Below are 115253 nucleotides of genomic sequence, written 5' to 3'. Positions count from 1 at the left end.
CAGGAGGAATTTCTTTCAAAGACACCTGACTCTGAACCATGACACTCGACTATTAAAAAAACAATAGAAAATACCTCTGTAGAAAAATAATCTTCTGTGGTTATCATCTTCTACGCCAACCATTTACATAAGTTAGTACTAGCAAACACAGACACATCTGGCTCAGAGTCTCCAGTTAATGCGCTCATTCGTTAACCATACCTTAACCATAGCAGTGATTTGACATTTTTTTGGGAAAGTCCAGATTTGTTGCACTTTTTATTTTATAGTAATACCTGTTTTTTATGTCAGTCACATAACAGTGTTTCACAGATATATCTCTCTGTTCAAGAAACAGCCATAAATGGTCCAACTTTGCAGTGCTGACAGGCAGAACGAGAGAATGCCTTACCAAATGCCTGAATGGCCTACACATCTCCTAAAGCGGTATGTGACTTGATTCTTTTTGAATTCATATTGGCAAAAGCGCAGAAATCTTTTCAAAGTGCCCTTCATAAACAGCATCCAACAGAAGACCAGGCCTGGTCACCATAGAACATCAGTCATTTATAGCTGTTTCACAATTTACCATGTAGATATTGTGTTGAACTTAATTATTTATTTTGTATTCCTTTTTTGCACACCTCTCATTCTTAAGTCTTCTCAGCCTCGCTCCTTCCTCACCCACTCCTTTGCTCCCTCCCCCCACAGTCCTCGTTTTGTGAATGAGCAGCTGATTGTTCAGTAGTCCTTTAAGCGATATAATGAAATCTTTTTCTGACTCTTAAGCACTCCAGAGGTGGTCAGCAACAAGGAATTCTTATGTTCCACAATGGGAAAAGAAATCATTCAGTGAAAGGCCTTTCAGGCTTTTATTGTACTAAGGTCTAACAATCCCAACTGATTCTGATTCCACTCACTGCTGCATGTAACAGCTCTCCTGGGCTATATGACATAACATTACAGGCCACTTGACATGAGGAGGGTGAACGCAATGTTGGCTGTGACTCTTTTGCCATGTGTTTTCCATCTGTTACCTTGTTGATAAGAAATATTTTGTTTATGAATTTGGGGCATGCATCAAGATGGCCACTGCAGGAATGTCTGTTTTTTTGTTTTTTGTTTTAACATGATAAGGACTTCAGCTCATTAATCCAGGGGATTCTAGTCATATTTGATATGGGTGCCCACCTCCCCCAACAGAATAAAATACATTAATTTGCAGGTGAGATGAAGCATGGAGGTCAGCAGGGCCAGTGTGACATTCAGTGCATTGGTTGGCTGACTTCAAAATTTGTCCTCTTTTACTCATCCCTCTTCTGCAACGTTATAACTTTGGGAGTCAGTTATGACACTCAAACTGTCTTAATTATTCTGAACAATGGCTAGGTGTAATTAAGCCTGTCAAGATACGGTTTATGATCATTTGATCACATCGCCATGAGTTTATCACACAACATATTGTGCTGCTAATATTAATTTTGTTTTCATGGCCAAAGAGAATTTGATAAAAATACTGTATTTGTATGATCTCTCTCAAAGCCAGAAGAGGAGAAATGGAAGGAAAGCAAGCCTACCAACAGAGCCAACCAAGATGCTCCATTCTTAAGCCTGGCGATGGTATAGTACAAGGCCATTTACTGTCAGAATTTAAACCCACTTGATTTATGGTATGGCCGCCCTGGTCTGCTTTCTCTCCTTAGTTCAAAGGATGAGTCTGGCTGCAACATGCTCAAGGGCACAGGCTAATATGATAAACTGGAACAGAGGCTGCAGGCTGAGGGGGTTGGGCCTCCTGCAAACTACAGTTTACCCTCAGCCTGTGAAAAGCAGGCGCTGGTGTATGTTGAGGGATGCAGCGTCTCTGGAGCCAAGAGAGGAAGAGGGATGAGATCTTTTTTCCTGTCAACTCTCACTGGGGGAGAGGATGAGAAGGAGGATGGTATTGTAGGGATTGTCATGGAGGATTATTATTGCTATAAATAGGAAAATGGTATTTTCCTCTCATTCAAATGAGTTCCTCTGGGTTTCTTTTTCTGTTATTATTTTTAGTAGAGAGAGTGGTTTTATGAAAAAACGCATGAATCATCCACTGAACGATATTGCATGATAATATATTGAAATGTATTTGGTCTCTTTACAATGTTAAGTTTGTTGTGGAGAAAACAAAATATATCAGCTTACTGTTCAGCATTTAAAAAAACAGGATAAACATCACTCTCCTTCAAATTAAAAGTCAAAAAATATCCACTGGAATATTTTACTCTCATGCCAGGAATCGGTTAGACAGAGTAGGGGTCATATTTTGGCTCTAGTGGATATCACATTTTGGAATTAATCTCTGCAATTCAATTCCAAGGACCGTATCAATAAAACGTATTTAAACATTTTATGAGCAATGCAAGAAGGATTTAGGCCTCCCTAGTCAGAAATAGGCAGCTAAGTGTATCAGCCTCTGAGGGTTCGTCTGGAGGGGGATTGGCTGTGCTTAGAAACAAAAATTTAGGACGGACTGTTAGCAGATGGCTGGGTGACAACTTGAGCTGCTGGTTCTTGTGGTGACATATCACAGTGATGTTGCGGCTCAAGGCAGCACGTCGTCACATCAAAATATGTCTCTCAGTTCTGATTAACACTCACTGGATAACATAAAAATGGCCAGCAAAGGTTGATAAAAGAAGAGTGGATGTGAAATACTTTCAATGTATCACAGTATGTACACACTATGAATAAAGCAGGGGTGGAAGAAGTACTCAGATCCTTTAACAACCAATATCACAATGTAAGAATATTCTACTTCACGTAAATGTCCTTAATTTTAAATTCTACTTAAGTAGTACAGTAAAGTTGCCTAAATATAGCATATTTGATTAAAACAAAATATTTCCAATTTGACTTTATATACCCATTCACACACCAATTGTAGCAAGCAATAATGCAAGGCATAACCATAGAAGGAGCTCGGGACCACCCCCTTGGTGTCATGAGGTGAATAACGGGAGAGGGGAAAAAAATAAAAGAACAAAGTTTTAGTACACAAATCGTTTCTTTTTTGATACTATATGTGGGTTAGTCTCTTTAAAAGGATTAACAACTCGTAGACCCAGAGCTGGCACACATTCTTTTGTGGTCACAACATTACAAAAACGCAGGTTTAATCTTAAATTTTTACTTAAACAATGTATTGGGTTTTTTTTTGTAAATAAAAAAAATGTAATCTGAAAAGTAACCAGAAACCCCAGAAAATTATCAATATTTCACTCTGAAATGTAGCGAGATGTAAGAATAATACCCAGCATGCACCAATCCGAGCATTTTTAGGCATAGAGGTTATAACTTTTCCATTTTTGAACCGAACGACAAAGTTTTTTGGTAACTCCCAAGGTTTTGCTTTATTGTGATTTTTAAAAAAGGGTTAAAGTGGATTTTTAAGTACTTACTTTAATTTGTGCTCTATAACAGAACTTGAGTAAATGTACCTGTTTCCATCACAGACATATAGAGTCCTATATGTTTATAAAACTCATGGACAAGGAAATCTAATTGGACATGTGTGCATTCACCACTGAGCTAATCAAATTTCACATGTCTTCTCCTGATGATAGGAACCATTAGCTTGGAGCTTTTTTTCCAAATACTAACCCACACATAGTTCAGTTGCTTTCCTCTTCCTCTAAGTAGGGCATATATGGCTCTTTCCTGACCATCATGATATTTCAGCAAGGGACAGAAGGAGTGAGCAGAGGGCCTGGGCTTTTTGGTGGGGGGTTGGCAGAGCAAGGGACAGAGTGGGGACATCAGGTTGGCAACCTGTGGCCATCTTTCTGATGTTATCCATGCGTATGCTTTCATGAACTCAATCCCAGGAGGCATTCACAAGTACAGAGTCACCCACATGCATGAATATACACACATACACATGGACACAAAAAGAAAACTTTCAGCCATGTGCGTCAAAAGCTGGAGCAGTGCAAAGTTGGCATTTCGACAACATTTGTGAACAAACTGGCAGATGTCAAAAGGCTTTGAAGGCAGGGTTTTAGAGGAAAAAATGCACTAATACGGATGTGCTGTAGTTACTGTGTGCTTGTTTCTGAGTGCTCTGGGCCCTGGGCTGCCAAAATAATATAGTGCCAGCCAGTCCTGCATCCTACAGGCATGAGAAGATGTGGGAAAAGTAAAAGCATTTCCCTGAAAAACGAACATATAAATATATGTATAAGTTAGATAGAAAACAAGAAGATGTGATAAGAAGGTAATGTCATTTGTTATGTAGTGAATCTAAGTAACAACTCTACATTTTATCCATTACTGATCTGTACAGATCTTAGACTTTCAGGACACTCAAGTTTCCCTTAAATCCACCCAAATCCCCATGTCCCTCTCACATGCCACTATTAAAACATTATAATCTATGTAAAAGTCGAGGTTTTCTCCCTCCTCCAGTACCAGAATGAAGTTGAAAGGGGCTATCTGGAAAAAGAAAACACTTGAGACACACGCATATACAGTGGTTTAACCCTGAGGCCTGCAGGGTAATGGTAGGATTAATTACTGTTGAGTTTGACCCAAGAAGAACTAGAGCAGATTATCCCAGATGCTGCAGAGGAAGGCATTAGTGCTGGTCGTCCCGCTATGGCAGCAGAGAGACAGCCACCTCAACCGCGAGGATGTCACCATGACATCGCTGATTTGGCCCGCTGTATAAAACCACACCGAGGCAACATAGGCTCACGTGGCAGCAGCGGCCATTCAGCGATTACGCCACACTCCCGTGTGTTCTCTTGTCGCCATCAGATGCTAAATGGGCGACTGTAAGCCAGCTCCTCTCCTCCCAGCAAGCAGGCATCATAGAAGGAGAATAATGTGTCATTACAAGAGACAATCTAAAACAAAGCCCTTCACTTTCAATGAGTTACTCTTGGAGAAGGGAAGGTTACCTCAAGGGGGAATTCTAATGAAACAGATGGCTGAGTGCTCACAGGGGCCGATGCAGACTGTCCTTCTTTTTACAGACTGCCAATATTTCCAGTATTCAGAGGAGTTTCACCTGCCTCTTGACTGCTCTTTGTGTGCACCTGTGAGTGAACGTTTGCTGAATGACACATCTCAGAAGATGGAGGGAAAAACTCACAAATATGTAATTTACTGCACCCGCACATCTGTATAGGCAAAAAATATACAGTACAAATTGCCCCTGAATGCCCCAAAGAGTTGCACATATTGCATTTTGCTCAGTGACTTTCTGATGTGGAATTAAGAGCATGCTGTATGTTAGCAGAGAAAAAAAAGACTCCAGGCAGATGTTCCTTATTTTTATTCTATACCGTTTTATTTCATCCAGTATGTGTGCTTATCGACAATGCAGGTTCCGCCACAATCCTTTGACCGCCACACAAACCACGAGTCCCGGCTACTGTGTGTGTGGTTGTCGCGTGGGTCAGTGCAATGTCCCGCAGGAACACATCCAGTCACACCATACCTGTACAGTTCCCTAATTGCTTTTTCCCATAGTTCCTATGTTAAATGCAGAAAAAAATAGATATCCATTGATCAATAGCAAAGCGGTCAAAATACTGTCCACCCCAAAAGGTCAGGTGTCCTTGTAAGAAGTGTTGAACCGGTCGCTGCCTTCAGATAGAAAGTATTGTTCTGTAGCATTATAAAACAATAATGTCCCACTCCTGCGCCGCACAAAAGTAAAGAGATTATACAATGCAAATAACACGTTTCCATAAAAATCATGAATATGTTATGAACTCTGTACACACACAATTTGGTGAACATTGCTTATCATTATGGTGATGATGACATCACTTATTAAGAGAATCTAAAATAAATACAGAAATATAAATAGGTCCTATGGAAATATATAAATCTGTATAAGTACCATGTCAACATTAGGTTCCCAACATCAGATTAAGTGGAATTATAATACACACTTCCACAAATGAAGGATCAATTCGAAAGCACTAAAGTAAACCTTTATCTCTCCAAATGTAATATAAACGTGCCCTTTCTGTTTTCCCCCAGACTAATCCAGTGAAGAGCAGCATCACCTTTGGCTTCCATACAGGATTTTAAACTAGTAGAAAAACATATGAACCAAATCTAAGCATCTCATATGAAAAAGGGGAAAAGTAGGATGAATCACTGACTTTATATTGATGGCTTCAAAGAGACTCCTGCCTTTTAGCTATACAGTGCCGTTACCGTGAAGGATCTGAAGGTGATACAGTCGTAGTGTGAATTTATTTGCTCCTCACTATTGCATGCTTTCCCTAAACTAGGTCATATCCAGGTAACACTGCCGAACAGCTCACTTTGTGGTCAAAATAACATTATGTGTTATTCCATCTCACTGGAGTGGCAGCGAAAGAGGTCAGTCGTATTAGACGCTACGATAAACACAACTTTTCACTACATATAGCAATCTTCATATCATATCCAATCACTCTGAGGTACATTGTCATACGGAGCACCTGATTCTGGTGCTTGTGTACAAATAAATTGAGCGATTGCGGAAGGTAAGAGGGATTTGTGGTCATGAATGAATAACGAGGGCCTTGGAAAAAACACACGTGCCTTTTTCTCCCCAGAGAAATTGCAGGTTCGATTCCGCTGCTGCTACATCTAATCCTCAATCACAGCAAATGATTTCATTAGTGTGCATCGCTGATTCATCAACCCATATTCATGGGCTAGTAGGGTAGTACAAAGGAAGGGAGGCTAACATTATGCAGCGAAATTGGAAGTGCACCAAACAGAATCTGAGAGTGCTGCTTTACAGAAACAACCATGAATTTGGAAATGATACAGAGGTGCCATGTGGAGCCCCACCAAAGCTCTACGATGGGGGGTTACATTGAAGCAATTTACAAACTTGTTGGCTGCTTCACAACACATCTAGCTAGGGCCAACAGCAGGGCCAGAGCCAGGCCTGACCTCAAGCAGATACATGTTCCTTTGGTACCCCTTATTCTTATGACTAGGTAGCCCTGACCCAGATTAGATGCAGTTGAAATAGAACAACATATTCACACAAATGCAAGATATTGAAATTACACAATAATACCTTCCAGGATCAAAACACAGACCTCGCAGGTGCTTTTCCAGTATTTTCTCTGCACTGACTTCTGAACAGATTAGCTTGGAGTGTTTGGACAGAATGCTGGCAGCTATTGTGATCCTTCCGTTATTATTTCCTCTGTTTTTCTCATACAGCTGTTTTCTCGCCATGTTTAGATGGGTGACGGGGATAGACATCGTGAAAATAGTTCCCCGCATGAGCAGGTGAGTCACAGTTGTTTTGGTTATGTTGCTTCTCTCAGAAGACAAAGTTGCAAAGGCTTCATATCCAATTCCCATCTGATTCGTCTAAAAACACTGTCTCTATACTACATTACGCTACATACAAGGCTGCAACAAATAGTCTGGTTGGATGGAAATATCAAATCCTCATCGATGTCAGGGAAAAATCTTGTTTTTGGTTATTTTCATGCCTTTACTCGGAATGAAGGATTACATGGTCCACTGTGAGTTGAGAAAACTATGATGAAACCCATTTTAATTTTTGCTCCAAATTAAACAGACAGGACATCATGCAGATTGTGTCAGCTCTCTAACTGTCAGTGGCAGATTCAGCTGATACACTGTGCCAAACCTCCCCAAAACCACTTATCTGTGATAATGGACCAGACTAAGTTCAGGCCAACTAATCAATCCCTATCCAATGTCTATCGCTCAGTAAACTATGACCTCTGCCTCCCTTTCCCACCCTCCTCTGACAGCGTCCAGCCCCAGCCATCGACCCTGCTAGGCAGTGCGGAAAATACACACACACACACACACACACACACACACACACACACAAACACACACACACACTAGCTGCTAGCTACATATCAATGCTCCATATCAATTGATTGTACATTGACATCCACAAGCTATATGCCACAAGTCCCCATGAGAAACAGATGCCCTGTCAGTATGAGGACCCCATAGGGTGGCCGTCGACCTGTCCTCCCCATGGCTAAAAGTCTGACTGCATCATTCCCTCAGTGCATCAATGTCTCCTCCCATCTACACCTTTGTCTCACAGATCGACTTCAAACTGTTCTGCAACTCCACGTCCTGATAAGGTCATTGTGAAGAAAAGAGGGGGCTTTACCTGATGTGCGAGGCACAGCAATCTGTTTGATTATGTGCAAGGCTAGCAGATACAGGAAGACAAAGGTTTTAATGCCTGCACTGTGTAAAGACAATCAGTATTCCAGAGGTGAACTTGTTCTATGTGTTTTTATTGTGTTTCTGTGGCAGAGCTGTGTCCCTCCCCACCCTGAGCCACTCTGGATGGTTTCTACCATGTGGCTCAAGGCCAACGAAATGTTTCAGAGCCTTTCAGATAGTTAACTGCAGATGTAGATGAGGTGTATAATGTGGGAGAGGTGAACAAAACACTGCTCAACTATTAACTGCTACTCCATCTTTGAAGAAGACCATAAAAAGGCCATGCGTATCCAGAACACTATGATCCATTATTGATTTCACTTAAGTAATCTAATTCATAAGTAATTCTATAATGATAAGGTAATCATGGAGTTCTTGCTGTGTCTACTTCCCCTAATTCTGCCTAATCAAATAATATGTCATTTGTTGATAGACTACATTTCCCATGACTAGTAACACAGATCATTCCTGGGCATACTGCATTCAGCTGTTGATCACATGGCTCCATAAAAGTGCTGCCTATATAAACTGGCCTGTCTAATCTGACTGCAATAACAAAGTGGAAAATCAATTGGTCATAGATTTGCTCACTGCAAATTTAGTAATTTCACAAAATGTTGTAAGTATTGTTGAATATTTACTATTTTTGCCAGGAGAAGTAAATGTGTGCTCTTGTTGTTGTGTGCATGTCAGTAAATGAGCATGCGTGCAGCTGTGTGTCATGTCATGGGTATCCCTATACCTTATTATAGGGACTTCTGGGAACTTTAATGAAAGGAAAACGTGTTTACCGTGCACCTCTGTGTGTGAGTCCATGATAGCCCGAGGGTCAAGAGATTACATACATGTCTTGTTCAATTAGGCTACTGTGGCTGAGTGCTGTGACTGAGTTAGGGACTCAGCTGTCTGAGTGGAACCTGGATCTGTCTTGGTGATGAGCTACAGACAAACATGTAGAAGCATATCACTGCTCCTCTCCTTTGGGAGTTTAGCGATACCTTCCTCCACTGTGTATTCGGTTTTCTTGACCACTGTGAGGCTCTCTGACAGCTCCACTAGATTTTGAATTAATACACACATATGATGGAGCTTTTCCAATCTTTGATTTTTACTGCTAAATCTAGATGCTTCATGTATGTACTGTATATAATTCAGGGACATCTCCAGCAATGTAATCAAAACTTAAGTCAAAATCCTTCAACAATGTTGACAAAACTCAAACCAAAGGTCGTCATGGTCTTTCCTGCTCTTTCATGCAAGCTATTTCTCTCAGAGTTACAGAAGCAGCACATGAGTATGATACAACTTTAAGGAGAACATGCAATAAAGAGTGGGCTGTTGAGGCAAATTACTGAGTCGTTTATTCAGACTGCCTGACACTAACTGAGTCAGCTCTGTGTCTTGCTAAAGGACACTTTGGCAGAAGAAATGGCTACTGATGAAAACGTCAAAGATATTTAACCAATGGCCATTTCAGTTACGGAACAGTGTCTTAAGCCCCGCAGTACCTACTTTGAGCAACTTCTAAAACTCAGCACTGGCCCTCAATGAGGAAACATGTCTATATAGATCACATAGCAGCTATAGTAGAAGAAGTAATGCAGAAATCAAATATCAAGTGGCATGTTTCCCTTTTCATATATTTCAGCTTGTGTACTGTATGTACTGCATTTGCCCAATGACTGTACGTCTAGTTCTGGGGTCAGTATATATTTGATTATTTTTGAGCAAACGGTTCACAATGCAATACACAAGCTGTGGTTAATAGAAGTCCTAGGTTTTTAATGAAAAAGGCCAACATCCTTTTGATCAGTCCAGGGAAAAGTCTTTCCTTGCATCCGACTGTTCCACTGAATCACACACCTATCCACACTAACACTCACACATTAACAGTTGCACACAGTCAGGAAGAAAAACAACACATGCTTTCTACAAAAAATAGCGGCATGAGTTTGGAAGACAAAGTGAACTTGTTAGGACATGGTTGAGGACTCTGCAGAAAGCCAGTCACTCACATATTGTTATGCTTCAATATTGATATGGAGGGTTGCTCCTTGCACCCCTTCCCCACTGCTTCAAAAAACATTATTATTACGATAAAGTGGTATAAAATAAGGATTGACAGGCCAAGAGGAGGTGAATGAACCCCACATGAAAAGTCTTTTGTGTTTCCTAAAATCTCTTCTCCATCTCTTATTAGGTTTTGAAAAGTTTATACAGAGGATAAATAAGTACAATCTAATAGATACATTTAAGGATCAGCAATATGTGATCCTGTATGAGATGGTACAAGATTCAGCTTTTCAAAGCATTTTGTTTTAGCTAAAAAGTTAGATAATTTTTGGAAACACACAAAAAGCATTTATACATGCAGGTATTAGTGCATAGGTTCCTGCAGAAAAAAGAGTATTATTGTGTAGTTAATGGAATTGTCATCCAAAACTTCACCAGATGAATTTGGCATAGTTATAGGAAAAAAGAAAATGACTGTCCTTTAGATCTTTTTTTCACACCCTCCTAGTCCATTGGTTAACGTATCATTTAAATATATATCTATTTATGTACAGTATGTATGAATAAAAAGAAGAGGTCAAAACATAAAATATATATAGAGCATTCTAGAGCTCCGAGTTACTCAGTAAAGTGTCATTTAAATCACAGTAATCTTTAAGATCTTGGTAAAATGAGGTGGTACACAGTGAAGTCTGAAGACAGAAAAAAAAGCATCTCACACATGGAGATAGTTTTTGTGTGTTTCAGATTAGAGGAGCACAGGAGGGTGTGATCAATCCTCACAAATTGGAAGGGAGTTTAGAGCGGACAGTTTGAGGTTCTAGATCTGATGAGTAGGCAGCAGAGGCCCTCCGTAGAGGCAAGGCCGGGGAGGTCCCAGGGGACTGAGTCTGGTGAGTGTGCCCCGGAGACATGTGGATTGGAGGAGTCACGTGTTCATGCACTGAGCTACAGGGTTTGGGCACAAGAGTGGGCGAGGAAAAGGGTGAGGGGTAATATCCAGTTTCCACAGAGGGGCAAGCAGTATGGTGGCCTAAGGCCAGGGCCACCTCCTGGGGCAGAGATGGGTGCGCGCTGGTTAAAAGCTTAAGGTCCTCAGAAAAATGGCCCAATGGAGAATCTCTCTCTGTTGTGTGTAGCTGGCTGGGAGGCTGTGAAGGGAGAAAAGAGTGAGGCATGAACGGAGAACTGTGGGATCCTGTGGCACTTGGGGGGTCGCTGTAGTAGAAAGTCCTACCCGCCACTGGACTTTGAATAGTAGGGCTGGGTGCCACTGGAGTAAGGCAGGGGGAGGCGTTTGCTGAACCATACTGGGCCAGAGAGGCCAGGGCAGACCTCTCCAGGGACATCTGGTGAGGCAGTAAGCCAGACTGGAGGCCTGCCAGGCTGAAATGGCTGAGGGAGGATGGGGAGCCCTCAGCAGGCTGCTGGCTGTGCTGTCCTCTGCTAGAGGAGGGGGAGCCATGTGGAGGGGAATGGAAGAGGTTTAAGCCACTGGTAGTCCTGCCTCCCCCAGCAAACTGCTGCAAAGGAGCTACCTGAGGCGGCTTGGGAGGTGGCTGGCTATGTAGAAGCTGCCCAGGCGTAGGGCTGGATGAGCTGGTAGAGATAGGACTCTGACAACACGAGGAACCAAGAAGTCCAGCTGTAATTCCAGCAGAATTCCCTCCAACAGGACAAGCTGTAGGACCCCCTATATGGCTCCCTACTGCTCCTCCTGATGCTCTGCCAATATGTCCTCCAATCACCGCTCCCCCTAGCCCACTCATGCCTCCTAAACCTATTATATGGCTAGTTGTGGATCCATCCGAAGCCCTTCCCAACAATCCTCCATGATTCCCTACCATATAATCACCAGACACCCCTCCAAGTGGTCCCCCAGAGGCCCCTCCTATTGATCCGCCAGAAGCCTTTCTGAACGATCCTCCAGTGGTCATCCCTACCAGTGACTCTCCAGAAGTCCCTCCCACTGATCCCCCTGAAGCTCTTTTCATTGATCCCCTAGCCGTCCCTCCCATTGATCTTCTGGCTGCATCTCCTATTGACCCGCAGGTAATGCCCCCCGCTGATCCTCCTGATGCACCACCTGCTAACCTGACACAAGCAGCACCTCCTGGTCCTTCAGATGTCCCTCCCATTGAATCCCCTGAGATCTCAACTACTGACCCACAAGTAGCTCCCCCCAACCCAAAGTGCGCTCCAGGCAGTAGCCCTATTGTTCCAGTTGTAAAGTCCTCTCCAGCCCAAGCAGGGTCTCCTCCCATGGCTCCTTCCACAGACCCTCCAACTGCTCCACCTGAAGACCACCCTGTAGCACCACCACAGGCTCCAACTGCCCCTCGACTTATCCCTGACTCTGTGCTTCCACCTGGAGATCCTTGGTTGAAGAGGTTTGAGAGAGGTGGGGTGCTAGACCGAAATGGCTGTTGACGCTGTGGTTGTGGGTGTAGTTGGGCCATACTAGATGAGGGTGAACCAGAGGAAGAGTATGGCCCGAAAGGGAAAGCAGAGGCCCCTCTTCCACTGGATCCAGAGCCAGCCCCACTAGGTCCATGCTGGCCTCCGCTACCTGAGGCCTGTTGGCTAGAGCCAGTTGGCCCTGTACCTGACGTCATGTGCAGAGCCCGAAAAGAGGCCAGCAATGGCATGTCCACCCCAGTTTGCAGTTTAGAGGGTGTGCTGGAAGGGGAGTCCCCAGCAGAGCCAGGTGCTGTGGATGGAGAAACAAATGTGTGGAACTTCTTAGGCCGGCTAGGTGGGTCCTTTAGGGACCCCAGAACAGAAACCGGAGGCCTGAAAAGACTATGTGGAAGGTGGGGATGGTGTGTCAAGGCAATGGCTACTGAGGTGGTGGCAGCTGCTGCCTGGAGAGGGGCCTGAATGAGGGGGGCCCAAATGACAGGGGTAGGGGAAGAAGGTGCCTGGAGTGGAGCGTTCTGCAAGAGGTGGGCGCAGTGGGCCATATCCCTGTCATGCTGCACAATCTGCTGAATGATCTCACTCTCCTGGTAGTTGAGTACACCAGAGCTGAGGTCGTGTTGTACCTTGTGCTGCAGGATGGAGTTTTTCTTGCCTGTAAAAGCAAATGCAAACACAAAATCAGACACATAAAAAGGGACAGTTGAGAGAAAAAAGCATAAAAGAAAAATGTTAGAACCGGTTCGACATTTGGGCGTGACCACACTATTTTACAACAGCCCTTTCCAATAAAAGAAGCTGGCACAGGAGCAGCTATGAAAGGAGTACATACAAAAATAAATGTGCACCGGAAGATCACAAGTGAGATAAAGGAAGGAAAAGATATTTAAGAAAGAGACGGAGGGATGGAGCAGAATGGGAAAGACAAAGCATAAAAAAGCACAGAATAATAGAAACAACAAAAGATAGGTGGGAGATAACTACCCGGAGACAGAAGCTCAGGATGACGGCTTACAGTGTAGGCATAGATATGTTTAAACATATGTTTGACTAGTTCTTACTGTGATTCCCTAGGTAACAGGGACAAAACATAATGCAAACATTGTACCATAAGATACCAGTTCCGCCTGAGATGTGAGCTTCACTGAGATAATAGGTCTAGCCATCTCTCTGGTGTCATGTTTTCTTTCCAGTTATGAGCTGTTAATATCAAAAAGAAGCATCTTAAAATCCAAGATAAACTCAAAATTTGATTTTTCGCAAAGTCTATAACAGAAGTGCAAAAGAATGGACTTTTTCATAATATTTTTGCTCCTTTCCCTTTACGCCTTACGACCGCAATTGCTCTGAAGTCCCTGTGAGCTGAACACAAGGTCAAAGAGACAAGTTGAAGTTGCATCACTATGACAGGCATACTAACTGCTGACCCAACCTTACACAGAAACGTATGCAACTCTGACCGCAGAGTCCATTAGTCATTGTTGAATGGTCGCACTACCGATGACAGGGTTAATTCATATGACTGCCATTTTCAATTTGGAGCGAACAATAGGCTGTGAAATTGAAGCTATTGTAAATGCAATTAGGCCCAGATCAATCTCTCCATTTTCTGGTATGGCTGGTTGCAGATTAGAAGAGACGCTGCATTGAGGTATTGAATCTACATCCAGCTTGACCCTGTCACCATCGGACCCTTTATCACCTGCACACCTCCAATCAGATTGTGAGCCCATCAAGACAGTAATTAATTTATGGATAATTGCTGTGTAAGTTACGTAATAAGTAAAAAAGGGCGTACATGAGCATCACGCCCAGGAAAAAGGACATACATAGGAGACAGAAACATCACTATCAGCCCACCACATCTTTTCAAAGCAGCCATTTTCTACAAAGAGAACCCCTAAAGCAGTGTCTCTCTCTTCCATTCTAAACATAGCTGAGGATAAAACAGAGCATGCTGTGATGGCTGAGTGATGATACAGGCATGCCTTTCATTGTGAATTTTTCCTCTACTCAGGCTGAGCCTGGGAACAGCGATGGATATGGAAAGAATATCAATTGTATGCGTAAGAGAAGTCATACATTTCAATATCAAAGCTCTATCTGCATGTTTATATGCAAATGACTTTGAAAGTAATTTCTGTCGTTGAGTATCAGTGTGGATTTTTACATATTTCTTTACAGCGCGTTGGGCCATGCTGAACATATATTTTCTTACCAATACGGTCCAGCCTGTCCAGTGCAACAGTCTCAAATGCCCTTCTCATCATAGGATACTCCTCCAGCACCTCATTGAAGTTGTCCACGGACAGAGAGTACAGGCGACAGTATGTGTCTGCTCGGACACTGGCTGTCCTCCTGCCCAGTGTCAGCAAACAAATCTCTGCAACAAAACACAGCAGACAAGAGACGGTAATGTAATAGAGTTAAACTTTATTATTATTTATATTTTTCCCCCAGCAGATACTGAATGCTAAGTGGCACTGTGTAAGCAAAACGTGAACCCAAGACTGGTTTTGTTTCATCTTTTAGCATTAAAACCTTCTCTTTAATTGAATATGGCATTACTCACAGGAATGCCATATTCAGAGGTCAAGGGTCTACCAGCCCTCATCTGCCATGCCCAGGAAAATAATGCTCCATTAAAGAAGCTGCACAGCTATAGAGCCCTGACAAGTGTGTCTGTACCGTATGCAGATGTAACATGTGCATGATTGCACTAGTCAAGTAGATGTGTTTCTGTGAGAGTCAGTGTCTGCACATTTGTGTATGTGCAGACATGTGAAAGTACTATATTTGTGTGTATGCATGATACCAGTGTTTTATTCATGAGAGCAAGGCAGTATGGGAGAGTAAGGTATAGTTAGATATTCTATATATATATACACTTTATATACGACATGTAAATGGGTATACTTACACTGATATCTACTGTATGTATATATATATAACATGTTATATATTGTATGTATGTATTTATATGGACAGGGGTTAGGTGACTTTGATGTATGTGTTAGTGTTCCATGTGTTTGTATACATTCCCTCATGTCTTTTCTCTTTAGCTTTCATCTCATCTTCTGCCCTCCCTTCCTGTGTTTGCTATCACACTCCCTCTTTCTCAGAAACCCATTTCCAGCTCATCTTCACACATGGTCTCAATTCTCTCACAGAATGTACTTCCCCCCCCGTAGCCTACATCAAATCCATTTTTAAAATAATTCTTCACCCAAGTTATCTCCTGAAATCATATGCATAGTTTGACTCTGCACCATAACTGTATTTTTCTCCATTGTCCCATTCCCTTTTTGGGTATTGCACATCTATAGAATGTTGATGTTTGTGGGTTTTGTATTAACATTCCCCTGACCTGGCGCCACACAGATGCACGCACACGCACACGCACACACACACGCACGCACACACACACACACACACACACACACACACACACACACACACACACACACACACACACACACACACACACAAAGTAAAAGCTTCCTCGCACAGTCTTGGCCAGTGTCTGCTTTCGTCAAAAACATCAGTAACCCTGTTTTTTCCTGCTTTCAATGTGGGTATGATGACATTGAGCTGTGTGGGGGACAAAATATAATGCTGTCAACGATTCTGGGTGTGTTAAGGGATAGTAACAACCATGGCAAATCATGACAGCTTCTCTTTCATCTGCTTTAAAAGCAGTTCCCATATCAACATATTAACAAAACCTACACGCTAGTCTGGACACTGCCACAGTGTTTTGATATTACGTTCATACTCAACCTATATGTATGCTATTCTTACTGAAGGCATGATACAGAATGTTATGGAAGCAACTAAGTCTTGGTTAAACAACTTCACAACTTAAAAGATGAGATGGGAGATGGACCTTTTTTGTTCTACCACCTTTATGTTGCATCGGTTGACGTCTATTGTTTCTTAAGGATGAATGAATGAATATATACTTTATTAATCCCCAAGGGGAAATTTGTTGTCGAAGTAGGAGCAATTTACAGACAAAATATAAAAACAACAGGGATGAAAGATATATACAATAATAATAATAATAATCATAAAAATAGCTGGGATGAAAGATATGTACAGCAAAATAAACAGAGTATTAATTTAGGAACTAAATTAAACTTAAACAATAGAAGTGAAAAAATGCAAAGTATATATGTGAAGTGTGTGAGGTGCAAATAAACAAACAATAAACAAACAATAGGGGAGTGAAAAAAATGCAAATTATGTATGTAAGTATATGATGTCTGAAGTGTCAGAGTTTTGCTGATTTTTACTGCATATAACTTTGGTGTCAACAAGAGAGTAGATGTCTGTGTGGTTTGGTGTGGCCTTCTGCTGTTTATGCAAGATTTGATCAAAGTAGCCAATTGCAATTTGACAATGCACACCACTCACATTAGGAACAGCTGGTGGAAAACTTTCTGTAAATGACAGCCGTTGCAGGCAGCTGCATAAAGGAGATAATTAACTGAGAGGAAAAGGGGCGGGGGGGGGGGGGGGGGTGTAGGAGAAGGAGGAGGAGGATATGTATATATGTCACTCTTATCTGTCTTAAAAACTTGAGAGCCCTGAGACATTAAATCTTCCCTCTGCCTTCCTGACATTACTGAATAATACTTTTTTTTAATATGTGTGCAATTTGACTTGTACAGGGAGAAGAAAGTGAAAAGACAGGTAACATGAATTAAACAGAAAAGTTGGACCTTGTTAGTTACAGCTAAAATGAGTGAAATCTATATTATCTATGGACAGATAATTAAAACACTTATACCATACAAAGCAAACCTAAACATAGACTTGCATTTTGTCCCCCCTATTAACATATACGGAGGGGCTGCAAAAACACCTCTTAATATGATGGAAGTCAACAAACACCACCAATAAAAATAGCCTCAAAAAATTCCTTGGAACCGAGTGACCATAAAACAATGTCAACACTACAGAATTCACGTTATGTAGCATTTACAACCCGGAGATTGTAATCGATTAAATTAGATTTTACAGGATTTTGCATTGACACTGAGTGGTTGTGATGATCGTTAATGATGCTTTAAAAAATAGGATAGGTCAGTGGATAAAGGGAAAATGCATGATTTGACAGAGCAGAAAATGAGTAATGTACTCTGTACGTGGCATAAAAACAACCTCATGTACAGTGAATTACTGTTGATGCACATATGAGAGAGAGAGAGAGAGAGAGAAAGAGAGAGAGAGAGAGAGAGAGAGAGAGAGAGAGCATGGGTGAATTAACAATGGCCAAGTTAGCAAGAGAGCTGTGTGCATGTGAGAGAGTAAAAATACCACAATCTCCTGTCTGTGCGTGTGTGTGTATTCACCGTGTGTGTGTGTGTGTGTGTGTGTGTGTGTGTGTGTGTGTTGTGTGTACTGTGTGTACTGTAAGTGTGTGTTAGCAGGACAGCCCTGGCTGGTATCTGTGCTGGGGTTCCATTTCCCAAAGCACTGCTCCAGTAATCCCTCTGTAGAGGAGCATCATAGCTCTGTATTACATCCTCTTGTCCCGTGGCCTTCTGGATGAAGCCCACACTGAAAAGACGAGGCGGTGAGTTGCAGTGAGCCCTCTGGCCTCATCTAACTGTCTTTGCAGAAAGAAAGTGAAGCCCAGACACTTAGCGGTGCCATCTGAACTACAAGTGCAGGGAAAGAATCCTTGGCAGGGTCCGGGTCTGGTGCAACTCGGTCTGAGCTGACAAAAAAGTGATTAGCGGATGTCTTTGAGTGCTGAGTGGCTAAAGCATGTGTCCACCCTGAAGCTCAATACTCTCCTGAATATCAGGACTTAATACAAAATACATGGTTTCACACAAAATGCAATGAAAACTCAAAATCGAAAAACCACAATTTTGCTTATATTAACGCAAGATTATAAATTTTTCGGAGTTATAGATCATCTATTAATCTAAACAATATCTTTTGATCATGTAGATTGTGTGTAGAATATATATGAACCGATTAATTGTCAAAAAATGTTGTGAGTTATTTAAAAACTATAGGTTCATCATTATGAAATGTCATCTATTTTATTAAATAACATTTCAGGGGGAAAAAAATCCCAATGACCCAATGTTTTATTTCATGACAGTGGTTTATCCCCGCCCCTAAATTCAGCCAATTGCACTTCTCTATCGAGCTCAAAACGGCTTTCGCTGATGGTTCGTGAGTTACATTCAATTTATTTATGAACGCTCTACTCCCACTGCTTACTCACATCTCATGTGACTCATCGCAATGCTCCCCAAATCCTGCATGAAATCATAGGACAGGCTTAGTTGGTGTAGCTATTCTGTAAGGGGCGTATGTTTTCTCCTCAGACTGACTGCCGCCTCTACAATTATCCATTTCTGTGTGGTCCTTAACAACAAGGAGATGATTCATAATCGGCTCAAAATTGTGGGCTTTGTCAGCTCAAATTAGCAAAGCTATAATATCGTCATGACACAAGATAAATGATGGTCTCTGAAAAAAATGTCATTGTACTCCATATTTTGTTCATTCTAAAAACAGCGTTTGGAAAAAATAATGGGTAAAAGTAGTTGTTACGCCCCCTGATTTAACTCCGCCCTCTTGTGTAATTGTTGCAGATCTGGTGCACCTGGAGCAGCGGGAGACCACCTGAGAGACATATCAGATATAGATATAGAGACCCAGATCCAGTGCTCTCTCTCGTCCTCTCTCTGAGCTGCAAGCGGTTGGTCTGGAGCTTGGATGGTGCCTGAGCGCAGGCTACCATTTATGACATTTTGGGGGAAGCTGTGTCGGGGTTCGCTGCCATTTTTGTTGTCACTTTGTTGTATTGTTGTTCCACGATAGGCAAGAGATACTTTGTTTTCTAGCTAGTATGGGGTTGTTGTTTTGGCCTTTGAGACCCTGAGGCCTATTTGCTTCCATTTTCGTTCTTTTACCTTTTTTGTTAGCTGTCAATAAATTATGTTTATTGCCGCTTATCTCACCTGCCTTGTTGTTTCCTTTCCTGGTTCCACCTTTGCAAAAGCTATTTTTCTTTTGTGTGTTGTTAGGCCTGTGTAACCATAGGCACACTAGGCAGGCCGTAACAGTAGTGAAAGCAAAGACGCAGCTCTGAGAATAAAGTTATAGGTCTACTTGATAAATCTGCCCGTCCGACCTGTCCCCTGCTGTCCTGTTCTGCTTGGAGTTCATTTGGCCCAACTGTTATTGTTCCCAAAACTGTGTCTGGCAAGTTAGTGCTACAGACACAAAGATGCCTCGGTGTACATTTGTGCACTAGAAGATGTTACTTCGCCATAGTCATGCGCGGTTCATTTTCCACTTTGAAAGGAGGACTACGACTACAACGTCATGTGCTGTGACCTTAGAGAGAACCCATTTGACTCATTTCGTCTTTTGTGGGATGTTGCACCCCACGTGTCCTCGGCTCTTACTGGAAAGAAGCTTCTCGAGTCCTTGTGCCAGCTCTCAAATTGGAGAGCAGACGGCAAGCATGCAAGATGCGTGTGTGTGGGAGAGAACGCAAGAAAGGAATAACACGGCTCTTCTTGTGTGTCTTTACATTATGAATGCCGTATGCGCACAGTGTAAAGCCATGTTTGCATGTTGTACAGATACTTAAAGGGCCAACAGCTATGCTCTCTAGGAAAGTTTTCATTGACTTTCTCCGAGCTACAGCTGCACTGGTAGCAGCAAACTGTGCAAAATACAGTCAATAAAAACAACTCTTTACGAGGTAAATCTGGTGAACCACAGAGTTACAAACACCTATGGAATTCTAAGCTCTATAAATCATTAATACCCAAGAGATAAGTCTTTAAAAAATACAAAACATTGGTTGCAAGGGTTGCACTTAAAGAGTTCCTTTAGGCAATGAAAACCCTGGTAAATGGAAGAAACTTGACAAGTAAAAATGTAGGTATAAACAGTAAATTCTGCAAAATGCAACTACATAACTTGACTTAAAATCAAACCAAAATCAGAGAGCTCTTCTGAAACAAATGTGTAAAACAAATGAGCGCAATGAGTATTGCCTGAATGTATTTTTAACGTCTGTTTCTAGATCTAAACTTAAATCTTTGTAAGCTAAAGCAGATACAGACCACCTGCAAACTACTGCGCACCAGTCGGAGTGAATGTAAATGTTGGCCTTTGAATGTGCTTTTAAATAAGTCTCAGTGTGCATGTATTTGCATGTGATTGTGCCTGCCTTCCTCTCTGCTTATAAGTGTGCATGGATGTATATTAACGAGTATGAGAAGGACTGGTCTGTGATAAAGTATCCTGCAGTGTCCTGCAGCCTGGTCTGGCAAAGCTCACCTGGACTTTGAATCCTACTGTCAGCTCCAATCTCCCTCGCCAAACACTGCCCCCAGCCCACAGAGCAGACACTCTCTAACCTTTGAAACAACCGCGGTGGGCTGCCTGATTCCCCATGACGCACCATGCTCACTCCCTCACAACTTTACCATAGCTACGCAACACCTTAGGTTTGGCCAGCATGCAGACATTGTGGGTAGGTATTTCTGATGTTTTTTTGCACTGTGGGTGATGCTGAAGTCCCGTCACATCTCATTGTCTCTTTTTCACCCCCTGACCTGAGGCTGGTTGTGTTGGTGAGGGACAAAAGACACAATAAAACAGCATTCAAAGACCAGCTGTTTGTGTGTGTGTTCAGATGCAAATCCACAAATCAACAATTGTTTGGTTTAACATGCCCAAAGTCACACAGGCACTGTACTTTTAAACAAATATATAGTAACTGACATTATCAGAGAACACAGCTGATGATGGCAACACATATCCATGATGGAAGTGGATGTTGACGAGTAAGTGAGCAATTTTGTATCATATTATATCATATCATTGTATCACCTACGTGCCTATCCAGTAATACCATGCACACTTGTATGTATTTGTATAATGTTATGTGTATTATGTGGCATCACATAATATTCCCAATCTTGCATTAAGCCCTTAGTATTTGGATGACAAATAATGTCGAACAACATATTGTGTCGTAACACATCATATATCAAAACACAGCATTATATCATCTTATCCTATCCAACCTGTCATATAAGACTACTCTATATATCATCATATCCCCCTTTCTGTCACTCACTCAACTGCTGCAGTGCCTCGATCTTCAGCTGATGCTGCTTCAGAATAAGAGGTGTAGGAGTGTTAACTGGGTTAAGGACTGGGAGGATTACCTGGGACTTTGCTGCTGCCAGTCCCTCTTGCTGACTCATTCAGAGGGGCCATTTGGCAGCTCTAAAGCACAGCCATGTCTAAGCTTTTAGAAGAGAAAAACAACAACAAAAAAAGTAAAAGACAAGGGAGATGGGAGGAGTGTTAGTTCCCTGATCCAGGACTACGAATGAAGACAGCACCAGAGTCAGAGATCTGGTAAAGCCAAAAAGATCAAACAGGAGATTGCAAACTGTGCAGTCAACATACTTCCCTCCTTACTCCTAACTCCCACTCGCTGACTCGGTTTCTGAGCAGTTTCACTGCTACAAGCCACTCTCTGGGCGGCAAAGTGAGCCATCTTAGAGGTGCAATCAAAGGCAGCTTTTGATAAGCACCTCTGAATGGCATGTATGGCCACCACAAGGTCACCAACCAAGAGAGAGGAACAGCCTGCACTGGCAACACATCAATTTCTGCAGGCAACAAAGGATGAACTATAACAACACAATAACCTGCTCAGTCTTGGCTCTGAGAGGGCAGCGGAGATGCTGTTAAAATAAGTGTTCCAATACTGAACTTTAAGGAGAGAAAGAGGGAAGTGGAGGCGAGGGTGGAGGGTGCATGTTTTCTTTCTGAGCCCAGAGCAGCGTCCAGAGAGCAGGCTTGGCAGCGATCCATGTGTCCCTTGGCGTTAGTACTGCAGTCACATTACATTTCCCCTCTTCATTGGATCGTTGTGTGCCCAGCCGACGCTCCTATCCAGTTCATGTCGTGTCAACTTTCGACTTTAGGCTCTGGCTCGAGCTAATCCAACATCTAACAAACTGGAGCAGACTGCTGAGTATATAATTGTGTAAATAATTCAGGTCAATGGAATGAAAGAGTTACGGTACATGAGTTTGATAAGATGTTGATGAGCATATACGCATGCCATTTGGCGTACTGTAAACTGGAGCCTGCTGACGCGGAGTGTCTTTGACAAAAAAAGAAAGCTCCTCGATGACTGGATGGCGGTTGCTCTACATTCACATGCTCACATATTCACATGCAGGGTAGAGAGTCAAAACCTATCAATCCATGTGGAGCAGGCCCCCGTGTTCTGCACATAATATGAAAAATACTTGCTTTTGACTTCCCGCTTGCTGATAATGTCAGACACACTGAGATCCACATGTGCCACATACTCCCTGTGCTGATCCTGCAGCAATTCATTTTATGAATGACTAACTTGTGCTTGGAAACAAACTCCCAGTGGCTCAAGGCTTACCTCACTAGAACCTACAGCGGGTGACTCCTCCGGATGCGAAAAGAAGTCAGATTGTATGGAAGTCTATGAGGAAATAACCTAACTTCTCATGAGTTTCTTGGTCTCAATCACTAGTTTCTTCTTCAATACAGCATGATTGACCATAAAGCGGAGTATGCTTTAGGGCGAGTTTACTGGGATTGATGCTACGTCACTGCCGCTACCAAAGCTGCTACCAAAGCCGTATATGGCGTCTCTACGTCACTCCTCTGCATTCCAAATATGGTAACCTCCGTTCATTGGTTGCAAAAAAAAAAAAAACATGCCGAAAGCCGTAAATCAAGATGGCAGCGCTGAAAACTCAAGACTTCAAAACAGCAGTCTACAAGCCAATGGGTGACATCATGATGACTACGTCCACTTCTTATATACAGTTTTTAGTTACACTACTTGTAAAAAGAGTCAAAAGTAGATGCATTCACACTGACGCATTTCAGGTCGAGAGTACACTTCAGTCAGCTTCTTTGAGCGTCAAAAACAGCACCATTATCACAAAGCTTGTGCTAGAAACCAGTCCATGAGCTCTCTTTTAATCTGATTTCTGCCTTGCTGATGGACTGATGGAGGGAACATTTTGGACAACATTTTAGACAACATGGCCCCAGCTCGCTCCGGGTCCATGTTGTCTAAAATATTGATTAGTTTTGGCATGTGTAAAGATAGATTGCCTGCCATCTATTCATTATTTCTCTGGAACCCCCCTGGAGAGAGGGCATGGAGATGGACTTGAGCAGGCAAGACGTAATTAAACTTCCACAGTCAGGTCATGTGCTGTTAAATGCTTTGCCACCAATTCTCATTACTTAACAGTGTAGACTGAATGATACGCTGTCACTGGGCAAATTAATTGGTATTTGGTGAGGGCAGTATGGCAGCATTGTCTTATACATGTGTCATAGGCTCTGTGGGACCAAAAGAGGGCGATGCATTATTTGACCCTGATTAAGAGCATAACACAAGTTAAGTTCTGGATTATTGCACAAGTCTTAAGCATTCATGCAGTATGTCATTTCACAGATTTATGTCCCCTTTGACCGTTGAATGCACATTTCTTAATTTGTAAACCAGCAGGAACAGTTTTCTTAATTTTGGTTTGCCCTCCATTAAAGAGACAGCTCATGACGTGAAGGGAAACGTCCTGCATAAAACATGAAGCAGAATTTTAAGTGAGGTGACAAGCACTCTACAACATACCACTTGTTCTTCATGATGAGCCAATAACAGAGCCAGAACAGCATTTTCCAAATGCCTTACAAATACAAATTCAAACCCAAGTCAACCTCTCAAGGTACCAAATGAGAGCATTATTAATATTAAAACAGAAAGATGTGTGTGTATGTGACCTTTGAATTTGTGATTCTTGTGCAGCGCCAGCTTGTCTTACCTCCAAAGTAGGAGCCATCTGACAGCTTGGTCTCTTTATTGCCTTTGGTTAGTACACCGACAAACCCGTGCTGTATGAAGTACATTTTCTTGCCGATGGTGCCCTCCCTGATGATATAATCCCCAGGCTGGAACACCTCAAACCTCAGCTTAGTGAGCATGGAGGTGACAAAGTTGGGGTCGGCGTTGGCAAACAGAGGCATGGACGCCACCAGCTTTCGACAGTTAAAGTTGACGATTTCCTGCGTGAGCACACAGAGAAAGCAGTTACAAAAGCCATTGGCCTGTTACAACCTCAAACAAGAAAAGATATTAGGGGTAACAACACAACAATGTCAGCTGTGCAAACAGTTGTTTTGTTTCTTCTGAGCTCTTCTCAGTATTAGTCTTGTTGGGATTTGGTAACAAGAAAAAAAAAAAACTGAACGGAACTGAGGGGAATGTTAAGAAGTACACAAGCTTTTGAACGCATCACATGTGTAGAAGACAGACAGGAACTCTCATCCCACCTCTCTCAGCGGCTCGTTCAGCTCTCCCAGGATGCTGTCCTCATCGAACATCTTGCCCTGGTAACGATGCTCATAGTAGTCGTGGATTCTCTGCCTCATATCTGCAGGCAGCTTGTGGAAGGACATGTACTGCTCCACCTGTTTGTACTGCGGGGACACCGAGACACACAACAATTAGGTTACTCAAAGGCCATAGTGCTGTAGCACAGATACACAGCCACAGGGAACAGCTGGCACCGAGGTCACACACACAAGGAAATGGAAACCTATACATACGGGCCACTGGGGCTCTTGCAAGTTGAGCTCAACAAGACAGTGATTTTCCAGTCTTTGATCTTACCTTTTACAGTCGGTCTCTCAAAAGACAGAAAGCAATATTTCCATATTTGCTGTAAACACATTGACTATCATTGTCCCACTTCTCTTAAGATATTGGAGAATTTTGAGAGGTATAATCATTGTCGACTGTTAAGTCATGATGGAAATTCACTGGCGTTGTACAGCATTCACTATTGTGGCTGATCAGGATCTGGATTGTCAAAGTTAGGTAAATGTGTCACATCAATATTCAGGTGGAGTTGTCATTACCAACATTATCTTAACATTCATTCACGTAACTAAAATAATTTGCATCCACATATATTTTCCAATAATAAATTAATCGTATAACTGGTTGAATTCCAATAGTGTCTTGAAATTAGTGTGTATCAATACAAAGTAGAAAGTGGAAGAAAAAAGGAAAAGGGATGAAGTGATTATATATCCATATAATGCATTTAAACCAGTGAAAAGAGAGAAAAACAGCAAGAATATATTAATATTGGCACTATAGATGAAATAAAAGTTACATTAGGACAGCGCGCTAGAGACATTGATGTGTGTGAATTCAGGTATTGTGTGTCTGTAATTAGATGTTCCTGTTTGTATTTAATTAAATGCAATGTATATGAATGTGTTTAACATCATACACTGCAACTAAATAATACTAAGAAAACTAGAATGTATTAATATTAATATTTTTGTTACAAAGCATACATATGTAGAAAATTAAGCTAGGTTTTTAGGTGTTATATGCATGTGTTGCACACAAAGCCCAAAGGCCTTCCAAAGACCACATACAAAAAAATAATTAACAGTGTATTCATTGAATGACAGACTGTATGTGTCTCCACCCGCCAGTCTTTATGTTCGTTGTTAAAAATAAAAGTATTAAAATGTGTTAGATGGCCTTTCATTGATGCTACAGTATAGGAAGCAGAGATGCAGATCAAAATACACTGAGAGCTCCTCGGGAATAATACCAGGTAGAATCCTTGACCCTCAGTGATAGAAGGGAAAAAAGAAGAAGAAGAAAAAAAGAAAGAAATTAACCATTCATAGGGCAATGCTGGAGGTGCTCTTTGATCGCCATTTCTACAGTGCCAATAGCCTTACCACTCAACGACATGGCTGACCTCAGATGTCTCCCTCTTTATTATTCCACTCAACTACCCTAGTCACCACTTTTCTTGTAGGAGATCATCAAAAGGCCATTCTTTTGGAAATATAGCACAGTAAATGAGGGCAGATGTCTCATGCAAGTCAGATTATTTTTTGTGGAAGCAAAAAAGCTGTCAGGGTTCCTGAACATCAAGAGATGTGATTGGAGTTGGATAGAAACACATATGAGGGTTAGAAACCACACTTAGCACATTTTGGAATGAGTCTGATCAGAGGCGAACAACCTACTGACACCCTGCTGAGTTTTTAAGCCTCCACTCTTTTGTCACCCCTACTTTTACCAAATGTTGATAGATTTAAATTGTGTTTGACAAGTGCCTTTGGAATCCTTCACAGACAAAGAAAGCATCCTGGAGTTAGTCTGTTCGTATAGATTTTACAGCACCCTCGTCAGTGTCCAGTTTACAATAAAGTGTTTTATTGCCTCAGCTTGTGAGGATTTGAAATACCTTGTTAGGTACACTACAGTCTACCTGTAAGTACAAGGAAATATTATGTGAATATGAAAACACACGCACACACAAAAAGAAACACGGCAGATAAGGCAGAGTGGCTGATCCATTGTACTGTATGTCTAACATGAAGAAATTGCTCATCTGATATTACTAAAATATCCGTTCACGTCGCCAAGTGAACGTTAAGTGAAAGATTTAACAATTTATACGTGCCGATGCCGTGGAAAGTCAAATACTTGCAGAGGCAATAATAAGATGTGGAAAGGAGCTTTTACATATCCAGTCTCATGTGTGGATGTGGAGAGATGGATGGGGGTTGGGGTTTGAGTCTTTATCCACACAATCCTTTTGGCATAGAATTGAGTGTTTACTGATTTGAAGATGAAAAAGAATCCTCTCACAGAGAAGACGTTTCACTCCCTTACTCCAAGAGACAGACAGCTAGAAAACAATCACAGACTCCAGTCCTATTGGCTGCAGAGTAGTGCAGCGAAGATGGCTTGTCTGCGTGTGACGCCAGGGTGAAGATGACAGGTGTAACCCACATTCTGCATCTTGTCGAATGTCTTAATGTCTCCTACATTAGATATGCCACAGCATGGCGCTCTGTTTCAAAGGGGTGGCTTATCATCTCCTTCAAAACGACTCTCCTTTTTTTTACATTCATAAAAAAACAAAACATTCATGCTCAGCTTTGCAGCATTTTACAATTTGATTCTCCCAGCATGAAAGGGCATTAGTCAAGTGAACAAATGCAAGATAATGTCTTATTTATTTTATATTGTGATGAGTACAACTACACTACATACAGTGGCTCAGTCAAAGACATTTTATATTGGCTTATCACTACTGAGTCTGAGAAGAGAAGCTGACAGGGATGTAAAGACACCGACCGCAAGGGGACAGCGCTCTCCTGATGCTGCTATGGGCTGATAACACCCCCTGTGATGGGAAATTATCTTATCGCCATCCCACTGTCACTAGGAAGACCCCTGCTGCCCTGCTCTACTTGGCTAAATCAAATCATAGTCAGCATTATGGAGGTAACCATTCCAGCATCCGCTACCTTTGCTGCACTCTCTTGGGTTCAGGCTGCAGGGGGGCTGTTCAAAATGTAGATGATGAGATTCCCAGGATTGATTTTCTCTTCCTTTCCGTCTCGCTTTAGTTTGACATTTGGGATTATACGCTAAATGGTTAGATTAAATGATTCATACCCCTTTAATATCTGAGTATCCACAAGCAGACTGTTAGCTTACTGCAGGGGGAACAGTTAGTCTGGCTTTATCCAAAGGGAACAAAATATGCCTACAAGCACCTCCAAAACTCAGGCAACAGAGACTCGCCTTGCCAGGCGATAAGGGCAACCTCACTGTGATAACAAGACTAGAAGGCTGTAAATAGTTGCAATGGGGTGGGGGTGAGCCTAAGCTTCCAATCTTGACAATATTACAGAAGAAGCATACTCGGCCCACTAAGCTATACATTACTGCATCTCCATGTGATTTCATTTCACAAATCCTTTCTCTCCCTTTCTTGGTTTGGAGCTCTCTCCACATGACCATTCTTTGGTTTCCCATTCATATTTTTCTTTTCTTTCTGTCCCTCTACTCTTTTATCACGCTATTTATTTCCCCCGCCAATTCCCTTCTTTCTCACGCAGCTCTCCAAACAGATGCAAATTTAGTTTGTATTGATTTAGTACTGTATTATTTTGTGATGTAATTAGGCCAAAGTTAGTTAAGAGGGTGTAAATGATTAATGGCCACTATGTTGCATCCTAGCCTACTTAAGCAAGGATATTCTTTTGTTTTTCCCAAACATGCATCTAATAAAATGCGTTACATCTGTTGAAATGACAACCTTGACATGAATACTGCAGATACTGCAGAAAGCAAACCTTTATCATGATATTAATTATTATAGAGAATACTGACATGGTTGTACTTTTGATTTGGTTTTTATTACCTCTGGGGCATGTTAACAGTCCTGTACAAGTTGTGTGAAAGACAGGGAGGAAAAAGGGAATGTAACGGGGTTTAGATTAATGTCATCAGTCAGGTCCAGACTAATGAGAACGTCTCTTACTGTAAGGCAGAATCAGACTTAAGCTCCTAAACATGTTGACAGCTGTGTCCTTGGGCTGACTGCATGGGTAAAGCATGACTTAACCTCTACAAGGCCACGCAAAGTTATTGCTATTGTTGGATAAACCACATCTTTTAAACTGTTTCTAAGGCCTTCACAATTAATCAACACAGACATGACTGAGTAAATATTTAGCTTAAATAAGGAAACACTAAGATTGCATGTTATAGTCACACGAACAGATCGGGTCCAATCTACATCCAGGACATGGTAAAACCGTACACCCCAGCTCGTTCGCTCCGCTCGGCTTCTGCCAATCAGCTTGTAGCTCCGTCACTGCGAGCTAAACACTCAACAAAGTCACGACTGTTTACTGTCCTGGCTCCTCAATGGTGGAACGAGCACCCCATTGACATCAGGACAGCAGAAAGTCTCTACATTTTCCGTCGCAAACGAAAATCACATTTTTTTTGACTACACCTTGAATAAGGAAGGTAGCGCCGTAGTAGCACTTTAGTAGCACTTAAATGGCACTTACTGATAGCACTTTGTGCTTTAACTTTATTGAAGAAATTGTACCTTCTTGATTCTTGTTGTTCTGAGTTTGTACTCATGGTTGAATTGCACTTATTGTAAGTCGCTTTGGATAAAAGCATCAGCTAAATGAATTGTTATGTAAATAATTCGCTGCCAGAATTAATATATTTCAAAGAAAGGGACAAAGTGCAAATATAGTCCTCCTCTGATGACTATTTACTGTATTTCCAAAGGTTTTGATTGGAGGATTGAAGTGGGGGAACAAAAGATCTCTAGAGCCTCTTCACCCACACATAATCAGCGTTGGGCCTCTTATTAACTATTCCCCAAAGAGCTGGGTTTAATTGCCATGTGTTAATCAGAGACTTAAAGGGGAGGGGCTGCAGCACCCCATTGCCATTTCCTTCTAAAGCCACTTGGGACTGGCATGCCACAACACGCTGCTCATAGTCCCTCCTGGGCACCCCTGATTTCATCTCTAACTACCAACAACAAACAGAACATCCCTCAGTTATCCCACGCTGAATAATATTAATAATACACTATTAAAAACCTGAGAGGAGAAATGCTCAAAAGGATCAGAGGGCTTCTATAAAGAAAGTGGGACAACATGAATCACAAGTCACCTATAAATGAATGAGATTATCTCTTTTGTTTGGTATCCCTATCCCCATTTCTGGATGCATTTCCACTGTAGAGGGCCGTAGTGACAGATAAGCAGCGGCTTACAGAGAGCTGGAGTGGCAGGCATATCCTGTATGCACAGTCACATGTGCAGCCATCTTGTGCCCCCAATCTAGAGATATAATTCTTTTTGTGTGATAATGGCTCTCAACATGCCCGAGACAAGAGGGAGGATTCCTTGGGGGAATTTGGCAGATGCTTAACCCATTCCAGCTCGCTAATAGATAGATGATTGAATACTACTGGGGGTATTATATACTACTGGGGGTATTATAATGCTACAGGAGTTGACACTACTATAACATACAAAAAACTACAGTATTGCACTATTGTGTATAACAGTGTAATTCTCACAGAGTAACATTATACTCCTGTAGTGACAGTTGCATATCAAATTAATGCTGGACCGAAAATTACTCAAAATTAAAAAGTGAATAACCGCCAAAGCTCAAATATGTCATATTTTACTTAAATATATCAAATACTGACACAATTTAGATTTTTTTTCCCCCATTTAGTCAATTTTACATTTGACTAAATGCTTAAGTCTTTTATACAACAACAGCTGATGGATTTACAGCTTTATCTGTTTATTGTCACTGCAAATTGAATATCTTTGGGTTTTGGACTGTTATTTGGACAAAACAGTCAATGTTAAAGATGGAACGTTTTCATTATTTTACCATTGTATAGATTAATGTTGGATTTGAAAAATAATTTACAGAGAATTTGAAAATGTAAATCAATTTCAGTTAAGTGTCATAACACAACAATTTAACTTAACTTAACTAGCAAAGAGTCTTCAAATAAGACTTCAAATAAAGATAACACGGCGTGTACTTGAAAATGTAACAGAGTCACAGAGTAGAAAAAGGAGCGCTTTGGGAAATTGAACACCATGTCCAGCTTCAACCTCTATTCCATTCACATCTGATATGGACCCAACCTAACCCATGCAGTCAGATACATCTGCAACAAATTGAGTTGCAAACAGGTGGAAAATGCACCCACTTTAATATTCTGCACCAACAGCTCTGTATTTACACACAGCAAAAGACTGGCACGGTGAAGATGAATCAAATAAAGCAATTTCTCATCTCAGTGTGAGCCACATTTCTGGTATTTAGTGGGATTGTTGGAATCTCTACTTTGTGTAACAGTTAACAGGCTGCCTGATTCCTTTTTAAGAGCTCATTTAAGTCTGCTTGCTAGCTTCTGACAGCCTGGGCATTTATCACATGGTGCCACATTGTAATAGAATTCTATTCAGAAAAGATTATACTCGGGCTTTCTGATGATAATTTCCACCATCTTCGAGGGCTGAGCTTTTTTTTTCTCTCCCTCTTTTCCTATTTCCCATCTGTACTGTTCTGAGATTCCATAATAGACTGATTTTCTTCATAAAAGTCCCTCAGAAGGGGGGTTACATCTAGATGTAACTGTTACCTGGCCATCGGCTCTGCTTGTCAACTTCACAGCTCACACACATGATACACATATTGCGTATCATGTGTGTGAGAGCTCCATGCTTTACACCAGGTGTGTCAAACATACAACCCGCTGGATAACTGTTAAAATTACAGAAAAAAATTAAAAATTAAACTGGCGAAGCCAGGGCTCGAACCACCAATGCTCTTATTGAAAGACGGGCATGCTAAGCACTGAGCCAAAGTCGCAATTGATGGGGGCACTGATATATTGCGCAACTGGCCATATTCATTCGTGGTGTTGATGAAACTTTGGCGGTCACCAAGAAGTTCCTTGAGTTGGTACCTATGATGGACACCACTACAGTGAATTACATCTTTAGCGCTCTCGTTGAAGCGCTGGACCGGGTCGGAGTGGACTGGACCCGTGCTGTTAGTGGGGCTACAGACTTAGCACCATCAATGATCGGGAGAAAAACAGGCGTTGTGACAAAATTCAGGGAGAAAGTACAAGCTGCAAATGGACAACTTTTTTGGACGCGTCACAAAGCGAGGGAATCTGCAGAAATTCAGAGTCCAGGCAGATAAACAGTGGGCTGATGTCTGAATTTTTGGTCTTTATGTTTCTAGTTTATTGTAGAAAGACCTTTTTTATTTTTATATTTCCGTTATGTATGCGTTATTATGCTGCGATTTTACTGGTCTGGCCCACTTGAGATCAAGTGCCTTGCCTTACATCATTCATTTCACCCAATATGTGCCATTCTTTTTAAAGTTGTGTACCTATTATATGCTGCTGTGAATTTTGTATCCCTGTTTGTTATCATGTATTTTATTGTATTGTCATGTTAATCATATTACCATTCCGTTATTGTGTATGGTTTTTTAATGGTCTATTAACAGTAAGCCAACCTGCAAAGTACAAACACCCTTCCATCACATCTTAGGTTGCTTTAAGAAATGACTGTTTGCTTTAAGAGGTGGCTATTTGAGATGTTACACAGAGCCACTGCATCTTAGTTTACCTAATGAGACAGCGTAAAATCACAGGTGTGTATAATAACTTTGTGCACGATGGCTGCTGTGTTGTTGGTGCCTGGCAGATTTCTCTCCGGGCTGAGTCCCAGCGGAGAAGAACAGCTGTCCCTGTCGTGGCCGCTCAATGAAAACAGCCACCTGCCTTCTCAAAACTCCAGGGATTGACCAATGGATTGTCCACTTCTTGAGTGCACGGATTATGGTATTAGTCTGACACGGAAAAGCAGAGTGAAATCTCCGGGAAGCAGATCCCACTGTCACACAACCGATGCGAGGGACAATGACAAAAAGGTTTATGTCTTTGAAGGAACTAACCCTGATAAGCAGGGAGGAGGAGGAGGGGCTATATAACAGTCTAGTAGAAATGACTACTATCCGGCTCCCACAGCCAGATGCGCACGTAGTGACAATGCACCCAGAGAGCGCCTTATCACTGAGGCATGTGGAAAGATAAATGAGAGAATTTTCACTCTTAAAAATTAATTGCAGTCTGCAGTAATAACCTTTCTGCAGACAGGCACCGTGGGAAGCTGTGCAAGCATAGTGGAGCCTTTTTAGCTCACTGGGGGATTCTTACGGTGCCTTAAGGGGTGATCCCAGAAATGGCTGCAAATGGCTTTGGTACCACATGCTGACTAGTGCTGAGACAGGCCAGCTGTTCAGTCTACTTGGCAGCAAGGCATCTCTAAAGCAGAGCAGCAGACGTGTGGAGAGTGTTGAGCGGGTAGATGGTTTGCTCCCTTTTCATTAAACAGCTACTCAAATAAGCAGCATTAGTCATGTACCCACTCATATGTTTTTCTTTATGGATTTTTCACCATTTTAGCTGGTGAGAATCTGGCGGAAAACTAATCTCTTTGTTACTCACCCCAAGATCAGTGAGGTGTTAATTTATCCTGTGCCCTTTTTCTCCTTTTGAAGAAGTCGTAACACACACCCATTACGTCAGCTAATCTGTTGCTCTGCTCGTCTGCCTGGATCTTTTTCTCTGCCCTCTTTCACTCACACTCTCCCTCTTTCATTTGGGTGGGATCTCTGGAACCTCTGCCTCCATTCCCTAGAGGTCATCCACTCCCGTCTCCTCCTCGCCACAGACAGTGGGCAATGTGGCAGCCTCGCAGCTCGGCTCATTATCGCCCATGCTGCGCAAACAGAGGGCATGGCACTATGGAACATGGCTTGGCCTTCAAAGCAAACTGTTAGGGGGTTTCCTTTCCCTGAACTTGAGAGGCTGGGGTTCTAGTCACTAAAAACCACCGCATGAACCCGTCCAGTTGAAGATAAAAAAGTTGGCTTGCAGGAGCGGAGAAGACGTGGACGCCTTGCTCAGTATGCCCTAATACATGGTAATATTATACTACTTCTTTGCATCTCAAATCATTATAGGATATGTAATGTTTCTTTTTATCAACTATCTTTTTTTCTTGGAGTTGACATGGCAGTTGATATGGCAGTCATTTTTGTCTATGAAGGGGCTCCACAACATACCACTCTTAAACACCTGGTTTAGAGGACTGACAATGATTGTTTTCCCTTTTTGGAAGAGTTATGATGGAACACCTAAATGTCTGTGTGGCTGCACAAACTGCTGCATTAAAAGACAAAATAAAACACAAAGCTTTAAGACAAGGACGATCAAAAATGTTGCTTTACCGCCACTGTCCTTCTCTTCAAAATAAACCAAGGCAACACAGCTGTAAGCAACACATCATCTTGACTCACCTTCTCCTGGTACTGCCGTCGAGATGAGTCGAGGGATTGGATTAGCGCGGTCGCGTGGCCCACAAACATGGCATAGCAGGTAGCACCCACAATCATGCTGAGGATGGTCAGCCACACGTCTGTCATGCCCACCGGGGGGTACATGCCATACCCAATACACAGCATGTGGCTCATAGCTTTAAAAAGGGCGTAGGAATACTGCTGGCCCCATGTGTCATTCTGGATGAAACAGAGGAGATGAGGTGAGTTAGGGTGAGAACACTAGGATGAGAACTCTCTCTCTCTCTCTCTCTCTCTCTCTCTCTCTCTCTCTCTCTCTCTCTCATAATGGTGTTGATGGCACATTAAAGGTCAATGAGCACCCTGACAGCTCACACACAAACACGCACACGTTCAATTACTACAAAACTAATGGCAGACGTCCACTTCAGACTTCCTTGGTTCAATACAGAGCAGCTGGCAGGCTAAAACATACTTTTCAATCTGTGCAAACATTTGGAGCAAACTGCCGACATTTGGGCAAGAGCCTCGAGAATGGAGCGTGAGACACTAGAGGTTTGCATGACAGAAAGTAGGTCAGCTATTTAAAAAAAAAAAAAAAAGTGATTTCTCTTTGAGTTTTTTCATTTGTAGATAAATTGCCCCTTTTCCTTTAGATCCCGGTAGTAGTTCACGGCAAATCAATATCAACTCTCTTCTGGGGGTGACATGCCCAAATTGCTTTCAAACTCATTTCCACAGCGGAAAAGCTGAGAGAGATAGCAATTTTATTAGTGCCCTCCTGAAAAGGTAAGGAGCGATGACCCAGCAAGATAATGGGACAGCTACTGTAAAAGAAGACAAAAAGTGTCCCCTAAAGATTCTAATCAGAGCCAACCCAACCGTGACTGAGTCAATACAAACTCTTTGTCTCGCAGGTAATGTGAGTTAAACACAAGGAGCTTTCCATCAGAGAGGTGGCTGTCCTCGAGGCTTGAATGAATTCAGAAAGATATATTTGTTATTCCCTCACATTGAGAGGCATTCTTCTACGTAATCCAATTAACTACACAGTGTTTACTGTGGGAAACAAAACAATCTCAATTTTGATGTTAATGAGAGGCTACATACCTCACACGGGATTTTAAACTAAGTACATTATATGATTGTTCCTCCTCACATCTCAGGGCCTCTGCGCTCCGAGATGCAAAGGGCGGTTTGGGGGTTTAAAGTTTGAGGAGGCAGCCAGTGCAACCTTTTTGTCACTTTGTGACAAGGCATTTGGCATTGTGAGTCCATATTCCAGAGTTGCTGAGATGAAGGTTTAAACATTTAAGAAATACAATACTAGATCATTACGTTTTGATGGGAGTACAGTTCAAAGTAAAGCTTTTGTTAAGACCATAAAACAGCAATATTGGTCTGAAAATGTAAACTTTATAACAGGAAATTGTCATTTTCTTTTTGGGAGGGGACAGCAAATTATTATATTTGCAGGTCTGTATTTCTTTGTTGTGATTGTATTTATTTCTGCATCTGCAAGTTGTAAATATGTTTTGCAGAATAAAACAAACATGATCACATCCTTGTTTTCACTGCTGCAGAAAAAGCTTTCATGATGAGTCTTAGTTTACATTACGCTGCCTGATAGCTCAGCCTTATGTAACATAATATAATCTTCTTGCAACTTGGCTTCATGCATATTGAACTTGTATTAAAATGCATCTAGGGAATAGAAATAATCAAATAAAAATGAATGTGGATATGGTCACGCATTGTATGTCACCACATGCAACGTAGAACTCTGAATGAATGTCTTTGTTTTAATCTATATAACTGAAAGGCAAGGAGGTTGGTAAATGGGTTGATCAACTGGTTTGATCCCCAGTGCCGACACTGTCCCTGAACAGGACCACCTCACCTGAGTGTGTGTATTGAACAGGTATGGAAAACAAGTTAGATAATGTGTGTAACATCTCAAGGGACGGTGGTTGTGCAACATCTGCCATTTCTTATCATTAGATATAACAAGTGAGCATGTCAGGGACGCAGTGAGGCATGATGAACCAAATGCATCATACCTTGAGCGATGTAACTACTCATGTGACATCTGTTCTGGCACGGAGAGCTGAACGCACAGCTGACTAGGGCTGGTTTGTGTGTAACTCAATGTTGGCTTCCTTTAATTTGTTGTTGCAGTTTAATTTGCAATTTTTCCTGATAATAAATGAAGTGTTCTGTCTTTGACTAGAATTACTAAATTACTTTAAACAAGTAATTCAGCCTGTATCATGAATATAAAATTCTAAGAATGAAAATAACATTGTGTATTTCCACTATTTGGACATCTTTAGATTTTTCTCTGAAATTCTCTCGTCATCTGCTTTCCTTAAGGGTTAAATATATGTTGATGTATTGGTAGGTTGTACTGGAAAGATAAGCATTCACTGATGTCAGATCACTGAGGGCCCCACCACAAAACCTGACAATAACTCTAATGCTAATTTAGCATGAGACCCATCAGCTGCGGATGAATCAGAGTCACACATCAGGTGTGACACAGTCTGCTTCCATAAACAAATAAAAGATAACTCTATTCTGAGTCGGCTTTAACAGAGACTCTACTACAGCAGCTGTTTTAACAATACAGCAAAATTAAAGCACAGTGCAAGTGCTGCCTGGAAGCAGTCACTATTCCACCAGTATTATCCAATATCTGTCCTCCTCATGAAATCAATGTCCCCTGCATAGCCTCAGTGTCTCTCTCCTTTTACAATATGGACAGATGTCGGGAGCTCCAAATAAATAAATCAAAATTCACCAAATTGAATAAATGTGTGCGAACGTAGCAGATAAATATATTTGATTTAGAGCTTAAAATATGCGAGACAATCTTTCACAGGATGCTAAAGGGTTTTAATACAATAATTACTAAAGCTGACAGATGAGATAAAACAGGGCATAATCTTATTCCAGAAGACAGGGGGACTCGGTGCAGGAGAAGCACTCACCACCATCTTATTTTTGGACACCCAACAGTCGGCGGGGAAATCTTGCAGCATGGGCACCAGGAACTGCAGGCAGCCATCCCAGTGACACAGCAGCAGCATCATGCCGATCAGGTTGACTATCCTCACCATGGCGCTGGCTAGGTCATAGGTCATGTGGAAGATCTGAGGAGTGGGAGAGGAAGGAACCAGGAAACGGGTTAGGGTAGGACGATTTAACACGCTGATGGACAAATCCCTGATATCTCTTACAATGGACACGCACAAACACATGCACACACACACACCCGTCCTCAACACAGATTTTCTCCACAATCACATCATGCACAAGGTTTGTGGTTTAAGAATCAGACAACAATGTACTAGCCTGTATAAATCATAGCTTTTTACATTGTACACTGATGAGCTAGTGGATGCAGATGTTGCCGTTCTGAGAGCAGACCACTGGGGATGGTCGGCAGACTGGGACCAGAGCTTTATCTCCCCTGGTGCCGAAGCGCTCTTATCATCAGCCACTCAGCCAAACACAATAATGGTACAAGGGTAGAGGTGGCTGCGCTCCTGGGGTGGGAGCGTTCACAGGCTGCGTTTGTTAATCCTAATGATAAATATACTCATAAGGCGCTCCTGGACTTCTGGGCTGGTGTAGACTTTAATGGCCTCAACCATTCAAAGCCTCTTAATCCCATTGAAGACCACGGTGTGCACTGCTCACTGCTCCACTCTTTATTAAAATCCACTCAGTGCCTTTTAAGAGCTTGTGACTGAGAGGGGATATTTCATCTGCACTTTATTGTTCATCAGTAGTGGATGATATCGAGGAAGATGAAGAGATCCACATAGTTGTCGCCCAACTTAGTCCTCCTTCCTAAAGCACTGAGCTTGTGTATTTTACTGTTTCCCTCTGAACGCATACAAATGTGAGTATGCATCTGTGTACTTTTTCTCTCTGCGTGTTAAGAAGAAGGCTGGCAGGGATCAGTGTGGTGTTTGTCCAGGACAGTGTGGGTGCTGCTGCACCATCGAATCACATCAATTTAGCTCCTCTCAACAGGCTAGCATGAAGCCAGAGGTATGCCTGGAAAAATGTGCTCGGGCTAGGAGGGGAGCCAGGCTCTCTCAGAGCGGATGGAGACATCCCACTCACGCACTCTGTCTGTCCACACAAACATACACACTGAAAGCCAACATGTCTCTCTACCACTCCGTACCTTCCCTTCTTTCTTTGGGCTCTTGTTCAAAATGTTTAGCCTTAAGCACTTTAACATCACCTAAACTGAATCATTCGCTCAGCTGCGTCTTCTCTTGCTCAAGCCACCAAATCCCTTAATTTTCTGCACTTCTGTTCACAGCTGCACGACAAATGTGAGATATTGTTTGTTTTTTTGCAAACACAGTGATAAATAAGGTTTGTTATCTGTGAAGCAATGTTGTGTGATGTCAAATTTCCTGCTGGAGCCGTAATGGCAGTCCATAACATTAAAGTGTTAAATTAATTCTGTGGTGAATGAATAAATCACAAGGTACCTCTTTCCATTTCCCACATTGAGACTGATATCTTTTTCATTTTTTTCTAAGGGAAGCTTTATAAAACACTGCTTTTAAATCTATAAAAACCTCCTATGGAAGATGTGTATGACCAATACAGAAATTCCTGCTGGGACAATAAGGGTTGGCAAAGCATATAAAGCATACAAGTGCACAGTGTATTGTTTGTGTTTTGAATCATTATTTTTAAATTAGCCATTTGAGATTTTGGCATTATTAATATTGCAATACATTTTTCTCTCAGGCTCACAATAGGAGTCACCAGAGGTTGATGTTAAATGTGACAATCTTGGAAAAAAGCACATGTTAAATATATTTTGTAGTTACATCTTCGAAGTTCATAAGCAATTTTTAGATAAAGTGGTAACGGCACAACACAAGTACTACAACATTTTATATTATCAGGCGGTCGTTTGTGCTTTACATCTCAATTGTTGATACAAGGTACTAATATTTATCTATAGCAAAACATAGTTATTCAAATCTGCAACACAATCCCAAAATGTGCGATTACTGTTGCCACCCAAAGTGATGCATAGCACAAACTAATTTGGAGAAAATACTTTTTTATGGATCATGGGGATCAAATGATCACCTAGTGTGTTATGCTCTGTCCCATCCAATTGTGTAGGTTGTCCTTGAAACTGTCAGTATACTGAATACTACTGTACTCTCTACAGCAGTGGTTCTCAAATGGGGGTACGTGAAGGCACTCCAGGGGGTACGTGAGATTTGAAAAAATATATATTTAAAATTAGCATCCATTCAAAAATCCTTTAAAAATTGTTATTTAAAAAATATTCAATACAATATATGTGTAAGTTCAGAAACTGCATTGTATATATTCTATATTAAGTCAGACACTGATGGCACAGTGCTGTGTATTACCAAAAATCAACCAAAAATGCTTTGCGCCAGTTAGGGGGTAAACATATTTCACAGGGGGTGCATCACTGAAAAAAGGTTGAGAACCACTGCTCTACAGTGTCGGTATATTTCTATAGCGGGATAAATTCCTTTCAATATCTCGTGGCGCCGCCTGAATGACTCATTACTGTTCAACAATAACTCCTGGTGCATTCCTACTGTAGCTGTGCCCTAAAAAGACCTCTGGCACTTAACCACCGAGAGGAGAATAAAGCCTATGCAAACTGTCACGAGGAGTAATACCATGCAAATCTCCAGTTTGTAACCCAAAGTGTACAGTCAGCAGAGGAAGGTGATTCCCCTATCTCTCTCCACAGCTGTAATCAATTCAAATACACTCATGCCAAGCAGGAACAGACTTTCCACTTATAAAAAAAAAAATGTTCCCTAGATTGGTTCTGTCAGAAGGTTGTTAAAGAATCATTATTCTGAAGAAAAAAAAGATTCTCCCTCTCGTTTTATTTCTGACACCTTTCGTGAAATAGAAAAAGACCACACACTACACGCAGCAGGATGCCTGCGCTCTGTGTAATTTAACATGCACTATAAAAGTGCTGATATACAGTATTTAATGCGTATTTCACGGATCGTTTGCATACACACCATTTCACAACATGCCGTGTTATAAGAAGGATGATGGATTGCTGACCACTTTCTTTTAATTGTATTAGCATCAGCATAAACAAGAGAGCTTTGATTGATGAGGGCACGGAGCAAGCTTGTTGTTACTCTCACTACCCTCATTAGGCCTCTCCATTTGAGAGAACATGCTGATATCTGCTTGCCTTTAAAAAAAATCCAAAACATGGGTCAGATCACATGACCTATATAGTAAGTCAATGCTCATGCTGTAATTTCGTAAATGCAACTAATGAAATAGCAGTTACAAGGTTGTAAGCACTTACAGTAATTGTATGGAAGAAAAAAAAAACTCAGTTACAAGGCAAATAAATGGAAGAAATGGAAATGAAACTGATTCTACTACTACTACTACCACTAGCACTATTGTTGCTACGAATACTAATATATTAATGTACAGTTTTACACATGCATGCAGATAAACCACATCTGAACCAATGGAAGTAATAAACCAAAGATATTTACAGACTAATAAAACCAGTAAATAAAGACTAAAAATCTGAACAGGGGTTACGTGCTAAAGTCATAAAGTAATCTGTATACTTGTGGGCAGCGATCAGGCCCACACAGGCACAGAGAGAGTGAAGGCAGCTGCAGAGTCATCCTAAACAGATGGAGTAAGAAAAGTGTGATCCAGGTGAGAGAATAGATGCATATGTCCCATGCTGCTGATGGTAGCTGCCCAGACACATTTGATGTAGCACTATACAGAGGCATCTGGTGTTTGGTGCTCACGCTGCTAATGATGATGAATGTTTGTAATGATGGCGACCCAACACATAAGACAAAGCTAAATTCTTCACTCATATTGTTTTTTACTGATGCCATTTTGCTGGCTGATCCTCAACACATGTTGGATTTACTTTTTTTGATTGTTTTTCATATAGTTCAATTATTAAGTTCAAATGTACTAGTTAAATTGAATTTTTATTAAATTCTTTTGAATTTAATTCAGTTTTTTTTGCACTTCTGGTTGGATGCTTAACTGCATTTTTTAATTTCAGTGATTTCTGAGTTTTGAAGATTGAGCACCCACACACAGTGTCGCTCAATGTGTTAATTCATTATCATCTGTGTGTACTACGAAGACGTGGCTATACATTGGAAAGCATGAGCTCGTATTCGCACCAGAGCATGATCATCTTATTGTTCAGGTTTATGCAACAAAAAACTATGTTAGTTCAACAACTGTTGCAGTTTTAGCTTCATACTTTCAAACTTTTTATAAATACATTACATTTTTGGTGGATTTGCTGGTTATTTTAATGTCATCTGTCTATAGTAGTGCTAATTTCATTAATTTACAACAGTGTATGTATTACACTATATATAGTGTGTAAAAAGCCACATGCTGCATCTTCCTGTTTTTGAGAGGGAATATTTATTTCTTTGATGAGTAACAAAGTTTATTAGCTCAATAAATCCCTCTCGTCTCAGTGTTATTTTTCATCAGCCTACATGATAGCAGATTCTGGGGGCAGGCTGTGGGTAGGGGTTAGTTTTCTCACTATAAATGCCTTGACCAAAATGTCATGCTCATGCATGCTGTCACGATGGATGAAGCACATGTGGAGAATGAGAAGTAGGCCTGGGAGTGTACCACTGGGAACACCCTTCCATCATCTGTCTAAACAGGCCTGGAGGGCTCGGATCACAAAAAAGCACTCAAACTCTGCTTCCTACCAAGATGTGCCATAGGGTTTCTGGAGGATTACACAAATTTTGTGTAATAGTTTTAGCAAATCCACTGTGGGTATTGATATCACACAAGGCTCATTCAGAACATTGAGGACCTGTCACTATTGCTGGCAAGCCTCATTGTGCACTCAATAATAGCCCATCAAATATATTCTTCCTTCTTTTCTTATCTCTGAAAGACCAGTCTTTGCTAAGGTAATGGGTCAGTGAGTGGGTAGCTGATTAGTTGATTTACCCTATTTAAATATTTTTGTATAGATTTACTGGCTGGAAATGAAAGGCATTGGAATCCTCTGGACCCACGGGGCAGCCACATGGCTGACTTCTATCAAAGCATGAGCATTATACTGACGTATGCCTTTGTTTCCCCCTAACTGCAGCACACTGCCATTTGGGCGGGCAGAGTCATGGATCTCAACAATCCAAGATGCCAATATTAATAGAGATTGACGATCTGCCAACTTGCACTAAATAAACACAGGTGGTATTGCACAGCTCCGAACACCTTAAGTAACTTGCTTAACACCATACCATAAAATATCCTCTTCCTTGCCTCCATTCATGCTAAAAGCAGTGTTTACTGGGTTGGCCAGTTGAGACTGTTATGTTGTAGGCATCAGGCATGATAGGAGGAAGCCCTCAGAGCTTAGTCATTAGTGCACTGCCTTGAATCTGATTTAACAGGATGACTAATCTCATCCAAGTCACTGGTTCGTCAACAGGAGACAACTCCAATGAGGAGAATATCCGGTCACAGTCTTATTTTTAACCCGGTGATAAGAGGAAGCTGACAAGAGGGAGACAAGGGAGACGCCATAACGGCTGTCTGCTCTGTGTGTGGGTGATGGATATCTGCACAACATGTGGAACGCCATTATGCATGACAGTGTCATCACTGGCACATAGCCACCACCATCCTTGTTTGTTAACAGCATTCTGCCAACATGGCAAGTAGAAATGGAAGCAATCAGCTAATTTCTGACAGCTGTGATAAAGAAAAAGGAAATAAAAAAGGACATTGATGGAGATCCATGAGCTGGTGGGGGATCGGGGTATTGCTTCAGTTATGCAAAAGGATAGGGGCAGTGTTAGTGGGTTAGACATTGTAAATGTAACATCTCAAAATTCAGATTGAGTCAAGAAGAAATGTGTAAAATACTTCCTCCCCCCACCCCTTCCCCCCACCCCCCCCCCCCCCCCCCCCCCTGCACATATTACTATACTTAGTAATTAGTGATAAATCATTTCAAATCATCTTTAAAATTAATAGGAAATACATCCTAATGCTTGAGATAGTCATTATGTACAATATATATTTCATAAAGCATCAATACTTTTACTTCACCCAATGGGAATAAAGCAGTAGCTGTTTTTGGAAGAAAAAAACCTTAATTGAGCTATAGTTTGTTTGATGACAATTCATGAAAGAATGTAGCCCTGCTTCGACCCCAAATCCCCTCTGTTCAATTTACATTTTCAATTAAATGTATTTTGTAAAGCCCAAAATCACAAATTTGCCTCAGAGGGCTTTATAATCTGTACACATACGACATCCTCTGTCCAGGGACCTACTCGCCGCAGATCAGGAAAAACTCCCCCCCAAAAAACTTTAACAGAGAGAAAAAGGGAAGACACCTTAGGGAGAGTAACAGAGGAGGATCCCTCTCCCCGGATGGACAGAAGTACAATAGATGTCATGTGTACTGAATGAACAACATAACAGTTACAGCACGTGCAATGCATAACAGAAATGATTCATATGAGAGTAGGCATAGGGAAATAGTTACAACAACCAGAAACAACAGCAACAGCGGATATAGTAAGTAATAATAATAACAATAATAATGATAATAAAATCAGTAATGTATTGGCAACACTAATTGTTGTCTTCCGTGAAAACCCACTGGAGTAGTTTGGGGGTCAAGCATCACGCTCAAGGACACAACAATTTGCGGTTATGCGCCAAAATGTCAGAGCTTTAGGCGACTAACACAGTATGCTCTATTAAGGACATGCATTTATAGTCCATGTCAACAACGCCAACACCAAAACATGCACACACTTACGGCCAGGAAAAAAGCACTCAACACACATACTGTATATCACAATGAATGGACAGATGCATTGATTGTGTATGAAACATGAATCAGATGTATGACGTGTTGGACCGGGCTTTTGCTGTGAAGGTCCCGGTCACACTGGTGTTTTAAGTGAGGATGTTGGCTATTTTGATTTTGTGCATCTGTTTTCCCATCCCTGAAATCTTTGAAGACTTGCTTTAGGCCCTTCACATTTAATGCCTTAGAGCTCTGTTCTGTATGAATTGCTTCTACATCACTGCAGTACATTTGCCATTGTTTTATTCCTTTGTCTTGTTCTGAATTCCTAAAAATCGCACAGAGTACATGAGAAAAGATTCTAATTTAAAATGTGTTCCCTACAGTATCACCCTATGAGGCATTAAACCATGCAGTACAGTTCACTGAGCTGTGTTCAACACTTCCCGGAAGAAGTGTCCTCTGTGTGACTTCTTGAGGAGGAAACGAAACTCAAACAATAACACTCAAAATGAATTTGTGCCAGACTATTTATAGCATGCAGATACTTCTGAAATATGAGTAAAAAAGAGAAAAAACAGCTTTTCTTTTTAGTCTCAACATCAATGGTCTGCCGTGTGACGTCAGAGAAGTGCACCCTATCGCAGCGCCATATTTAGAATGGCATTAAACGATGTTACAGGGGCTAGAAATTGCACAGTTGTCATGGATAACGAGGATCCTGCCTCAAGTCTGTGAAAACTAGGTATAGTATAGAGCAGGGGTATTCAACTCAAATTCAGCGAGGTCCAGTTAGAGAGAATTTCATCATGCAAAGGTCCTGAACATCACAATAATGTTCAATTTGCACGATATGATTTTGTGCCATATGCATTGAAGTAGCCAACAGTTGTATTAACATCTGTATGTAATCAACAACTGACTGTCAAATTAAATAAAGAAAATTAAATTGAATAACATCTAAACAATATTTATTATTACAGATTTCCAATTGAACTGGATTCATTATAAACAATACGCACTCTAATAATAAATAAATTATATTCTATTATTTCAAGTGAAATAAAGGCAGGATTTAAAATAGAAAGCTTTTGAAAAGTTTGACTGAATGTGATATGAAGTACTTCATTTAAAAAAAAATATTTAACTGAATTATCCTGCAGCTTTAAATTCAGTTTATTCGGGCGTCAAGCAATGTGGGGTTAGGAACTTTATCTGTGGTTATTAAACCACTCTGACCTCAGGGTTCTATGCTAAAAAGAGAAATGTGTGTGCAGGGACTTTATCTGTGGTTATTGAACTACTTGTTTCAGGTAATTTCTCCTCTCTGTTGACATCATTGTTGGTCAGTTAATTAATGTGTTAGGATTCTGATCACATTGGCCTCTTTGGTTTATTTTTCTGTGGATGTGAGTCGGTATGTTTGCTTAGCGCTTCACATAGCTGCTTTCAATATTGCTGAATGTGATACATATTGCTTTTGAACTGGTTGTGGGAATAATAAACATATAAGAGTCTGTCCATTATTGGTTCAAGGCTCTGGTTAAGCAGTATACATTTTTCTTTTTGGAGCGCCAAGTGAAATAACTTCTCTGACTCACATACTTTTTCCATATCGGGCCTCTCTCTCTCTCCTGTCGCTTCTATGTGTGTGACTATCTCACTTGAGTCGAGGGCGGTGCTTAACAGAATACACACATGTGATTGGCCGAGTAGGATCACGTGAGACGATTTACAAGGCGTGCAATTGGTCGGTGTGTTTCCTGGACCGCTGAACGAGAGCCGCAAAGACTAGAAAAGCTGCGCCGGTGAAATAGAAACGATCCATGAAAATGTAATAATCCTCAATTATCTATCGGTTTTCGGTACAGGGTCCAGAGACAACGGCGTCTGGGTTTGCCTGTTAGTGACGCCTGGCATAGAGTATAAAAGCAAGAAATGTCTCTCTCAAAGCCAACATGTACCAACTTGTCAAATACAGCAGCTTGGTCATTGGCCCCACGCTCTTCTTTCTGCTCGTCTTTTCAAAATTAACTTCTGTGTTCAATGGTAACAACTTGGCTAGGTTTAGACAACACAACTACTTGTTTGATTGTAGGAAAATATCGTGGTTTAGGTTAAAGTCAGAACGTTACACAACATTATGTAATTTTCAAGTTTGTCAACATTGACTTTTGGTTTCATATGGACACAAACATCTGTCTCTTGGGTGAAAGTCATGTCTTCTTTGACTCGTCTGTCTACCCCGACCTCCTCCCTATGAGGATTGTTTTACTCTTTATACTATGCCACCGGATATCCTCATAGTTTGAAGCTACGTGACGGATTTATACATAGTTTGAAGTACGTGACGGTTTAGCAAGTGAGCACGTGCTGCCCAAGCTTGATATGCCGATGAATAGACCAATGTTGGGTTCTCAAAATATTCAAATGGCGATCAGATACATACACGTTGTTTGAAGTGTAGCTGTCAATAGAAAAAGTCAAAAAGTCATTCAGGTGGTGAGATCTTGGCGACAAGTTATTCTGCGCTGACAGATGACATTTCTGTGAGGTTGCATCTGGAGTATGCTGGCGCTGAGGCAAAGCTGGCCTTTCACTCTGTCTGCCTAACTAGCATTCATCAGCAAACCTCATACACACACGTATACACACACACACACACACACACACACACACACACACACACACACACACATACACACACACACAAATGTAAATGGCAGATGGCTCTGTGCGTGTAATGTCCCTTCTCTTTGTCATATTGTATTGTGGTTTGTATATGCTGCAGTCATCACTGCCCTGCAAAGTCCTTGCAATTATGTTAATGACAAAAATATGATTTATTGCTTTGTTTTATTCTCACCTCACTGTCTTCCTTTATTTCTACGACAGAGGACTAGTCTGGTGTGGTGATCGATTACAACCACACAAGAGCGTTGATAAGCTAGTTCAACGGGATATACTGATTTTGTATCTTCTTTTTTCTTTCCTGTAGTTCCCTCTGCCATTTCTTCCTCTCTCTTCTCCTTCTTTTGTTGCCTCATTGCACACGCTGAACACGTGACAGCTCACTGTCAGTGTGTCCACCCTATTCAAATGAGGGCTGGCCTCGACTGCGCGTATCTCTGCCTTCATTTTGTGCTCAGAAGTACAGCAGCAAGCATGCATGGAGGCACAAGGTGGCAAAGGGATTCTCCCCCAGTGATTCATTTGAACTTTTCCTCTTTTTGAAATGGCATCACAGAGGCCTTGCATGATTAATGTCGCCACACTTACATACACTGTTCAACACAGAGTGCCAGCTGAATATTTGAAAAGCAAGAGCTTTTAAGAATGCCCAAAGGCAGGTCTGGGAATATTGTGGTTTGATTGGCAATCAGCTTTCTATTCAACCTTTCCAATAGTCTATGTAATGCCATACATTTAGAACACACCCACTAACTACTTGAATGGCACTGCATTTTTACAACAGTGTGCAAACCGGCTCATTAAAGGGTACCAATGCTGTGTTGTGTGTATATGTGAATAGAGCAAAAGTATTCCATACAGGAAGGATATAATTTCGGAAAAATGTTCTTGATTTAATTCACAATTTCACGACTACTTTAAAGTTTGCTGGTATTCGTCTATACAAACCAAAATTATGTGGACTTGTGTGCCTTTCATTAATAAAATCTAAGGGCTCCAATCAGTGATGGCACAAAGAGAGACATAACACTTAGAAGTTTGTTTGGTCTCCGATCTACTTCAAAAGACAAGTGAGAAGTGATACGAGGAAAGGCACAATACAGGAGTTCTTTCCTGCATTCCACGCCCATCATTTCCAAGAAAGGATGTTCGCAAGAAGCAAACAATCCAAATTTGTTTGTGCTGATTTGCAGCAGAATAAAAACAAGGAAGAAAGAGAAAAGAATATGAAGGAGAGAATTGTTCGGGAGACACCGGTAGCAGGATTGTCTGTTCTGCAAAGAGAGTTGGAGGTAAATAAATCAATCAATAATTACAACTGATATTTCCCGTGCCCTGTGTCTTGCATTCTCCTTGGCTTGGTTGTTGCTGCTGTCATTGCCTGTCAAAACACATCTTTACACTACCGGATTTGGACTTGCAGACAGGTCGAGATATTTAACTCGTTTAGCCCCAGCAAAGCCCCAGCCATTTTTTTTTTAAAATTCCGAATGGTTTGCATACCCATACTCAATACAGAATATATCCTCAACCACAAGGGCTATTTGAATAATTTCAAAAAGTATAATATACAGAAAACACTTATGAGACCAGTTACGAGGTTCATATAGCAGTATATATGTTACTGGTTTATTGGTTGATGATAGAACACAGGAAAGAAAAAAAACTTCCAGGATGTATTTCATCTTTGTAATTACTTCGAGACATATTTATTTATGGTTGAATTGTGTTATAAACATGTAAAATGGCAGTTTTTTTGCTATGTCACATCAGTAGCTTTGGTATCGAGTCATGGGAGTATGAGTACTTGGAGAGTGAGGAAGAGCTCCTGATGAAGAATTCTGCCCCCATTTTTGGGGGCACCTGCGATATATATCTCACCTGCGTCTCCAACACATTGGCACATCTCACAGATTGCGTCTTTGAAAATTCCCACATAGCAATCGTCACTGATGGCAAGTGACATTTTGCTTCCGATTTGGGGCTTTTGTATGTGATCTCCAAAAACTCACAACAATCTAATTCATAATATATTATAAGCGAGAATTATGCAACATCTCCGCAATAATATTTGTAATATTTACTTAATGTATACAACAATAAAGTAATTCAGAGATCAGGTGAATTGTATCTGGGCACAAAAGTCTACAATGGGTAAATTAATACGATATATGGATTCCTTACATTAAGTGAAACAAAACATCTGTTAAATGGCGTCTAGGCCTTGAGGGAAACAGCCCGACTAGTAGCTGAAAAGGTTGCTTTGATCTATGACATTAGCAACAGTATGAATTGCAGAAAAGCAATATAACATCTGCACGCGTCTTGTGTCAAAGTACTCTTTATTAACACTAACCCTGAACTAAAGCCTCCACCCTGCACCGCCCATCGCCTCAAAGAAATACAAGCTTGTCTGGGGCTTTGATTATTTTTCAGTAGGATATGTGGAATGACAAACAGCAGTTCATTATAAAGCACTGAGCCTCTAAGAAGTAGTCTGACTCGTGAGTAGCATTTATTAAAATATCCCGTGTTTTCACTTATATTGTGACTGACCAACAGAGCAGCCCTGATCGTCACATATTATCCTCTAGTGGAGTGTCTTCTTGGTGACTCCACGCTGAGACTCTGATGCTTCACTTTGCACCTTTTGCCTCTGAGAATAAACAACAAGATCCATCCAGTGAGAGCAATGGGAACTTTTCTAATTATTGCCACAATCATAATCATGCTTGTGTCGCAGAAATGCCTCTCTGGGCTCTGTAGTCCCGTTGCTAGATGGATGGGGGCACACAGGGAAAATGCTAATCAACATCCGACCTCATTAACTTATTGGTGACTGGGGTACAGCAAAAGAGCCTCTTCACTCCGTTTAAGGGTGGATGTAATCAGAAGCAACATCTACCCATAGTTCCTTCTCAGGGGAAAGGGAAAGGTACAAAGCTCTGAAAACATACTCACAGTAAGTCCTCAGCATGGGAAAACCATTTGGATTATAATTGGATTCATGAAGAAATGTATTTGACTAGCTTCATCAAATAGTGTGATTATTTAAATGTCAATCATTGAGATTTCCTTGGTATTTTCTCTGAATTGTTTTTCTCTCTGTGGGAACCCACTTGTACTATAGATAGTGAGGGAATCCTGTTTGTCATGGCCAACTTCAAAAGCAGGCATTGACCACATCTTACAGAAAAGTAGCCAACATTCAGCACAACTATACAATAAAACACACTATGGTGCACTTTCCTACCTCTTCCCACTGGTGGATGTAGCGAATTAGTCTCGAGAGACGCAGGAGTCGCAGCAAGCTAAGAATCTTTGTGAAGCGGACAATCCGCAAGGCGCGCGCCGTCTTGTAGAAATCCGAATCGATACGCGTCTCCACGATGAGGAAGATGTAGTCCACGGGGATGGAGGAGATGAAGTCCACCACAAACCAACTCCGCAAGTATTTGATCTTAATCTGTTGCGGATCCAAGATGATCTCTGTGTTGTCCTCCTTGACGATACCAGTCCTGAAATTGAGGACCAGATCCATGAGGAAGAAGGTATCGGAGACCACGTTGAACACAATCCAGGGTGGCGTATGTTCATCCTTGAAGAATGTGATGCCCACAGGGATGATGATGAGGTTGCCCACCATCAGCAGCAGCATGGTCAAGTCCCAGTAAAACCTTATTGCAAACAGAAATGGAGAAAGACAGAGATGGGATGGTAAAAGAGTCAGAACATAGCAAAAATGTTCTAGCTAATGCTTAGACTCATCCTGCCAAGTTAGAGGGTATCACTAATCGTCTGTGTTTTTTTTTAACTAATTATATATGGACTGTATGATGTATGATATAACAACTGTGTGTATATCTCGTTGCGTCATGCAGTAAATACACTACCGCTCAAAGTATGGGCGGGCCATTGATGAGGATATGAATATGAATCCTACCTCTTTTTAGAAAATGGCCTAACCACAATACATCAACTCACATGCCCACTGCAACTGCTTGGCAAACATTGCAGACGTATAAAGATTGTTTCTATCCAACCAAAGATTTACAGTACAAGCAACCAATGATGGGACCCACTCTGGGACTCATCATCTCTTTATCTTTATTATTTTACCTTTGGGTGTGCATGTGTGGTGGAAGCCAGCATATCCACACAGGATGCAATGATAGCGTAATAGCCGATATGTAACTTCTCTACTATGCCAGGCGACAGCTTGACAGGAAAGCTATTTGTGCTAGTACTGTAAATCACAACTCAAAGGTCAATGAGGGTTAAATGTTAATTACAAACTGTACTGTGACCTCATCCGTCTTCTAGGCCTGAGAGTGTGTATATATATTGCACTCTTTGCTGGCTTGATAATTGCATCCGGATTGGCTTTGTGTTAAGGGTGATATAACCTGGATACTCCAGAGATTGCACTGTGAGGGGGTCCTGCATGATGGACCAGCCCAGTGAGCTTTGATGATGTACCCACCTCACTATTAACTGGGCCACAATGATCTGTCTACGTCCAAAGCCAATTTCAAGAGCAAGGCCATAAGAAACCAGGAAGAAAGGATATACATAACCAGGGTATAATGCATTTTTACTGCAAGCTAGCAGGTCTACAGCAAAACTGCAGGCTGCTAGTAGCAGACACTTGAGTTGTAATGTGCTCAGGTTACAGGTTAACAAGAGCATTTCACACATGCATGCATACATGTAAAGTATACACAGACACATATCTCAGGTTCATATTGCACACACAGAAACATATACACATACACACACTGAGGAAACAAGGACAGTAATTGGAATTCTTTAAAGTAAAAGGGTATCTACTGTTCCAGCTCGTTGTCAAGAGGAGTTATATTTAGACAGACCTTGCTACCACTGTTTTCTCATGTTAAGACTGAAAGCCCAACAGGACAAGAAAAACGTCAAAGGAAGAAACACGAACATAGATTATGACATTTGTTCTTCATATTGCCATGTTATCTAATGTCCTAAATGCTAAATAGTATGTGCATTTTTTTTGCATCCACTCAGCTGCAGCTTACTACTAGAATGCAAGTGTGCTCCCAGCATTTGACAGAGCAATGATTTAAAAGTGTTCTGTTTCTAAAGAAAAATGTAAATATGTCCCTTTGTTTTACTATATGTATCAACTGTGATGACTCAACCGCAACCGAGTCACCAGAAAATCTTGGCATTGTAGCAGGGCTCTCAAGTGTCACGCATTGAGCGTGACTGTCACGCATTTCGGTCTTAAGTCACGCCCTCCCGCCACACATCGTATTTCTCAAAAAAAACTCTAGGCTATTTAATGTGCCGCAGCGCACAAACATGACCTGGTCGCGCTGCCCTCACCATGGAGGAATCAAGCACGTCTCCCCCGAATCCCCTGCCAATCAAAAAAAAGAAATGGGCTACACGAATAGCCAATCAGAAAAACATATCTGTTGTATCTGGGTGAAATGTAATCCAGCAACCAATGAAAATAAAGCAAATAATAATATGGGGAGAAGGGGGGCTGGTCCCTGCGGGGAGGAGGAGGAGGAGGAGGATATGTCACTCTTACCTGTCTTAAAAACTTGAGAGCCCTGTTGTAGGTTTCTGCAAACCACGAGATAATTTGAATGTCGAGTTGTCTGAACCAAAAGATATTCCTAAAAGTTTCAAATCAGTGTTGTATCATTTGGAGAAATGCACAATTACACATGGTTAGCGTTGTGAAATCATTGGTTAGCTTTCAACAACAAAACAACAACCGCCATCAGCAGACTTTCTTACATAGAGTTACGTAACAAGCGTACCAATTTTACACAAGCATAAAGTCCACATTTAGTTTTTTGTTTTGCACAGTAGAACAGCGGCCTCCTGGTATAAAATCATGTATATTTTCCCATCCACCCTTAGTGATCTCGCGTCTTACTATGCCACATAACTTTCATACTAAATAACTTTAGTAAAGTGACGGTACTACATCACTTGCTCTGCATGTCGCCCGTCACTTGTTTTACTAACTCACTTGCTCCACATTGTGTCCACATTTAATGTTTCTATTGATGCCAACATTCTTTCCTGTTCAACCCTGTCTCCTAAAAATTACATTCCCCCAGAACTAATACGCATTCCCAATTACGTTTGATCAGAAACGTATCTCCTCCCTAATTATGTTTGTGTTTGACTTATTACACATACGTTGATTATACACGTATACGTTGATTATACACGTATAAGTTGATTAAACACGTATGTTGATTATACACGTATTTTTGTTTTATTGTTTTTATGTTTGTGTTTGACGTGTTACAAATATGTTTATAATCGTGTGTTTGTGTTATTGTTTTCTTGCTTTATTTAAGCATATTTTAATTTTTAAACCCTGCGGAGAAAAAAGAAAAGAGGGGCGGCCCGGGCCGGGTGCCGGCCGCACCGGGAGCCCGAGGGTCAGACGCACTGGGAGGCGAAGACCGCTTGCCCGCCGTTGTTAGGCCAGTCTTCAGACTGCTTGCACCAGGGCTCGGTCTTCAGACGCTTGGCGTCGCCGTCAGGCCGTCGCCGTCAGGCCGTCGGTAACAGCCTCCTTCGTGCCGGCTTCGGTCTTCTCTGAGTCGGGTTGTTTGTGAATGCAGCCCAAGATGTGTGATAAACTCCATCTAGTGTGTTCAGAACATTTCTGACCACATACAAACATCTTAACTGTAACAGTATGTTGTGTTGTGACTTATTACAATATTTTTGTAAGACCAGTACAGTTAAGATGTTTGGATGTGGTCAGAAATGTTCTGAACACATTCATATCAGTTAGTATTTTGAAAACCGGATGTTGGGTCCCGTGACTCCTTCCGTTCGTTTGAATATTTTTCACGTCAGATTCTGCACTTGATGTGACCACAGAGATCCGAGTGTCTGCTGATGATCGCAGTGGTTTACTGCACTAGATGGAGTTCATCACACACTTTGGGCTGCATTCACAAACAACCCGACTCAGAGAAGACCGGAGCCGCGCGAAGGAGGCTGTTACCGACGGCCTGACGGCGACGGCAAGCGTTTGAAGACCGAGTCCCGGTGCGGCCGGTCCTCCCGGTGCTCGCCTCCCGGTGCGGCCGACTCTCGGGCTCTCGGGCTCCCGGTGTGGCTGGCGCCCGGCCCGGGCCGGCCGGCTGTCACTGGCCGGCTGTCACTGGCCTCATCCAGGCCCTCTTTTCTTTTTTCTCCGCAGAGTTTAAAAATTAAAATATGCTTAAATAAAGCAAGAAAGCAATAACACAAACACACAATTATAAAGTTATTTGTAATACGTCAAACACAAACATAAAAACAATAAAACAAAAATACGTGTATAATCAACATACGTGTTTAATCAACGTATACGTGTATAATCAACGTATACGTGTATAATCAACGTATGTGTAATACGTCAAACACAAACATAACCAGGAAGGAGATACGTTTCTGATCAAATGTAATTGGGAATGCATATTAGTTCTGGGGGAACGTAATTTTTAGGAGACAGGGTTGTCCTGTTAAATGGACTGAAACCGCATACGAATCATTTTAACATTTAAAAGGCCAATGTCAGTCTTTTTGCATTTCTGCAGTTTCTTTTCTACGAAATACAGTCACAAACTGGGCCAGATAGGGTGCCGGATTACCTTCTAATTCACAATAAAATTTGATCATAAACCAAAGTATCGGAGAAATGGACTTTGAGCTGATGATGCATGCACTTTGAGTTCAACAACTGGGTATTTTTCAGAACCACAAAAGAATAAGACAAGCAATAGAGGTAAAGCCTGACAAAGATATATGGCTTCAGTTAGATGATGCTGTATGAATGAAAGAAGTAGAAAAAGAAGTGCCGGAGGAGAGCTTCTTAATATCTTTGCAGAAAGAACAAGACAGCATGCTGTCTGAGACCTCTGGAAGGCACCCTGGCAAAACTACTGCTGCCACCTGTTTGAGTAAGCCTTACTTGTTATAGGATGGTGAGGATGGGTGGGATTGATAGCAGCTCTTATATGTTCACTGTGAAAATGCATCTTTCTAAATATGAAAAAAAATGCACCACACAAAAAACTACAACCAAAACAAATCAGGGCATGGCACCTTTTTGTAGTGCCATTGGATTTTCAAATAAATCAATAAACTGGCGGAAGACGTCCTACGACCATCAGTGAGTTTGAGGTCTCCCCTTAATTGTGATTGACACACTTTAATGTTTTGGGAAGGAAATCGCTCAGTATACAGACTTTCAAAGAGCTGGAATCCTTGTGGATTTTTAAGTGTTTTTATGTGTATGTGTAGATTGTGTATATACATGCATGTGTTCTCTTGTGTGTGTGTGTGTGTGTGTGTGTGTGTGTGTGTGTGTGTGTGTGTGTGTGTGTGTGTGTGTGTGTGTGCGTGCGTGCGTGCGTGTGTAGAGTAAATGCTCGGGATTTCTCCTTTTCACTCTTGTGGTTGCCTTCTGATGGAGGTCAGGCCACCTAAACATAGCAGGGATCCATTTACTGTGTTTTATTATTCACTGGGACCCTGACATAGAAGAACATTGCTCTATAAATATAGTTGGGCGAGTGCGGGATGTTAGGCGGACATTTCAAAGGCATTAAACAATCCCATATCTCTGTATGCATCCCAAATCACTGACTCATGCTGTGTGCTGGTATGCCACTTGTCTTGAAATAAAATGAAAGCAAAATGCAGCGACCTTGCAGTGGTGCTGTGAAGGTGATATTACCAAGTGTTTAAGGAGAAGGAAACATCTCATTTGAAACGGTTTTATCTTATCTTAAATCCAATTTATGTTTATTAAAGCAATTCCAGCAATTAAATAACTTGTTTTATGTAAAAACAAATAATGAGCAAAATGGGGAAACTGCTAATGAATTCAAATTTTTCCTACACATACTTTTTGCTTTCATTTGGATGTAAACAACGCTTTTGTAAAAATGCAAAATAGATCAGATAAAAACATAGATATAATCTACATAATCTATATAATCTACGGAATAACTTGGCCAGACCTTGAGTATGTTTGTATGATTATATGACCACTGGGAAACATCAGAGCTGTCCGTAACGACAAGGAAGTAGACTAAAAAAGCATTTCAATTGAACACCAGCAAAGCAGAGAACCACTGGAAACATTGGGAATGAGAAGCAGAATAGCCCACACGTAACTTGTTGTGGGGAGTGTTCAATGTACTGACGAGGGGAGCCCTGACATTTTGCTGTCTGTAGGGATGGAGCCAAAGCCCACTCTGCTCTCCGGTGGGATGACCAGGGACGGCAGGAACATGTTGTCACCCTCAGAGTGCATCTGACTACATGATAAGCCTCTCTCAGTCTCCTCACCCTGCTACCTGAAAGGAACTGTGAGCCACCAAAAACAGCCTGAAATGGACACACGCTTACCTTTCAGGAGTAGCCTATATTTAAATTGAAGGGGCACGGGGGATACAGGAATGTGGGGTGTATACAGTCCTGCACATATACGGGGGGTATATGTTTGTATTTGGGCATGCATAGGTGTGTGCTATTGTTTAGATTATCCTTGTAGAGATGTCTATCTGTTGGCTGTCATGCTGGGAGAGTGATGGCAAAGCTTGCAAGCAGATCATCTGTCATGTCAGGTGCAAGTGGCAGACAGCATTTAACAGCGCCTCCTTTTATTCTGCACCACATTGACTGAATGGGAACAGCAGAAGAACAGTGAGTACTCCCAGACTGCATTTCTACAAGGGCACTAGCCAACATTGTCTGCACTGTAAATGTGATTTGGGCTGATTCAATTATAGGAATGTATCTGTTTTGAATGAGAAAGCCGCTTCCCTCTTGAATAATTAATTAATGTGTGTGCGTGCGTGTGTGTGCGTGTGTGTGCGTGTGTGTGTGTGTGTGTGTGTGTGTGTGTTAATTGGCAAATCCAGTGCTGAGAAATTAAGCCAACACTGGCAAAAACTAAAATTCTAAAATGTGTGGCTAGCTCTAAAAGCGAGTCAATATCCATAGACCTCCATGTTAAAATGGCCAACTTTATCTGGCACAAAAAAGTAAGGCATAATTGCTTTGAGTGACAAATGGGGGCCATACCAGGTCGCTAGCTGCTAACTGCTAGCTCCTAGCTGCTAACGGCTAGCTTCTAGCTGTCTGCTTTGCAACACCCAGGACCACCTCACCCCCAGCAGCTCTCTGCACATTTTTGGATTAGATTAAAAATCACTCCAAGATACCAAATCAGGACACCAAGACTTGGTATATTTGACTGGTGGCGATCTCTGCTAAAATTGCATTTTTCAGCGTTTAGATGTCTTGTTCTGGAAATTGCTTAGTAACCCCCTTATTGTTATTATACACAAGGAAATTAATATAATATGCAGAAACTATTTTTAGAATAGGTAAAGACAATACATTTTAATCCATGCAAAAAAATTGCACATTTTAAAATTGCATGGAATTAAAATAACGTGGGTGTATCTGTAAAAGGGAGTCTTGTAGGTACCCATAGAACCCATTTTCATTTGGGTATCTTCAGATGAGAAGTCAAGAGACACCGATGAAAATGTCCATACCTGTTATTCAAAACAAAATCCTAGCCTAACTTCGGAGCTATATTTACCCTCCTTCCCCCACAAGCTTGCATAACATTTGTACCAATGGATGCTTTGGGTCGTTAAGCTTTAAAACTGAACCCGCTACAACCTATTGAAGAGAGTAATGTCGGCCAAGATCCTCGGTCTGTGGTTTAAGGACACAGAATCTAAATCGATATTTAAATGGATCCTTAATGCTTAACTTGCGTTGAGATAAATTAATTAACAACATTTACAGGAACCACATAACCTGATGGAGGTCTATGGACCGAAAACTTTTCCACACTTGTCGACCTAGGTGTGCAAAAGTTTGCCCTTTTAATATCATAATGCATACATGTAGTTTGCCATGTGTGATGTTTAATAAGCCACTCTAATGTAATGTTCTATAACTTAATTTAAAATGTGTCAATTAGTGTTAAAGGCAGAGTGAGGGTAAGTTATTACTTATTTATTTAGCTAATTTACGAAGTAACAAATAGCTAATTTAAATTGTTCAACTTAAAAGATAACTGACAGACCAACAACCTCATTTTACCCCATTGTCATTTTTGAATGAATACATTAGGAAGATTACAAATTAAGCATGAAAGGCTCCTGTGAGATAGAAAAAAACACTACATTTTACATAAGCTACACTTAGCAAGAAGAAGAGAGGTAATCTATGATAAAGCCTATCACAATTACCAGGAGAACATCTGTAACAGAAAAAAGTGCCTGTTTATTACCCATAAAAGAGTAGGTCATTTGTGTACACACGCCAGTTGGCACTCAAGATGTAAGTGTCTCAGGAGAAAAAAGAAATTGGTTAAAAGGGTTAATCCTATTTTTGTTGTCACCTGCTCCAATGAACTGTCATAACGGTGCTGTCTTTGCCAAGCACAAACAGCAGGCATACTGCAAATGACAATGGGGCTGTGCAGTTGCAGGTGGCTATATTTAGGTTAGACACGGTGTTTTATCAAACTATGGCAGATTTCATCAGAGGAAGAGGCAAATCTCTACAACCTCAGGCTACAAGAAAACAGAGGGATTTACTAAATACCCAGAGGGGAGAGGTAAAATCAACTGAAAGGAGTCAACCTTACCTAACACTTATAAAAGAGATCCAGAGACCAGAAGTAGTTCTATTGGAGGTCATGAAGGTAAGGGTGTTTATTCACCCAAAAGCTCTGTACAGGACTATTATTCAACACAGCCAAGCGAAAGACAATGTTAATGTCACATCTGCTGCAGAAGAACATTTTCTAATAGATATGCCCCTCTTAATGATCGGAAACTGACAAATGTGAAAGAACAATGCGCGCAGCCACCGAAATACAAAACACAAGTGTGGAAAATGCGATCACAAAAGGTCTTTTGAATTACATTAACACATTACTGGTAAAATTTGACAACAACTGAATCTAAGTTATTAACTGTTACAGCAGTATTAAAAGCGCACCAGGGAAATTAACCTGCATCAGTTATGATCAACTGACAAACTTTAGGTCAAACTTTTGTTATGTTTGAAAAGTATTTTGCATGCAGTCTTTTAATTTTAATTTTAAATAAAACCTTTCCCTCCCTCTGTCTGTTTGTGGGTCACTTTGTGTTTTGTGCATTATATTGCTTATACTATGATGCCACTGGAATTGGATTTAACATGATCTTAAACATACAGAGACGTTATTGCTGCAACTCATTTGCTAACGGGGTGTATTGCTTCAATACGCTGTATTGTATGACAGCACATTGCATTAATGATGATATTACTGGTTTGAAGGGAATTTAAATCATTCAGTAGCGTAATCATCACTGAATTGCTCGTTTCTTTCCAATTTTTCTTTATTCAAAATTGGAGATGTGGGCCGCAATTCAGAGGTCTGGAAGCAGGCTAAACATCTTAGGGACACTCACTAAATGCCACAGCGCCGGTCCGAGATGCTCATGAATATGCCCCAGATCCACTCATTGAAATGAGTCCAGCCTAAACTTGCACTGATGTTCGAATAGCTCAGAAGTGTGCACTTAAGAGCTCTGACTAAATCATAAGATCACCAAAGCCACTTCATGAACTCACCAGATGTAATCAGAGAGCCAACTGAGAAGAATGCTCTGAAGTAGCCAAGTCTGTCCCATTGTCATACCAGTGGGATTTCTTAGAGAGGGGGTGGGGGGTGTTTCTGGAGACGCAAGTGGCTACTAAGTATATGCCAGTGCAACCTGCTACTTATCTACTCAGAATAAAAAATACTGTCTACAAGTAGTTAGCTGTCAGCAAACAAATATGACCCTTGTGTGGAGAATAATAGAGAGACAGTGAGTGGCAGAGCTGCATGAGAGAAGACACAGCGAGGACATCAGCATGCACTTAGCATGTGCCAGTATCTTTGTCCAAGCTTTGTTGACCGTCATTCCGCCACTAATTGCATCTATGTTTTATCATGATGCCTTGTTATCTCCCACAAGGTCTTAAGGGTCATGTCAAAGGGGTCCCCTGTGGCAGAGGAAACACTGGCCGGTGCCTCCCAACGGTGCCTCCCAACTGAAAAGACAAAGACTCCTCCCCTCACCCGTCCGCTGCTCTGCTGGACAGGAGAGTGCAAGAGAGGAATGGAGCAACGAGATTTCTCCTAAGATAGATGAAGTGCTAGGATAATGTAATGTCTATAATGCCAGGCGTTGATCACACTGTACACCATCACCTTATGCCCTTGCTCTGGGCTGCACCAGTACTGGGCCATTATCTTCACCACTTCAGGTGCTGCAATCAGCAAATGTAGCAGCCACAATGAAAGCCTTTTCTATCCATCTCCAAAACGATGATCTGAGGTCAAAGGGTGACAAGGAGAGAAGAGACACGGAAAGAAGAAATAAGGGGAGAGAAAATGAGACTCTGTATAACAAATAAGGACAAAAAGACAGGGACAACCAAGGGAGGAAGAGTATGAAGACAGATCCATATCAGTCTGGTCTTCTGGAAATAGGAGGCATGACTTTTCTTCCCATACTGTTGTTTTGAGCAACATTACACAAAAGGTAGAGGTGAATAAAACCACAATTAATAGAGCTTAAAAGCTGATGGAAAGCCTCACTAAGAAGACACTCGGAGCATGAAATCAAATCAAATCGTAGAGGAGATGCTGTTTAGCTGATTTCTGCTGGTCTGCGTGAGTAAGCAAAAGTGGAGGCTTATCTGACTGTTAAACCAAACAGGGCAGGATTTATCATGTTTATTTGTTAGCTCTATAATTTCTCGATTGTACATGCTAAACAGGGTCAGGGTTGGATTTACACACACCAGCTTTGCTGCTGCCGCCTCTTCAATCAAACACTGGGTAAAACCTTTGAGGTAAAAAAAATGTGTTGCTCCAGACATCCCATCCAAGACAAGGAAGACCTCACAAGACAGAACGGCCCTGCTAACTGGAAAAGGGGCGCTGGGGCTAGTTGACCAAGGAAATATGTCTTCCTAATCTAGCCTCTCCAGACGAGGGCTTGCACAGCCGGGAGAAAGAACGGGCCAGGAGAACAGTTCCTGTCAGTGCCCTCTCACTTCTAACGAAAATAAACCTAAACCTTGTCATACACCTATATTTACGTACATTTGCTGAAGTTGAGGAGAATAGGCAGAAAACAGTGAAAGATTCAGCATGTAAGAACGTTCTGTTGCAATTTGTTCTTTTCTTCATCCTGCTTTGTATTTCAGAAAGACTTGGCGACAGTAGTGACAGCAGTAGTGTTCGAACAGATTATTGATGGATTTCATTCTTAAACTTGAAGGATTTTTAACTGTAACAAAAACAGGAGGTGGTGGCAATAACTGCCTACGTGTATTCTTTGTCAAATATCATAAAATCACTGCTTGGCAAGACAGCTGTTGTCATCAATCTTAAAAGCAATTACTAGGTCAAATATAAACAATAGACCTCAGTGGTAAATGTGTTTTATAGAGTGTTGTGAGCTGTCATACAGATTGGAAACTCTTTTTGATGTAGGAGAGAAGTGAAAACATTGCAGGGCAGTAAAGTAGTATCAAATTTTGTCTGAGTCTTCTCGACAACCAGCATGTGGCAGGGCCAGGCCAAACACATTGATCCAGGGAAGTATTTCTTGTGACTCACGCCAGCCACACACAGAGTTTTTTATTCAGCACACTGGACTCTGGTTCAGTCTGAGGAAACCCCACTGTTTCCAAAGTGCTTTAGCCTTCTATACATTATTACAGAGAGTACACCTGGGGTTATCTAAAGCAATGCCGTCCTCCTGCCATGTCTGTTCTGCACAGATGGCTGGAGAGTTGTATTGACAATGGAATGAATAATGGTAAGCAAGAAACAGAGGGATGATTGAGATGAATAATGAAATCTCATGACACAGTCTTGTCACCATGCTGTCTCTGGTGGTATCTCACAGTCGCCTACCTGAGTCACCAGCAGGTGGAACTGATTATTGTTTCTGGCACATTCTGCTAATTGGCTGTGAAATTACTCAAACTTGTCTGTGAAGCTGACTTTGTAATGGGGAGTGTCTTACATTACATTTAAAGTTACTTTTAATATGGTATTTCTCAGATTGTGTCCGCCCCCTGGAGCAGCATATCAGTGCCAGTTTGACAATTTGGCCATTTCCAATCTAGGCTGGTAGGGAGGGAAAAGCAATTCAATTTCAGAGAAACAGAAGGTGTGAGAATCCACCTGGGAAACAAGCAGGGCTGGAAAGGTCAACCTGTACTAGGTATAACATAATCTGTGTGAGGGGAAATGAACAGGCCTCGGCCTTCCCCTCAATGCAAGGGAAGTCCAGATGTGGTTACATGTACTATACAAACATAAGCATGCATAAAAACACAAGTAGAAATAAACAGTCTCTCAGCATCATACCATTTTTTACTAGCTGATGGATGAATTCAGGTCAAAATATAGCTTGCAATTAACACTTGAGGTACTTCTAACCTGCATGTGGTGCAAAGGATGGGCTTTCATATATCAGACCATTTTCTGTTGCAGGTCAAACATAGTGGTGTACTGAGCTGCTTTATAATAGGAGTGTATTTGGACCCTTGTTGCGTTGTTAAAATTAGCAAACCTCAACCAATCCTCCTAAATATGCATGAAGAAACCACAAAAGGTTTTTGCAAACATGATTGCACCCATGTTTGTGTGTGAACAGTGTGGCTGGACGTGAATGCAAGACATCAGAGATAATCAATAGCATACGGGAGGTATTTTAATCGAAGCTATCTTAATTATTCATTCCAACCATGCTGACAATTCCCAGAAAATACAGTGTGCCAAGCATTTTTTCTTTTATTGCTGGAGACTTCTTATTTATACAGTTTTCATATTTGATGTGCAATACATTCTTTAATCATTACAATCGATACTATTCTTTAGTTTGGTTATACATGAGATGATGATGCAGAGGTCTGAATCCCTGTAGCACACGTAATTAAAGTAAAGAATGCCCTCTTGGGTATCATTGGAAGATTACACCCATCTGTGTTGATATTTATTGTTTTTATACCAGAGCAGATTACGTAAAACTAAAGGTGTATCATAACATTTATAACTAGACCCACTATTTGGATGTAAAATAAATGTTACTGTGCCACAGGCCAAACAAAGAAGCATAAAGTAAAGCATTAGTGGCAAATTCAATGTCTATCTCCACACAGTAAAAAATCAGGTGCAGCACCCACAAGTAATGTGTTCAGTGTCACAACGCTCACAAATCCTGCTGTAACCATGTGGCCAGGGGAGGTCAACAAGGGTCAAGTGTCAGTCCATTGCATCGAGAAAGTGGTCACTCTTTGTTCATAGATATTGTAATGTGTCTCTTTTCCAACCAGGAAGTGGTGCTCAAACAATTCCAAAGCGTAGCCAGAAGCAGAATGTATCAACAGAAATACAGAAAGGTCAACAGGAGCCTTGGTCACTCTAACACACAAGGCACTTCAAACATGACTTGACTAGATGGTGATAATTACTAAATAATAAATACAGATTTCCCCCAATAACCATCCTGAAATGTTGAGATGAGTGAAACTGACATATTAATCTCTGCTCAGTGGGGAAATAATCACATCTCTCCAGTGGAAAGAGAAATATATTTGACACTGAAATGTGTTAAGAGGAAAAACTCTCGCCTGACTAGTGTTGTGTATCCACCTGGAGAGATTATAAATTGATGTGGCAGTGCAGAGGATGGTGGTGCAGGAAGGACACACCACATTACATTTGTCAGGTGACCAAAATACATCAAGCATACCAGCTGGGTGACGGCACTTAACAGAAAAAGCTTCCAGCAGGCTTTCCCATTTTCAAAATGTATATGATGTCCAATCAATCAATATAATCTCACCTCGAGATTACCATCACTTTGCCAAGGTTAAACTCAGCTCTCTGCCTAATACCTAAAGCAGAATTAAATGACATATCAGGAAGGGGGAGAAAAAAACACTGACATGCGGGGGGAAAAGGTGGAACAAAATGGCCATTCTCTTAAAGTTGTGTTCTCGTGTCCTGATTTCATACTCCCACACAAGTGTGCCTGGTGAGGTCACGCGGTACCGTTCAATCATTCTGCCACTATGACAGGCAACATTCCACTCACCGGCCACGCACATCATCCCTGGGCTCCCTCCATTAAATAAATTGTGCTGTAATAATCTCTTGGCTCCTAATATTCGTGCATGAGCACTGCAGCCTATTTTGATTACCCCACTTTCAGGCCCAGCCAGAACCATCTGTAATCCCCATGTTTTACCCTCACTAAATTAAAAAGAGGAATTATTTAATGGAGACCGAAAGGAATAGAGTGTCATTCATCCTATGTAGTGTCAAAAATTCAAAATGTTTCTTTTTCTCTCTACCCATGCATATTAGCACTACAGTAGCCGATATGACAGTGGCCCGTGAGGGCACACACTCTGACTCTACAGTCTGGAATCAATTCATCCATCTTTTATTTAAAATGTTTTCATTGCGTATGGATCTTGCAATCATCATCATCATCATTAAGACTTACTGCACGACAAAACTGTCAAAAGCTATTTAAATAGGGCTCTGAATTGCCACGCTTTACATTCCTCTACTGCATCTCAAGCACCTCACCTTGACCTTTGTGTAACTCTCACCCAGACTGTGACTACTGCCATCACCACAGGAAGGGGAATCACCCATGCTGCAGCCGTGTATTTTCTCCATCTAATTTTTCAATAAATCCCCCCATGGCAAGCTAGAGGCCCCATGAGACCCAAACAAATCAATTGCAAAACATACTCTCAAATGAACTGTATTCAACTTGACTGAAATAGAGAATGATGTTATTAAAGCTGATCCCATTTGCTCACAAACCTAATACACACAGGCACACTGATCCACAGGCGCATACTCCGGTACAGCCTGTAACTGGTGGTAGCTGCTAATGCTTGATAAGGACTATAAAGCTAAGGTGCACAATTTGTGTAGTATCTCAAATTCATCAAGGCAATAATAACCCCCACAAAAAAAAAAGCTCTGTCGCAAAATCCCACACAACTATGCTATTCTAAGATTTTTCTATCTGGGCTAATGGTGGACAAAGAAACTGCTATGACTCATTGTAGCAAGAGAATGAAACATTAAATCAGAAACTGGTCAAATTAATAAGCAACATAAATGCTTTTAGGAACACAGTGCACATTTTCCTTTATGTTACTTTCCTTGAACTATATCACAGCCCTAATGTGACTACATCTGCTCTACTTTGCTTTAATGTATTCTCTGGGAAAAAAAATAACAGAAGTTGTAAGATGTCTTTTCAGAGGATTTATTTTTGCAACTGTAAGTGTCTTCTGGGAAACAGAACTGGATGTGTGGGAGGAATAAAAGGCTGTTGAAAAAGTGGACTTTGCAGAGGGGATGGAAGGATTCGCCTGAATGTTGCAAAGGGATTTAACTGATTGACAGAAACTGCAGGATCCACCCACCCCCCTCTCTGATAACAAAAAATAGGGGATTAATAGAGCCTTCAGTACAAAAAAAAGTTATAATATGCGACACCTCCTTTTCCATTTCCCCAGGGAAATGTGGAAGACTTTCCAACAGATGTGTCCTCTGGGTTCTGAATCACAAGATAATTAAAAGGCACTTGACGATCAGAGGGATGCATTCTAATATTGCGCCGTATCACGTCTAGAACTCTGCACAATGCGGCTGCATTGATAGAATCCACTCAAAGGGCTCTCTATACAACAGGTAAGAAATAAATCCCCTGGTTTTCATCATACAGATAGAGGATCCATTGTGTGAGAAGAGTATCAATTTGTCAATCAAGCCTTGAAATATTCTTCAAAAGGGACAATGAAGATTGTATGACTTTTATCAATCTCTATTTACGACCACGGACATGCAGCTTCTATCTCAGCACAATTTATGGTACAGCAGCTTTTAAAGTCACTTTTTTTATGACAGTGACAAGAAAGCATCCGCCGAGGAGCAGGGAGGAAGTGGCAGTAATCCCACCAATCAATCATATGCATTGTTCAACAATCCTTTCAAACCCCCAGAGATATTTCATGGGCAGCATGCAGTTAAGGACAGTAATAAATGTCCTTATTTAAAAGACTCCAACTGAATCAGTAATTTTATAGGAAAGCTTGTCTTCTTGTTTTTTCCCGGTTGAAGTTGTCGCTGTGGTGAACTGACCACATCTGCTCACTGGGAGATGCTTGTCCACAATCAAACAAGGCTGTTCAGATCTGGAAATGAGGCTGTAGATTGGATTATATATTAATCCGTCTTTTTCCCTTGCAAGATATTGCTCCTCCCTGGCTTCTTAGCGTTATACAATACTTGACAATTGCTGAATTTCGGAGCAGTGATGACTCGTGATTCCTTGTGACACTCTAATTTGAGTTTATAGTGCCAAAGCTTTGATTCAGACATGGGAATAAAACTTTTCGTCTCAGAGACCCTTCTCTTCTTCGGGCCCATTAAAGGTCCCTCTCATCTACTTTAATTACAGTCGTCTTGTCCTGTCTCTGATTCTGATTTTGGAGAAAGTAGGCGGCAATACCACGTTTCTCCTTCAGTTCATTAAATATAAAATACTAGCTGTAACTCATCTCACCACACTGTGTTAACTCACTGACATGATGTCATATTTTCCCCCTATCTCCTGGAGATGGGTTTCAAATATTATTTGAAGCATTTTCATACTGATATAAATGCATCATAGATGCTGACTTCCTTAACCATTACATGTGAATCTATTTGTGAATCAAGGAGTTTATGCATGCTTGGTCTTTTTTTCCTGTTGGTCACACTTTTTTTTATTTATTTTTTACAAGAATCCTTTCCCATAGTTAGCCTAAGCACAGCCTCATTACTTTGACTCTCCTGATTGAGTGCTACATCTGTGGTTGTAATTGCAGAGCTGGGAGATAATGATAGAGTTGAGTGACTGACCACAAGCAAACGGCTCTTAAATAGGCAAAATGTTTAATTATGGTAATATATAGTATCCACCCTCAGACCGCGAACAAGTGGGTTGCGAACCTAATTTTTTTAGAGCACTCCCCTCTCAGTGCATTTTCATTGTTTTGATTGATAGATCTCACTGAGAGAGTCACACATCAACCTAGTCCATTAAGTACAGCGTGGAGCCCCGTTCTAGCATCTTGCTCCAAGACACTTCAAAACTGATGACTAGCGCCAAATATCTGACCTTTCAGTATCAGGACAGTCTCCCCAAGCCCGAAATCACCCTTCCTCGTGACATTTAACACAGTGAGTAAGAGAGCAGAGGGGGTCAGACGAAACACAACCAGCTGGGAGGAGCATCACAAAAATGGCAAACTGTCTAATGCATGTCTCACTTGCTGATGATGACCTGTCTAAACTGTGGGTTTTTGAAAAAGGAAACGCTAATCAGTGAAGTGTTTTAGTATCAACAAATAGTTCCCGGACAACATTATGCCCTTGTTTACATGTTTAGCCTGAACAGGCACTGGAAAAATACTATTCAGAGACAGACAGATTTCTAAATGAAAATGAAACCAATCACACACACACACACACACACACACACACACACACACACACACACACACACACACACACACACACACACACACACACATATACATATATATACACACACAATCCACTGTCCACTGAATAAAAAAAACACTTTTCATGACAGCTGAAGACAAATGAATCTATCATTAGAACAAGTTCAGCAATGTTAGACACCACAGTGCATTTGTCCCTTAAAACATGGCAAGTGTGCCTGTTTTCTATTCTAGAAAGAGGCCAAACCTTTTCCACTGACACCCCGGTCCTAAGCCACTCACAGTTCAAATGACATGTCTCTCAAAGTCAGACATCTCGTTCTTGAAGTAGAAAAACACACGTTTGTGGAAAGTGAGATTCTACAGTATTTCACATTGCCATTAAACCATCAGCCAATCCAACAACAGGCAGGCTGGACAACATTCAATGACACAGCCAAGGAGAAATATAGTATGTGTAAGTGACAATCTTGCTCCATAAAATTGAATAACAACACAGACTTCTATGATTTAAATGATATGCATATGTGAATGATATGTACATGAACTACAGGTAAATGCCAAGGCGTACAAAGCGTGTAATGAAACATTCACCTGAATTATTAAATCAGATAAAAATGTGTTCAATTTAAAAAGAGTTAAGGTTAATTAACTTACTTTCCATACAAACTATGAAGAAGTGAAAATAGACCAGAAAATGTATTTAAAGGAAGCAAATTATATGAGCACTCTCCAATCAAAAACCATATAAGGCATCTAATAATATCAAGATTATAACACACAGGGGGGTGTACTATAGTTTGACCAATGTAGTCCAAGCCACAGCACTGTTCTGGAAATAAGTGCGGTTGTACAAACAGCACACTGGGACTCTATCATCATCTGAAAGCACAAAAAGTCCACATGCACTTGAATGCATTGTATGACAAACATGCTATAATCCTAAAAGCATGGATGAGGGACTTCCTTGCAGCTATAGAGCCTCCATGAATTAGATGCATATGGCCAATAACAAACTCAAGGGCATTAACAATGGAGCAAACATGTAGGCCAACAAAAGAGTGTGCATGGACTCTCTCTCTATTCAGTTTTGCAGTTGCAGTTTGTCATTTGAAAGCAGTATTAAATGCGGATATAACATGTATCGATCATTTTAAAATTGCTCTCGAATTTGAACTATTAATCAAAATAAAACACCTTAACCCTGGTATGTTTTGAAAGACCATTTATATAAAAGAAGAATAAGAAAATCAATACGTAAGCCTGTAAAGACTATGTGAAGTGAAGGCCTCATTACTAACCCAAATCAATGATAAACTACATGTCCCCTCAGCACACGTTTTTTCAAATAAAGAAGGAGCCAAAAAAGGCTTAATTTATTGATAGCATTTGCCCTAATTAGCAAAGGCTGTTATCTGCGTGTTGTTTCATAGCACAACAGTACAGGCCTATAGAGTAATATGTCGTATTCTAAATAAACTAAATAATATAATAATAATTACATAATATAATCATTTTTGATAAAGCAGTAAAGTTAATTGATTACTTTGTCATATTTTAAAGTGAATGAGAATGAAGGTCCCATTAAGCTAGGATAAAAACAAGGAATGGGCTGCTCTTAAGATGATGAATATCTTTATGAATGCTAACACGCTGAGAAAAACACCTGAACCAGTGAAAGGTATCAACGGCCACGTGACGCTTAATTAAACCTTTTGTTGTTCGGAGTGCGGGTGTTTACATTTACCTGAAATCACTGTACGGGTGAATTATCCAAAATCCGGCGGATTTAACCCGCTCTTGTTCCCGTTCAACCGCCTTCTCACTTCCAAACATCCTCAGGGAGAACTTGTTGACCCCTGGTTGAAGCATTGCCCCGAGCTGTCTGTGTATGAACCCAGCTTGATATAATCTCTCGTCGTCCGGCAGAATTTGATCAATGCCATCCAACTTTATAAACCCAGGCTGCTGGTCAGTGGAGTCTTTTGGGGTACCGCCGCCGCCGCCGCTGGCCCCTTGCGCGCCTTGATCAGGCGGCCCATCACCGAGGGCTCCGGGGGGACTCTCCTCGCTCGGGGTGACATCCCCCTCGGTGATGAGGCGCCTCTCCTCCGCCGAGTCAGAGTCGTGCACATGGCGACTTGTGATGGACGAGAGGCTGCCTCGAAATCTCCGACAATCTCCATTTGAGCTGGTCTTCATCGGTCTCCCTATGTCCGTCTCCATGATCACAGACTCCCCACTTTTGGTCTCCCCGATGCCTTTGCAGCTTCCCCCAGAGGTCGGCGACGGTGACGGTAGAGGCTTCATCCTAAGACTCTTCCTCCGGGTGTCCTTGTCTGCGTCTTCTTCTTCGCCCATTATAGATGATTTCTGTCCAATGTGCTGTGGCAAACTGTAGAGCCTTTTACGCATGGAGGAGTGTAACCTGTCCATTATGACACCGAGACTTGGTGGGGAAAATGAAACAAATCCAGATTGTTTGGCTGTATAGTAACGACTACTGCCACCAGCTCCGCGCTCCCTATCTGTTTGTGAGAGCGATCAGTCTGGAGCTAACCTGAATCCCTGAAAGCCTGCTACACATGACATGGACCGCCGTAGCGCCGCTGAACCAGATGAGAGATACTCTTTCACATAATTAGACTACCTGACAGTTTGCATATGTCCTCGCGCACAGCCTGGGCGGTCTGCTTGGCTACTGCGTCCCCAATGTGCCGTTCCGACATTGTGCGCAAAAGTGGAAAAAACTGCTTGAAAGTCACCTTAGCGTGACATGTGAGGGACGTGCCGACGGACGGTGATATGGAGACGAGGGAAAGGTCATGCACGACGGAGGATGCTCTTTTCACCAGATGTCTTGCCAGCTGCCATCAAAACAACGCGACACAATCATGCAAAATACAGTAGAGCATTCCAGAGACCGCTGACATCACTGATCCATAGTCATGGTGCGTTTTGGCGAATTGTGAATATTCATGATGCTGATCTATTGGGTTGCCATAGGAGCGAGAACTGCAAATAAGCTCAGCCCACCTTGTTTAAAGGGGAATGCTCTTCCCATTCTTAAAACGTTGTCCTGTTCTCTTAAGTTAAGTCTGCAGGTATAGGCAATGCAAACCCTTTGTTCAGCCCTGCTGTGGGCTTCACTTGGGAAAAAACAAATCGCCATATATTATCAGTCTGATCCGCTGCGTAATTTGCGCAGACAAATACTGTCGAAGCTGGAAAAGACTTGTCTAATATTTGGCAAAAGGTGTTTTAATAAATAAACCTGTGAGTGACTCTCAACTGCCAATACATGTAAATAAGTGGGCTACTAAAATATATATATACACAATTTGATTTGATGTGTATTTGATTTGTGAATTTTACAATGAATTTATTTAAAATATTAAAAAGCAATGGTCGTTTTTTTTTAATAAAATAATGTCATTAGACATATGGCCTATAGCCTCAATTATTTGTAATGGCCAACCACGTCCACCCCATTCAAAAGCGCAATAATTGCATCATAGACTCAACTACATTGCTCCCAGTGAGACTCCTTTCAGTTGTTTGATTTCAGTAAATACACATATACTAAGTAGCCCCTTTCCAGAGTTGTATTAATGAAACCACTGCTTGGCTCGGTGGAATTTCAAGGGAATAGAGAACTAAACAAAAAAAATCATCATTTATTGTCTTACTTCTGTCATGTCTTACCTGTGCTGCGCCTCTCTTCTTAGTCAAGTCAGCATCTGGACCTGAAAATAATAAAATGAGGGGAGATCAGAATGGATGTTGACTAGCAAACTGCATTGAGGTGGACATGGCAGATAGAGCTGGACCAACACATCAGCCAGGCTGATATATCGGTTAATTGTAGCATTTAGAAGATGCAGTACTGTTGTGTATGTTATGTGCTTCTTACATCTTCTCACAAGACTTTTCATTGACGACTAGAGTCACAGAGAAACAAAAGACTCTCAAATCTCAAACATAAATACAAACTGAACTTAAAAAGAAAATGCCAAAAAACATCACATCATTTGAAAACACTCAACACTTCTATCTACTATCTACTATCCATCAAAAAACAAAACTTTTCAAATGTTCTCAAGCTATTGAAACCAAACAAATATGCCAACTGTTTGCTTATGTTGTACAAAGCAAGACAAATATACACTTTTAATGTGAGAAATATTAAATCAACATGAAACTAAAGTGGCACAACATGAACGAAAACTCAAAAAGCTAGTAAGTGGTCTTTTGCTTTTGTTACACAGTTATTAGTGACGTTTCAAAACTGTTCATTCAATACCAATGTCTTACTATTATTACATATTATACTGTATATATTACAATATATAATAGAGACAGTGCATATGAGTACAAGAGGCTTGCAAAGTCAACATTTCAAGAGGTTTTCTTTTGCACATAAAACTAGCCTACTGTACATTTTACTGGGCTTCACACTGTATTATCCCTACAATATTTATTACAGCAAGTCCTTGCACGCTTGCAAGATTTGTACAACACCAACCAAGCCCCAACCTCAAATATAAATTTGTCAATGTAAATAGCTATATATTTGCTTACTAAATCCAAAAGGGCTTTGTTGCCAAAGCAGTAACTAATACGCAATAACAGCAACAGCAACATCAACTTTAACATACCATTAAGCTATCTTCGTTTGCCAAAGAAACAGCACATTTCAGCCATGATGCCAGTTAAAGTAGGGAGCGGTCTGTCTATTCATCTATCCATAAATCTATTGGTGCCGAGTAAGGATGTCACCACACCTTTTCATTTTTACGTGTTTTGGGGAGAACGTAAAACCAGGCACGCCCACCCACTTACACCAACTATTTGTCGCACACATGTTGGTTAACTAAAAAACATATAGACAAAATAACGTATCAACGTCATTGAGAATGGCCACCAGTCAGGCATGGAGGTTAAAACGCTACGCGCGGTTCACTCCAGGCTCTACAGAGGGGAAGCTTTGGAAGGTAACGAACGTTTAACGTTCTGACACGTGACGTTCGCGGACTGCCTCATACTAGCTAGCTAAGATTAGCTAAAGCTATTTTCCCTATTGAGCTAACGCTAGCTAACGTTAGCGTCTCATTAGAGTCCGACGTTAGCTTCCGGTTAGTCGCAAAAAAACACTTAACAACTGGTTTATCTTGTCACGTTCATTTCTTCTGAAATCATGAACCATTGGTGTCATTTCAAATTCCCAGAAGATATTTTTCAGTGGAGACACCCCACAGTGAAACATTTAACTGATAGTTAGCTAACGCAAGATATCGCCATGAAACACCCCTAGTTGAAAAGGCTATGTTAAGGCTGTTGTTTTTGTGTGTTACAAGTTTGAGTAAATGTGAAAATGAGGCCTCTTTTGACCACTACATAAAATACACCATCAACCATCAGAAAATACATCATCAACAGTGATAACATACTACAGAAATCAGGCTATGCATGATATATGAATAAATATCCCTCAGTGAAAATCATCAGAATATAGTGATGACTGGAAAGTTTGCTTTATGTTGGCTAAGTATTACAGAAAGGGAAAGTTCTGGCCAGAGTAAGTGAAAAAGTAATTGAGATAATATGGTCATTGTACGGCAAAATTCCACTATGCAATAACTTCATAACTATGAAACTGCCGCACAACTTTTTTGTATTAAAAGTTTTCAAATGCAAATGAGGCATTATCTAATGCTCACATTTGGTAAATTTAGGACAAGTCCACAGATGGAAATACACAAAGTGTAGTAAGATAAAAACTTCAATATATATTTTGGATGTTTTCTTTTCACTAGTCTGAGAGAAGACACGTTCTGGAAGCTAAACAGCTCATCCCCACCATGTTTTTAGAGTTCAAATCAATTAACTGAAAATGCTTAGTTTGCCAGAGTAACAGTCAGAAAACTTAAGTAATTATGTTAGATATGTTAAAATGAGGAAAAACAGCTACAGAATCTATACAAAAATAATTCAGAGCCTTTTCACTTTATGTTGGAGAGAAATTATGTAAACTGATGAGACCTTTGTTTGAAGCAGTTCTGCAGTAATTCCCAGCCCTGTTTTAAATTCAGTTTTTGTACTCACTGATGCAAAAACAGAAAACACACTTCAAGACAAAGAAACAGAACTCCAGAAATAGATTGAAAATACAACAGTTGCCTCATCAAAACAATTTAAAAGGGATAGCATCTGCACATTAACGATGGATGTATTTTATTTGAAGTGTCCCAGTAAGCAATGACAGTGCAGCAGTGAGCCAACATGCACAACACTGTGGGAATCCCAAACAGCAAAATGGAATTCAGCCATCAATTTGATTATTTATAAATGTGCTTTTGCTGCGGTGGCATGTCAAATGTCTAATGAAGATGCCTCTTGTAACACTAAGTGAGAAACCTTGGGTCAGACAAAGTAAACCATTTCAAGAACCATAATCTCATTATTTGTTGTATTTTTTCCACCAATTAATACAAAAAATATTATATTCTAGACACTCGTGATTTTATAAAACCAGATCAGAAAGACCTGTGTAGCTCAATGCTCATGGATTGTCTTATTTAGGCTACCTTAACTTGGAAAAAGCACACATTTGTTTTCCCCAAAAACATGAATAGATAGACCCATTATGAGTTGATCAGGAAAAGCAATTGCTCACTAACTTTACACCAGCTAATAATCTCTTTTCTTTTCACCAGGTTTTTGAGGCAAATGGCAACGAACCAGAAATGTTCTTCACAATTGTGAATTCTGGATACTTGCTAGTGATGCAAGGACAGAAAAGCTTGGTAAGAAGACTGTGGCTAGACTTACCATTTAATTTAATTTGGGTTTTCCCATCCATGTTCTGCTATGATGGAGACTAAGCCTTATTTTACAGATCCTGATACACTGCATGTTTGGTGGTTAGCAGGGCTATTCTAACTAACTTCTTTATTTACAGCTTTCAGAAACTTTAGATATGATTTAATACCATACTTTTTATTTACTTGATAGATGATTCCAGTTCTATCATTTCACTGTAGAACTGTAACATATTTCAAATGGATGTTATAAATTCATTGTGACTCCTACCCTTCAGGATAAAGAGGAAACATTAAAAAAAAGACCTCGGTTTTGGGTTCGATACGATATAAATTCTGAAAGATTAGCAATAGATACAATTTAATAAAATCAACATGGTTGTGGTTCAAAATAACATAAGCATAGATTATTCAAAATGTTGACAAAAATGTATACAGAGAAATCATACTTTTTAAATTGGTGTAGTATCACAATTCGGAAACAGCAGTTCAAAGTCAGCTTTATTGTCAATTCTTTCACATGTGCAAACATTCAGAAGAGTTGACAAAACGTCTCTCTCCTGTCCAACATAAAGTGAATACAGATAATAATAATAATAATAATAATAATAAAGTGCAAATATATGAAAAAGAACATTGAGAAAAAACAGTTTGGACCCAAATACTGATAGGGAGCCAGCAGGTAGTGTTCAATGATTTAATGACACATAATACACTTACTGATGCAGTCCAAAATAGGGCTGCAACAACAAATCGATAAAATCGATAAAAATCGATTATCAAAAGTGTTATCAACGAATTTCATTCTCGATTCGTTGTGTCGCGCGATTATTACGCTGGGCAATAAGTCGCGGAGAAGAAAAAAAAGAGCGGAGCAGAGCAACTGGCCGGCCAGCGTTTCTGAGATTGGAGTGAGACACGAGAAAAGCTGAAGTTGTGATGTTCTCAAAAATAGAAGATCTTTGACAAGTCGAGTCTTGGCCAATCAGCGTCTTCATGTTCCTCAAACTTGTTTTTAATGGAAGCTAGTCAGCTTGCTATCGCGTTAGCTAACGTGTTTGGGTTGTGTATTGTCGTTAAAGTTACGTTATGTTCCGTTACAGTTCAGTCTTGCTTGTAAAAAACCGTAACGTGATGAAACATGCCGTAACCCCCCGGTCTGGTTCAGTTCACGCTGTCACTCGTTAACGTTAAACCGGCACACCGGTGGATCTGGCTGCAGGTTTTTTTTACTCAAAGTAGAATGAAGCAAATCACGTAGTTGGGCTTAGCCAACAACGTGACGTCGTGGTCATAAGAGACCCAGAATGAAAGAGTTTAAGGAAGAGGACTCTATATGGAGCAGTACAGCTTCCCACTGTCCCAGTATTTCAAACATATTGATAACGCAGGGTATGCTAAATGCAGCCTCTGGAGGGATCAATTACAGTAAAAAGGGCTCACATTTGGCAGATGTAAAGCATAGATGTGTATGTTTTTAGTGTTAGTCCATTTTGTTGTTTTAATTAACAGCTCAGGGATGTTCAAGGAGCAACCTGTTTGTGCACTTTCTGAAGATGTTTTGCACTGTCACTTCTGTTTTTGAATAAAGGGTTGGAAATGAACGCTTTTTTGATAAAAACATTTTTTTATCCGATTCATCGATTAATTGAAAAAATAATCAACCGATTAATCGATTATTAAAATAATCGTTAGTTGCAGCCCTAGTCCAAAAACAGGCAGGCAACAGAGGAAAATACAAAATACAAACCAGGATCACTAAATGTACATCTTAATTCAACAAATAGGTCAAGACCAGTTGTGGACAATAACGTGACAAAAATAAATGACCAAAGCCACAACCAGTGGGGTTCAGCCAACGTCTTCAACCGGTAACCCCATTGTGAAAGTAGAACATGAATCTGGAGCTTTTACCAATTATTGTGGCCTTCAGACATAAACAAAAGTTAACTTCCTGCCCTACAGACAACAGAAATGTGACGGACTACTCAACGTCTCAGTAATGGAGTTGTGGCAGGTGACACGGCTATCTTGCTGCGCCAGGGTGTCGAGCCAGATATTCAGGTCAGACTGCAGAGAGCTTTCACCGAGGATGATAGACTGGTCTATTAGTTTGGTGCAGTGAATGCTAAGGAACTTTCAATACAGAGAGCTTGCGCTTATAGGCTACAGGATACGGTCTGAAGGAGACAGTTGGAATTGTCTTTGAACACAACTGAAATTTGCTTTATTAGAGATAATCAATGGGTTACTGGGGAGCTCCAGTGCTCTCCTTAAGATATGGGTACTTCTGATTTGTATCACCCAACAAAGTAAAATCAGTCATCTTATAAATGTACATATGAATCTGACATTCATTCTCACTGAGAATGTTGAGATGTTGACAATTCAAGGAGAAAAACAACATAAAGTGTTCTATCAAAACTACTGACCATTAGAAGCCACCAGAGCAGATTCAGCCCTCCATGGCAGAGTGCTTGGAGAGTGTTTGGGGGAGTTTTTCCTGAACCGATATGAGGTCCTGGAACAGAGGATGTTGCATGTGTACAGATTGTTAAGCCCTCTGAGGCAAATTTGTGATTTTGGGCTTTACAAAATGAATTGAATTGAATGAAACGCCATTCCTCCAATAAATATTCCCTCATTTGGTGTTTTGGTGATGATGATGAGGATGGCACTGGTCCAAATACCAATATGTTTTCAACTGGGTTGGGAGCTGAAGGCCATAAAATATGATTCACATAATTTGCATAGTCCTCAAACCATTTAGTGACCCCTCCTGCCTTGTCTGAGAACATCTACATTTGATAGATGTCTACACACATTTATTCAGATTATTCCTTTAATTAATTTCCAACTGTACAGTTGGTCACCTACATTTGCATTTGAGTTGAACATTTAAATCCAATAATGGATTTTCGTAATTAGTGTGTAATAAAGCATTTGAATATCCCACAGAAAAAAATTGTATCCACAAAAAGTCTTAATTATATACTATTTCTATAATTAGATTTCCAGAAATACAGTTTTTTTTCATCTTTATAACCTGAGATACTTCGATGAACTTACTATTACTAAATTACAAAGCATGATAATGCCATCGGTTTCAAAAATGTGTATTATTAACACTGGATGTGGAATGATGTGCGACAGGATAGTAGAGCACCTACTTCCTGCATGGTGCAGTGCTATTGATCAAAGGAAAATCCTGTTGATATACCTACATTGTTATTTTCAAAGTAAAATGTAAAAGCACATTTAACAAAATAGGCTGATCACACTATTAGGCTATTGTTGTCCACGTGCTTGTTTGATTCCCTGTGTGAAAAAGCTATCTGTAAGCCTCAAAGCTGAGGCTCTGCGGTTATTAAGTAAATAGAGACCCCTGCAGACAGTTTTAGGTAACTATTTTAGAATAAGTGGAAGTGAAGCTGCTTTTACTAGGAGCAGTACAAAAGAAGACAATTATACATTCTCATAAATATCCCCAAAATGTTTTAATATGTTATCCTTGAGTTAATGTAGCCTATGGATGAAAAACTGTTTCCTGTCTTGGCTGCTGAAAACATTTGTTCTTTTGTCTTTTCTCAGGATGCAATCCCTTTCCTCTGTGGGTCTGATTGTGTCAAAATACAACACAAATCTGAAAACCTGATATTTCGATATAACGTGAATGTGAGTCTTGAGATGCATTGCAATCACACAATTGGGAGTATTTTTTCTAGTTCTGTCCTAGTAACTTATTTCCCGCTCGAGATCATTACTTGTATTAATTACACTATAACTAATTAAAAGCAACGACTAGTGGTCTAGGTTTGGATTTTTTTCAATACTGTTAATTCAGGTACTGTGGTGAATGGCATTGCCTGAACATTGAATTTGGAAGTCTTCTTTTTACTTAATTAGATGTTGATTTAACAAAAGCAACAGACAAACCCTGGTGTTTTCATTGGCACAATTTAGATTGACAAATACAGATTGTGGAATTTTGCAGGGAGAGAGCCGCATGACGAGGATGCAGTTTGATGGAATAGAGGAGTGTTCAAGTGCTTTGGAGAAACTGACGGAGTACATGTATTTCACCACTGAGGATGACACCTCATTGTCCCCTAATCAGTCCCCTGCTGAGGCCTCTGCACCAGTGAGACAGGTTTCCCACTTTACAATTTAATCAATAAAATGTATGTATTGTAACCAGCACTAACACCCAGATGATTTGTGTGTATGTTTAAAATGAAACCTGGCCTGAATAAGGTCTATAACAGTATCATACTGGCTATACAGTATCAAAAAGCTATTGCATTTTTTCCTGGCATAGTCTTTGTTTGTTAGAAAGTGAGACCTTCATCTCCTCTGTCACCATTTATTGTACAATATTTTGTGAATTAAAAAAATATTTCAGCATCATTTTAAATGCCATAGTTGAAGTTGTATAGTCAGTACTGATTGCTTAATCAACAGTATGTCTTACCGGTCACTCCCCTGCACATCCCTTCACACTTCATACTTAAACACACATCTCACATTAACATACACTTTACATTAACGTTATCTGTTTGTCTGAGCACTTTATCTTATATTTCATTTAATACTCATTGTAATGTTGTTGTCGTTGATTGTTGTTTGTCTCGTCTAACGTCTCATGTCTAATGTTATGCACCTTCCGCCAAGGAAAAATCCACGTTTGTGTAAACATTCCTGGTTAATAAATGGTTTCTGATTCTAATTGTGCTTCAGTGCTGTGGTCAGGTTACTACATGACACTAGATGGCGCTATTTACAATACTGTTATTCTTAGAGGTGACCTTACAGCTACAGTAGGTCGACTGAGATAGAGAATACCTTGTATCAATAGCCAATCACAATATAACATATGGTGTAGGATACAGCGTGTCCCACCCATAACACACACGCTCCGACAGGAATGTAGAATAATAATATAATTAATATACAGAATAAATACAAGTATCAAAGTGGCATACCCCTTTTAGCACCTAAGGAATTTGTTCCTATTGCCTTTAATGGTCAAATTGTTGATTATTAAGACATACACTTTTGTCTCAAAGCTAATAACAAACAACAACATGCTAGCATTTAACCGGTTGAAGTTTACACTCTAGGGATGAGATTGTTGGTGCTGTATCATAGACATTATCCTTCATTTCATGAGCAGCCTTTTATTTACTTTTAAACTTGAACACCCTAAAAGCAAATGTTTAATTAGTGTCTGGATACTGAGTAAAACTTCAACCCAGCCGTCTGGCTGACAGCATTTAACATGAAGGACAGAGGAAGGAATGGACTCTGCCACGGGCTTGAATGTGACCTTTAGGCAACAGACATACTGAAGGAGTTCACAGAGCAGATGAAAGGGCTTTGAGGGGTGGATATGTTTCTATTAGTAATGAAGCCATCGATTGGCCTCTTAACCCTGTGGAGTCATGCTGTGTTGGTCCAATATTTTTCTTCTTTTGTGTGTCAGCAGAATTGTAAGGGAAAGGCTGTGGAAGTTGATCCTGAGGTTGTCCAAGGGTCATTGTCCATCAGGTGTCTTACCCAGGTAGTGATTGTTCAGTGAACAACATTGAACATCCTACGTGCGACATATTCATTGTAATTTTGTGTAACTTTGACTAAGGAGCACTGTTTCTTTTTACTTCATGAGATGCAGGGTGTTCAGTAAATTTACTTTCACAATTATGAACATTAACAGACATTTCCCAATGATTTGTTCTTCTTTTTAAATTCACTGCAGTATTTGTTGGACCCTCCACAGCACATCTTAGGAGAGACTCCTGTGACTCTTCCTCAAGTATATCGCCACGCTTCTTTGGCACAAGGTGACTTGGAGCCCATCCTGCGTGTTTGTCTGCTGGATCCCAGCTTTCCTGCGTTTGTGGAGGAAGTGGAAGGTGAGCTGAAGAAACTGCTTGTAGAGTGAAGAATCTCAGTGAACGCTGAAGGCAGAAAGGTCAATCCAGTGCAATGTGATTTTCGTATACTTTGTGTAGGCAGTGCCTCGTGTTGGAATGTTTCTCGCTGGGCTGCCGATGTTGTTTAAAATGTTGCACCTTGGTTGTTATTGTATGTGGCCTGAAGACGATGCTTTGATGGTTTGGGATGTAGGTGGTTAAAGGAAGAACTTCCAAAACCAAATAAATCTGGATTCAATTTTTCATTTTTTATTCAGAAAAAAAAATATTGGTCTCACTCATATGTTTTATCGTGGCTATATACTCTGGTTCCTCTTTTCCCACCTTAATGCAGGTCCATTTCCACCGCAACACACATGGATACATTGTATTGAAAGAGGAGTCATGCAGCTACAGCAGTGAATTTTGCTATGCCAGCTTCCAAGTGATCCCACAATATTAAAGCTTCACTGAGTAAAACAAACTGCCCTCCATATATCTATTTAAGAATACATATTGCATAGGATTATAGCCATGCTATACAGTTAGAGAAAAACAAAAATAAACCAATTAATGAAATTGGGAAATATAAAAAAAATATTTTTTAAAGATTTCCTATCATTTGAACACTCATACTTCAACATATACAAGACACCTAAGTTACTCTGGAAAGAAAAAAATAATAATACACTTTTTGTTTAAATAGTTAAACACACATAAGTCATTTTCTGTAATCACTCTCAATTAAATTTAAATACTGCCATTGAAGCCCTTGCTTCACAATAAAGTGGACTCAGTGTCACAAAATCAAACATAGTTAACTGACAATGATATGCTGTACAAATTCTCAAGAATAAAACTAACATATATGTATATATATATATATATATATATATATATATATATATATATATATATATATATATATATATATATATAATGTATTATAATAATAATAATGTATTATAAGGATAACTCCATAAAAAACATAGGTCATTTCAGATGCAAAAAAAGCCACACGAGGGATAACAACAGAAAATGTCTATTCTGAGTATCCTATTGCGTAATTATCTTGCATGCATTGTACATGATATGTAATACAAAAGGGATCACCTCATTTGAGGGTATGATAAAATTAATAAAGGAGACATCAACAGCACATTAAAAATGTGTACACCTTTGTGGTGGTTTTTCGTCATTATTCGTCATCCTGAAATCTCCTCGCAAGACTGAATAAGGCATGCTTAAGACAGCCATTATGTTCTTTTTGTTGCCAGTGTTATGCTGATATTGTTTCTCATAAAATGAGACAAGATTTGCTTTTCTCGAAACTGCCCGGAGCTCTATCCACCTCTGATACCTTCATGTTGTCAAAAATGCAGTTTAGCCATTTTGTCTGTGAAGAGAAAATCAAGAGAAGGCGTGACCATGGATAATCCTCACAGTGAGTTCTATATTTAGCCCACATCCCCTACAACAGTGTCTTACTTGAGTAAATTGCTTATTTTGTATTCCTCTGGCGAATGTTTTTGTCCTTGTGGTTGTTTGTGGAATTTGTTTTCCTACGGAAAGAAAACGAGTTATGATTTAGTGACCTACAGGTAATTCAGCGATTCAAATCCCAGTATTTCTGTACAGATCATATATGTAGAAATAGGAATATTTATTTACTTACGTTGGTACGACTGGTTCATCATCTTTGACATGAGAAGAGAGCAAGACAAAAAGCAGAACAAAGAAGCAAAATATGAGAAAAGCAAAATATCCGTGTTGCATGTTTCAGCACAATTACTGCAAAATATATGTACTTTATTTTCATATAAATCCACTTTCAGAAACCTGAAATCTACGAGAGATTACAAAATCCTTAAAGGAACAAATACTGTGCGATGAAAGCACTGATTGCTTTGAATACTTGAATACTAGTGTGGCAGAGTCGTGCACTGGTGGGAAGCTCTGACATCACAGGCATGGGAGTCAGCTGCTGAACAAGCCTCAGAAGGAAAGCACTAAGCAGCAGACACAGAATTTAGGAGGCTCTTGCATTAAAAAAGGTTTTCGGTCACTAAAAGCTGCTAATGGCTGTGACATTTGTAGTATAAGGGCCGAAATGTGAAAAATGAAAACATTCTGGTATGGTCTCTTAAATAACCACATCTTTAACGCCAAGTATTTAAAACATAACCTTGTATGCTCTCTGAATCCATGGGGTCCCTGTTTATTTCAAACTAAGCATATGTGTAGGAGGGTTACAGATGGCTCATTTAAAGCCATCTTTTAATTACACTCAGCAATTTCAGAGTGATTTTGAAAGAGCCGAGTATGGCATAATGTTCAGACCTAGACTGCAGACACATGGGTACATGGGTGTACATGGGTGTGACATTGTGACTGACTTGGCATAAAAACATGAATCCCTGCATCAATTATCTGCAGTGCACAGTGGATAATATCTCTTTACGCAGCATTAATTCCGTTCAGATTGCCACCATGCAATTTAGAAAAATACATATTTTAAGTAGAAATGTTGTCAATTGGACTACAAAATGAAATTCTCTGATTCTCACTCATCACACAGCAGTGCAATACATAACAAACAGTGCAATGTAACAGTAAGAAACACTGCAGGAAGAGGAACTTGTGAACATTGTTGCATTGAGTGACAAGTTAGTTAAAACAAAAAACACAGCCTTGAGGGTCGACAAGATGGTTGGTGTATGACATACAGATGGAAATGTGACAACAGGGAAGTAACCAGTTACAGTGAGATATTTTCCATGCAATTAAAAGTCGGAGATACTCAGCATTAGCAGCATTCCAAGGCAGTAATATGGAGCAGATTATGGCAGTTATAATGTTAGACAAAACACATGGTTCTGTGATCACTTGGAGGAGGAACCGTTTTCACACCTCACACCACGAAAGCTATGTTTACTATAATGCCTTTGCAAGCACACAACAAATAACAGGTTTCTACTGTGCGAGATTGACGGTTGAACATTGCTAATCATTGTAGTGCGTTCACTTATTTTTGTGTAAGTTATTCAAGTTTTTTTGCATGATTTGTTTGGATTTAGCAAATCATCACACAGCAAAATTTGTAATTTTAGCAACTGGTTTTGAAACACAGAGTAGAAATGTCAGCCTCTGCCTCAGAGCCCTCGGCTTTGGAGTATAACAGTGTTCAAACACAGCAAAGCCATCAAGAGACCAGGATTCATAATGCACGCAGACAGGGGCCAAAACCCCTGGGAATCCAGGATGCTAAAAGGAGATTTTAGAGAGGCTGTGCATCGTGAGCTTGGGGGTCCTCATTCCTGATTTGAATGACATAAACATGGCAAATATAATCCACCTTAATCGCTTCATTTTTCTGGTAGATAAAACCAAACTAGAGGGCATGCAAAGTGCTTACTTGAGCTATGTTGTTCGTGTTTGTGCATGTAATCATACATATTGTAGTAAACATTTGTTTTCTTCTAATGATCTGGTTTAAAAGTATATTAACAGGTCACAAACAGATAATGTTATATGATAAACTAATGTAATTTGATTGGAGATGAGGAATTAGTATAGATGCAGTTAAACCACCATAGTGTCTTATTGGTTCGGTACAGAAATACATTCTACATTAAATTATGGACAGTGATTAATAATATATTTCCAACTTTAGAAATGGGTTCCAGTAGCTTTTATAAACTGATCTACAGCACTTAGTAAAAATACATAATTTGTTCATATGTTCATATTATGTAATTGCAACTGATATTTATATTCATTAATGGTTAATAAGTGGATTTTGATTATGAAGCATTAATTTAAACTATTTTTAACCACATTAAATGGCACATTGTAAGTCAGTCACCCTAAGCCATTCTGTGTGATTGCCTAAAGTGTAGATGTGTGGAGTTAAGAGGAAGAGAATGGAGCATCACACCTGATGAACACTTCAAGACATTGTCGTCGCAAAGAAGTTCATTTATTTAATATTCCTCACACAATTGATTAAATAAATCTTGTTTTGTTTAAACTACAATTACAATTTGAGACAACTCCCACGGTAGGTAAATACAAAGCGAGATGTACCCTGAAGCTGAATTCTGCAGTAGAGTCTAGAGTGATTCATATTAGTTGAGGTTTTGTATGTAGCTTGTGTTCATGTTTTATTCCAAAATGAAAAGAAGACAAAGCCACATGAGTAGAGGTCAAACACAACCTGTGGTGACTGGAAACGCCTCTGGGCTTTCCAGACATTTTCATCTTGTCACATTCTTATCGTGTGGTTTTGTCTGCTTCCTGGAGCTCACGGGCCATTGCTTTGGTAAAATGGAAAAGCTGATCTTATGCAGGGAAATCTAGACCAAAAACAACATTAGGTAGAATAAATGCACAAATTGGTTATGTATGTTGACAGAATCAACCAAATCCATAATTCATTATTTTTCCTTCCTGTGTTTACTTTTGAATTATTTGGCCACGTTAGTGTCTTTGATATTTTGGCATAATGTTCAGACCCAGACTGCAGACACTTGGATGTAACCTCACTTATAATACAGTAAGGGAACTATGAGGTGTGTGTTGTGTTCCAACAGCCAAGTAGCGCCGTAATGCTAAAGTGTTTTCTTTTATTCTATAGATTACATTGCATCCTGTTTAAGAGAACTACACATTTACGTATGAATAACAGTAAAGTACCTATTGAATTAATACTTTACAGCCTTAATATTTCTAGGCTAGATGTGTCTACATGCCCATCTACAGTGTGTAAAAAAAGATGAAAAAAGTTGTGGGTTTTTGTTTTAAGTCTTAGGTCGTCATCATCATGTTATCATAAACATAGAAGGGGGTAATCAGCAAGCAGGGGACACAGCTAACCTAAATATGCGTGGCACTGAAAAAAGGCATGCAGGCAGTTTGGATTTGAATGTGGAAAAGTACAATTTAATTTTGAGGAATGTTCTTTTTTTTGTGAACACAGTCAAAGTGGATCCCTTTAGCTTCTAGTCCCACACCTGAAGGTGTATGCTTTAATTGTTTTTCACTTCTTTCAGGCACATGATTAGGTTGGGCTGTAACATTAAGACTGCTATAATACTAGTACAGGCAAGCATTTTTAAAAACAAAAATATTTGTATGTTTATTAAAAAAATTGTGCTCGGGCTTTTAATATCAATATTATGGCTTTTTGAAGATTTAATCCATGTAAAACATTTGACTATCTCCTGTGGAAACATGTCGGATCTTAAGGGTTCAACCTAATTTCCTAAAGGGAAATGAAGACACATGTTCGTTACACAATAAATGAAATACACTTTATACTGTATTCAAATGTCAGCAAAGATCTTAATGTTTTGGATGGACTGTAGGCTCGTAAGAACATACACATTGACGAAAATCTCCAAAACCATGCAGGATATCTCACTTACCACCCGTTTAGATTAAGTTGCCATTTGGAAAGAAAGTGAAGGGGAAAAGAATAGTAACCAATTAAGTTACATAAGACGGACTGATATGTGTTATAGCTACAGGCTGATAACCTCACGTTTATGAACACTGGTACACTGCTATCAACATGGAAACACGTGCCGTTACCATTAGCATTTAGCACTGCACATAGATAGCCAAACCCTTGGAAACGTGTGCCGTGTGCCCTCTGTTGTATACGTATGTACCTATGTAGATTTATAAATTATTCATATGCATCTTATATGTGGCTTATACATGACGATGTTCTCCTTTTCTCCTGTCGCCACATCGCTCGAGAAGCAAGCCCTCTGATAGACAGTTTGCCACTACAGATCTCCTCTGAGAGCAGATGCAACCTTGTGATTCTTGCATCTTTTAACATCTCAGTAGCTTAAAATCGAATGGGCTCCTCTTTTGATGACATTAAACCTTACAGCCATTGTTATTTTGGAAAAGAGAGTTACTCTGTGATTTATTGTACTAATTTCTTATCGTATAGTTCAAAGCAAATCTTTAATGATCGACCATAATTCAAACTTAGCCTTTATCTGCGTTTCAGGGCTGTATGTACAGTAATGTATTTATAAAATATTGCATTTCCTTAAAAGCAAAGATCAGACACCAGACAAATTTAAACTTGAACCTCTCAAAAGTTTCAAATTGGAATGCTGTAAATTGACCCCAAATAATGTCATATCTACTTTCATATTTTCATCGTTTACTTATTAGTGCTTACTGCTTATAACAGAGGAAAAGTCTTACTTACCATCAATAATATCGTCCGGCCTCTTGCGTTTCTCGTACACAACGATGATGACTACTAGGATGATAATTTCTGCGAGCACACCCAGGAAAGGCCAAAGCGGTGCCAGGTTGCTGCGCACCCGAAGTATAGTGGTCTCAGCAGTGTTTCCTATCATGTTAGTAGCATTGCATTGGTATATTCCAGGATCACTGTTTATATCCAGGTGCAGTATGTTGAGCTCCGTGTAGTTGTCTCTGATGGTGATGAAGAAGCGCCCAGTGGAGTTGTCAATGTCCTGGAACACAGTGACCATTTCTCAAAGTTGATTACATTGAAAATGTAAAGAAAAAAAGCTTAATTTGGAGAAGATATATGCCATGCTCTCTATTGTACCTAAATAGCTGCCTCTCTGTCTCCATTTTAAAATGCATATACTGTATATATACAGTAGGCCTATATGTATATATTATATATGAATGTGCATATACCGTGGATGATGTTCCGTTCATTTTACGCCATGTCCAGGTGGGATGTGGGTAACCAACAGACTTGCAGTAAAGCATTGCATTTTCCCCCTCGTTCTTATTTTCACTTCGCTTGTGGCCAGTGACATCAGGTTTTGCTGGAAAGGTAAAATAAATAAATAAAATGGATCATTAGCTGAGTTGGCAGAAGCAAGACATTCAAAGGCATGTTTTAACTCCTACCAGATGGCATGAATAAGGAAAACATGATTGGCTGTTCTGGCTATGGTAATGATTTGTGTTATTCAGATGTCTATTTAAGAGAGAAGAAGTGTAATTAAGAGACTATATAACAATATTGATACAATGAAGCAGCTTATTTGTTTTAGTAGTTGATACCTGATAAGTTTAAAAGGAGACACCCTGGGCATTTTGCTTCCATAAAATCTGTTTATTCAGTCTAGTGGAAAGAAATCCTCCAAAATACACATGTAGGTGTTCTATCTAGTTGAAACTGTAGATGTATCCTACATTCACTAATTGATAGCATTATATAATGCCTCATATGCATCTTTAAACCTACAATTACAGAAAACTTGTATTGCAAAAAGATAATTTCATGGTAATTTCATGGCATTTAGTTTCATGGTGACATTTATAAGTCATTTATTTATGTATATATTTAGTATCCCCCTTAATCACCTGGGGTGTTTCCCCTTAAAATATAGACAAAAATAATCCATTATGACTTTTAAGCATATCAGAAAGATAGATGAAAGAAACCATATTTTTTAAACTAAATTGAGTCTAGTAGAACAGGGGTTTGCTCAGGAGTAGGGCTGGACTACAATTATTCATTTAAAAAAAGGATAATCTTGAGTGTACAGTTATTGAGTTAACACGTACACCCAACCACAAAACCTCAGCAAGGGAGAATATCACTCTGGTTGAGATAAAAGCATTTCAATACAATTCATAATGAGGTCAGGGAAGAGAGGGATCAGTATGATATGAGCGGTTCCAGATGTTCCCATTCAGAATAATTCCACTATGAATCCCACAAAAGAGATTTTGAGCCAAAGGAAAACGGTGTAAATTAACTCTGATTAATGAATTAAACTGGTGATAAAAATGCAACACAAAGGTTAGAAATTAAATAAATGCCGGCATATGTCATAAAGCGCTGCAACAGATGCCAAGTCAAATTGAACCATCAATAGAACACAGTATTTCCCAAAGGTGAGACACAGACTCTCCCTGTAACTCTGCATAGTATCAGGAAGATAGCTGTTCCTGCTTTTCCACTAATCCTCAAAATTACAATAATTCCTTCCATGCAATTAAGCAGGATAAGAGAGAGGCCTGGAGTGAGCATTTTTCAGCTGCGCATAGATAATAGAGCAGGAGGGGTCTGAGCTCTTTGGTGACATCACCCCACTCTAATTATGGTGCACACGTGCCCACTGAGCAGGGGCGTGGCCAAGCTCATTTGTGCCTTATCCTGACTGTATTATCACGGTGACAGACAGCATAGAGACCGCCCTCAGAGTGGTGCTAAAAAAGGCAGAAAACCTCCATTTCACACTGCTGACTACATTTACAGTGATTATCAATCTGTGTGTGCTAGACAGAGATAAAGTGGCGTATGAATGTGAGAAGGGCGTGTGAGGAGAAGCAAGGTCAGAGCTGTCAGAAAGAATAGGAACAAAAATGGATCAGATGGATCAGATGTTAAAAAGACATCCAATCGAATCCTTCTTTCTATATTTTGTTTTGATTTTGATGATTTAAGTCAAATTGTGTAAACTTGGACCGTCAATATTGGTTTTCTGGGTGAAAATGTGAATTTGTCGGCACAACGTACTCAACATTTAACAAACTTTGAGAAAAATTAGGTACTAAATATGTATCTGTGGTAAGCTTAGTATCACAGACAATAAACTCCACTACTGCCACAGAGATGGCTGGGACCGGATTCAGAGCCTTAATCCTACAACATCACAGAACCCTCCATCTGTTGCCTCTGAGCTGAGTCCTGCAAGAATGATCGTGCCAAGGACACTGTAGGCGAGGGATCTCAGTGAACTGCTGCCAGAAGCGCAGTGCAAAGCTGGCTAGCAGAACAGTGGGCTTGCTACCTGGGTCACACACGATCTCAAACACCTCTAGCAAATCACAAGAGTATTTAAGAAGTGAAGAAAATGCTTTGTTTAGAGCCAGTACCGGCTCTAAAATCGTACGATATTTTAATGTGTTTTAAGACATCCATGGCCTATTTAAAGGGCATGCATCATCAGTTTAGTTTAGGAAATGACTTTTTCCTCCAGGGGACAGACATCAAGTCAGAGGCCTAAAGCTCAGTGATGGCGAGAACACTTCAGTTTGAATGCCGATGAGTCCCATCATCTCACAATCCAGTGAAGGCAGAACACACACGGTCATCACCCATGTTATGCAATCAGGCAGCGCTCGAAGACAGCCGCGGAATAAGAGCCAGGGCATGTTCAGTATGCACTATAGCTATGCCGTGGCAAATTGGCTTAAGCATTACACACAGGCAAGCTTCTCTTGAACAGGGTTTCTCTTGCCCTTTCTCAAAAAATATTCCTTATTCAAGTTGATGGCTTTGCTGTCAGCTTGAATGAAACCCACAGTAGTTCCTTGACTAGGTTTTTTTTCTTTCTCTTACATCGACTGTCCCAGTTAACTTTCTGTACTTTTACCTTAAAGTAATTAGCTAACCTTAAACCGTCAGTTTAATTCAGTGTTCATAAGTGTATAACTGCCTTTATTATGGATGCCTCCTAGTGGGCTTGGTGTTTGCAGGCTTTGGTCCGCATACGCAGTGCCTGTCCATTTTGCTATACTGTCTTCTCAGTGAAAGCCAAGAGTGACAACAGCCCCAGGATTGCCTCGTCATCACCACTGCACAGGATGAATTCAAATCTTTGTCGACATGAACCGTTTTCACACTGCTTTGGATGGTTGGCGTTTGCGGGACACTGTTATCTCTCCATCTCTCAGTAGAAAACCACAGATGATGAGGGGAAAGCTAAATCTACAACCAGGGCTTTTTTCAGAATTTGAATACATCGTGAAGTAAATCAATTGTCAGACATTGGCATTTTCTGTGATATTTGTGTCACGCATGTGTGAAAGGTTGTGTGTTAAAAGAAATCTTACCTTTTACTTCGATTGTAGCATTTGCATTCGGTGCCATAGCAAATGTGTAAACGCACATGTATTCCCCGGAATCATCTGCCCGCGACTTAACGATTCTACAACAAAATGCAAAACACAAACTGATTCAATAACTTTCATTTACCAGTCACTTACTCTGTAAGTAGTCAAGTTATTTAAGTAAACTAACCTCAGTTGAACTATAGTAATTAGTTTGGACTAAACGCTTAAGGGGCCGACAAAGCTACAGGAGATAACGTGTTGGCATACGAAGCAGCAGCTCTGGATTTTACAGGGAAGGGCACTACAGGCATTTTAGCTGTAATCCTCAGAGAATTGCTGATGTAATGTGACAAGGAAGTGACCAATTGGTCTCATCTTGTGCCTAGGGAGAGTCTGATATGTCTACGGGGGCGGCGGTAGCTTTGTACTCCAGTGATTATACTGTGTGACAGCAGGAACTAACAACTAGTTGCTACTTAAGGTTATGGTAGTTTCTGTGTCATCAAATGCATAGGTAAATATCGACAATTGGCTTAAAGTAGTGATATACTGGAATTTTCTTAAATATAAATAAATAAAACAGGTGACAAAGTCAGGAGTTACTTAAACATTGATATCAAACAATAGCGTCCTGGAGATTTAAAAAGATGTTCATAATAAAGAACGCAACCCTCTAGCAAAGCATTTTCCATCAAACATTAGAAAAATATGTCTTTATAAATTGCCTCAGTAACGGCTTGAAGATGACATGCGTATATTCAAACTTTTACGAGTTGTTGTCTCTCCCATGTTTATAGGGAAAAATGTGCCTGACATGCACATTGGCGGCTTATTGTATGTGGTCTGACCCATTTACAAGCAAATATTGACAGTTATCTAAACAGAACATCAAACTCGAGTCACTGTTTCTGAAAATGTGAGTAACACTCTTATTTTGAACTTAGATCCAATCAGTGTGCTGTTTTTTTTTCTCAGCAAGGTCATGCTTTCCAACATTTCCTCACAAGACTTTCTCCAGACCCCCACTGTTTGAGATTGGACGATGCAAGACTACCTCAGCATTGTTTTATTTTTAACTTGCAAAGCCACTTCCATTTTACATAAAACATTTAGATACATTGTAGGTACATTCTCATTCCATTGCTGGGAGCACTTTCTGTCCCAAAATCTGTCCTACCTACTTACTCCATAGAGGCAAAGCTGTTTGTCACCTGTATGCTGTGTTCCTCAGCTCTGTCCGTGTGTTCTTGATTTCCTGTCCATTCTTCACCCAGAAGCTCTCCTTGTGGGGCGTGTGGGCAGTGGTGAGGTTACACTGCAGGGAGATGTGTTTGATTGGGTTGTCCGCTGACAGGATGGTCTGATCAGAGGCATTGATCTTTGGTTCTGGAAGACAGAGACAGTCAAACCTTATCACAGAAGTGAGGCTCAACACAGTTCAAATGTTTCCCTCACATGATGTAGTAGCTGCAGGGTGTATGCTGTTTTTATATGATCTGTGTAGGAGGGTGTCAATGTAGTGAAGACAAAAGTGCACACAACAAATAAACAAAAGAAATAATGCGAACATGAAACAGCTGTAAAGCCTTATATCCAATATGTATCTTTAGAAAATAAGTGATTAAGCAGTATTTCTGGATGGATCTACATTATGAGGATAGGAGAAACTGCCAACAAAACGTCTCTCTAATATTGAGAAAAACAAAAATTCAAAACATTTTAGGGCTGGAAGATATGGTCAAAATCTTCCATCACGATATATGTCAACGATTTATATCTTTATGAACTTGTTTTCTAGTTGTTTATTAAATAAATAGTCTATATGAAACAAACACAGGCGCATGTTTTGTATACGTGTGAATTAAGTACTTAGTCGAGTATTTTCTCATTGAATTAAGAACTTTAGTGCAAAATGACCATAACAGTTTCAAGTAAAATAATAGAGAAACTATTTGCAGCTATACACTTTTTTTGCAATGTACATGCATGCACATAAATACAGAGTAATCCGATTAAGACAATAGTTTGATTTAACTGAATTTGATCAGATTTACTGAGAAATTGTAGTTGGTATGTGCTTGTTATTATCAGTTTAGACGACTTTATCGTGTATCACAATATCTCGATAAATTGTCAATTCCATTGAAAGACGATAAATTATCTTATTGAATTATCGGCCAGCCTTGAATCAAATATTAATTTGACTGATTATACCTATCTCTAGTAAGAGCACTGTACTGATAGATGCTTTTTTTAATCCTCTTAATGTACAATCACAAAGTCAGATAGCAGATATACCGTAGCTGATAACTGCAGTCAGTTTTATGTTTCATTTTAACAGAGGAATCTGGATGGACTCTCCAAGATGGCTGATCCTAAGCTTGCATGTAAATGTCCTCAGAATATAGATGTGATAAATAAAGCCATATACATGGAGATCTGAGCTGCAGATATATACACTGAACAGTTCTTTGACATTTTACGTTACGGCTGAATGACTACCTACATTACTTCACCCTCTAAATTTCTAAGCACACTGGTTGCTAAACAATACCAGGGTCCATTTCTCAAGGACGTTCAGGGAAGCAGGAGGTGTCATCTGAGAGCGAGGCGCCCTTTGCTCTGCCTTGAGTAGTGAGCAGGAAGCCTCCTCTGCTCTGCCCCTCCTCCTCCTTCTCCTCCTCCTCCTCCTCCAGGGCGGGCCAACCATGGCAACGATGGAGCCCCCGAGGGGAGGAGCAGAGAGGAGAAGCATCATAATCCTACTACCGGCTGCTGCTGCTGCAAGGCCACACTAGCAAGGCATTGGGGAGGAGAGGAGAAGGACGGGCTACTGAAACCTGCAAGTATCTTCTATTAGCATGCATGGCACCTTCTTTTAGCATTGCTGCATAGTGAATAGCTGAGGGGATATCGCTTCCCTCCCCCCTTACATGTCTCTCCCCCCTCCAAGCAGAACCAAATGTACTATAAATAGTATCTTTGAGACATGCATACACACACAAGATGAGGTACATAAATTAACATTTAGCAAACACGGCACAGTGGTCCACCACAGGCAATTTTACCAGAAGGTTGTTTGTAGGGTACCTTGTCAGAACTTAAAATGTGGTAACAGTTGGATAATGTATCGCCATATCAGAATGTAACGAAACATAATATGTTGCTCCAAATAAGTCAAGATGTAGTGAAACGTGATGCTCTCTCCTCTTGTTGGTACTGAAATGCAGCGCTAAATTTAGATCGATATTGTATCCGATTAACTGACAGATTGATAAATAGATTTGATTGAATATCAAGTAGAGCTTTATTCTGTTACATTTTGCCAAGATGTATTAGATCTATTAAACGGAATAGCAGTGACATAGAAACCAACTTGGCAGAGTCTATATTTAGGGGAGCATTACATCATTGTAAAAAGAGGCAAAGCGATACTGTAGCACATTACAATGCAAAAGGTGGAGTGCCAGAGAGATGTCCCAGTAGCTGTGTCCCAGTAACTGTGCTGGCACAGAGAGAATAGTGGGCCTCCTGAGCACGTGGTTGAGCTAAATGGTTTGAACCCATGCTCATAAGGATATGCAATTTTCAATGCATTCTTGTGTCTAATTTACAGCTGTGTTCAGCCTGAATGCATATGGGCCACGGGGAATTCCAAATATGAAAAGCTTTTCACGCTTTTCACGCCCAGAAACCTCGAAAAAACATTCCTGCACCACAATCTACTCCTCTGATGTCTATTTGTATGATCAGTTACATTGCTAACAGAAATTTCACCAAAATACAGCTAAATTAATTACTTTAATGGGAATTTCAGATTTCTTTAAGGCTGATGAAAAGCCAGTGCGACACTGAAGAACTGTATTTAGCCATATTGAGGTGTAACGTGACCAACAATGATGCAAGAGTGGTTCGAGAAGTTTCCACAGACGTTTTGAAAACTGGCCATCGCTGGAATCAGTTGTATTTTACATGAATACACGAATTAAAGCTGGAAACAGCTGGTGTTCTTTGGGGGATATGCTTATTTGTTGCCTTGCAAGGAGTTAGATGAGAAGAACAATCAACTCTCAAGACATTGAAGTGGTTCTCATTCAAAAACAGCACATTTCCAAAAAATGTCAAACTATTCTTTTAATAAGAAAACTACATTTTCTTTGAGAGTTTCATACTCAAATGATAATTTGGGTATCACTTTGAGCACATTTAGAAAGTAATTTAAATGTTAAAAAGATGTATCTTCAGTATATTATCCATACTATGTCACAAGAACTGATATTTTGGTATCATTACCTTGTCGAACACGTGACAGTAACTTACTCAGATTCCTATTTTTGTAATGGGAATGAATTACTACATACATACACTGATTCTGGGTGCATTGATTAAGAGGGATTAACATTCACAAACTAAATCAAACAAACGGCCACAACAAGACAATCTGACTTTGGCATGTTACCCCAGCTACAAACTATAAATTCAGATCAACAAGCTATTATTAGCCTGTTATGTACATGTAATAACTTGCATGATATTACATGCATGTAACGGACATTTACTCCTCAGTAATGACAGAATATATTTAGTAAGGACTTGAATTGCAGGTTAACGGCTGCTCTCCTTTGCACATCCTATAATAGTTTAAATTACATTAGCCCCTATACCTTATCAAATAGTGCTCACACAGAAATACAAATTTGTCAGTCCAATCAGAGGAGCCAGCAAGGATCAAACACCTCTAAGCTCCTCAGAGAGCTTCACTATGACGAACAACATTCCACATGTCCCTGTGCTCCACTGGGCAGAGTACTGAAGCATGTACAGATTAGAAAGATCCAGCAGAAATTCAGTTTGTTTAAATGTTTGTGTGCATAGAGCAGAGGGTTAAAGGATATAATGTCATTACTGATTCACAGTCACACACTTAATGGCTGAGAAGGCACAAGGTTACACAGCGCTCAGAGACTGTTTTGTAAAAGTGAAATCTCTGCCACATCTGAACGAGAACTGAGACACTCAAGGCCCTCACGTGGTCTGATCCTTTATTGGATTACCACACACAAATTATTTGAAAGCAGAAAATGTTTGCTTTTATCAGGAAAGAGTTGACAGCAGGAATCACTCTTTTACACCTTAACGGATCTCTCCTTGTGTCTTCTTACAGACCCATTTACACTGTGCCCAGAGTAAGAAAGCCGAATCAAAAGCACCATTACTTCAAAGCACCACTAGATTTCCGCTGCATTTAGCAGGGCAGGGCTTTGGAGTAAATAAAACAATCCACGTAACACAGGAGACACAACATAATGTTAAGGGAATTAGTATCACAAATAAATCCAGGAACAGGATATGGGTGAAATTAGGATACAGAGAAAAAGATAATGATCAGAATCTTGTAAAAGGACACACAAGACAGCAAGAACAAAGGTTTGGTTGTGGGAGGAAAGACAGAAATGTAGATAGAGACTGGGTCAAGTTCCTGGGTTTGTGGTTCTTTACAACAAGATGCTCAAGGAATTTTGAGGAAGACAGGGAGTTTAGTAGAGAACATAAATATTTACCAAAACAAATGAGTTGAAAACAGAACACAAAAGGCAACCACTCATATAAGGGATTTAGACTACTTTTTTCTACCAACGATTGTCAAAAAGCAACCTAAAAAAAAGAAAATGAATAAATAACATTAGTGGTATTTGTTTTGTTGTTGTCTGGCCAGTGAGCGCTGTGTTGAGGGTGGGCTCTTGAGAGGTTTGTACGAGGTTTGTGATTGGGACAGGGAATTTGAAGTTTGTTCATCATCTAGGTACTAAAGGACATAGACCACTCACTCTGTAGCACCAAAATGGTGGCCTGGGCGCGGATCCAGGTGGAGGCAGGGTTTTGTCGGAGGTCATTGCGCTTGGGGTCGTTGCTGGCCCGGCACTCATAGGTCCCAGAGTCCTCCAGTGTGAGACGCGTGATGCCGAGCACACTGACCCCATTGGCGCCGTAGGCCGTGTTGATGGATACCCGCCGCTTACGGGCTCCTTCCCACAGCTGCTTGAAGGAGTCAGCTCGGTTGATCTCGGCATACCACCACTGGATCTCCGGTGTGGGGTTGCCGACCACGTCGCAGTACAGCTCAAAGGTGTCCCCTGTAAGCTTAGTCTCAGACATTGGCGACTTCACAAACCCAGCTGGAGAGGAAAAGTGTATCGGGATGGCAAGGAAGGAAAGGGTAGAAGAAGTAGGAAGGTGCAGAAAGGCCAAGGGATGGAGAAGGAAATCAAATAAGATCAGAGTACATACAAACAAAAGAGTTGATGATTAAAGGCAAATAAAAAAGAAGCAAGCATCAAATCATCGATAGAAGAAAAAATTAAAGTTTAATGATTAGCAGTCCGTTCAGCGTCAGGGTTCCTTGGCCCACTAAGGCCGTACAACTGTCAGACCAAGTCATAGCCACCCAGTCCGAAGTCAATACCAGCAAATAGTGCTGGTTTCCTTTCCTTTTCTCTTTTATTCTGTCTCTCTCTATTTGCACATTCTCGCTGAGTTTAATTGGTCGCCTTAAAGGTTTTTTGTCAGACAGCCTTCTCAAGTAAGTGACCAATCACCCTTTCTACCCTCCCTGTGTGGCAACAATCAGTGGCACTACTCCTACTTGACCCCATTGAGAAACACTGACAAGGGTACCACAAGTTTTTCATTGCAGAATAAAAACACTGCATAGAAAATCACATAATTTGTCAAAATCATTGACTTAGAAAATGTTCACCTTGAGCTTTAAGTCTCACTGACACCACTCTGTCACAGGAAGAAATGCCACTTATGAGTTATTAGACCTGCTGAAATTAAGACATATACAATTAAGTGTATTCCTGGGTAGAGTGAGCATTGTCAGTCGTAAAACTAGCAGGTTTTAGCCTCCACCAAAGATGTTGGAACGTTTGTCAGTTTGAAGGTACCCCTCAATACAATCTTGACATTTTGGCAACAGGCAATGGGACAAGTTTTTAATTTGTGGTTGGGAAAATACCATAACACAGCCATTAACAAAGCAGTCACTCCATTTTGGAAATACTATATTGTATATATGCTTGTATGAGTTTGTTTGATTTCTTTCATTTATATGTTGATATTCAACAGTGTCTCATAAGCCATCAATCCATGTTCTACACCCGTTTGTTCTGTTCAGGGTCACTGGAGTGCTGGAGTCTATCCCAGCAGCACACATGGGTAGGTAGGGTACACCCTGGACATGTCCCCAGTCTGTTACGGGTCTAATGCATTCAGACGGACAAACACATTCACACTCATATTCACACCCACAGGCAATTTAGAGTCACCGTTTCACATAACGTGCATGTCATTGGACTGTGGGAGGAAGCCAGAGTTCCTGAAGGAAACCCATGCAATTATTGTCTATTCTAGCATCTTAAATGACCCTGGGTTTTTAGAAAGGGAAATGCTCACATCAGTTTTAAAGGTCTGCATTTTGTGTTGTCATACAAATATTTTACTTCCTTAATGCAATCACATATACTGATGCCAATGTTCATGGTTTACCTTTGTTTCTCAGAGCTTGACATGCCTATTAAAATAAATTCACAGAAATTGTCACAAATAGATGTAACTGTATGTATGTATAAACCTAATCTCTTCATCCATATCAGCTTCTGCTAGTAACGCCAGAAATTAGGTCAGCCAGCTCTCATTTTGGATAAGCTGGACTTTAAGAGCAGGTTTTCAAAAGTCATTTATGGTCACAGTAGAAAAGGAGAGTTAGGATAAAACCACACACAGCTGACTTGTGCTCTTCAAGCTAAATTGACTTCATATAAGGTGGAAACTGAATATGCAGGTGGCATTTCATCTTATACAGTGTTGTACAAATAGCCCCCATTTTTCCTAATAACTTTACAGCCTTGTGGAACAGGAAACCCATTTAAAATATAAAATGCAGTGGAATTAAAAAGAAAACAGGATCCATAAGCATTATTACTACAACTGTGAGTGTACCATGCTGTGCCTGTTCCTGATTCATGACCCTGTTTCACATCAGTAGTTAGCCCAACAGTACACTGTCAGCTTTAATGAACCTCATCTAATGACAAATCACCTGGACCAGAGACACTGTTCTCTGCCGCCCCTTGCAGACCTCTCAGCTGTAAACCACGAGTGCTTGAATAAAAAAATAAAAGAAGACAGTGCCTTAACTCTGCCCTGAATTGTAGTAGAGGAAATGGGAACAAAGAGCCTGTGGTCTCTCGGGTGTTAGACTGTGTGTTGCGTCTAAATACTACTGCTTACAGGCCCTCCCAGATCTGTCTGCCCTGCTCAAAGTAATGTATCATAAGCACATGAACAGATAAGCCTGTGGAAGCCTGATGAAGGAGTGTAAACAACTACATCCAGCTCTCCCCCACAACAAAGCCAGTTATATTTAATTTAAAGGAAAGAAGATACATACCATTAGAGGGTTTACAGTACATTGTTCTCTGTGCACTGTACTCAAAAAGGCTGTCAGAGTACAGCCACATGACTTCACATACTTAATAATACAAGGATTTTAGTTTGTGCCATGGTGGCAAGTCTTCTGCTTAACACCAGTTTGTGACTCACATGAAGATTAATTAGATGATAAGAAAGAAAGAGAGGATAATTTTGCAAATAAATCTAATAATAAATGCAGTATTCCTGCAAGAGATGTGTCTGAGGATATCTGGCGCTTATAACTTGTGTTTCCGTGTGCGATGCCTAGAGATATGCAGAGTAATTAGCATTTGTTTCTTTTCTCTGGAAACATCTGGGCCCATCATGCTCACCCCATAATCCCAGAGGGTGAATCCAAGCCTATCCACCTACACTGTTAAAGCAATATTTCAGTTTGACAGAACATTTACTATGGCATTCTTTACTATGAGTACGGTTATGACAGTAAATAGGCTCGGCACATGGCACAGATAACTAATGTCAGCCGTGCATAAGTGCTCATAATCACAGCATAGTATCTGCTTTAAAATAAGTGATGAATGTCCTCCAAGGTGATGGCAAATTTAATCGGAAAAAGGAACAGATGACTTCATTTAAATTCAGGCTGAGGGAGGCTGTGTGGAGAAATAGCCACAGAACAAACTACAGACGACACTCTGCCAATGAGCAGGCCGATTGTGGTGTTGTTTAAACAACGAACTTAAACTGGCAGAGAAAACAAGACACTAAGCAGCCAGCCGGTTCTCATAAATTTCAAAGGCTTGCTGAAAACAAGCTGGATGCAAGACACTTTGTGAACTTGGGCAACACGACAAAGCCGTTGCACAGTTAATGTACACGTGTACGTGCAAATTAAAACAGCAGACAACAAGCTCTCAAACACATAGATTGACAAAGGATATAATAAAATAGCAAAATAAGTGAATGCCGGTAGTATTAGTTCTCATTAGAGAAACAGACCTAGCTGTGGTGGGGGGTTCTCTCTGCTCAGTGTCACAGAGCAAATTAAGGGGTGTTACACCACTAAATGCAGCATTCTCAAAATTATATTAGGGGTCAGTTGAAACCTATGTTAGTGCAAGAAGAGACATTGTGTTTTTTCTCTATTTTACTTCACAATGAGGCCAACATCTCCAATGTAATGTGTCCAGAGGTGTGTTTGGTATGGTGGCTGGTATGCAATCAGACCAAGAAGGTCAAACATTTACATGATGCAGCAGATGAAATCATTTAACACAAAAAAATTAAATCCCTCGCAGTGCTGTGTCTGACTTAACTCCATCGAGACATGTGCATGATAGAATCCCAAAATAACCTGTAGTTTTCTGTGACAAGCTCTGTCTTCGGCTGTGTGGAAGTCACAGTCATTACAGCCTACATACTCCACTGATGTAGGTAGAGAGGAGAGCTCCCCTGAGGACTGACAGCCAGCCACACACCACCACCATGCAGGCGGAGAGTGAGTGAGTCAGCTTTCTTCCTATAAGCAGAGGCAGCCAGTAGGACCTCCCTCCCCCCAAGGGCCACTAAACTGGTTATGTGTGTGCTAGTAGCCAGTTGGTGTGTGTTTGGGTTAGAGTGCATCTTTGTTGTACCTGCATGGTACTGTGACAGATATGTGCATGACTCACAATATCATGTAGTTCTGACGGTCATCTATACTTTAATATCTTTCACTCACTGTTGTTAGATGAAGGAATTGAGCAGTTGTATATTTTACGACATATAGTGCAGTATATACAAGTCCCACAAACTCATGTTTGTCCATCCTAGTCAAGTGACAGATTTTGGTGAAATGTAAAGACCAACCATATCCAGAGAGGTGTTTCAGTTATTCTTGATGATTTTTGGCCGAAGCTATCCTGGGAATGTGTCAAGGTCACCAGTCACTTACTCTGCCCTAATAGAGGCCACAAAACAAATAAGGAGAGTCAGGGAGTTGTCATTCAAGGACGGTTTGCATGCACTCACAGTTCTACGAAAATGTTACATTAGGCCTACGTGAGAACACTGGTGTGAATTTATTATGATTGTCTATAGATCAGCCACAATATCTTCATATTTTGTTAAAATACTTTTGTATGGAGTCAGCCTTATTATGTTTTCATGAAACTGACTGCATTCTCTATCGGTGGTTAATTCCAAACTCTGGCCCTTATAGAGTGCTACATAACACAACTTTAGGAAAGGTCACAGACTAGGGGGTTTGAATATTGTATTGAAATAAAGTTAGGAGAGAAGTCCTTGGTTTACCCATTTGTTGATCATAATGTTAAATGTGCACAATGTTATCATTTTGTATGTGTCAATAAGTTAAACATTTATCAAGCTAAAGGGCTATATGTGGTGGTTTTGCATTTTATACCTAATTAACTACGAGTCAGGTGCACTGCACATGACTGCCAGCCATTTACATAAATACTACAATATTTACACTGAGTTTTAGAGGCATTTCCTATAAGCTAAATGTCACGTACACTGAGACATGGTTGCTGTTTGGCAGCTGAAACATACACTGCGTTTCAAATGGCATACTTTTTACCTTTACGACATACTGCAGCTGCCCTTACAAAGTACTATCGCATGGAGTATGTATTCAATTGGGACAAACCACTTCATACATTGCACCTTAAACTTTGACACTCTCGCTCATTTATCTACTGAGCAGACGACTGTGGGTCAGAATAGTCAGAAAAGCATGCTGGCTTGCAAGCTGCAAAATGTGAACAGATGCAGGAGGACATCCTGATATTTTTGGCATACTGTATTTGATATAATATGCATTGGGATATAGTACATCTTTATTGGCTTACTAAATAGTACACTTTAGAAACACATATACACTGCTTGCAACTGAATTACCAAAATCACTTTATGAATACATTGAATTCAATTGAATGAATAAATTGTTCTAATGTTTACTATGATGAAGTACATGTGTCTATATTTGCTCAGATTGATGTAAAACAATGTATGCTTGGACAGTGGGTAATTGCTAAATAGTAATAGCAGCAGCACTAATGTCATAGTTTTTGTTTAGTAAACCGATTCATGCTAAACACCCAGTATAAGTCCTAAAAGGCCATTTTCTATCCCTACATTCAAATGTAGTTATGTCAACATTGGCATCTTATGCAGGAAGAATGCTATTGAATGTGTCGAAGTCATGTAATAGGAAGTTTACACTATTCATATAAGAACTTCAAAAAGAGTTTGGAATATACACTTTGAAGGTGTGATATGGGGTGTGCAGCTAAATTAGTGTCAGAGAGGCTGTGATGATGTAAAGTCTTGAACACACTGATGACGTGAGTGGTTACAGCTTTCCTCGCTGACTTCACCACACCACTGAAATACAGCAGATACCTCGTTTGATGTCACTGCATTGAAGCAACGTGACAAAATATTGCCATTACTTGCCAAGCTGAATTTCCAGAAAAAGGAAGGCGCTGGGCCGACTTTCTCCATTTTGGTGGTAATACTTGAGTCTGTCATTCAGATCACAGAAGAGAGGCAACAGTTTAATGAGATTTAAATCCCTATAACCCCTGTGCTGGGTAGAAATGCTCTAATCCCATCCTCTAATCACAACCAGCGAGCACTTCCTATTTCTCTTTCAGAGGTCAAAACAAGGGAATTCAAATGATTTGATGTTAAAACCAAGACACGCTGAGACAGGTGCATCATGGGACACTGATTCTCATCATCAAAGTAACAAAATAATACTAAAATTAGAAGAGCTGCACCTTCAGGAGAGTCTCCCCCACTACTAGTTGTTCTGTTGCATTAATGCTGTTCCTAAATCACCTATATACTTCCACATATTACTATTTGTTAACTTAAATGAGCCTGGTATTCTGAACCTCAGTTGACATCTTATTCTGCTGGCTCACTAACTAAAATATTCAGGCGGATGGGAAAAATCAGGCCAGGTGTAAGTGAAAGTAACCTCTTTGAGTATTCTGTCTCTGAGCTGCCCTTGGGCAGCACACTTAACTGCTGGCTTTTACGGCAGAACGAGGCTGTGGCTAAATTGGGGAACTTCCAGCTGTGAATGTGTGTAATGTATGAATGTGAAGCAAGGTGGTGCTGAAAGAAACAGCATGCATGATCAGCAAAATCCTTCCCTTTAAAAATCATTATTGAGGAAAAAAAAGAAACACTGCTCACCTTACAGTTGCACATCTAAATATCTGCAGTAAGTTTGATACTGTTTGATGCTGCTGATCAGTTCGGTCCATATCAGATTTCACAGTGGGCAGGCGTGACTCAGTATAAGAGCTGGCTTGAGTTCTACAGCATATTTTCCAGACTTACAAATGTGCCTTTGTCCAGCGCTTAGACAGAAACATGATAATGGACAAGCTGCTGCATCATATACATCTATTGATTGAATGGTATGTAGCTGTGAAATGCTTATCTGAAAATACATTGTTGGCCTTAAAAGAATTAGAGGGCCACTTATTGACAAGAAAAAACGTCATTGCAGTGTATATTGCAATTTATGTGGGTATAGCTTTCTCTACATCGTGCCTTTATACGTTCTGTAACCTTAACAAGAACCAATGTTTGTGGTTGTGTTTAACTGCTAACAGTTAAATGGCAGAAAACAAATATAAATAGTTCATTTTTAACATAGAAGTAATCATATCAGTGTGTAATGCTAAAGGTTGTCTTCATGGTCTTGCCATCATCTGCGTGTTTTGATTCACACAGGATAATCAACAACAAAGTTGGCAGCAGGAGCAGGCTACATGCTTCGTGGGGGGAACTTATATAAGACACAAAAGCACTTCCTCAGGTCGGCCCCAGCCACCTTCTCAACAGCCTCTATTTTCTTTGCATAAAGATCACATCATCTTTCAGCTTAAATCGTTGACAGCCTTTAGAAGGCTGTGCAGCTGTGCACAAGGAGGCCGTCCATTAAGAGTTAATGAATTCACTTTCACAAAAGGACCTTAAAGCCACAGTTCTCCGTGCTGTGTCTCTGTGGTAAAAATAGAAACGAGGCAGAATGGACGGATGCTATTTACAGTCCTCCAAATATCTGTCGCAGGAACTGGCCACCTATAGTAGGCCTACTTTTCTCTGAACATGAGGGAATAATGGCATGAATTCCTCCAGCTTCCGAGATACAGTGATTACATCTCATGTGCTTATAATTATTATTATCCCCCACGCTGCTGCCTGAACTCTCTGCAAAATCACAGGAAAATCTAGGATTGCGTAAGAGGCCGTGCCATGCACCTATTAACTTTAATCTGAACTGTGAGAGAGAAATTAAATGGCTTTTGAATGCATGCGATGAGAGGAAATATCAGAGTATTACCAACAGTGTTAAACACCAACTGCAGCCTCTTACTGTGCTGACACCTGTGATGAATGCTGGGTCTATTTACTGAAACATGAAATGCCTGTAGATTAGCTATGACTTCAGGATTTCTACATTAAACAGACTAAGCACCCACACATGTAGTGCTGTGGTGGCACCAGCCTGTCTCCCACTGACCCCTGGTTTCTGTGGTGTGACCTGCGCCTCAGTGAGTGGGCACTAACACTGGGCAAAGACCACATGAAGTGTTTGGAATGCTTTTGCTTAAGCTTTGTCAAACAATGGAGGGCTTATTGGGTATTTGATTTTCCAGATAGCAAGATCAGAGAACACCTCACTGAGCGTGCACACACTTCAAGCACCTCAGAGAAATTAACAAAGAAGAAAGAAAATAATTCAGGGGGATAATATTTTGTTATATAACTGCTGTGATATTTCAGTTTCTTTGGCTCCTCACAAGATGAAGACGGAGGTTGTTTCTGTGCTTTCTTGTAAAATTATCTAGATTTTACTTATTGTGCTTTGTTTCATTTTTGCATATTGTGTTTTTCTACAAAAACAGCACAAACGGGTCCAATGTTTTACACTTAGTTTATTTGTTTAGACATAAATATTCGGGAATATTTCCCATTTCAAATATTAGAGCAATAAATCCATAAAAGGTAGGACAGCGCTAGAGTGAGGTTTTACACCACCTTCTCATCACAATACATGTCTTATTAAGTCTTGCATAGTGGGTTTGCGATTATCCCACAGAAAAGACAAAGTCGACATTAAGCATTAACATTTGAAATCCCTGCCTCATTTTTCTCTGAAAAAGGGATTATATCATGTCAATGATATTGATTTGTCAACACACGTGTCTTGACACGTGGGTATTGAAGCTTCTTAAATTATTTTAATACAGGAAGTGATTGTTCCATTTGTATATCAAAGCGCCAGCATCTTCACAATCATGTCAGGGTTGCTCAAGGGACCCATTGATGTTCTTTTAAAAATGGAAGAAAACAAATAAAGATTCCACTTTCATCTCATGAGTGGCTGCTGATTTGTGTGCCCCTCTGGGTGATGTGATTCAACACACTCTGAAGTCAGGACATGCTGTGTCATATAGGGCAGCCTGGAACACCCCAACAGCATGGTACTGACATGTACCTAAACCAAATCATGTCATACTTATTATGATTAATGCACGGTGAACTTTTGAAAATAAAGTTCCAAACAAGCCTCTTCTTTTCCCTTTCATTGTTTGTTCCCTGTCTTCAAATATTTGGAAACAACTGGCGCTCAAACTTGATAATCCTTTAACTAAATAAGGCTGTTGTTTGTGTATGCGTGTCGTATTGCAATAAAGCACAGACAGAATCGGTTGGGCTGGAGAGAAAGATCAACTTAAGCTAGCATGACAGGAAATGTGGTATAACAGGGGGTATTTGTGTCATTTAAAAAGATGCATAGGCCCAATAACTGTGATCAAGAAGGGCTCGGTATTTACTGTCGGCCTACACACTCTGGGCTTAGGCACAAGTCTTAAGCCTGTGTTGGGTGTTGATAATATGTTACTAGCTCAGCAGCCATAGCAGTTTAGTCTTGCTTGACACACTCTGCTACCCAACCCCCTTTGACCATACACACTGCACACTGGCAGCCTGAGGCTACTACTACCATTTGTGTCATTATTCAGAACTTATTCCAAGATGGTACATACCTCAGCTTTGTTCACAGCAACACTACTTAACGTCAGTTCGAAAACACATTCGAAAACATATTCAATTGGTTTTCCCTCTCACAGACACACACATACAGTACAGCCTGCTCAGTCAGTTGACAGTAAATAACCTTGCAAAAAAATAAATGAAACAAAATGTCACAAAGTCAGTTTTCTTGCTGGTTCATTCGTTTAGAGTTCCGTTTGGTTGTCAGTAATGTAATCACATGTGCTGGCGTCTAACTCTGGCCTTGTCGGGATGCGTGGGACTATAGTAGTGGCGTTAACGCAGTCATTCTCCAAATCCTCTTTAGAAACATTTCGTCCTCACGCAAGTCAAGTCACTTTCCCTCAACGCGTTGTTTACAATGGTGGTCACACCTGCTTTCTTACCGCTTTGAGCCGAGATGAAAGGCAGCATCAAGTTGCCCAGAATGAGGACCACCGCCAGCATCACTGCGTTAGGATGCATCGCTGGGGCTCGAGGAGAGAACCAGGGTCTCGGTCGGACGAATGTGGGAGGAGAGATCGTGTATTAATCACAAGATCTAGAGAGATGGGCCCAGCATAGCACCGAGTTATTTTAAAATAGCCTTCCGAGGATGATTTAATAAATAAAAAAATGTTTGAAGAAATGTCTCCCCGATTCAAAGACCTTGTTGAGGACAGCAATGGGTAAAAGGTCCGGGACGAGGCCAGCGGCTCAGGGATGCCGATGTGCGGCCATAGGCGGTGAAGAAAGCACCGTCGGATTGCAGAGGAGAGGTCTTTGGCTGTCAGGGAGATTGTCCACAGCGTAGTTCTGAAGATTCAAAGATGCGCAGACCGATGCGCATTTGCGCACTCACGGTCACGGTTCGCTGATTTAAATGAAAGTAGTGCAGAAATCATTCCCGACGGGAGGTGATGTCTCCGAAACATAAGTCTGTTCCAAAAAGAGGAACAGATGCTGGTAGGATATCCAACGGCAGAAACGACAAGCTGCGCGTGCCCTATGCGCTCATGACCGTGGATAAATGCACACACACACACACACACACACACACGCACACACACACACACACACACACACACACACACACACGCACACACACACACACACGCACACACACACACACACACACACGCACGCAAATCGTGTATGTATTGATATTGTTTGTGAAGTCAGGCAGACAGTTATTATGTGCATCATCTGCTTTCATTACCTCGTCTGCGGACATACTTCAATTTGTATTTTTTTTTCTCACGAGATTGCGTGCACATTTTTATCACCTCCCATTCAGACGATTTTGTTCATGCTCATACTTGTACTGAACTGTAGGCGACTACAGTAATAGCCTGTTCTATGTTATTTTCCCACTCTTTTCAACATCTCTTGCAATATTAATGTAACTCTAAATGGTTATCACAGGAAGTCAAGACACATGTCACAAACTATGAAGAGCAAATTACATATATTTCTCTAGGGTCTAGATTTGAATAGCCGCATTAAAAAAAATGGCAATGGTTATGCAGACGAACAAAAAGCAATGCAGCCACAGTTTCACCAGTCAAATCTTTCCAAGCCGGTTTCACAATGGCTAAATACTTTCTCCTGTCATGACTTAATGTGAGGAGATTATGGCGATGCTCTTGAGCTCACTGAGGTCATTTATAAATTATGTCATCACATCAGTGGCCTGGGTGTTCTCAAGCTCCATGTACCACATCCCCTTGAAAGTTCAATATGGCCTCCTGTAATCCTCTCTATACTTAATCTGTGCTGCTGCATGGGCGCCCTCATGTGGTCAGTCGAGGTAAACGAAACACAGTCAGCGGTTCTATTTTATAATTACCGACAATACATTGAAACAAATGAACCAAAAGGCACCTGAGCACTTGACACATTCATAACTCGGCTTTTACTTTTATGAGACGGATTCAAATACCTTTCTTTTGTAAAATGCATTTTGTCTTGTAGCATTTCTTTATTTTGTTTAGTTTCAGTGAGCATATGGGCCTGTAATTTGATTCCTTATTTATCCCGTCCGTCAGAGCTGTAGAAGTCACTCATATATGCCTTCGGATAAATGCCTACACCTCCATGCATGTTTTTTTTTGTTTTTTTTTACTGGACTGCTGGAAAAGGCCAGTCTGTGCAGAGCAAACTTCCCTCCACTTTACAGCACTCCCTCCAGTTTGTCCATCGGGGAGCACATTTAAAATGTAACCCCACCTGAAACCTCGCGCAGACCAATCGGCTAGAGAATAGTCAGAGCGGTCGGCACACCCTCCTTTGTTCAACACCAATCAGAATGGAAGTGTGGCTTTTTGCCCGAGGGGAAAACTTACCCCTGGATGCGTTAATTACGCATCACTTAGCTGTGGCCAATGTGTTCACAGCGGTGGACCCTCTTCTGGGCTTTTTGCAGCGGTTGTCTTCATTTTTCGGTCAATCTAGTATGGAAAGTAGACAACAATGGCTTACCAGGCTGAAAAACGAACTTAGCAACAGTCCTCTGGTATCAAATGTGGCTTTTGGCTTTATCCTCATGGGACTAGAGAAGCTGGTGGAGCTGGAGTTTGAGTGTCCTTGCAACCCTACATGGAACGGAGTGTTTTCTTCTGCATTCTTCATCATTCCTGCCGTCATGGCCTTCACCTTGATGCTGATCATTCAAGGATGCAGATGTGATACGTGGTACAGGAAACCTGTCTCCCTCTCCAGTTTCGTTCCTGCGATCGTGTGGCTGATTTTGTTGTTCCTCGATGGCCAATACTTTGCTTGTGCTATGACAGACTGGGAAGGTAGATTTGTACTAGTTGACAAGGCAGCTCCGCAGAAGTGGTGTGAGCCAATTAGTGAGGGAGATGTCACCCCACAAGAGCTAATGCTCCGCTCACAGCATCTGTTTGTTTTTTCTCAGGTGAGTTGAATATTTTCTAGTTTACAGAATACCATGTAGGATGATTGGAGGGAAAACACCTCCCCCTCTGAGTATGCCCTTTAAAGAATATGTATATATCATGTAATGCTATTAGCTTTTGTAAACTATGAATATAGCTCTGTTAATACACTTTGTTAAACAAAAATGCACCTCTCCTGTGGATGTTTTCTAAACAAAATGTTGCTCTACTCTTTTGTACTCCAGGTTATAGGCATAGTCCTCCTCATTTTCATCTGTGTGGGTCTCATAGTGTATGTAATCAGAGAAAGCTGCGAACAAGAGGCGGAGATGCAGGATGCAGATGTAGCCGAGCTCACTGTGCTGAGGATGAGCTCCCTCCGAACCAGGACATCATGAGGGGACATACAGCGCCCACCCCTCCTGCTCTGCTGGCAAGGACACTTTGTAAATACTCAACAGACTTTACTATGACTTTTTATACCTGTTGTCAAGAAGTGTTGCTTAAACAGTATTTGCCCCTATACAGATTCAACATAGGTCTTGAATGGTCAATGATGTTGCCTTATGAAGTTGCCTTAAATATGGATATTATTGAAAACAGTGTTTCTATTTTTTTCTGTGTTACCAGTGAATATGTAATCGGTCTTGTGCCCATGTGCATACCATATTTCAGTGCAGTGACTTATTATCTTTTGAAGGAATCTTCAAAAGAATAGTTAGATATTTTGGGGAAATATGCTTTTTTAGTCAGATGAGAAGATATCATGTCTGTACATTAAATATGAAGCTACAGCCAGCTGCTGGATAGCTTAGTTCAGCGTAAAGTCTGTAAATAGGTTGAAACAGTCAGCCTGGCTCAGTCCAAGTGTAACACAATGCTTACCAACATCTCTAAAAGTTACCAACTAACTATGTCTGATCCGTACAAGTGTAAAAACAATAACTTACTATTTTATGGGTGGTTATGTTGGATTATTACTCGTATGGAAGCAGTTGCCATGCAACCAGGAGAGACTTCAGGAAATCACTGCAAGAAATGGTCCGTCACATAGCCCCCTGAGAAACAGTGAATTATCTATTTTCCCTTTTTGTCCAGTCTTCATGTTGTGGTCAAGTGGTGCTGGCTGCTGACTCCAGCTTCATATTCAACGTACAGATATGGTGGTATTGATCTTCTCATCCATCTCACAGTGAGAAGGCAAAGAATGATATATTTCCTAAATGTCCAACTATTTCTTTGAAGTGATGTTTCACTTTGACTCATTGAGTGTGTTTAGTGGACCAATTGTCAGCCAGAAACACAGTCAGTTCTGCTCTTTTATGTTTTATACCTTGAAAATAACATTTCTTTTTTTTTTTTTACATGGAAGTTTTCTTCGTGCCTTTTGTAGTAGCTATATTGACACAAGTGGAATCCACCAGGCAGCTAATATTGATCTGGCTAATATTAGTTAACTTGTACTATTGTTTAAGGGTATGTGCCCAAAATGAAAATGTTTCATCATGCTGACATTTAACTATAAATGCTTTTGTTTTCCCTCCTGGGTAGCAAACGTCTCCAGACGTAGGAAAGGGTCGGACCCCCGTCAGACTGAACTGATATTCCTAATTATTTACCTGTTTGACAGCTAGAGATGTAAACACATTTACATGATTATTTGTATCATGGCCACAAACAGCCAATAGTAGGATCTACACAAATTCTGTAACAGAATTTTCTGTATGTTTTTTTTATTATTATTGTTTTGTAATAAAAGAATTTATTTATTTAAGAAAAAACCCTCTGAGATTACAATCATGTCATAATAGCAATTAGTGAGTTTGTCTTACAGTGTGATCAACTCAGTTGTTAAACTAGGTTGTATTGTAACATCTCTCGAGCAAGTGAATTATATTAAATACCATGGTGGGACAGAGCAGTACGGTAACATTAGGAATATCCTTTCTACATTGGGCTTACATTAAATGCCATACATTCATATTAACACATCTGAAACAGGGGCCCTTTGCAAAGACAACAGCAAAATAATCAACATTACACATGCTGCAAATAGAATGCTATCTACAGAGGAACGCAAAGACTGTCGGGACATTCTCAGGTTAGCGACGCCTTTGTGCCTTCACACTTCCTTTATCCAGAATGAGGCCTGTAATGGTAAAATATGTATAACCATTATGTATAACTATGTGTCCTTGTTGTGAACCTAAAACTCACGTGTCATTTACTAAGAAACGGCTACTGGCAATGCAGCAGAACGTAAATAACAGCATACGCTTCCTGCTGTTACATATATGGATAAAAGAAAGTTCAGACAATGCAGTAAACATGAACTTGTGGTTGAAGCGGCTCATCTCACCCAGAGTGTTGTCAAAACTATCAGATTCAGATTCAACTTTATTGTCATTGCACAGAGTATAAGTACTGGGACAACAAAATGCAGTTTAGCATCTGACCAGAGTGCAAAAGAAAGTAGTAAAAGTGCAGTGCAATGTGCTGGATAAATACAATGTAGACAGTATAAACAGTATTGGACAGTATAAACAGTGAGTATAAAATGCAGATATATATATATATATATATATATATATATATATATATATATATATATATATATATATGATAATAATATAAACAGCAAAGTGCAAGTGTGTATAGTCATTGGAGGAAGGTGTCTGCTGTGTGTGTGTGTGTGTGTGTGTGTGTGTGTGTGTGTGTGTGTGTGTGTGTGTGTGGGAGGGGAGGGATTGGTGGTGGGGATGGGGGCTGTCAGCGTGGTGCAGAGTTAAAGATGTTGACAGCTGAGTGGAAGAAACAGTCGCTGACCCTGCTGGTCCTGGAACGGAGATTCCTATAGCGCCTCCCAGAGGGGAGGAGGTCAAACAGTCTATGGCTGGGGTGTGAGGTGTCCCTAAGGATGCTGTGCGCCCCCCGCAGGCAGCGCATGAGGTGGATGGTCTCGATGGCAGGGAGTGGAGTACCGGTGATGCATTGGGCAGTTTTTACCACCCTCTGCAGTGCTTTCCAGGCCAGCTGCATACAAACAGATAAGTCCTCATGGGCGCGTCACACTTAGGAGATAACTTGTTGCTGTGTATATAAAGAAGCTTGTGTGATACAATAGTTTGAAGCACTTACCACAGACTGCAGAAGCATGCAGCTGTTGTAACTCTTCCCTTGCAAGAAATAAACAAAGACAAAGAAAACTCTGATTCCATAGGGGTTTTATTCATTTTCATTACTTACGTTCAAGTTTGACTTCCTCTCCTGGTAACATAAGAGATTTTCTACAACAGGCCGTGCTTTGATTGCTTTATTTGGCTGATCTCTGCAGCCTGGAGATTCTGTGCAGGTCTGCTGAAACTTACACATACAGCAGTAGTGCAGCTCTGACTTGTATTTCTTGTTATTTACAACATTTCCCTAATGCCAGTTAAGCCCATTAAGTGTAGAACTTGGGGCAGACCCTGCATGTTCATCCTGTGGGAGGGCTTATTCAGGACTTCCTGTCTGGCCCTGAGGAAGCTGTTGTCTTTATCCACTCCGCTTTCCTCACTGTTAGACACAGCAGGGCATCAAATTCATCGGCGAACAAGTGACGACCCACAACTGTGACTCATGGAGTCTTGAACTAATTTTCTTTCATGAGCAATAAACTGCTTGGACGACCTTGACGCCTAGATCCGGCCTATCCCTTTTATGACTTTCAGAGGTAATTTGGCAAATACTGCAGCTATCTGTCTTTTTTTGTTACAAGACTTTCACCCACAAAAGTCTCCGGAGACATATGTCCACATTCAAGAATTAAGGGAAAGCTTCAGGGGCAATTTGACAGGGAGATTCAAACACATTGGCAACTCTCCAGAGCCACAGATACTATATTACAAGGTTCCAGGTCCAAAGTATTCATCACAGATAACACACAACTGTTGTTTGACAAAGAACTTACCCTTAGCTTTAAGAGCGTTTTTTAAAACCAGACCTGAGCCAATTGTTCCTTTATTACGCCAAGGCAAAGATGACTACATTTGTCATATATTGAAAGTATATCATGAGCTAAGATTTCATATTTAATATTACACAATTAGCATCTTTATTGTCGCATTATTTCATTTTTGTTGGTGACGACAATGTTCACCTTTCCCTTATGAGGGGACAGCCAAAGAGGCAAGAGAAATATCAAAAAGGATGTGTTTCATATCATGCAAGTCCCTCCAGACCATAACTAGAAGAAATCAAAATCTCTTGAAGATTTATTTTCTTAAAATGGCTACATCCTTGTGGAAAAAGGCATTTTAAGAGTCATTATTTCAACATATTGACTTTTCAAATGAAATCTGAGGTCAGATGAATCAGAATAAAATGAGAGAGGCTCTCATCAACATTGGCATTATTATTGTACCATGTTACAACATCCTACAGATAAAAAACACATTATGGCTTGTATAAAGACATTATTTGAGCATTTAAGGGCCCAGTTTAACCCTGGTATGTCACTCTAATCTTTGTGTTTGAAATTGGATGTTTAAACCCAGACACGCCTACACTTGGCTTGAAAGAGATAAGAACATGAATCTCCAATAATGTGCAACATGGAGGAAAAAAATGTAGTGTTTAAATATGTAAAATCTAAGTATCTCATGTTCCAGTGTAAGAGTGAATTTGAAACATCTTGGAAATCATGGCACAAAAACATGCAACAGTCCTTAAAAATGCTTTTAATTTCTTCCCTCGAAAGCAGCAATGTTGCAGCACATTTGGTTAAACCTATCTTCTCAAGGTTAAAGTTGTATCTGTGTGGACTCTGACCTGATGTTTGTTGTGGAAAATCTCTTATGTTATCAGGAGAGTAAGCTGAAAATGGACGTAAGTAATGAAAATGAATAAAACATCTTTGCAATCAGAGTTGTCTTTGTCTTTGTTTATTTCTTGCAAGGGAATATATACAACAGCTGCATGTTTCTGCAGTCAGTCATAAGTGCTTCAAAATATTGCAGGGCTCTCAAGTGTCACGCATTGAGCGTGACTGTCACGCATTTCGGTCTTAAGTCACGCCCTCCCGCCACACATTGCATTTCTCACGCTGAAAAAAACCTCTAGGCTATTTAATGTGCCGCAGCGCGCAAACGTGACCTGGTCGCGCTGCCCTCACCATGGAGGAATCAAGCACCTGTCCCCCGAATCCCCTGCCAATCAATAAAAAGAAATGGCTACACGAATAGCCAATCAGAAAAACGTATCTGTTGTATCTGGGTGAAATGTAATCCCGGCCACTCCCTCCCCCCGGCCGCGCCTCCGTCCGGGGGGGGAGAGAGATGTCACTCTTACCTGTCTTAAAAACTTGAGAGCCCCGATATTGTATCACACAAGCTTCTTTATATACACAGCAACGAGATATAAGTCCATCGCACCTAAATTTCTGTTTACTGCATAGTCTGTACTTATTCGCGCCATACAAGGTAAAAGGAGGAAACATAGGCGGCAATTGCAAAGACGTTGTACCCCTGGATGTGTTAATTACGCATCACTTAGCTGTGGCCAATGTGTTCACAACAGTTGTCTTCATTTTTCGGTCAATCAAGTATGGAAAGAAGACAACAATGGCTTACCGGCCTGAAAAATGAATTTAGCAACAGTCCTCTGGTATCAAATGTGGCTTTTGGCTTTATCCTCATGGGACTAGAGAAGATGGTGGACCTCAAGTTTGAGTGTCCTTGCAACCCTACATGGAACGGAGTGTTTTCTTCTGCATTCTTCATCATTCCTGCCGTCATGGCCTTCACCTTGATGCTGATCATTCAAAGATGCAGATGTGATACGTGGTACAGGAAACCGGTTTGCCTCTCCAGTTTCGTTCCTGCGATCGTGTGGCTGATTTTGTTGTTCTTCGATGGCCAATACTTTGCTTGTGCTATGACAGACTGGGAAGGTAGATTTGTACTAGCTGGCAAGACAGCTCTGCAGAAGTGGTGTGAGCCAATTAGTGAGAGAAATGTCACCCGACAAGAGCTAATGCTCCGCTCACAGCATCTGTTTGTTTTTTCTCAGGTGAGTTGAATATTTTCTAGTTTACAGAGTATCATGTACAGAGGTGTCAAGTAACAAAGTACACATACTTCGTTACTTTACTTAAGTAGACATTTTGGGTATCTATATTTTATTTTAGTATTTATTTATGTTTTACTTTTTTTACTCCTTACATTTTCACGCAAATATCTGTACTTTCTACTCCCTACATTTTAAAAATAGCCTCGTTACTATTTCATTTTGGTTTGATTTTACTCCGGCTTGTCATCGTTCAAAAACACACACAAAAAACCTCTCCGCCCCGTTGCCCACAGATACGTGCGCGCGCACACAGGTGAGCACTGAGCACACACACCAGCGGACAGAGAACGTCGAAAAATATGTCGCGTGAAAAGTAGACCGCTATATCTGCGTTTTAAACGCTCCCACGGTGAAGATGGCAACGGCAGCTCTCCTGTGATGAGCAGCGGCGTTCTCCTCGCACCGGAGCAGCTCTCTGAACCCGCAGCAGCTCTCCTGCTCCAGGTGAAACGAGCCACGGTGCTCGTGTCTTCTACCAACAATGAG

At 40.5% G+C, this 115253-nt stretch overlaps 3 protein-coding genes across 3 annotated transcripts; 1 reads left to right on the top strand and 2 right to left on the bottom strand.

Annotated features, from left to right (window-relative positions):
- Positions 1–11000: 11000 nt before the first annotated feature.
- On the bottom strand, positions 11001–70103 carry hcn4 (hyperpolarization activated cyclic nucleotide-gated potassium channel 4; the record flags this gene model as incomplete). The annotated part of the gene is made up of 8 exons (XM_079217570.1): positions 11001–13294; positions 14858–15022; positions 24531–24771; positions 25039–25185; positions 34490–34708; positions 37480–37641; positions 50290–50713; positions 69415–70103. The coding sequence occupies 8 exons, from the start codon at positions 70101–70103 to the stop codon at positions 11001–11003; spliced, it is 4341 nt and encodes a 1446-aa protein (XP_079073696.1).
- A 2480-nt stretch (positions 70104–72583) lies between these two features.
- Positions 72584–80429, top strand: rec114 (REC114 meiotic recombination protein; the record flags this gene model as incomplete). The annotated part of the gene is made up of 5 exons (XM_079216792.1): positions 72584–72661; positions 74384–74473; positions 78483–78629; positions 79974–80048; positions 80265–80429. 5 exons carry the CDS (start codon positions 72584–72586, stop codon positions 80427–80429), a joined length of 555 nt encoding a protein of 184 aa, XP_079072918.1.
- Positions 80430–81371: 942 nt separating this feature from the next.
- LOC306735736 (neuroplastin-like) lies at positions 81372–106245 on the bottom strand (the record flags this gene model as incomplete). The annotated part of the gene is made up of 9 exons (XM_079217274.1): positions 81372–81796; positions 81889–81962; positions 82076–82097; positions 86633–86906; positions 87100–87233; positions 90259–90353; positions 91470–91644; positions 96087–96434; positions 106167–106245. 8 exons carry the CDS (start codon positions 106243–106245, stop codon positions 81902–81904), a joined length of 1188 nt encoding a protein of 395 aa, XP_079073400.1. The 3' UTR covers positions 81372–81796; positions 81889–81901.
- Between the last annotated feature and the right edge of the window lie 9008 nt (positions 106246–115253).

The sequence above is a fragment of the Taurulus bubalis genome (assembly GCF_910589615.1).
Source record: "Taurulus bubalis genome assembly, chromosome: 4".
NCBI lineage: Eukaryota > Metazoa > Chordata > Actinopteri > Perciformes > Cottidae > Taurulus > Taurulus bubalis.
Note: the sequence above shows the minus strand (reverse complement) of the source record. Positions and strands in the feature narration are given on the sequence as shown.